Here is a 144,179-nt window from a genome sequence, read left to right as displayed (position 1 = left end):
CTGAAGTGCTGGCTGCTGGTTTCGGGGTAGAAGTTTTAGGTTTCCCTTTCGCTTCTGTTTTCTTCGAGACAGCTGCCGACAATTCCAGTGGAGCAGGAGTGATTTCTTTCTTCATCATCTCCGGGAGAGTACCGCGCATGGTCCTCTCTCTTGCGGGTCTGGTTAGCTTCTGTAACCATTTACTAGGAGGTCTGGGAGTATGCGATACAACTCCGAGAGTTTTCAAATCGTTACCCAACAGTACGCGTCCTGGTACCTCACTTTGTATGCTGACAGGTATCTTCACAGTCATGTCGTTACACTGGATGAGAACTGGTAATTGGGGAAACATCTGCACAGGCCCTCCAGCTAACTTGGTGAGGCGTTTGGGTGCCTTGGCAACATCCTCAGCCTGAAAAAACGATTTATCCACCACAATTATCCTGGCCCCAGTGTCCCTAATGGCAGGAGTCTCCTGGCCATTCACCTGGACACTGTCCTTATAATACTCTTTAGTATTATCGGGGATAGAATTATAGACATCTAAATTCTGTTGTTCCCACAACCCTAGAGATACTAAAGAAACGCTGGCTGAGACTCCGATGGGTTCATCAGCTAGCAGTAGAAAGTTTCCACTCGCCATTTGGACTTCCTCCTCTGGTGCGAAGGCTAAGGAGACAAGCTGGACCCCTGAAGGTTTAACCTTACATCTGGGATCTCCTTTCACGTGGTCAGTCGAGCCACAAACAAAGCATTTACCGAATGCTTTCTGGAATGGTGGCTTGTTCTGGCCTCCTTCCGGTTTGGCACCAGAAGACACACTACTCTGCTGTGGTTTTCCTGGTGGCTTACCCTTCTGGTTTTGTTTGGGGCCCTCTTTGGAATTTGAGTTATTCGAATTCTCTTTTGAGTCTTTTTTAGGCTGTTTTCCCTCATCCTTTTTCTGAGTTGCCCCAGAATCCTTGTGAGTAGCCCTGTTGGCAACCCACAAGTCAGCAGCCTTAGCCAGTTTCCGGGAATCCAATTCCTTCGAATCAGCCAAGTGCTGTCTGAGCTCAGGAGAACAGGCATCATAAATCGACTCCAACATAAAAAGATTCTTCATACCCTCATAAGTGTTCACTTTGTAACCCTTAATCCATCCCTCTAAGTTTTTCAACCCTTCACTCACCCAGGTAGCCCAAGGGGTACCATCATGCTTTTTGAGGGTTCTAAACCTCTTAAGATACTGGGAAGGGGTCTTTCCGAATCCAGCTATCAAAGCTAGTTTCACACTTTCGTAATCCGTCTTATCCACCTCCCCCAACTCCATTACCACATCAGTCGCAACAGGGGGGAGCCTAGAGAACAACCAGGGAAGTAAATCATTCCCAGTGACGTCCTGGAGCCCATGATTGTACTCAAACAGTTTTAACCAATCCAACACATCCAATCTCGGTTCATACATCCCCACTAATTCCTTCGGCATCTGAGGTCTTTTGGGACTGGAGCTTCTAGAAGTGCCAGAGACAGAAGCAGTTTCGACAGACAACTTTTTCATTTCTAACTCATGCTTGAGCTCCATTTCTCGGAGCCTAAGAATTTGTTGCATTTCTTGGTGCTTCTGTTCAGTTTGAGCAGTAATCCTTCTGAATTCCAAGTCTATTTTCATTTTTTCTAGTTCAAGGACTTGGGGACTTAAGGGGGGACCTGTTATAGGCCCAGTAGGTACAGCTGGTAAGGCAGGTAGAGGAGCAGGGGAGACAGTTTTGTTAGCCTCTCCTTCCTCTTCAGCCACTTCATCACTATCGTCAGAATTATGCTTTAGATCAACACCATCACTGTTATCTACATTTGCTGGAGAAATTGGTTCCTCTGAACCAGTACCCAGACTTTGGTTCGCCAGCAATCTCTCTATTAGTTCTAACTTCTTGCCCCTTACAGAAAGACTCTCTTGCCTACAGAGAGCTCGTAAACTCTCAGTATTTTCACCTGACAAGGATTCTTGATTGTAAGCTTCCATAGTAGACATGTTTTTGAAAGTTGCTTTTTAGTGCTAAGCTTTGTGGTTAGTTATCCTAAAGTGCCGAAAAGCACTCTAAACTGTATACTCGTTACAAATCCCACCGCTGTACACCAGTGTTAGGCGGAAACCTGTGCAGTTCCCTCTGGGACCACTGCAAAAGATTTAGGACTACAGGTGTTTGGCGGTAAACCCACTTGGTAGCAGTCTGTACCACACAGATTCACTTGGTAGCTGTGGCTGAGCAGTCAGACTTCCCTCAAGAAGAGTTAGACAGTATGTGGAGTATACAAAATAGGGCAATTCTACACAGTAAGACAAGCAAACACGCAACAAAGCTTTGGTTTAAAGATATAAAGGTATTTATTTATAACGACACATCTATGTAAAACACTCCGGCACTATACGGCAAACAACTTCAATAGCAATTACTATCAGAAAAAGATCAATCCCCCTAACAATAGTTCGACAAGTCTAGGTTCAACAGCATCACTTATTTGCAGACAGAGGTGTATGCTTTAACCTAGATGGCACTCTAGTATTCGTTAGGACGGGAGAGAAAAGGCGGGTTAAGAAATCAACACGATACCAATACTTGTAAGAACAAAGGTGCAAGGCAAGAAGACAAGAACCACGGTGGATTCCAAAAGTTCAGAGGCCAGGCCCACTCGGAGAGAGGCAAGGCGATATGTCCCAAAAAGTATCCTCGTGGAAATGCGTTTGATTCTTTGTAGCAAATTGTTATGGCAGATTGGACCAGTTCAGAACAACACGTTAAAGAAAGCTTGGAGGCGACCCTATGGAGAGGCGAGGATTAAGACACCTCACTCTATCCGGCAACAAGGGAAGCCAGGCGGACACAGTACCTTGTTTGTGGAGAGACAGCTCCGGCGGGGGCAGTTGTTCCTGGTGGTGGATGCACGTCCGGTCTTTGCCAAGAGAAGAGATGATCTCGTCCGTCGAAGGAAAGTTGAAGATCGTTGCACCACCAGGGAAGAGACCAGCCGCGGAGTGCTCCATCACAAGGCACCACCTTTTGGTCGCGGTACAGGGGTAGTGGCTATCTGGTTGCCGAGGTGCTCTGCACGGGCAATTCGACCACTGCGTCCTGAGGCGAAGAAAAAGCAAAGGGGACTGGTTGTTCCCACCAGTCAGGGGAAGAGACTCTCCGGCAGGGAGATCTCCTCTGTCGTCGGGAAGTGGTGGGTCGGTTCAGCAGGGCTCCACCGGAGGTGTCGTCATTGCAGATCGGCTCAGCTTTACCCTCGTCGGATTCTTAGGTCCTGTGACGACTTCTGAAGATCCAGTCCCAAAAGCACTGCTTTTATGCAGAAAACCACCATTCATTCAGCCTAGCTGTCAATCAAAACACGCTAAGTGGTGAGCGGGGAGGCTCACCACTTGGGCCAATCACACCAGAGTGCGACTGGAGTTTGCAAGGCAACTCGGTCCAGGGGGCCTAAACCCCCTCCCACACCCCTGTGGTAACCCAGACATAATTGCACTACTTTGGAGGGCCTCTGTACAGTAGCCCGCCAAAAGTGGAACAAAGGGCTCAAACTTTGGTTTAGGAGTCACAGAGACGAACACAGACGCCATTTTTAAAAACCGAGTTGTGGCAGAAAATACCATCCGATAGACTTATTTAAGATAATTAAACCGGTGGTATGTTAGAGATTAATGAGGAAAAATGTATCCATCTCCAACAATGGGAAGAATCCCATATGGTTATATTCGGGGTTGATTATAACAAGTAGTTTCCACTGCCACCAGCCATAACTCGACGAGGGGGGACGGGACAGTGCCCCCTCGAATAACAGACTCAGGAGTAATCGAATTACCCCTCCTAGTACGTCCACAATAGGATGGTTTGTACTAGTTCTGTTAGTAAACTTAGGTCTAGTAAAGCCAATGGTGACTTTACATGCCCGGGAGACAGTAGTCAGTCCCCGGGTATGGATTCTATGATGGAGGTCTCCTAGGACGCCCCAGTGTTACGGCACGTAGGGTGCGGTGTAACACATATAGCAAAACATATGAGACCCTATGGAGTAAAAGACTCCATAGCCCATAGAACACAATATTCAAAGGAATTAAACAGATTCATGTCCAAGAGTGGGAAAAAAAGAGTCTCACTCTTGGCAGGATGGAAAAAAACAAACTCCAGAAATCCAGCAAAGCTGCTGGGGGACTCACTAGGTTAGGAAATTCAGGCTAAACAGAGAATTCTCCCTAACAGGGTGCAAGGGGACATGAGTGGGGCCTGCTGGCAGGTGCGCTGCACTGCTGGGGGGTGGGGCTGCAAGGGGACATGAGTGGGGGCCTGCTGGCAGGTGCCCTGGACTGCTGGAGGGGTGGGGGTGCAAGGGGACATGAGTGTGGCATGAGTGGGGGCCTGCTGGCAGGTGCCCTGCACTGCTGGGGGCTGGAGTGCAAGGGGACATGAGTGGGGGCCTGCTGGCAGGTACCCTGCACAGCTTGGGGGTGGGGGTTCTGGGGGTCATGAGTGGGGGCCTGCTGGCAGGTGCCCCTCAGTGCTAATGGGTGGGGGCGCTGGGGGACATGAGTGGGGGACTGCTGGCAAGTGCCCTGCACTGCTGGAGGTGGGGGTGCAAGGGGACATGAGTGGGGGACTGCTGGCAGGTGCCCTGCCCTGCTGGGTTGTGGGGGTGCAAGGGGACATGAGTGGGGGCCTGCTGGCGGGTGCCCTGCACTGCTGGGGGGTGGGGGTGCTGGGGGACATGAGTGGGGGACTGTTGGCAGGTGCCCTGCACTGCTGGGGGTGGGGGTGCTGGGGGACATGAGTGGGGGGCTGCTGGCAGGTGCCCTGCACTGCTTGGGGTGTGGGGGTGCAAGGGGACATGAGTGAGGGCCTGCTGGCAGGTGCCCTGCACTGCTGGGGGTGGGGGTGCAAGGGGACATGAGTGGGGGACTGCTGGCAGGTGCCCTGCACTGCTGGAGGTTGGGGGTGCAAGGGGACATGAGTGGGGCCTGCTGGCAGGTGCCCTGCACTGCTGGGGGGTGGGGGTGCAGGGGGACATGAGTGGGGGCCTGCTGGCAGGTACACTGCACTGCTGGGGGGTGGGGGTGCTGGGGGACATGAGTGGGGGCCTGCTGGCAGGTGCCCCGCACTGCTCGTGGGTGGGGGTGCTGGGGGCCATGAGTGGGGGGCCTGCTGGCAGGTGCCCTGCACTGCTGGGGGTGGGGGTGCTGGGGGACATGAGTGGGGGCCTGCTGGCAGGTGACCTGCACTGCTGGGGGGTGGGGTTGCAAGGTGACATGAGTGGGGGCCTGCTGGCAGGTGCCCTGCACTGCTGGGGGGTGGGGTGCAAGGAGACATGAGTGGGGGCCTGCTGGCAGGTGCCCTGCACTGCTGGGGTGTGCGAGTGCTGGGGGACATGAGTGGGGGCCTGCTGTCAGGTGCCCTGCACTGTTGGTGGGTGGGGGTGATGGGGGACATGAGTGGGGGCCTGCTGGCAGGTGCCCTGCAATGCTGGGGGTTGGGGGTGCTGGGGGACATGAGTGGGACATGAGTGGGGGCCTGCTGGCAGGTGCCCTGCACTGCTGGGGTGTGGGGGTGCAAGGGGACATGAGTGGGACATGAGTGGGGGCCTGCTGGCAGGTGCCCTGCACTGCTGGGGGGTGGGGCTGCAAGGGGACATGAGTGGGACATGAGTGGGGGCCTGCTGGCAGGTGCCCTGCACTGCTAGTGGGTGGGGGTGCTGGGGAGGCATCCCAAAAAGGCTGGTTCTGGGTGTGAAAATTCTGGCCCTGACTAGCCACCTCCTCCTGCGTTATCCCACAGCCACTGCTGCTAGGAACGGTATATTCATCCTGGCGTGTGAGCTTGTTTGTTGTTTGTGCGCACTTTTATGCTGCGCGGGTCGACGTACGCCTGCTTCCTGCTGGCATACGTGTTTCCAAATTAGCGCGTCTTTTTTGGCGTGTGCGTGTGGGCGTTTCCCGCATTTGCCTCCTGTACTTCCACGCCCACCACAGTAATACACGTACCCCGCTCGCCCAGGCCAAATCGCATGTAAAATTTCCCGCGAGCCCCTGAAGTACACGTACCCCGCTCGCCCAGGCCCAATCGCGTGTAAAACTACCCGCGATCCCCTGAAGTACACGTACCCCGCTCGCCCAGGCCCAATCACGTGTAAAACTTCCCGCGAGCCCCTGAAGTACATGTACCCCGCTCACCCAGGCCCAATCGCGTGTAAAACTTCCCGCGAGCCCCTGAAGTACACGTACCCCGCTCGCCCAGGCCCAATCGCATGTAAAACTTCCTGCGAGCCCCTGAAGTACACGTACCCCGCTCGCCCAGGCCCAATCGCGTGTAGAACTTGCCGCGAGCCCCTGAAGTATACGTACCCTGCGCGCCCAGGCAAAATCGCGTGTAAAACTTCCCGCGAGCCCCTGAAGTACACGTACCCCGCTCGCCCAGGACCAATCGCGTGTAAAATTTCCCGCGAGCCCCTGAAGTACACGAACCCCGCTCGCCCAGGCACAATCACGTGTGAAACTTCCTGCGCACCCCTGAAATACACGCTATTTTTGACACAGCGGGTGTCCGTGTTTGTCGCGTACCCCTTTGCACGTCATTTGTCTTAGAGGGCCACAGTATGGGACATTCATCAGAGCTGTATACATGGCTTTTTGTTAGCGCACATTTTTTTAATGCGCAGGGACGCTACCGCCTGCCTTCGTGTGACGGACATGTGTTGATGCACATAGTTGACTTTTGGTTTGTGTCATGGGATCGCCATTTCACTGCTGTGGGGTGGGGGTGCAAGGGGACATGAGTGTGACATGAGTGGGGGCTTGCTGGCAGGTGCCCTGCACTGCTGGGGGATGGGGGTACAAGGGGACATGAGTGGGACATGAGTGGGGGCCTGCTGGCAGGTGCCCTGCACTGCTGGGGGGTGGGGGTGCAAGGGTACATGAGTGGGACATGAGTGGGGGCCTGCTGGCAGGTGCCCTGCATTGCTGGGGGATGGGGGTGCAAGGGGACATGAGTGGGGGCCTGCTGGCAGGTGCCCTGCATTGCTGGGGCATGGGGGTGCAAGGGGACATGAGTGGGGGCCTATTGGCAGGTGCCCTGCACTGCTGGTGGGTGGGGGTGCTGGGGGACATGAGTGGGGGCCTGCTGGCAGGTGCCCTGCACTGCTGGGGGGTGGGGGTGCTGGGGGACATGAGTGGGACATGAGTGGGGGCCTGCTGGCAGGTGCCCTGCACTGCTGGGGTGTGGGGGTGCAAGGGGACATGAGTGGGACATGAGTGGGGGCCTGCTGGTAGGTGCCCTGCACTGCTGGGGGGTGGGGCTGCAAGGGGACATGAGTGGGACATGAGTGTGGGCCTGCTGGCAGGTTCCCTGCACTGCTGGGGGGTGGGGGTGCCGGGGAGGCATCCCAAAAAGGCTGGTTCTGGGTGTGAAAATTCTGGCCCTGACTATCCTCCTCCTCCTGCGGTATCCCACAGCCACTGCTGCTAGGAACGGTATATTCATCCTGGCGTGTGAGCTTGTTTGTTGTTTGTGCGCACTTTTATGCTGCGCGGGTCGACGTACGCCTGCTTCCTGCTGACGTACGTGTTTCCGGATTAGCGCGTCTTTTTTGGCGTGTGCGTGTGGGCGTTTCCCGCATTTGCCTCCTGTACTTCCACGCCCACCACAGTAATACACGTACCCCGCTCGCCCATGCCCAATCGCATGTAAAACTTCCCGCGAGCCCCTGAAGTACACGTACCCCGCTCGCCCATGCCCAATCGCGTGTAAAACTTCCCGCGAGCCCCTTAAGTACATGTACCCCGCGCACCCAGGCCCAATCGCGTGTAAAACTTCCCGCAAGCCCCTGAAGTACATGTACCCCGCTCGCCCAGGCCCAATCGCGTGTAAATCTTCCTGCGAGCCCTGAAGTACACGTACCCCGCTCGCTCAGGCCCAATCGCATGTAAAACTTCCTGCGAGCCCCTGAAGTACACGTACCCCGCTCGCCCAGGCACAATCGCGTGTAAAACTTCCCGTGAGCCCCTGAAGTACACGTACCCCGCTCGCCCAGGACCAATTGCGTGTAAAATTTCCAGCGAGCCCCTGAAGTACACGTTCCCCGCTCGCCCAGGCACAATCACGTGTGAAACTTACCACGCACCCCTGAAATACACGCTATTTTTGACACAGCGGGTGTCCGTGTTTGTCGCGTACCCCTTTGCACGTCATTTGTCTTAGAGGGCCACAGTATGGGACATTCATCAGAGCTGTATATATGGCTTTTTGTTAGCGCACATTTGTTTAATGCGCAGGGACGCTACCGCCTGCCTTCGTGTGGCGGACATGTGTTGATGCACATAGTTGACTTTTGGTTTGTGTCATGGGATCGCCATTTCACTGCTGTGGGGTGGGGGTGCAAGGGGACATGAGTGGGACATGAGTGGGGGCTTGCTGGCAGGTGCCCTGCACTGCTGGTGGGTGGGGGTGCAAGGGGACATGAGTGGGACATGAGTGGGGGCCTGCTGGCAGGTGCCCTGCACTGCTGGGGGGGGGGTGCAAGGGGACATGAGTGGGACATGAGTGGGGGCCTGCTGGCAGGTGCCCTGCACTGCTGGGGGGTAGGGCTGCAAGGGGACATGAGTGGGACATGAGTGTGGGCCTGCTGGCAGGTGCCCTGCACTGCTGGGGGGTGGGGCTGCAAGGGGACATGAGTGGGACATGAGTGTGGGCCTGCTGACAGGTTCCCTGCACTGCTGGGGGGTGGGGGTGCCGGGGAGGCATCCCAAAAAGGCTGGTTCTGGGTGTGAAAATTCTAGCCCTGACTATCATCCTCCTCCTGCGGTATCCCACAGCCACTGCTGCTAGGAACGGTATATTAATCCTGGCGTGTGAGCTTGTTTGTTGTTTGTGCGCACTTTTATGCTGCGCGGGTCGACGTACGCCTGCTTCCTGCTGGCGTACATGTTTCCGGATTAGCGCGTCTTTTTTGGCGTGTGCGTGTGGGCGTTTCCCGCATTTGCCTCCTGTTCTTCCACGCCGACCACAGTAATACACGTACCCCGCTCGCCCATGCCCAATCGCATGTAAAACTTCCCGCGAGCCCCTGAAGTACACGTACCCCGCTCGCCCAAGCCCAATCGAGTGTAAAACTTTCCGCGAGCCCCTGAAGTACACGTACCCCGCTCGTCCAAGCCCAATCGCATGTAAAACTTCCCGCGAGCCCCTGAAGTACATGTACCCCGCGCACCCAGGCCCAATCGCGTGTAAAACTTCCCGCGAGCCCCTGAAGTACATGTACCCCGCTCGCCCAGGCCCAATCGCATGTAAAACTTCCTGCGAGCCCCTGAAGTACACGTACCCCGCTCGCCCAGGCACAATCGCGTGTAAAACTTCCCGTGAGCCCCTGAAGTGCACGTACCCCGCTCGCCCAGGGCCAATCGCGTGTAAAATTTCCAGCGAGCCCCTGAAGTACACGTTCCCCGCTCGCCCAGGCACAATCACGTGTGAAACTTACCACGCACCCCTGAAATACACGCTATTTTTGACACAGCGGGTGTCCGTGTTTGTCGCGTACCCCTTTGCACGTCATTTGTCTTAGAGGGCCACAGTATGGGACATTCATCAGAGCTGTATATATGGCTTTTTGTTAGCTCACATTTTTTTAATGCGCAGGGACGCTACCGCCTGCCTTCGTGTGGCGGACATGTGTTGATGCACATAGTTGACTTTTGGTTTGTGTCATGGGATCGCCATTTCACTGCTGTGGGGTGGGGGTGCAAGGGGACATGAGTGGGACATGAGTGGGGGCCTGCTGGCAGGTGCCCTGCACTGCTGGGGGGTGGGGGTGCAAGGGGACATGAGTGGGACATGAGTGGGGGCCTGCTGGCAGGTGCCCTGCACTACCGGGGGCTGGGGTGCTTGGTAACATGAGTTGGGGCCTGCTGGCAGGTGCCCTGCACTGGTGGGGGGTGGGGGTGTAAGCGGACATGAGTCGGGGCCTGGTGGCAGGTGTCCTGCACTGCTGGAGGGTGGAGGTGCAAGGGGACATGAGTGGGACCTGAGTGGGGACTTGCTGGCAGGTGCCCTGCACTGCTGGGGGTGGGGGTGCAAGGGGACATGAGTGGGGGCCTGCTGGCAGGTGCCCTGCACTTCTGGGGGGTGGGGGTGCAAGGGGACATGAGTGGGCACATGCTGGCAGGTGCCCTGCACTGCTGGGGGGTGGGGGTGTTGGGGCACATGAGTGGGGGCCTGCTGGCAGGTGCCCTGCCCTGCTGGGGGGTGGGGGTGCAAGGGGACATGTGTGGGACATGAGTGGGACCTGCTGGTAGGTGCCCTGCACTGCTGGGAGGTGGGGGTGCAAGAGGACATCAGTGGGACATGAGTGCAGGCCTGCTGGCAGGTGCCCTGCACTGCTGGGGGGTGGGGCTGCAAGGGGACATGAGTGGGATATGAGAGGGGGTCTGCTGGCAGGTGCCCTGCACTGCTGGGGGGTAGGGGTGAAAGGGCACATGAGTGGGACATGAGTGGGGGCCTGCTGGCAGGTGCCCTGCACTACTGGGGGGTGGGGATGCAAGGGGACATGAGTGGGGGCCTGCTGACAGGTGCCCCGCACTGCTGGGGGTGGGGGTGCGAGGGGACATGAGTGGGGCATGAGTGGGGGCCTGTTGGCAGGTGCCCTGCACTGCTGGGGGGTGGGGGTACAAGGGGACATGAGTGGGGGCCTGCTGGCAGGTGCCCTGCACTGCTGGGGGGTGGGGATGGAGGTGTCATGCATTGGTGATCAGTAGTGCAAGCTGATATGTGGCTTGCCTGGGGGGCATGTCCATGGTGGATGGGCTGCCTGCGGGACATGAAGTCCCCTGTGGTGTGGGCTGCCTTCAGGGCCGTGGAGGGTGTAGAGGGAACACCTGGGAGGACCCACACTGCCAATTCACTTGTAGGACTCCCCTGAACCCCAGATATACATGTACCCCACTCGCACAGTACCTGTCGTGTGTGATACTTCCCGCGCACCCCCGAAATACACGTACCTCGCTCGACCAAGGCCAATCGCGTGTGAAACTTCCCGCGCACCCCAGATTTACACGTACCCAGGCCAATCGCGTGTGAAACTTCACGCGAACCCCAGGAATACACGCACCCCACTCACACAGGGCCTATCGTGTGTGAGACTTCCCGTGAACCCGAGATTCACACGTACCCAGGCCAATTGCGTGTGCAACTTCACGCAAACCCCAGGAATACACGCACCCCACTCGCACAGGGCCTATTGCATTTGAAACTTCCTGCGAACCCCTGGAATACACGTATCCCGCTCCCCCAGGCACGATCGCGTGTAGAACTTCCCGCGCACCCCTGAAGTACATGTACCCCGCTCGCCCAGGCCCAATCGCATGTGAAACTTCCTGCGAGCCCCTGAAGTACACGTACCCCGCTCGCCCAGGCCCAATCGCGTTTGAAACTTCCCGCGAACCCCTGGAATACACGTATCCCGCTCCCCTGGCACGATCGCGTGTTGAACTTCACGCGCTCCCCTGAAATACACGTACCCCGCTCCCCCAGGCCCGATCGCGTGTAAAACTTCCCGCGCACACACGAAATACACACACAAGCTAATTTTTCACACAGCGGGTGTCGCTGTTTGTCGCGTACCCCTTTGCACGTCATTTGTCCTAAGGGGCCACAGTATGGGACATTCATCAGAGCATTTTGGCGCACATTTTTTTCCAGCGCAGGGACGCTACCGCTTGCCTTTGTGTGGCGGACGGGTTTGGGTCAGTGCGCGTCTTTGCCCGTGCGCTGGTTTGCCCTATTCGATTCCATGAATACGTGTTCTAGGCGAGCGTGTGGGCGTTCCGCGCACTTGCCTCCTGTACTTCCCCCGTGACGCCCACATTTTCACAGTTGTTCCCCATTCCGAGTGTTCCGCCCCGTGTTCCGCCTACTTTTGTCATGTGCGCCGCGCTATGTGCGCTTTCGCTGTGGCCTTAGCGCACGCCGTTAGATGACCTGTGCGTCGGCGTGCGCTGCGCACTTTTTCAGCGCACATCCCTGATTTTACTCGCGCATGGACTTCCATGAATAGATGTGCTCTGGTTTCCCTGCGATAATCGCACTTGCACTGCGATTTTCGCTCTTTCACTGCGAATCGCACGTTTTCGCATGCTTGCGCCGAAATTTTCGGCACACATTAATTCCATGAATCGGCCTGATAGTGTTATGATCAGGAATTGGCAGAACAGAGGAAAAAAATAATGGCTGGTATTAGGCAACTTAAGCACTTAATTGAAGATGCTAGGATATTAAGAACAGGTATTAAAAAAGTTGAAGCTGAAGTTTAAGAACTGGACCAGAAGACATTGGGCGAAGCTCCAACAGAGAGACGCGCAGGTCATGCTTGAGTTTCTACGCACAAAAGATGTTAGGAATTTCTGGTGGCTCATTAAATCCATTCATTCCAGTCAAGGCAGTTTACAAACAGCATTTGTATCTGAGGAAGAGTGGGTCAAACAAATAGAAGCTTTACATTCCCCAGGTAATACCAGTAATGATGATATCACTCTGGATATGTCACATGCAAGTTTGGGGGCTATAAAGATTACTCTTGTGAACATGCTGGACACCATTAGAAGGGCGAACAACTCTAAGGCCAAATAATTTATCAAGCAATGGCTTTAAAGAAGACCCTATCACTTAGTATTGTATCTGCTATTTAAGTATATTAAGCGAGTGGGCTATTTTCCTGCCACTTGGAACACAGCCTATATTATCCTCATCTATAAAATGGTTCTTAGGTCAGACCCCAAGAACTATCAACCCATTACTATTACTCGATGCAGATAGTAAAATGTATATTTCTCTACTCTTAATGCATCTGGAGAAATGGGCGTTAGAAACAGGTCAGGATTTAGGAAACATCAAGGCACACATTTAAATGGATTTGCCCTAAAGTGTTGGGAAGAACAAGTATGGTTTAGTAACATCGAAGTAATCTATGTGGCTGCAGTAGATTTATCATCTGCCTTCGATCTTGTCGCCTGCAACCTCTCATGGCATAAATGTTGTAATTGGGAGGGTTTGCTTAAAATTATTACTTTTTTTTTAAATCTCTTTATTATTTTTATATATAAACCAACAACAATAACAAACAAATAAACAAAACATAACCTAACAGGCATTTGGCACTTTTGCGTGGATTCTACTGTACATCTCCCTTCTTGAAGAGATCATGCGACCTTGCTACTTTAGTCCGCCAGCGTCCCTGTGTGCAGTCTCAGAGCCTCTCACATGTGCACACACCCCTTTGGGGGCTCAGAGTACCTCTGTCCATGCTCTATTTATTGTTCCTCATCATCCGTATCGCTCTCTGCTCCTTGTCCAAATAAGTCTTCATCAGGGAGTTCCATGCCAGTATTTTTTGCCCGCTTTCCCCTTACCCCCTCTGCACCGCTCGTGTCCACACTGTAGTTTCTGCCAATGCCCAGTTCTGGGGATCAGACCACCACTAGTCTATTTTTGGGCATTCCCTGGATTTCCACGCCATTGCAAACCGATGTTTGGCCAATATACATACTAAATCCTTAATTTTGACTAGGTGCGTCTTTTGTCTTCCTCCTCTTGGAAAGAGGCCCAGTAGATACAACTCCTGCATTAGGATTCCACCCCACCACCATTTTTTACTTGATTCCCTCCCAGAAGATCTGTATCACCGGACAAGTCCAAAACATATGTAACATGCCTGCTTTGTCATCAGAGCAGCGGGGGCATTTACGAGGGTCTCCCAGTTTCATCATAGTCATCTTTCTGGGCGTAAGGTGTGCCCTGTGCATGAGGTATAGCTGCGATTGCCTAAACCTTGCATTTCTGAACACTTTTTTGGATATCTCAACACTCTAGTCCATTCCTGGTCTCTTCTCAACGTTCTCTTATGCGTAGCACTTGCGCATTGCTGGATTCCAATGGCTGTTCATATAGCCTGGAGGTTGTGTGCCCCCCTTCTGATATATCGTACCATGCGTCTCGTCCTCCCCTCATCTCCTCTTGCTCTGGCCATGCTGTCCATCTCCTCTTGATTGTCAATATCATGCTGGTATATATAATGAATTGGCCTTCCACGATGTTCTGGAAATCTGCCCATTGTCCCTCCTTCCTCAGATCCCCTATCTGTGCTAACCCTTTGGCTTCCCACTGGGAATGGTATGTTGGCAGAGTCCCTGTTTCCATACCTGCAAATCCTGCCAAAGGGATCTGTACTGAGCAGGTATCTTTCGTCCCCTGGATTTTCCACACCTTAGTCCACAAATTTATTGCGATTTTGAGCATTTTTGGTAAAGTCTTGATCAGGGATTTATCGATCCATGGCAGTTCCCTCAAATAATATTGTGTCAGCTCTGGCTGGAAAAGTATTGTATCTGTTGTTGTGTCTTCCCCTAGCCATTTTACCACAAATTGCAACTGCCCCGCCAAGTAATATTTTTCAAAGACCGACAATCAAACACCTCATGCTTCATAATCGCTTTGCAGAGTCGTCATAGCAATTCTGCACCTACCCCTCCCCATAGGAACCTACATGCCATTGTATTCAATCTTGTGAAGAAGGCACTGAGTATGGCATGTGGGATGTTTGTGAAATAATATAGCATACATGGTAGTACCACCATCTTCAAGAGGGCCGCCTTCCCCATCATTCTCAGAGGAAGTGTCTCCCAGAAGTACATATCCTCTGTGTTCTACGAAGGGCTTCCTGTGTGTTGGATTTGTGTGTGTCTGCGGTGTCATGGTGTATTTCTATCCCCAGATATTGGAAGGAGCGCAGTGCCCATGTAAGGCCCAGATTGGAAAGTTGGGTCAAGGAGACCAGTTTTAGGTCTGCTAAGGGGAATAATAAGGATTTCTCCAAATCGATGGCTATCCCCGAGAGTCTAGTGTACGCATCAATGGCTTCTAGCAGGCAGGGTAGGTTAACTCACGGGTTCTCCAAAAAAAGGAGCATGTTGTCCGCGTACAGCAAAATTTAGTGCACCACTCTGTCTATATCTATCACAGTGTCCCGATACTCTGCTCTAAAGAAAACTGCTAGAGGCTCCAGGGCTAGTATGTACAACATAGGGGAACAGTGGGCACCCCTACTTGGTTCCTCTGTGTATCCTCCAAACCTCTGAGATATGTCGTCCCATTCCCACTCTGGCCCTGGGGTCTTTATAGAGCAACCTAATCCACCGGAAGAACCGTTCCCCTATTCTAAAGTGGCTGAGGAGACTTAACAGCCACCCCCAATTCACAGAATCAAAGGCTTTAACATCATCTAGAAACGCTATTGCGCATTCACCCTGTCTGAGATTTGTCTGGTCTATCACGTGGAGGAGCCTGCAGAGGTTCCATGACGTGTTTCGCCCCAGGACGTATCCTGTCTGATCCGGATGGATCAGCGTGAGTATCACCCGTTGTAGGCAGTTAGCAAGCACCGCTGTGAGTATTTTAGCATCTTGATTAATGAGGGAAATCGGCCTATAGGAGGCACACTCCCTTGTCCCTTGGTGACTTCCCAGGTTTAAGGATCAGTACAATCACTGATTCTGGCCTGCTACCTGGCAATTGTACTTTCTCATATGCCTCTTGATACGCTTCGAGTAGTTTGGGGGCAATAATGCCCTTATACGTCTTGTAAAACTCCCCCGGCAGCCCATCCGGTCCCGGGGATTTGCCTGATGGGAGTTCAGTGATTACTGTCTCTATTTCTTCCACTGTGAGGGGAGCGTCTAGTAGCTGGGCCTGTTCTACTGCCAGTGTCAGTAGACTTATCTTTGCCAGGGCTTCTGCTATATCCCCCAGTTCCACCTCTGGGTTAGGGGCATACAATCACTCATAAAAGCGGTACAATATTTTATTAATGCCGTCCTGACTTCTGACTTCCATCCCCGCTAGATCATTTAATACATTTATGGGGTTTTACTTTCCTGCTTGGTGAGCCAGGCCAGGTGCCTACCAGGTTTGTCCCGCTCTGCATGTAACCGCTGTATATATTTCCCATAATCCAGCTTTCCTAGTGTCTCCCAGAGTTCTATGAATCTCACTCTCAGTGCCATTATTTCTCTAGGCTCCCTGCCTGCAGCCACAGCCCGGCATTCCCCCAATTCTATCTCCCTCTCGAGTTTGCCAAGCTCTGTTAGGGTTGTTCCATCATTCCCCCAGTTTTCCCGATTACTGCCCCTGTTATCACCACTTTAAATGCATCCCACAGCGTACCAGTAGTGTCTACACTTCCTACATTGTGCTCAAAATAATCTTCAATCACATCATGCAGGTGTTCCTCAAACTCGCCCTCCTTCAATGCCTCCGCCCTCAGCCACCATGTCTGTATCGGATCCCTTCTATGGGTGTGTGCCCATGTTGCTAGTATTGCGGGGTGGTCGGAAAGTATGCATGCTTTGATCTTAATCCCTGTGAAATCTTTCAAAGATTCAATGCCCATGAATAAATAATCTATTTGTGTAAATATTACATGGGGTGCACTATAATGTGTGTATCCTCTCTCGTCTCTATGTACCTGTCTCCATATGTCCTCTAGCTGCAGTCGTGTGAGGGCCTTCTGTAACCCCTTGGCTGAGGGTGCTAGTTTCCTGTGTTTGTCATCCGATCTATTGAGGAGCAGGTCTAGGGTGCAATTGAAGTCTACCACCCAGATGAAAGTTGCTTGTCTGTACTGGGCCAGTTTGGGCATAAGTTTTCTAAAAAATTCTGTTGTATCATAGTTCGGGGCATATGTGTTTACAAACCATATCTCCCTATTTTCCAGCATTCCGTGCACCAGCACCAGTCTTCCCTCTGAGTCGCTTTCTTGTTTTATTAGCTGAAATGGTACCCCTGGGGCAACACATATCAATAACCCTCTTGCATAGTTCGAGTATGTGGCACTGTATACCTGCCCTCCCCATTTCTTGTCCACTTTGCTCTGTTTCTCCAGTGTTAAGTGAGTCTCTTGCAAAATTGCTATCTTGACCTTCATCCTGTTCAGCCAAGCGTAAATTCTAAGCCTTTTAACATAGGTGTTGAGTCCTCTAACATTCCAGGTTGCTATAATTAACTCATCTGGACCCATATTCTTTGTGTCTCTTCCAGCTCCACTGTCCCATGTTCTTCTTTGTGCTTACTGCTCCTTACCCCCTCATTCGGCCCATACTTGAAAATAATCTGTCCCATTCTGGGCTGACACTTCCCTTTTTGTCTTCAGAGTGCCTGGGGTCTTTTCTGAGGGTTCGGCCCCCCTGCTCTTCATCAATTCCATCGCCTTTCGCTCTGCATCATCTGTGCTGCGCTGTTATTGCCATCTGCCAACCAGTCAAACGATTTACTAACTAAAACTAAAACTACCAAACCAACGCCCATACACCCTTCCCCTGCTCAGGCTTCACCACTTCTCTTGCTCAGCCCCCCGAGGTGGGGCTGGCCCACCACAGCTTGATGTCCTAAAACTGACATCTAAACTTGTAGTACACGTTATGTGACTTGTCGACCCTTGTGGAAGGTCCGAGCTCGTCACTCCGGCATAAATTCCTTCTGGCTTACATTATCACTTCTTGCTAAATGTGTCCACTTACGTTTGATCCTACCTCCTTGTCACTGGGGTAGATTCCCTTCCTCGTTAGCGATTCTAGGTCGTTGTTGGGGGATACCCTATTGGGCCATCCATGTGTTGGCATCCTCTGTGGTCTCGAAGAAGCTCGATTTGGCTTCGTGTATCACCTTGAGTTTAGCCGGATATAGTAGCATTTAGCATAATTCTGCTGCCATAAGGCATTCTTTAGTCATGGCAAAAACGCGCTCTTTGCTTCTGGACCATGGCAGTATAGTCCGGGTATATGGTAATTCTGGAAGAATTCCTGGTGATGACTCCCCCCTCCCTTGAAAATGTTAATATCTTTTCTCTATCTTTAAAGTTCATGATCTTAGCGATCATTGATCTTGGGGAGGCACCTGGTTGGGGCCTCCTGGTCAGGGCTCTGTGTGCTTTCTCTACAACAAAACCCTGGGACAGTACTCCCACCCCGATCTCCTGGAGCAGCAGGTTTTCAACATACCCCATGGAATCTCTGCCTTCTTCGCCTTCCGGCAGTCCGATTATACAGATATTGTTTCTTCAAGCCCTTCCTTCTGCTTCCTCTGCTCTGCATTCTAGGATCTTTACTTGCTGTATCACTTCCAACATTTGCGTCTGTGTGTTCGTGACATCAGAGGTGTTTTGGTGACCCTGTTGTTCTGCTGTCATGACACGGTCTGTCAGGATCCATGCATCCTGCCAGAGGAGGCCCACATCAACCATGACTGTGTCTAGCTTGTTCTCTAAAGATGCCTTCAGGGCTCCTATCGCTGTATACATTTTATTCTCCATGGATGTCTTCAAGGCGGCAATTGCATCCAGTATAGGTCCTCTACTTTCATTTTCTACTTGTTGCATTGTACTTGTCGTGGCCATCTTTGCGTCTGACTGGGCGAGCTGCTTCTTTTCGGATTCGCTGGTGTGAGAGTCTATGCTGGTTTGTTTTCCTTTTCCTCCCGTTGTCCTATTTGACGTTATCCCCTTGTAGCGTGAAGCGTCTCTCTACCCTACTCTATGTAAAGAGGGGTAAGCATCTCTCTGTGATGAACACTTTCTTCACTGCTTCCACCTGTCCTTAATGTGCCCGCACCAGTGGCTACAGGTCTATCTTGACAGCTGGTGTTCTCTGATCGCCGTCCAGTGGTCTGTGGTCTCCCACTTTTAGATCAATTTAGCATATTGTGAGTGGATTGCCCATGCTTGTCTGCCATTCCGGGGATATCATGCTGCATATTCCATATTTCCCTTCCCCTGTGGTACTCTTGGTGTAGTGTTTTTTCTGCAGTCTCTTAGGGGAGCATACGTCTCCCCATCTGCACCTGGTCACAAACGCCACACTCAAGTTTTACTTATGCGTGGAATTCGCTGTTCAACTTGTCGGGCTGGCCTTATTGCACCGTTGCCACTGCTCTTCGCAGATTCGGTCTTCAAGTGGGTTGTAGTTTCCCACGTAATGCCACCCTTAATGTGCCAGTCTAAGTTCTCATGTCCTTTAGCAATCTCCTCGAATATATCTCATTGTAGTCAGCAAGTGGCTTGCTCACAAACATTCCAGGCATTTTGCTCTTTTGTGGCCCCTCCCTCCAGCTCACAGACCACCCGGTGTGTCCCCTTTATTGAGGTAGCTTATTCCTGACGTTCTACGGGACCGGACCCTGCTTCCACGATGGGCCCTGGGGATCTTGACTCTTTCAGTCGGATCCCTCCAGGGGGGGGGCTCACGGGATTACGCCTCCTCCCTCCACATGAGGCTACCGTTTACTGCCCTTACCATCACCCCCTGTAGTTGGTCTTCCACCCTCTAGGGCCCGCCAGTGCTCCAGTAAGAGTGGCCCTCTTGCGCCACTGCTGTAGTCTCTGATACACCACAGCCTCCATTTCTGCTTGGCGCTCCTGGGAGTGTTCTCCACGTTGCCACTAGGCCACTCGAAGTCCCACGTTCTCTCAATCGGTCTTCAGAGGGACCAGCTGCATTTCGCCAGTCCTGCTATATAGATGTAAGACCTGCCGCAGCCTTTACTGGTAAGGAGAGAATCTTCCCGCAGGTGTGCTCGGTGTTCTGTCCGCATCTCTGTTGTTTCGGCGGAGCCAGCAAAATTGGCCACCCACGCGCCCTTCGGAGTTGGGCACGAGGGCTCCCCAAGTTCCCCGTTGCACCGCAGGGCCCCTTCTTTGGTCAGCAGCAGGTAGTCATCCAAGGTCCCACAGCACCAATCACCGCCGCCCGGTGAGCGACTGGACTCCCTGCTGGTCTCCTGCAGTAGCCACTGCGTTCCAAGGTGCCGTCATGGACCAGGTGGTTCTCAGTGTACCGGAGCCTGGTGTGCCCACAGGTTTCCGTGCTGCATTTGGGATCTTCCGTTAGGGTCCGCACTCAGAATCTCCCATTCTCCTATTGTGTAGGCCCCAGCTCTTCACTTCCCTCGGGATCTACCATCTTGTGCCATGATGCAGGTCCAGGCTGCCTTCTTTCACTCTCGAGTTTCTTCACACTCCTGCTCCGGTTTCAAGTCAGAATCTCCCCCAACGTGCCCTGAACCTTTATGCCGCTGTGCATGTGTTTCCATCCGCAGGTCAAACGTTTTTCAGCAGTTTCAGCTCATATGTTTTCAGGATCTCTCAGAGCTGTCCGAGTCTGCAGCCTTTCACATGGCCGCCAAGCAATGCCTCCCCTGCTTAAAATTATTATTGCTATTCATGAAAACTCTAATTTACAAGTCTGGCGTAATCAAGAGGGCAAATCAACCAGGAAGATCCCCACATGTAACGGTCTGAGACAGGGGTGCATATTGGCCCCCTGTCTCTTTGACCTATACGTGCCAGGTATTCGCAATATAGATCAATCTTCCTTTGTATCTCCTAATTTACGTTTAAGGCGTCCCATTTGGTTGGCATATGCCAGTGATTTTATCTGTTCAGATCGAACACCAGTAGGCCTACAATGGGCCTCATTACACGGTAGGTGGTGGACCAAGGTGCTATTAGCGCCTTGGTCCATGCCGGTAAAATACCGGCACCGCCTTGGAGGAAAGGGGAATTACCGCCCTATTCCAAGGTTGGCGGGGCGGTAATTCCCCCTTCACCCATTGCCCTTCCCCATTCCCATTTTTGCCCCATAGGGCATAATGGGAATGGGGAAGGTGCTAATTATGGTACAGCAAATTGCGGTACCGTAATTAGCTCCCTGGTCCCTTTGCGGGTTGGTTTTTAACGCCTGCTAAAAAGCAGGCGTTAAAGTACCAACCCGCAAAGGTACCTCGTAATCAGGCGGTAAGGGTTAACGGTCACCGGTACCTTTACCGGTGACCGTTAACCCTTACCACCTACCGTGTAATGAGGCCCAATATCTTCTACGCTTTTTTGTGGACTATGCTTCTTTCAACTCTCTAAAAATGAATGCAGCTAAAACCAAGATCATGCAACTAAAATATACTAAAAGAATTCCCAAGTATACATGGAAATTAGATGGCACTAAACTCGAGTTGACAATCTTATCAATCTGGGCTTTCCAATTAGGGGAAGGCCCGTTAAAATGCACATCAGGGTATATTTATTACATCTTTATTACACAAAGCACAAGCACTAGCCAACCAAATGAAATACCTTTAGAAACACATTAAAAACAAATATTGCACATTTTTCGTATATCCTGTTAGTTAAGTATTATTTGGGCAAGGTTGTCGACAAGTTTATCTTGGATTTCTTGAATAAAATAGAGAGTATAATTTTGCAGATTGTCTAAAGTATTCCTAATGTGGTTTCTTCTCTTGCCATTCGTTTTGAGTTAGGACTAAATTCATTACGAACCAAAGCTATTTGAAAGGAAAGTATATGGCATTATATAGCAAAGTTTTAAGCCCACGCCCCAATACTCTATTTGTAGAATATCTTGCAATGATTCCAGCAGGCTCCATACTAGCATTATGCAGTTTAGTCAATTTCTGCAATAATGTCCTAAACGATATATCCATAACCTTCACAGATTTACAGGATTCTACAAACCTATCAATGTGATCACTACGACCCCCAGAATTCTGACGGCCGAAAATGCAGACTTTTCTTTTTTTTCTCAACCCCCTTTAAACCACATAGATATGCGTGGGGAGACCCCCTCACAGTCCCCTCATATTACTATTATATTCCATACATCCCCACATATATATGGTACGACGTCCTTTCATTGCCTGCCTTTTCATCCCCAGGCTTTTCAAAGCACACATTCCATCGAATGTGCTCATCAAATTTTTTAGGGGGGTTGGGAAAGGGCAGATAATGGTTTGGGCGGGTGGGCAATGGCAAAAAATAAGTGGGGGTATGGGGTTTGGGGGGTACCCCCAAAAAACAAAAAACAAAAAAAAAACAAAAAAACAATGAGCACATTCGATGGAATGTGCACGTTAAAAAGCCTGGGGATGAAAAGGCAGGCAATGTAATGACATGGTACCATATATATCTGGTGTAAGGAGTGTCAAAAAAAAAATAGTCTGAATTTCGGGAGTCGGAATTCTAGAGGTGACATTATGGTGCATTTCCCTCCAAACAAGGTAAAACGTGCCTTGTTTAATTCGGATTGGTATATTACTGTGAATAAACTTCATGAGTCTGTTTCAGTGTACCAGTTGTCTCAATATGAATGAATGAGATTTGTTTGCGGTAGAAGAAAATTGCACGCTAGGATGCTCACTGTGGGTTTTGTGAAAAAGCTAAAAAAACTGGAAACACTCAAGCACATCGTCATATTATGTCCCAATATTTCTGCTGTACGGGCCTCTCACCTAGGTGCCCATACAAATACATTTGGGGAGCTTGATATGATAGGTTATTTAGAACGCGCTTAATACCCAGAGGTTTCTAAGCGCAGACCCAGGCATCGAACCTGTGTTGCTCCATGTCGTCTTGTTTCCAAGTCGAGCACACTACCGTTGAGCTATCCTCCTGGGACGTGATAATGACAATTTCCGCAGGAGCTGTCTGGGTAGGGGTTCTACTTCACTTGGTTTGGCATGTTGGGATTCTTAAATTTGAAATTAAATGGCATATAACTTGATATGGAAATTCCTTTTTTCAATGATTTATATGTAGATGTTGAATTAGATTAAATGTAGTTTGTATTTAAAATTATTCAAAAGTACACTGTTTTGCTATGAGGAGCTTTTTTGGGTTTTATTGGATTTATCAAAATGTTTTTCTTTTTTTTTTGGTATTTTGTCAATTGTGTCTATCTTGTTAAAATTGAAACTTTGTTTTTAGACAAGAAACAAAAATGAAGAAATGGCACTTGAGTCAACAACGCCAAATTTAAGTAACTGGATATGAAAAGGGTGGCCAGATGAGAGGACAGTACCAGAGAGTCTGCGATCTTTGTTGAAAGGAACACATTGACTGTATATGGCGAACAGGCTACTATGTCACAATGATAAGCTTGTTCCAAAGCAGCATTTGAGAACAACATACTCGAGAGAGCTCATTCAGGCCTTATGTGTACAATCTGCACTAAAAGGAGAATCCGAGAATCATGCTTGCGGCCTTAAATGGATACATGAGGTACATGCAACCCATGTGAAATATCACAAATGTGCCAACAGCGACAAATGCTTACAGGTCAGGCAAGTCCGATTGTTAGCCATGGAGATATAAGCTGCTGCATGGGAAACGAAACAACTGGACTTCATCTGGACAGTTGAGTCCATGTAGCAAGTATGGCATTGTAGTCATACACTACCTATCAAAGTGGATGGAAACTATGTATGTGCCACATATTGCAATGAAAAGAGTGATTGATGCCCTGAAGAAGTAGTTCCAAAGAGAAGACTTACCAAAAGGGAGGGTAATAGAAAATGGTGTCCAGCTCACATCTGTTGAGATGAAGTTCCTGCAGCAGCTCAATATCAACTAAAAGAATACAGCCTTTTATGCCAACAGACATACAGGTTGGTCATGAGAGCCAATCAAATTATAAAGGGAGTGATCCAATTAAATTACCCACAGCCTCATGTATGGATCCCAAAAGCACCACCTAAGAAGATATTGCAGCTGGCATGTTGACCCTCAATGCAGCATCAGGTATTTTTTCCTTTCACATGATGAGAAGAAAGAAGGTTAGATCCACACTGGTTCCACAATGGTTGTCCAAACTAAGAGAGGATGTGGAAATATACCTGGGAAAAGTAATGTGGAGAGTGAAGAAAAGTAAAGATCACATGATAACATGTTGTGACCAGCAGTGTTAATAAGAAATGTGGAGGCAGGGACCTAGTAACAATAAAGATGGCCTATAAAGATAAAGTCACTGAATATAAGTTTAGTCAAACATTTAAAGTTGCAAAAAGAGGAATACATTATGTGTACATAGGCTGTCAAGAAGTAGAACTTGGGGAGAGTGGCAGTGTTTTCCAAGAATGCCGAAATAACTATGTGACAATGCACCTATGCCATAATTACAAATCCAAAAGAAAAGACTGGCATCCTAGAGATATAGGAGAACAGTGGAACCCACAAACGTGGATGAGAATGATGACACGAAGAGAGAGGATACTGAGGTGTAACCACAGAAGTGTGAAGACACTCAGACAATGTTGGAAAAGTAAGAAGAGGGAGAGGAGGGGGTAAGAGTGACAGCGACTTGTCAGTCAGCTGGACCCAATAGAGTGAAGAAATGACCTTCATGCTACAGAGATCAGGTCACCTAGTGAACTTCAGCAACATTCTCAAGGAAAGGAGATATATGGAGTGCATGTGTTCTCGCGACAGGAGCCATGCAGGGGACTCATGAGGAGCGAAGCAGAAAGCAAGGCAATCCGCCCACTATAGGCTCCAGAGCAATTACATATTTACTGTAGTGTAATTCCCGCTTAAGGTTTTTATACTTGACTTTAAACCTAACAAACATCAGTGCAGCATAGTACCTGTGTGCTAGTGCCTCATGTGATGCACCTCACCGCAACAACCACATGACTGTAAAGGTAAGAAAATGTGCATTGCGTGTGGTACCTGAAGATCATGAACCTATGTTTCATGAGCTGCTCCAAATCAAGTGGACTTCTTGCTGTACCCATCTTTAGTTGAACTGATCAAGGCAGAGGGACTGCCCATGGTGCCTGGCCACCAGCAGATCATGAACATCGAGATCTAAGAAATGTGAGAAAATTATAATTGGATCTAGGTGCGGATTTGTTGGCATTTGTGAATAAGCACTGGGAAATGCATATCACATGCATCCCAAAGAGTTTCTTTGTTATGTCGCTGCTCTTCTCGTGTGCAGAATATGGTTATTTGGCCGTCTGTGCCTGTGGTTGAGGACTGCCACAACACAATATACAGGATACTGCAGGCAGAAAGGTAGATTCCTTCAGATCGGGCACCAGTACTATTGATAGCACCAGCGGCCAAAGTGTGAAGGGTTGTGATTATCTTAATTAAAGGTGGAATGGTTTTAAGTCTATTTGAAGTTGGTGTGATGTTACCCTCTGTCTCGCCCAACATATCCAGTATCGTCTCTGGGTGGAAATCTGCAAAGGGCGTATCTTTACTCTGTGGACTTCTAAAAGATGCCTACTTTCACCATGGGAATCCTGCGCTTTGTGGTGTACTGCTGTCTTGCTACAAGCTTGTCCTTGGGATGGCAAGCCACTCATCTGCCATGTTCCTGGCTCTGGCATGTCGAATCTAGTCCCTCTTCTGAGGTCCAAGGGTGGCAATATAATTCCCACTGTTTTAAGATTAGCCACAGCTTGTCTTAATGCAAGTAGTGATTAGTGGCCAGTTTCTGCAGCATTTCTTGTGTTATGGCCTCCTCGGGAGGCATTGGTTTTGCTGACATCAGGATAGGTTTTATCACAAGCGGGTAAAGTTTGAACACCGCTGGTGGTAAGGCAGCAGGCACGCTTTACTGCAGATCTATTAACTGTCCATTGCTGACGGTTTTACACCAAAGGGTAATGGTTAATGGTATTTGGTTCGATGACTATACTGTCACTTTTAAATTTACACTCCAAAATAAGGCTGATCAAAAGACTAATACATTTAAAAAGTAATCAATAGAAATTTTGGTAAGATTATGCAAAGCGACATAAAGCAATGTCTCAGCACTCTGATGAATTCCACCTCAGAGAACGATTCCTCTGATTCTCTTGCCTTTAGCTATGAAAATCATGTAACAGAGATACTCAATCAAGTGGCACCCCTTAAATCTAAGAAGGTGAAAGAGAAAGGCATCAAAAACGGTTTACACCACAGCTCAACACTCTTAAACAAGGAAAGAGGAAAGCTGAGCAAATATGGGCGCAATCATGAACTGAGGTTAAAAAAGAACATTGGAAGACATTGGAGAAGACATTGGAGAAGACATTGGAGAAGAAATATTGTGCCGAGATTTGCGTGGCAAAGAGAAATTTCTTTGACAGTCAAATTAGTCTCTCAAAGAATAATACTAGAAAACTGTTTGAGATTGTCTGAGCACTTGAGAAACCAAAAGCACGGGCAAAACCTTACACCCCTACTACTGAAGACTGTGAGGCAGTGCAGATTATGATAGACAAACTAACTGGCCACTCGAGAAGAGACTTTTCTCATTCAAAACTATTTCTATAGACTTCCTTTTGAAAATCCTAAAAGGAATACATATTACATAATACAATAATCTCTGAATATACCAGCCACTGATTCCCTTGATGACTGTGAAGAATCACAGAAGAATATTCCAAGCACCATTATTACCTTGATCGAAAACGCTGTTGGTAAGGCGATGGCAAAGAATTTACCATCAAAGCAACCAACCCCAAATATAAGTTTGCCTAATGGGGCTGAGGGGATGGCAAGGAGTGTGAATAGAAAATCCCCTGCGCCTTATTCTTTGGTATTAGCCTGCAAGCCCCCTCCGACCACACAATATGATCTAAATAGGAGTGCCGTGATGGCTATATTTCCAGAGATTCCACAATTAGAGGATATTGTGTCCTCTGATTTCGCATTGGTTGAGTTTGTAACAAAAGGGTCCTTGAACTCGGTAAGGCTTTGGATTAAATCCAGAGTTGTCCAAAATCTAATCTGGCAGAATAAAGAAGATCTCTCCAAATTGGGGTTTGGCCTAATATTGGAAACATTGGAGAAAACTTTGTTCCCATGAAAAACCGAAGTGTAAGATTTGAAGGCCAGCCTCCTGTTCAGGCCAAGATCGGTACAAAAAATATCCCAAACAAAGCTACGTGCATTTGCTGTAATTGCCATACGCAGAATTAACAAAGAATAGAATAGAAAATATCCCTCGTGAGCTGGAACACACGAGGGTTCAAACATTTGATTAACAATGATCAAAGTAATATAAATAACTGGGACATAGTACTCTTACAGGATACGTGGCTTTCCGAAACCCCACTTTGGGAAAATCACGAAATTCACACAAACGCTGCCATAAATCCAACCAGTGGACGACCAAGTTCTGGACTACTAATGGCAGTAAAAATGGGTAGAGGTTTAACTTCGCAATTTTGGCTGCTCCGAACAAATATATGCTTCTAGTAAAAGTAAAATTTGAGAAAATTGAAGTGGCTGTTTGAAACATTTACTGGAACCCGATTGCCATGTCAGACGACAAATTCTTCCTTGACGTAAATTCCTTGCTGGATCTAGTTTCAATTGACCCCAGAGTTAGTGCCTTGATTTTGGCGGGCAATCTAAATTTGAGATGCATAGAGCACCCTGAGATCAAAAATCAGATGAGATACTGGAGATGGGATACCCTAGTTAAGGCGAGAGGGTTGTTTATGCTTAATGGTGCGCTAGCTCCGGACTTACCACCAGTTGAGACATGGCATAAGGGCGACAGTAAGTCGATTATTGACTTCATATATGTGAGCAGAGAACTTTGGCCATTAATGACAAAGTTCTCTGTACTAAGAACAAATGTAAGCGACCATAACATGTTGACAAATGAATGGAGTATGAGCACAGTGGAACCGGTCAAAATAGATCTATTGCGAGGCACTAGTGTGGTGACTATGGGGGGGAACCGCCTTTGATGGTCTGAATCTGAGTTAATGCAATTAGATAGTAAGCAGAGTTATATGTCTGAGTGGCCTGACACATGAGCAGGCAAGTCGAAATATATGTACACTGATGCTACTCAAGCTATAAAACAACATAGAGTTAAAGTAACTCCTAAGCTCGTCCATTTACACTATTTTGACTCTGAAATTAAGGTCTGTAAAGCACAACTCAGAGCTGATCTTAGGCATATGAGAAATGAACCTTTCCCTCAACATCAAGAAATAACTAACACCCTTAAAATGCGCTAAAGAAATTGGCTGAAGTCGCACCAAACCTCTATGCTACAGGAGGACGGATCTAACATGCTAAATACGCTAAGTATCAAGAATATCGTGAGAATGTGGGATATGATAAACCAATCTATCTCATCCCCACAGCTAGTTAAACAATCAACGGCGGTTTCGTCACAGCTGTGGGACGAATATTTTAGCATGCTGTATGCGCTTGTGAAGGGAGATACACCGACAGATATTCTGAAATTGCTCCCTCCCTTCCGCCTGGAATTTGAATGGTCAGAAATTTTAGACCTCATTAAATCTGCAAGTAATTCTAGAGCTAGCGGGCCTGGTGGGTTGTCCAATTTCCAACTAAAAGAAAATCTGGATATTTGGACGTCAATTCTGTTTAAGATTTTTCCTACAGCAAACTTCACTCAGTCCCTACCCGAGTCTTGGACTCAAGCAATTATAGTCCCAATATATAGAAAGGGAGAGAGAGCGTCACCCTCAAGCTATAGACCCATCTCCCTTTTGGATATTCCGATGGAAACTATTTTGTAAAATCCTTCTTAAACAGCTACAGACTTGGGTGAGAGAAAAATGGCTGATTGATCCTTTTCAAGTGGGGTTCATGGCTGGGTTAGGTACTATCCCAAATATTATTTCGATAAATATGATTCAAGCCCAACAAGCAAATCGGAATAATTTACTATATCTGGGGTTTATAGACTTTCGAGCTGCATTCGACTGAGTGGATATAAATTTGCTGTATAAAAAATTGAAGAAACATGATTGTCGGGATTCCCTCCTCTCATTGATAATCCTTCTCCATTCAAATACGTCAGTGAGAGTCAGGATTTCCCTTGATGGCAAGTTAACTCCCCTAATTAAAACAGAGCGAGGCCTAAAGCAAGGGTGTCCCCTCGCGGCTTTTCTATTCAACTTCTTTATTCCAGATCTGGGGCTCGAATTTAATAACTGTACTGATGACCCGCCAAAACCAGGAGGCCAAAAAATGTCTTATTTGCTTTATGCCGACAATCCTGTACTATTGTCCCAAACGCCACAAGGCCTTCAAAATATGTTGACAAACTTGGTCCTCTATGTACAAGCAAATCGGTTGGAAATCAATATTGCAAAGACTCAAATTCTAAGGTGTGGAAAACAGCAGATGACTAGGAGTAATAACTTCTCCTGGAAAATTCAGAAAGAAAGTGTACATATTACAACCCAATACAAATACCTAGGGGTGTTAATTAACAATACAATATGCAAACTATCCGAAGACCTAGTAAGGAAGAATAAAATGCAACAGCTTATCTCGCAATCACGACTGCTGATCAGGAAGTATGGGACGTTCTCTATGAAACATGTTGTTTTATTTTATAAAATGAAGGTACTTCCGATTGTGTTGTATGGCATTGAAGGGTTCCTACCAAGAGAAAAGTGTTACTGGGACCAACTGGAATCAGGCCACTGGAAGCAAATCCTATGTCTGCCTAACTCTGTGCCGATTGCAATTTTGCGTTATGAATTGGGATTGACTTCCATGTATGCTCAAGTAACCTGGAAACAGTGTGCCTTGTTATGTAAATGCCTCTTGGAAAAGGGAAGTAACAATATATTGAAAGTGACTGCCCATTATTTGCTGAAATCTTTAAACCCCTTTGCTACTAAATGGGGAAAGCATGTATATAATGAACTAGTCCATGCCGATATCACGGTAGAGTTATTATTGTCAAATCCAGCGAGAGCGAAGGTAAAATTACATTTGGCTGATTGGGTAGCAAACATGACAAAGTGCTCCCAATATAAGGATTTTGACATCCTTTTATTCAGTATTAAAAAATATGAGCTGATGTCAGAATACCTGCTGAAAAGTCCTTCTCCTAAAATAAGAACGGGATACTTAAGATTCCGGTTAAATTTATGGTATACAAGGGATGTCCTTTATAAAAGGAAAAAATTGTCAAAAGAACAAAATTATTGTAGATATTGGATTATGCCAGAACAAAGAGAGACCTTACAACATCTGCTTGTGGAATGCGTAGCACTCTCCAATGTACGAATTAGATGTTTTGAACACACTCAGTTAGCACAAAGAGCAATGGAGAGTGACGAAAGATGGCATGCACTGTTCTCCAGTACCCGCCCGAAAATTCAGATTGCCATAGTGCAATTCTTTCAAATTGTGCTGCCTGGGTTAGAGGCGCTTAATGAGTAATGTATTACTTATAAGGCTATTAGGTAATTGGTTGGTTGCAAGAGGCAAAGCCGAGTCAAGTTAGCCCAATTAGGTGAAACTTTTGTAAATAGAATGAATTGATGTGAATATTTGTATGAAATGATTTGTTATTAATTATGTGATGGTATGAGTTCTGTAAGAATGTATTATCTTTTAGCCTTTGTAAGATTGAAAATTATTTGTTTTTTCTTTTCTTTTTCCTTTTGTATATAAATGTATTTATATGTTAATGAAATTTGAAAAGTTGTAAAACAACTATAACAAATAAAACAAAATAACAAAAAAAATATTACAGTATGCCAGACAGACATCATTCCATCAAAAACTGTCCTAGAGCATCCAACATTGTTTGCCCCTTTCTTTACCCAATTAATAAATGTGTCCTTTTGTGATAAAAATGGACTGGAGCCGATAAAGAAAGTTATGGTTACTCCCTTGATAAAAAAATAACTAACTTAGACCCTAATATTCACTAAACCTGAGACCTATTACGAATGTTCCTCTACTGTTAAAGGTCTTGGATAAAGTTGCTTCTATTCAGTTTCAAAAACACCCAGAGTGCAGAGATTATACATCTCAGATAATCTGGCTTCAGGTCATTTAATGGAACAGACCTGCAGATGGAAATATTGAATATAATGGACAAGAGAAAATCAGGGCTGCTGATGCTTTTGGATCTCTCAGCGGCCTTTGATCTTGTGGAACATGAAGGAATGGCTGATAGATTGATAACAGTTGGTTCATGTTCCACAGGCATGGTGGCTCAGTTTAGGGCTTTCCTCAGTGACAAGATGACAAATATTGTATAGGGAAATGCTGTATCTAGACCAGAAGCTCTGGTATGTGGAGTGCCGCAGGGGGCTTGTTTATCCCCCACCCTCTTCCTTGTTTTTTGTTGCCCTTTATGTGATCTCTTTCACTCCTTGGGGCTGTATTTCACTAATTATGCAGACAATACTCAGCTCATTTTGTAGCTGAGCAGAGATTATGTTAAAGTTTCTAAATATATCTCGTCTGCATATCAAGTGATCCAGGCCTGGATGACAGAAAATGGTTTATGTCTTTATGGTAATAAGACAGAGTTCCTGGTATTTGGTCCAAGCACGAGAGAAAGTAAGTACATCATGTGCAGAGTTCCGTATAAATCAGCACACCATAAAAGTAGCTGAAGAGGTGAACACTCTAGGTGTAATTTTTGAAGCATCCTTAAATGTGGAATCACAAACTGCAAGTGTAGTTAAAAACTCTCATTATTATATTAGACTTATCCGCCTAGTTAAGCCTTACGTCTCAGAAGAAAACTGTGCTACACTGGTTAGAGCTTTTAATTTTACCAAGAATAGATTATTGTGATGCTCTGATGGGCAGTGCCAGCAAGGCTTGTGTAAGGAAATTGCAGATTCTGCAAAATGATGCCATTCGTGTTATAATAAATGTTCCCAGACGCAACCACATTTCAGACTATAGAAAATAGTTGCACTGGCTCCAAATAGAAGCCAGAATAAATTTCTAAATCAAAACCATGACATACAAGTGTCTGTATGGACAGGCCCCTAAGTATCTGAAAAATTGAATTGTTATCTAGATCTTGGATAAGATTACTAGATCGATGGATTCAATGGTACCAACATGCCCAAAAAGCAAACGCAGGAGGGGCAAGGTTTGTTCTTTCCCATTGAGAGCAGCTTTGGCCTGGAACAAACTACCAGAGGAATGCGTCTAGAGGAAAACCTGACCATCTTTAGGAGGAGACTGAAAGCTCTGCTCTTTTGCTAGGGTATTTCCTCCGTTCCTTGATTTAGCCTGTTGGCTCTCTATCTTTTGTTTGTGTGTCCACCCACACCCTGATGCCTGCAGGTTTTTGGTGGGTTATAAATATATACATTACATCACAAAGACTTGCATAGTGCTTATAAATCGAGAGGCTGAAGCCAGACCTGGTTAAGACATTTTCATTACAGCAGTAGCGTGTTTACAACTCCAATTAAGTCATTCACTCTCAGAAGACTGCTTTGAAAAAACACATGCCCCTTCCTATCGCTACCTGGGAGTAGAAATAGAGCCCCTAGGAGATTATGCGCTCTGTAAACAGGGCCGTAACACCAGGGCCCTTCAAGTGATTGCACTCATTGCATCTTTCACCAACAAACAAGGGGGCTTTACTCTATGGGGAACTCGCCACCTCTACATGCAAGCATTTGCCCCCATGGTTATTTATGGCCTGGAATCACTGCTGACGGTAAATCTGGCGTGGCTACAAGCGCTAGAGGGAAAGTTCTGGTGGGGTATGTTGGGGCTTCCCCCGGGAGTGCCAATGGCCCTGATAAGATTGGAGCTGGGCCTTCCGTCACTTAAGGCTATGGTGTTGAAAAAAAGAACTGGGTTCTATCTGAAAATGACAAGTGGCTTCCCAAATCCCCTACTAACGGCCCTACACCAGGAACTAAGCAAAAAAACTCACCACCTCATCCCTGTATAAAGATATGGGAAAATTTCTAAACGAAATTGGCTGGACGCAGAGAAGGACAAGTGTGACTAAAGAAATGCTAAATGCACTGGGGAAAAAGGTGGACCATTGGGACTGGCTAGAGAACTTTGCCCATCTAGACTCCCTTAAATCTTATCATTTTGTGAACTACAGAGTATATAAGTTCATGAAACCACAGGACTATCTTTTTCTCTGCCCAACTAGAAGATTCCGCCGTTTCATTATTCCATTTAGACTGGAACAACTGCCTACTTTGACTAAAATAGGAGCAAGGGAAAATATACCTGCAGCAGAGCGAACTTGCCGAATATGTAAATCTCCTGTGTGCCTAGTGACCGCTAGACATGTATTAACACAATGCAGAGCACTCAAGAAGACTATTGTTCATTTTTTGGGTGAATTTGTGCATGATCTGCTTTATATACCCAAATTCAGATTCTGGCAGTACTGTACCAACACATCGAACATGCATTTATTCATAGCCCTATACAATGTCTGGCAACAGACAGAACTTGAAGTGGAAAATTGAGTGAACTTTAACATTGATCTCTACGTAGTAACTTGAGGGTGTCTGCAAACCCGGCAAAGCCGTTTAAAAGCATGTCATTAATAATATGAAGGTCTCCAGTGACCATTTCTATCTCTCTTCTATTTAGACGCACATTTTCTCTTATTTCCTTTGCATTTTGCCTCAGATGTTATTAATAGTGATTTTTAGATGTGTTGATTTTATGTGTATGATTTTATATATATGTATGATTTTTTTGTTTATGTCTATTAATATATGTGTAAAGTTTGAATTTATTTTCATACTATATCACATTGAAGAATTTGAATTTGAATGTTATAATAAATGTTCCCAGACGCAACCACATTTCAGACTATAGAAAATAGTTGCACTGGCTCCAAATAGAAGCCAGAATAAATTTCTAAATCAAAACCATGACATACAAGTGTCTGTATGGACAGGCCCCTAAGTATCTGAAAAATTGAATTGTTATCTAGATCTTGGATAAGATTACTAGATCGATGGATTCAATGGTACCAACATGCCCAAAAAGCAAACGCAGGAGGGGCAAGGTTTGTTCTTTCCCCTTGAGAGCAGCTTTGGCCTGGAACAAACTACCAGAGGAATGCGTCTAGAGGAAAACCTGACCATCTTTAGGAGGAGACTGAAAGCTCTGCTCTTTTGCTAGGGTATTTCCTCCGTTCCTTGATTTAGCCTGTTGGCTCTCTATCTTTTGTTTGTGTGTCCACCCACACCCTGATGCCTGCAGGTTTTTGGTGGGTTATAAATATATACATTACATCACAAAGACTTGCATAGTGCTTATAAATCGAGAGGCTGAAGCCAGACCTGGTTAAGACATTTTCATTACAGCAATAGCTTGTTTAGCCAATTAAGTCATTCACTCTCAGAAGACTGCTTTGAAAAAACACATGCAGGCACTTCGAGTGAACAGTTTAAAGGTATCAAATAGCTTTCTTTTAAGTCTGCAACATGGGTTTAAGGCCAATCACTGCCTGTGCAAATAAACTGCCATTATATCTTACAATGCGAGCACTCCAAACATATGGCACATGCTTTCTTAGATTTGACGTTAATCTGATTATTACACTTTAATTTGGAGAAGGTAATATGTGTAAAAGTATTCACTTTCCTGAAATAGCACCTCTTGTGTTTGGAGGTCTGCGTTTCCGAAGAGTAAGACCTTTAGTTATGTTTTCAAAACGAGTTATAATTTATTTTGCTTTTACCATATTCTGAAAGGTATCAACTGTTAATGAGTTATGGTGGGACCGGTATGTTCATTATACTATGCTCTTTGGTGCCTGTACCTTTAAAGGCTGGTTAAAAAAGAATGTATCAGCGTTAGGTAATTAATGCTGTGTGGTTGAATTGGCAACCAAATCTCATAGTGGTCCCTTGCTTTTCTATTCGCATCAACGTATCTCAGTCCCACTTTATATTAACAACTACCCTAGTTCTAAATTGGTCTGCAACTCTTTGCTGATGAAGTTCAACAATAGTGAAGCATTGGACACCAAAGGTGGGCAGTTAGCTTTGTCCAAATCAATGCGTATGTGCCGCTTATGTGGTAATGAAATAGTGGAAACATTAGAACATTTGCTGATTCAACGTGAGTGCCTAACGGAAATGCGAAATAAGTATCTAAAATCATTCGATAATAAGATGGATACTAATAATCTTTCCAGAATATGGCAAATCTTTATGAATGGCAATGATTGTAACTTAATTTTCTTCATGGTACTATTTTATCTGCATATAGTCAATATTTTAAAAAGTGTCTATTATTAGAAATGTAGTTGTTAGTCTGGTTTTGACAGTTTTTCTGATTCCTTTTGATTTGTGGACATAATTGAATAATAGCATTATGTTATGAACGCTTACATTGTGTATTATCTAATAACAGAAATGAACAGGGCAGAAATTCATGAATGATATGCCCTAATCCACACTACACTATGTAATATGGTTTTAGTTTACCAAGGTATTGTTATGTAATTTCGATCAATGTTGTCTATGTATGTTTTTAAATGTTGCATATACAAAGCCTATTTGGCTATTAAGTATATTAATAATAAATAAAAATAAATAAAAACATATTCTGAAAGGTAGTCGCCGGTGTACTGACTCCTTTTCACAGTCTTATCTTTTAAGTTCACATATTTTGTATGCATTAGGGGAAAACAGATTTTGAACCTACCTAGATTTTACAGGGATGTTCATTTCCCAAGAGATATGGGTTATAAAAAAAATGCTTACGCAATAAAGGGATGAGTATGCGGCCTTGCCCGAGTCCAAGAATGCATTGCGAGCACTACCTTAGTGCTGAGCGATGTGTTGTACTAATGAACATTCGGGCGTATTCACAACAATGTGTGCCTTGGCATAAGATGCGCAATCAGGTATTTCATTGCGAGGTGTCAATTCACAAACCATACATATTTTCATGGGATAAATTGACAAATTATAATTTTTAAGGATACATTGATTTATGAATGCATCACTGTCGTCTAAAGTTCAGTAGTCAGTGCTGAAGGCAAAAAACATACACACGACGATCTTTTTACTCAAGTTTTTCAAGCACAAAAATGTGATATACAAAAATGCAATCTATATAATTATACAAATACAAAACATGTGTGAGCATTATATACACAAGTCAATTTTATCAGGTACACCAAAATATAAATATCTCAAGGCAGTTTCCTAATAATACTACCATTAGTTCCTTGTGTCACTGCGACATGAAGAAACAAGGTTATTTCTCATTACACCATAAACGAAGGCTGCGTGCATCTCCAAAGGACATTATTTAAACCACCATCATTTCATGTGTCACGTGTATGCGTAGGTCCCTTCTTATCCCCAAAATTAATTTCTGAAACCATCGACCTGTTTCGACATTACGGCATTTTAATTATGTTTGAGTGGGTTTCTAATAAATGACTATCTGACTACTGTTTACCAATATGAATACATAGACAATGGAATACTTTGCATTGGTTTGTCATTTAAACTTTCGTGGTATCAAAGGCAAGAAGTCACAATGGAACTGAATCAATGGTCTACTCAGCGCACCACAAGATCAGGTGGGAACTAGTCAATTCATCAACAAAAATCCCAAATTTAATTTAAGACCAGGCCAGCAAAAATGTGCGCACAAGCAAAATCTTTCTCCCAGTCTTGTTTTCCATTGGAGCCATGGTGCAGCGCTTATTCTCTCCAAAGCCTTCCTCTACCAGGCCCTGCAGCGCATTGTGCCTCCCTGAAGAACCACGCGGCACCTAGGAGGCTGTACGATGCTAGCGGGGCTCCCAACTTGCTCGCCTGCCTGTACACAGCTCTTCTGTGCGCTTCTACTGTGCTTTCGCTTCACACTTCTCTTCTTCTCCACAGAGATTCTCACAGCAATGATCCTCTTGGTGGAGAACTTGTGCCAGGAGGCATCAAGAGAGAATTTCTCCATCCTGCAACACCTCCTCTCCCAAATAAGTAACAGTCAAGAAAGAGAGACCTGAGCTGCAGTCTCCTTTTATCTCCACTGCCAGGCAGCTAAAGACACGTTCAATGCACTGGCAGATTCCATGGAAGTGGTGCCAGGAAACGCTAGATAATCCACTGACACAGATTTAAGGAGGAAAGATTCAATGCTTTGTTGGCACACTTGAATCAACCAAAGCAGTATACAACAAGCATTGACAATACCAAGAGTTTAGGTTTTTGTGTAGGTATGGTAAAGGCACTTGCCCGGCACAGTTGTACTGGTATTAACTGGCCATTGGTGGTACGAGTACCTGGGCATCTAATAGCAGTGCCTGGCAAATGCCTAATACTTTTACACAAGCCAAAACTGTTGGCTTTGCCAATGCTTGTTTTTAACAGGCCTTCAGCGAAGGACACGCAGAGTGCTTATAAATTGAGTAGTTGAGAGCAGACCTGGTAAGACATTTCATTACACCAGTAGTGGGTTTACAACTCCAATTACGCCATTAACTCATTTCAAGATAGAATATGATACAAAAGGGGATACAATTGACCCCCATTACAGTTTTGCTGGTATCCTGCCAGTAATTCAGGTGGGATAGCAGCAAAACTGCCTTACCGTTTCCACCGCCTCATATCCTGGTATTACCGGGATATAATGGGCGGCGGAGACGCTGGTAAATTCCCTTTGCATAGACCGCCATGGGAGGGGATTGCAGCAATTACGGGCACCGTCAGTACCGGTGCTGGTGTTTCAGGCATTTATTTGCCAGTAGGGGCCTGAACTCCCGGAAGGTGAGGACTGCTGGTAGATCACTAAACCCACCGGTAAACTTGTATTTTCCAGGAGCAGAAAAAAATGCCAGTGCTGAAATTACCAGCATTTTTTCTGGACGAGGAAACTTATAATGAGCCCCAATTTGATCCAGGTCACCGGATCTGCATCCCACAACACATTTTATTTTTTATCAAAAAGGCTTTAATTTTAGTATTAGAATATCGAGGAGCAAGGCCACATGAATAGCTTCTTTTGTTTGAAATCTGCGCAATAAACACTTTATTTTACTGAGACAGCACGACTCTGCTGCCGAGCTGCTTCAGTACATCGCATAAGGTAAATGTCAAATATTTTCCCATCCCTGGACCTGTATGTGTGTAAGTACCTACGCGGCTGCTTAAGCCACTGTCAACCTCTATAGATCTAGGGCAGGCCTTGGCAGCCAGCGCTCACAGGAAAAGAAGTCATGATGGATTTGAAAACAATGAACTGGAGATGGTGAATCAGCGAGTACTTCCTTCTGAGAAGTGTGAAGGACGCTGATCTCTGCAATAAACGCGATACTTTAGAAATAATAAAACGAAGTGTAAATAAAGGATGGTTGCTATGGCAATCAGCTTTAGTGGAGAACAAACACAAGGACAAAAATGTCAAAACCAATATATTTTTTTTTTTAGTCGTTGCCGCTTGATAATGGTAGTAGTGCTTGAAATACTGTTGTTGTCTTCTCGAAAGTTCTACGCGATGCTGAATGTTATTTACCGAATTGTATTTATGTCTTCATCTGATAAGATACCAGGACCAGAATTATTTACGGTGATACCCATTAACATAGTTATTAGTTCTCAATATTTGAATTATAAAATCGCACATGCCTGCATCTTATGAAATAAAGTTAAACACCAGTGTTAAAGCTTGGCAATAATGACATGGAGGCCAGTACACACCATCTGAACATGCCAAGGGGGTGGCCAGACGAAGCAAGACCTTCAAGAAAGTCAGCAGTCTGCTTGCCCACTGATATGGTCCACTCAAATGGTCAGTATTACTATTATGACACCTGTACAATGTCTGGGGTTTTAGTGGCATTTTTCAATGGGGGTTTCTTTGATGAAAAAATGGTAATTAAATAAATTGAAACTCAATCAAAGATGGCTGCCATAGAAAAAAGCAAAGGGATCTCTAAACAGAGCCTCCTTTCACTTCCAGACCTGCCACAATAAAGGTAGAGGCAGTACGACCAAGAGCAAGGGGTAGAGACAGCAAATGTGACAGCTACGTTTGTATATGTATTGAATATGCAGGAGAACGAGATGTGTCCCAGCAACGCAAATCACATTGAAGTTGTATTGTTTGCCAAGAGATGTTTTACAAGCTACTGTAGTGGGTAGATGTTAATTGGAGCTAGAAAACAGTGATTGAATTCAATCCTTCCATATAATGAGCACAGCGGGTAGGTTAAGACTTGGGCTCAAACATGCTACTAAACAGAGAACTGAGAGTACCGCTAGGAGACTTGAATGATTAGACACCAGACCATTTTGCAAGTTCACGTAGAGTGCAACAACCTTGTCTCTCCTCTCCCGTTTAATCCACAGTGTTTTTGCATGGTATCAAAATATATTGTTTTATCATTATTTCCATGACAAATGACTCAAAGAGAGAGAAAGAGCAGTTCCTATGGTTATCCCAACTGGCACTGCTAGTTTTGTATTTCTTTGTATTTGTATTTATTTGAAGAACAGGGGTGTCAATTTCAATCAGAAATTACTTACAATAACACATTTGTTATGTGGCAAAATGTTCTACTAGGAAATGTTTAGACTCTCTGGGGGGTAAAATCTTGAAACAAGTTTTAGGCCTGTGAAATCAGTGCCCATCAGCGTTGTGCGGTTAGAATTAGGCTTGCAATCCTGGTCGGTGCAGTACATAAATGCATCGATATCCTTATATGTGAAGGTTACGATATCTGATAAACCTACTCTTGGGTCTTTTTTAGGGGATATGTTAGAAAGTGAATCATATCTTTTTTCACCTACGTTTATAAACAGATGCATACATTTCATGAGTCCACTGGAGATTGTGGATACTGATTCTGAACGGATGCATTGGCAGGTGTTTCTTAACCAGCACTTCATATTCTCCTTCTTCCATTCTTACTACTGCTGCCCTGACATGCTTTTCACCTGTTTCTTGGCAAATGGATGCTGATCTATCTACGAAGAACACTTCTCCTTCCTGCAGTGCATTTTCCCTTGCCCTAGGAATATCATTTTATTCTCCCTCATATGTGGCACAATCATGTTCCTGCATATCTTGGACAGTGCATGGCTCTGTGAGGAACGTGGCTGGGTTTACAGATTTACATCTCACTACACGGATATTCAGGCTTGAGAGAATAATCTCATAGGCCGACGCCCTTCGTGTGGTGAGGGTGGACTTTGATCTTTCAAATATGACAAATAGGGAGTGTTCCACGTACAGGGAGACAGGGCACCCCATGACAATTGTGGAGCTCTTTTCTATAGCAAAGGCTGCAGCTGCAAGAGCCTGTTCGCAAGCAAAGTGACCCTGCATTACTGAATCAAGTGTGCCACTGTAATATGCCAGAAGTTTGTTACCCATGGAGGTTTTCTGTGTCATCACAGCTGTCATTAGGGTCCCATTGGAGTGTGAGAACAAATAAAATTCTTGTTCGTAGTCAGGTGTGGCTAGAACTGGGGCCATGCTAATACAATTCTTTTAAACTGTTGAATGATGCTTGCATCTCTGCTGTCCAAGCTATATGTGTCTTGTCTTTCTGTGCTTCTTTTAGACCCTTCAAGAGGGACCTTGTGTAGGCGGCATGATCTAGTATCCGTGCCCTGCAGAAATTGCATATTCCAAGGAACTTCTGCATGTCCTTGACTGTGTATGGTCTGGCTGATGCACGCACTATTGCCGCCCAGTCAGGTATTATTCTTTTGCCATCTTTTGAAATCAATTGGCCGAAGTACAGAACCTCAGTCAGACAGTATTGCAATTTTTTCTTGTCTACCTTATACCCCTGTTGGGTGAGTAACTGGAGGAGGATAATAGAATCTCTTCCACAACTTTCTTCACTTTCACTGCAAACTACAAGGTCATCTACGTACTGAATGATGGTGCTCCGGACTTGAATATTGCCGAGGTCTTCATGCAATATTCTGTTGAATATACTTGGGCTCTCACAATACCCCTAGGGCAGTCGACGGTGTTCATATCACCTCCCACCCAGTGTGAATGCTGTAAGATACTGTGAGCCTGGATTGAGGGGCACTGAGAAGAAGGCATTCTTTAAATCAACCACAGTGAAATCCGTGGCCTCCTTTGGAATACTACAAAAAATAGAAGCAGAATTCATAACAAGAGGGGATTCCTTTTGGACAATATCATTAATTGGGAAAAGGTCCTGTATCATACGCCAGAGCCCTCCTGTTGCTTTCTTAATAGGATACACGGCCGTGTTGCAATGTGAATTTGAAGGGACAATCATTCCTTGTTGAAGGAGTGCACTCAGTGTGTCTTGAATCCCGTCCTCAGCTTCTCTGGATGGGGGTATTGCTTGACCCTTGGTAATATCGCTCATGGCTACAAAGTTATTTTTACAGGGGTCACTTCTCTCAATACATCCACATTATGGGGTTTGGTGGTCCAGAGGTGAGGGGGCACTTGTTGCATATCTGTCATAATAAGAATGTGGTGCGCTGACGACAGCAATGAGGTGATTTGGTACTTTTCTGTACTGTACCATCACTTCACAGGGGATGCTTCTTTCTGAATTAATTTCCCCGACATTGATGTTGTCAGTGAAAAGTTCTCCATCAGATAGCTCACGTAATGGTATATTTAGGTCAATGCACAACACTGTGCGCCATTTGTATCCATGCATGTCCATTCCTATTGCCACTATCCTCTTTGCAGATACCTTCACCCCCTCTAGATCTAAAGACAGTATTGTGCCAGCAACCATCTCAGTGGGCAGCTACAGGGCGGGACATAAAATCAGAGGGCATTCTCCATTCTTTTCTTGTGAGCTCTGGCACAGCTCTTGCCAAGACCCTGCTGTGCATATTGTGGGAGTTGCTTATAAGTCCCTTGTGGGAGTCCGTGTGGGCTTCCCGGATGAGGGTGTCCATACTGGGGTGCGCTGTAATAAGGCTGATTGTATTGATAGTTCCCTCCCTGTCTGGTGCAGCACTCTCATGAGAGTTGACCCCACATCCCGCATAACCAGCATTGCCCTTGGTTCCCTCCTCTTGGACATTGTGGCCTGTATCCCCCTCCCCTCTGTCCCCGGAACCCACCTCATCCTCTTGATCGTCTTCCTTGCCACTGGGATCCCATGTACTGTTGCTCTCCTCCCCACGGCTCCTGCCCATTGTCTGTCCATATCATGGCCATCCTTGCCTGTGTGGCCACGAGACACTCCCCTACTCTCCAAGCTGCTCTGAGGGCAGTGCTTCTGTAACTGCTGAAACCTTCTCCAACTTCGTCTGCACTAGTTTCGCTTCTTCAGCTAATCTCCTCTGAATTGTTTCCTTTTCTCTTTCTTTGATTCTCCTACAGTGGTGCACTATAATGCTCTGGATCTCGGCCCAGCCCTTGGCTGCGATCCCGGCTATCTTGTAAAGAGCCTTCTGTACTGTGCCTTGCTTAATGATCAAATAAAGTAGGGAGGTAGACTGGTCCCACACGCTGCCCGTCTCACGCGCCACATCTCCTGTACCCAGAGAATGAACTGCGCTGCATCTTCCTCATCCCCCGTGGTGCATTGCATTATGGAATGTAAGTCGGGGACGTGGAAGGTCCTCCGCAGCACATCCCACACCTGCGCTCAGACGTTTTTAAATGATGATCCATTGCGAGTGTCATTACTTATGGTCACACCTGGGAAGCCTGCTTCAACTCACACTGAGTCTGCTTGATCACCCACTGCGGATACCAAAAGGCTTTACATATCTCCTACAGTGAGGGACACACCTACAGTGTTTTTCTCAAAGGCGTAGATACATTTTCCGACGCCTGCCGTGGGTTGGAGGATGGATTTGATGAGGTTGTTTTTGTCCATTGGTGTCCAAAGGACATAGTGGGGCCACCCCGCGTCCTTCTGGATACGAGGCATCTGTAGTTTTGATTTCACCATCCCACCGTTCACCCCTGTCCTCTCTTTTTCGCTAGAGCCATCTTTCCCATTCTATTTTGGAGCCTCCCCTCCCATTTCTCTCTCACTGTTGGGGTTGCCCACTGCACCTGCTGGATCCCTCCCACGGCACCTTCTTCCAATTCAGCAAATCACTCCAATACTCCTCGTCCCTCACCAAGGCTACAGTCTCATACCCAAAACTATCAGTTTCCCCTCCCAGTTCTACTCATACTGCCTGTGTGGGCGCACTCTCAATCAGCTTCTGGTATGGGAGGGGTCCCTCTTGGAGGTTGGGGCCTGTCCCCCGATCCCTGTGCTGCATCACACACAGCTCGTAATCGAGCCAATTCTGTACGGGTGGAGGTTAATGCCGCCTCAAGATCTTGGGTGCTTACTCCAGTGTGGGTGGGAGTGGTGGTCGATGGGTCATAAGATGAAGGTGGGGCGGTACTTGGTGTGGTTGGCGCATTTCCCCCTGATACATACGTTGGTTTTGTATACCCCTCTGCCCGTTTTGTGAGTAATGGATAGATTTTCTTCAGTTCCTACTCCCCCTTGTCCTTTACCCCCTCATCTCTGCTCATTGCTGCTGGCATTTATCACCCTTTCTCCCTCTTATTTGTGGAGGGGTTTCTTCGAACATCCTCCACAAATATAACACCTCCCTTCTTTTTTTAAGCTGCTTCCCTTTGTATTTTGCTGTAAAGTACATGGACAGGTGCTCTAATGTGCCCTTATCAAAAGACCGGGCATGCGACAGCTCCTCGCCCTAAGTTTCTGTTACCCACTGCCCGTGGTATTTTCAAATTCACTCACTATACAGGGGGAGATGCTTGCAAATATGGGATAGTGGGATATCCATTCCCATGGCCAAGAGCCTTTCTCCTTTTGTGTATGGTTCCTCCAACATCTGTAGGCCCTGTTTTTTCCCTTTCCTTCTCTGCTATACCTCGGCCTGTTTTTCCGAGCAATCAGTAAAATTGCATAACTTTAATGTCAATATACAATACACAACTACGTTTAACAAAACATGAAACACGTTTACATTCAACAAAAATGCAACATAAACAAGGACCAAAGGACATATAACTTATGCCCCTTTTTTAGAGTAATATCCACTTTCTCGCGTATTCATCATTCACATCACGTTTGCCCCTCCTGGGCCTTCCTCCACATATTATAAAAAACACTAAAAATAAAAAGCTAAAATAACAAGCTAAAACAATAACCACTACTTATTCCTCAGCCTTCTAATTATATGGGGCTCCTACTTTTATCTCCATATTTATCCTCCTCACTGGGCGAGACAGTGCATCGCCGTGCCGCCCTCCAACCCCTTTCAAAGCTGGATCCCATATCTCTTCTGAATTTTCTCTTTATTCCTCTATTAAAAAACAAATGGCCATAAAAAGGAAAAAATCACTTTACTTCATCTAATCACACACTCTATTCAAATTCAACTTGCTTTCGCAGTGCTCTATATTCCCTAAATCTCATCATTTGTCTGTCCTTGCAATTTATACTCATGTGTCCATGTTCTTCCAAGAGCCTCTGTTCATGCCCAATCCACAAGGACTGGGCCTCTCCCTGGGACCGCACCCGGCTCAGGCGAGCAGCGGGATATTCCCAAAGCCAGAACCCACAAGAACCTTTTTCTTCTGCGTACACGTTTCCTGCGGACTGGTCAACCGTAGGTGGGTGCAGCCTTGCTGGAGAGGCCCTGGATCTGGCCGCAGATATGGGGGTCTCGAGGAAATCATATCGGGGTCACCAAATGAAGGTAGGCACCCATGCACGTGTCCTCATAAAAATCCAAAAATAAAGATAACACACCTCGTCAGGGAATGAGACCAAGAGATGAGTTGCAAGGATGGCAAAGTTTATATAATAAAAATGCCAGCAAGGAACTCTGCTGCCCGAGAGCACTCTTCCAAAAGATAAACGTTAAAAAGGCATCAAGCATCATAAGTGACATCATGTATAGGTAACACATTAGCATATTGGATTGGCTGGAGACATATACTTAACCCAGCTCCATATAGGATGCCTGGGCTCCATTGTTTGCTGCTTCTCAGTCGATCATGGTGCATGTGGTCCGCTGGGCACATCTTTGCGGTGATGGTCAGGGCAGAGTGGCGTCACAGTGCTCACTATCTAAACTAAACAACAAGAACTAACAAATCACAAATACTGGCCAATACTGGATCATCAAATGAATGGGGTGCTTAGGAAAGAGGGAATAATATTTGGGCATTCCGACCTACACCTTCAGGGCTCCCTTGATAGTGCAGTTCCCGCTCTCAGGTGCCCACCCCAAGGGGTTTGGTCTACAATCTGCCTTTTCAGGTGCCTCATAATATAAGCAGACATGTGTTGCTTTTAGGGTGAATATATTGCTGCACAGGATTAAGTCTATGGTGGGTGTTCTGGAATGGTCAGGGTGAGGGGTCAGATGTGTATCAACATGATAGAAAGTGGAGGATCTGGGACCAGCAGAGAGCACATTCTGTGGAAACTATACTAAACAATTGCAACAATAAATGGCTGGTCTTCCTTGAGAACAAGGCTCTCACTGGGCACTCTGTACGAGGTGCTGGGGATAGGAGTGCAGAGTTTCACTAAAGGGTGATTTTTCAGGCCTAGTAAAAAGATGGCGTTTGGTTTAATACAAAATGACGTCTGAACTCGGCGGTGTGAGCTATGTTATTTGTCTAAACCTCTATTTGGTATGATAAGGGGATGTTCCTTGGGGTGGGTGTCTCTCCCCCCTTGACCTACACGTCATCTATTCACTGCCGAGCAGGCGAGGGGGTGGGATAGGACCATCTCCTTCCCAACACCATTAAAAACAAGAACAAATAGTGGGACAGAATAAATAACATGGACGATCTGGAGAGATTTAAACTATATAGACACAGAGAAATCTTTAATCTTTTACGTTCCCACAACTGAAATGAGACTGTACTTATGTACGTTTTGGTCTCAGAGGCACGGAGACTGGTATTTTGTGATTTCGTCTGAACTGTCTGCCGACATTGGAGGTCATTGTACCAAGACTTGGAATACCATGTGAGCTGCGTAAGTGTTGCTTCTGTAAGTCCGACAGGCAGGAAACATTATAACACATTGTGTTAAAGTGTCCACAGACTGTTTCTTTTAGACTTACGAGATTGGCACGTTTTGTTCACTCGACATCGTCGATCGTAGCAAAGGACCTGTGGGTGAGACTAATGATGAGTACCAATACATTTCTTTTACTTGCATTAGTAAGTCTTCTAAAAAAAAATATTTCCAGCTCTTGAAAGTGTGACAGACCAGGGTGAGGAGCTACTTGCTGGACTGATGTACAACGCACTTTAAACAAGAAATATGTGTGACATGTATTATACAGATTTGAAAAGTGAAGTATTATAAATATGTATGAAGAACATCTTGACGAACATGCACAAAGCAAAGCACTCGATATGGGTAGTGCTGCTGGCCTGTAGTTGATATGCTTTAACAATGTTTTCTTTTTAGATAATGAGCTGGTTACACGAATATTGTGAAGTGAGGTTTTATGTTCTTGGCATCAAACAGTATTGATCTGCACGCAGGGGTCAGGGGGGTACAGACTCTAGAACTGCAAAGGATGACACAGCCGTACTGTGCAAATGTGTCTGTTAATCACACATTTGTCTGTTTTTTCCCATGGTTATTCCCCATGTTTACTGCTGTTGTGTAGTGTATATATTTGCTTCTTTTTATTTGTAAGGCATTTATATACTAAAACACTGTTTAATAAAAGAAAAGAAATAACACATTTACAGTTTACGAAAGCATTCCTAGGAAGGGTGCCTGTACAAAGGCATAATGTTGAGAACAAGTAGTTAACTAGTTTATGAGGGTGTACAATTAGGACATATACCAGGGACAGAGCAAAACAAACAGAAACAAAATGCTTATAAGAAAACAGGCGACTTACAAAGGTAACATTAACCTAAGGGGGAAAATGCTTCAAACTGAAGAGGAATACTAATTAAAAATACAAAGTAACATTATGAAACATCAATGGATGCAGTGGTGGGGTCAGGTAGGGAAGATAGGGAGCTGGAGCTCCCTCTTTAGCAAGTAAGTGGGCTGGCTTTGATTGTTGTGGGCAGTGGGTTCCAGTGGAGTGGGAAGAGTAGGGGGAAAGAGTGGAAACAATAGGAGGCTCAGAGAGGGTATGGTATTGTAAGGTTGAGTGCACGGGCTGGAATGAGATGGCGAAAAAACTGAGATACAATCAGGCAGTTACTGAGAAGCCGGACCATTGATAGTTTTATAGACTAGGAGAAGGAATTTGAAAAGAGAGTGCTTGTGTATGAAGAGCCAACCAGCATGTTGTTTGTAGGTAGAAGAGGAGGAAGATCTGGGTAGGTTGTAGAGAGTGTGGGTAGTAAAGTTGAGAACTATGTCTAAAGAGAGAAAGGAGTAGGTATGAAGGCCAAGGAGTAGGCTTGTGCAGTAGTCCAATCTGCTGAGCATAAGATTGAAGATTAGAGTTTTTGTACAGTGGTTAGTAAGAAAAGGACACATTGTCTGAATATTGAGGAGGTTAAATGAGCATCAGATGCAGTGGTAGTAATTGGTGCAGTCATAGATTGTTATCAAAGAGGGCCCCAAGATTGTGTGCCTTGGGTGAGGGTGGACGAACGTCAGGCTGGAATAAGAGAGGGAAGGGTAAGAATGGCATTGGAAGCTGGGAGAAAGAGACTTTTGTTTTTGAAGAGTTTAGCATGAGGCAGCGAAGAGCCATCTAGTGATGAATTTCAGTGACAACGTTTTTAATCTGTTGCATGGTGTCCGGGGTGAAGGAGAGGAAGGAAAAATAATATATGAGTATCATCAGCAGAAAGGTGTTAGTGAAAGCCAAAGAATGAGATAAGTCTTCCTTGGGAAGAGGTAAAGGGGGTGAAAGCAGAGGTCCAAGGAATGATCCTTGGGAATGCCAACAGGGAGAGGAGTGGGGTGAGAGGTTTGCAAGTTTCAAGAAATGTTAAAGTATCAACCTTCCACGTACGAAGCTATTGAGGCAAGAGCAGATTTGTGAAACCCTGAGTGAGGAGGAGTGAGTTGTCGAAACTGTCAAAAGCATCAGGAGTATAGAAGTCAGTTTGGAGTGGTGACCATTAAAGAGAAAGTTGGAGACATACATGAGTGCTGTGTCGGTGAAGTGTTTACTACAAAAGCCAGCTTGAAGTGGATATACAGGGCCATTTTACTCAATGTACTTAGTCCTCCGGTCAAGGATCACCTTCTCAAGTACTTTTGAATAATGGAGAGAAACTGGGCAAATGTTTGCTAAGACGTTTGGGTCAGCAAAGTGTTTTGTAGCAGGATCCAAGACGCGTGCCTGGGCTATGTTGATACCCAGTCTGCTGTGTGCTGCTTCCAGTGCCATGCTGAGTGCTGCTGTATTGAAACGTGTGCTCTGGCAGTAGGCAGGCTACGGGGGGTGAATGCCAGTTGGGGGAAGCAGCGGGGACCAGGAAGGTGCAGCGAGGCTCTCCACATACTTACCAGGCCAAACAGAAGCAGTTTGACATTTGCCCGTCTCCAGTGTCTTCTGTGCCTTTTCCCAGAGTCACCACCCACAACAGGTTTCTTCAATAGGGGTAAGACAGTTGCATGTTTGAAGGAGGCAGGGAAGAATGAAGCACAGATAAAGAAGTTAAATAAGTCAAAGAGATATGGGCAAGTGATTGAGACTAAGTCTATGACCATTTGGGGAGCAAAAGTTTCACTAGGAGCGCAAGGTGGGTTGGCTGTAAAGGACGGGTGCTATTTCAATAGTAGAGGTAGGGGATAAGTAGTTGAGGGTAGAAGAGGTAGAGGAGAGAGGTGGTGGGCAGAAGGAGGTTTGGTTAGGGGAGAGGGGAGAGTTGTGAGAGTGTCACGGATTGTAGAGATTTTAGAGGAAAAGTAATGAACAAATTCATTAGCAGAAAGGGAGGAGGTGTTGGGTATTGGCTTTGGAGGTGTGAGCAAAGATTGTAGGGTAGATGAAAGTTTCTCATTGTGATTACAAAGGGAGGAGATTAGGTTTGTGAAGTGGGAGGACTTTGCCAAGTGAGAGGTTAGGAAAGAAAAGAAGTTTTTGTTGACTGGGAGTATGGAAGGTTTGCATATTTTGCAGCAGAGTTGTAGATCATGGTGCATGTTTGTTGTGAGGCGCTGAATTTCAGAGGTGCTCAAAGGCTGAGGAAAGGGACAGAAAAGTGTGAATGTGCAAGCAGGATAGTGTTGGACAAATTGAGCCATAAGTGAATAATAAAAGTAAGAGAAAGCACTGTCAATGGAAGAGACAGAAGAGAGGTCTTCATAGCATCAAGGTAAGAGGCAAAACGTCCTGCCTGAATTTCCTATTACTCAGGGGAGATGCGGAATAGAATGTGGAGGGACCGAGTTGTTAAAGTGAAGTGAACAATGACATTCTAGGTTTGGACTAGCCTATAGGGCAAAAGGGTAATGGGCAAAGTGTCTCGCCTTGCTTCTAATATCGGCTCGTTTTTTGACCAGAATGGGCCATTTTTTTGGAAGGGCGTGGGCCAGTGGTATACATTACTACACTAGCTTTAACGAATGTTAAAAAGCAAATATGGTTTGCAATGGTTTTAACTATCTTGTAGCTGTTCGCGCTTTGAGCGTGTTGTTGTGCCTGCTCCCCCTCCCCCTTCCAGCCACTTCCTGGTCCTCCTCTCCCTTCCCGCCTCCCTGCCCACCCACACCCCTCCCCTTCCTCACCTCCTTCTGCCTTATAACTGTTCCCCCCTGGGCAGCCCCCTTGCCCGGCAGCCCCCTTCAGCTAAGGGCCCCTTAGGCAAAGGGCGGCTCTTTGGTTGCGGCTCCCTCTGTGTCTGCAGGTGTCCGCAGGGGACGCCAGGCACCAGTTTTCACCTTGCTTTCTCCACCTGCTCTCCCGGCCCACCCAACCTACACCTGTTCACTTCATCCGCATGGTGTCTACACTTTACTGTGTTCTGCAACTTGTGGTTACTAGGGCTATTCTCCCCTCGCAGGATTCTCAAACTTAGGTGGCCTCTCCACTGGGTACCAAAGACACATTTACTGTGTTACTGTTGTTTCCTGAATTGTGGTAAACTAGGGCTTTCTCCCCTCGCAGGATTCTCAAACGTAGGTGGCCTCTCCACTGGGTACCTAAAACGCATTTACTGTGTTACTGTTGTTTCCTGAAATGTGGTAAACTAGGGGTTTTCTCCCCTCACAGGATTCTCAAACGTAGGTGGCCTCTCCACTGGGTACCTAAGACGCATTTACTGTGCTACTGTTGTTTCCTGAAATGTGGTAAACTAGGGCTTTTTCTCCCCTCGCAGGATTCTCAAACTTAGGTGGCCTCTCCACTGGGTACCTAAGACTCATTTACTGTGTTACTGTTGTTTCCTGAATTGTGGTAAACTAGGGCTTTCTATCCCCTCACAGGATTCTCAAACTTAGGTGGCCTCTCCACTGGGTACCTAATACGCACATACGCATTTACTGTTTTACTGTTGTTCTGAAATGTGGTAAACTAGGGCTTGCCGCTCACTTCCTATCCGCTTGCTCTCCTCTGTCTCCCCCCACTCCCTCCTATTCCATGGTGCTCTCTATCTCGCCTATCTTCTCTAACTGCTTCTCCATTGACTATCCTGCTCTCCTCACTAAATCTGGTAGGAAAAGTTTAAAAAGGACATCCTGGTCTCCAACCCAGGCCTCCCTATCGCTGACACCTACACCAGTGCCTCCTCCAAGGAAACTCTCACTGACATCCTCTTTTTCGTGCCTTCGCCAGACCTATGGGCCCTTCATATGGTCTCTGTGCTCTCTCCTTTCTCCTCTTCTCCCATTAATGGTGGCACCCATTGGGATGTCCTCTTGGCCCCCTTCCACTCCTCTAAGGCCATCATTAATGTCTATGCTAATGGGACCGTCTTGGTCCAAGGCCCTCAGGCCAACCTTCACCTCTTTGATAGACGCTTCCCACGCCTCATCAACTTCCTTTCTTCTCCTGCTGTCCCCCCTCCTCTATTCTCGGCTACCTTGCCTCCACGCTGCCACCTCTCGTGCTCCTTCTTCACCTCCGAAGGGTGTACCTCTGATCTGTACCCCTCCCTGGAAGTCCTTCAAGGTTGGCAACCTTCTCCACGTTGCCACTCTTAACTCTCGCTCTGCCATCAAACATTCCTCTGATATCTGTCGCCTTATTGAGGAACTGGACCTTGACGTCCTCGGTCTCACTGAAACATGTTTCACGGCCAGCTCTGTCACCAGCTTTGACGCACTCCTTCCTGACGGTTACAAGATCCTCTCCATGCCCAGGCCCAACCGTGCTGGGGGGGTGTGGCCCTTATCTTCCCTGAGTGGATTCCTGCCACTGTCACTCCTACGCAGACCTACTCCTCTTTTGAATGCCTTGTCTGCCGACTCTCTCTCTCTCCTAGCCATTCCCTTACCGTGGCTGCTATCTATCCGCCACCTGGTCAAATTTCCTCCTTCCTCTCCGAGTGGGCGGACCTCTCCTCCTCACTCCTGTCCTCAACCACTCAACTCCTCTTTCTTGGAGACTTCAACATCCACCTTGATGCCTCCTGTCCCCCCTCTGGACTCTTTCTCAACCTCTGCGGCTCTCTCTTACTCTCTATTCTCCCGTCTGGGCCAATTCATTCTGCAGGGCACACTCTTGATGCTCTGATCTCTTCTGACCTTCCCCTCTCTGTCCCTCTCTCCACTCCTCTCTCCTGGAGTGATCACTTTCTCCTATCCTCCCACCTCACCTTCCCTACCCCTCAGGCAAAGCCACCCTCATCACTGCCACCCTCCTTCTCGGTCATCCGACCCATGAAGCGCATGTCAGTTGACTGCCACCTTCTCGCCCCCTCCCCCTTCGGCTGACTCCCACCCTGACACAGCCCTCTCCACGCTCCACTATGCTATATCTGATACTCTGGATATCCTTGCCCCTGTCTTGAGAATCCGCCTGAGCCCAAAGCCAAATGTAACTCGTGTTATGACTCGGATCTCGTCACCCTAAAACGCAAGTGCAGGGTGGCAGAGAGGAAATGGCGTGCCTCATGTTCATCCTCTGACAAACTGGCCTGCCGCCTGCTCCAAAGGCAATACCGGCTCTCCGTTCTCACCAAGAAGAGAGCCCTTATCCAAGCCCGCATCTCTGCGGCATCTAACAATTCGGCCAAACTCTTTAAAATCTGCAAGGAGCTGGCCAGCCCTGCTGCAGTCTCTACCTCTCCTGTCCCCTCCCAGGCCCTCTGCACGACACTGGCCTCTCACTTCATCTCTAAAACTCAGGACATCCTGTCTTCACTCTCCTCCCATCATCTCCCTCCCTCTATTCCCTGCTCTTCCCCTGGCCCTTCTGCAGCCACCCCTCCTCCCTCCTTCTCTGCCTTTCCCCTTTTCTCTGCTGACAAGGTTTCCAGACAAGTCCGACCTATGAAAGTCTCCTCAAAACAGGTTCACCCCTGTTCCTCCAAAACTATCAAGGACCACATCGACTCCCTGGCTCCTGCCCTGGCTGACTTTGCAACCACTCCTTCGCCTCTGGAGTCTTTCCATCCCCCTTAAGCAATCCCTTGTGCACCCTCTTCTTAAGAAACCCTCTTCCGACCCCTCCTGCCTGGCTAACTATCGCCCAATCTCCATCACTCCCTTCCTGGGCAAGCTCCTGGAGAAAATGGCCATCTCCCAGCTTAATCACCATGCTGAATCTGTTGGTAGTCTTCATGACCATCAGTCTGGCTTCAGAGCTGCCAGAAGCACGGAAACTGCTCTCCTGAACATCCGTGAGGACCTGCTCTCGAACCTTGACTCCAAAAATCCGTGTGTTCTCATTTTGCTCGATCTCTCTTCTGCCTTTGATACTGTCAACCATGCCATCCTGCTCAACCGTCTCCGTGATAACCTGGGTATCAATGGTCAGGCTCTGGCATGGCTGACCTCTTTCCTCTCCAATCGACCCTCCCAGGTCCAACTGGGGTCCTTCCTCTATGACATCTTTTTCTCTACCTGTGGTGTCCCCCAGGGATCTAACCTCTCTCCCTGGCTGTTCAACCAGTATCTGGCACTCCTTGCCCACCGCATCGCCGCTCTCTGCCCCAACTTTCAGTGCTATGTGGATGATACCCAGCTCATTTTCAGGCTACCCTTGGCCTCCTCTCCTTCCCTCATCTCTGACTGTCTGTCTGCTTTCCAGGAATGGTGTGTCACCAATGACCTCTGCCTTAATGCCAGTAAGACTGAGATTCTACTCATCGGCACACCCACTCCCTCCTTCCCTGCAGCTCTCTGGCCGGCCTCTCTTGGCCCTCTTCCTGCTCCTACCTGCAAGGCAAAAAACCTCAGAGTCATCTTCAACTCCACACTCTTCTTCTCTCCTCACATATCTGACGTCTCTAAGAAGTCACACTACCAGCTGCACCTCCTCAGAGGTATTCTTCCTTTCCTCTCCTTTCCCCAGAAGCTCACTGTCTCCGGAGCCCTGGTTCTTTCGAAGCTGGACTACTGTAACAGCCTCCATCTTAATCTGCCTGCCTCTACTCTCCGCCCTCTGCAACTTATCCAGAACAGGACTGTGAGACTTCTCCTTGGCCTCAAGCCCAGTGACCGTATCTCTCCAGGACTGAAATCTCTACACTGGCTCCCAGTGGCTGCGAGGATTAAGTTCAAAACCCTCTGCATTGTCCACAGGGCCTTCTGGGGCCTGAGGCCTAAATACCTTCAACTCTCTCTTCCTAAATATCTTCCTTCTCGAGCTCTTTGCTCATCCGTCTCCAACTCCCTCAGGGTCAGCCGCTTCTCCAAGCAACGAGTTGGGGGTAGATCTCTCTCCGTGGCAGGGGCCTCCCTCTGGAACAGCCTTCCTGCTTCCCTGAAACTTGAGGAGAACCATCTCCGGTTCCGGAAGCACCTCAAAACCTTCCTCTTTGCTTCTGCTTTCTCTCCCCCTCTTCCCTGCTAAATTCTTGACTGAAACTGCACTGAATCAGCAACTGGGCCACTCTCACCGATCTCGGTCCTTGGCCCAGCCACTGTCCACTTGCACTGCCTCCCTGGCAACCCCTGCACTGCGGGACTGTCTCTGTATCCCTACAGCCCCACTTCCCAGCACTTGTCTGCACTTACCTTGCACTTGCCACCAGTTGGCCCTGGTATTTATTTGTTGTTCTACTTACCCTGTACTGCACATTCCCCCCTCCCTTTCCCCTTGAACTTTTCCCTTTCCCTCCACCCATCCACTTGCGCGATCTGAATGACACCTGGCCTAGTAGGATCGTTGTCTGTCTTCCCCTTGTTCCCCCCCTCCCTGCCTCGTCGCGCCTTGAAACACTTGTGTATAGGCGCGTTACAAATGCCATATCATATCATATCATGCATGATTTGCAATATATTTTACCAAAAATACCACCTTAGGTAGTATTGTATAGCCTGTTGTCATGGCTCATACGTGTTCATGCCGGGTCCGAGCCCACATGCACACCTCATTTAGTTCATTCAGACAGGGGACACCCACATACACTCCGTGGGCTGCCTTGGCAAGGTTGTAGAGGGCAAGGGCCTATGCAGTGGCCCTGCATTAAACCAGAAGCAATGGAACAAAAAAATCAATTAACACAATTTCATGAGATCAGGGGAAATCATGTAAGCCATTTTTCTTTTTTAAAGTCTTTATCATGTTTTCAAAAAAAAACAACAAACAGAAAATGGCAAAACACATATGCAAACAAAATGAAGGACAAAACAAACAAGTGCAGGGTGTATCACAAAAATACAGAAAGAAAAGCCATAGCAATGAGCGATCCAATCCCAACAAGGTCCAGGTCGGAGTAAATACAATATGCAGGGCATTGGAAAACGTGTACACAATATTCCCAATTGGATGCCCAGGCCACACTCTCCCACCAGCAATGGATCTCCCGAAGGCTAAATCAGCTAGAAATATTTAAGCATCTGTGGTCTAATCAAGCAGATAAGATATCTGTCACAGAACATATGAAGAGGAAGCCATACCTTGATTTGACCAGACAAATGCCACATGAAGTTGGCACAAATCTTTTCCGCCGAGGATATCTCCCAAATCTTCTACCAGCAAATACTGATTTGCGGGCCCTCCTTCAATTCCCAACACCTAGGCAGTGTGATCCGGGCTGCCAGTAATAGATGGCTGATCAATGATGCCACTGAACCTTGCAAGGGGCATATGAATTCTACCATCTCACCCACCAAAACCACCAAGGGATCCATAGGCAGCTGTAGGCCTATAATATACTTAAATAGAGCCATAACCTAATTGCAGAATGTGTTCGCCCTCCCACAGGTCCACCAGAGATATAAAAAATCACCCTACAATACAAAGTCCCTCCAATATAGACGGAGATAGAGCGATCAATCTTATTTAGACGGGAAGGGTACATGTAGAACCTAAACAAGATCTTATACGCATTCTCTTTATTCATCACACACTGGGTTGCCATGGAAGCTCTTGCCCATATCCATCACCAAGATTGCTCAGAAACCGGTTGCCCAAAATCCCTTTCCCATTGTGACATATAAGAAAACTGCAGTGCCTGATCAGGTCTATCCAGCAATTTGTACAGTCTGGCAAACTTTTTTTGCAAACTTCCCTCCCATGCCGCAAGCTCCGGGGGGGTGGGCCAAACATGACCCAGCCCTGCGTATCATTGCGTTAGTTATCCAGTGTCTAAGTTGTTCATATCTAAACCACTCAGATTCTGAGACTCCAATCACAGCCTTACATTCCTCAAATGTCAGAGCAGTGTCTCTACTATATTATTGCCTCAAACGAGCAAGCCCGCCCCTATGCCATGCACTAAAGGTCCTGTCAGACATGACCTGGCCACCCGAAAACACCATCACTTGATAGCCTTATCCCAATAATAGAGCAACACCGATGAGGATGAAAGGAGAACTCCAGTTCTAGCTCTAAGGGCATGCCCATGGTGTGGCAGAACCTGCATTGTCTGTGTTGTGACCGATTGTTCAATATCCATCAAAAGGGCCCTATATGTGTCCCTCTGCCACTCCATTAAATGAGATAAATTGGCTGCCATAATGTTACAAGAAAGGACAGGAAGAAATGCACATCTGTTATATTTGTCAGCATGGATAGTATGTCTCGCTACCCTCAACTTATGATCTGACTACACAAACTTCATCTTTTGGTGAAGGGACTGAATGGCGGAGTGTAGTATCATGATCGGGAGGGCCATTGCGTGAAAAAAAGGTTTGGGAACCACATTCATTATGATAGCTGTAATCATTCCCATCCAGGAAATCCCCTGGCTTGACCACTTTAATAAGTCATTTTGAAGCCCCTAAGCCTTGTACAAGCCCTCAAAGGTAGTGTGAGAAACCCAATGGCATTCTCACACCTATCCCCCAGGAATCCGCTATTCAGGTGGCCTGGGAAGGGCCATCACTTTTGGATCCTGACCCTGGAGGGGGACAAGCGAGGGAGGATCTCCTGGGTAGGGGGTCTCTGGGGACTGCAGAGACAGTGCCAAGGGGCTAGACATGGTATTCTCCCTGTCCTGACGACAATCCATCCTACCCCCCTTTGCCTTTGTAGGCTAATGTGACAGTTCCACACCCTTTGACAACATGCAACATATTGCAAAGAAGTAGAGGCATCTTCGAGTAAGGAAAATTACTTTTCAAAGAAACCATTATAGTACTGAGAAGAAGAAGATGCAAGCAGAGGCAACCCAGTACTTTCAATACATGTGTCTCATTACGAGGTCAGGCCAAGTTAGGCACTTAAAACTCACTACTATCACCTGCAGCCTATCAACCTTTGCTGGGAGTATAAAATGGACACAGCCAGACAACCCTACGAGAACGGGGAACGCAGAGTGCAACGAGCAGCAGGAAGTGGTGTCATGTCCGAGAGTGCCCCTGGGAGAACGGAGTATCAAGTTGTCAGAAGTCTGCACAGGAAAGTCGGCAATGTGGCGAGGGAGCTGTGTCTCCAGGGAGCAAGATGGAAGGTGTGCAGGATGCCGGGTCTGCTGGCGGTCCCTGTGGTGAACAACCAGACCTGCTTGTTACACTGGCTGAGGGTGTCAGCCCAGGGTTGTCAGAGGGGCAGGTGGAAGAACGAAAATGCCACAGACTGGATGCGAATGCTGGTGAGTTTCAGAGGCTGAATGAAGCCCGGCGCGTGTCAAATCTGATGATACAATGTGACGGTGAGGTTGCATGCAGCAGGTTGCTAAATTGTAGAGGTGTGAAACTGAAGGAGAGTGTCTGGCCGGTTACGGAAAGTAAAGTAACATTGTAACAGGGCTGAATCTCCCAAAACCACTCTAGCAAGTGAAGTGGAAGCAAAAGCGGCAGAGATTATAAGGACAGCTGTGGAAGTCAGAAATGGGTAAAGAAGCCTAGCAAAGTGTGGGTCTGATGAGAGGGGCTCAGAGATGGAATAAAGAGAATGATAAAGACTGTAGAAAGGCTGAAGAGTTTGAGTCATTAATAGGGCCAGACAAGTGCCCTGGATTATACGAAAGCAAGTAGTCAAAGTGAAAGAAGAGGCTGAGGGCCATGCTGGGGTGACTGGTTGCGTGACCTGTGATGGGGGGCAGTGTGGTCTAAAACTACGCCCAGACCCGGAAGCCCTAATATATGAAGAAAAGCCATAAGCCCCAATGTTATGCCAAGGATAAAGAGCCACTGGTTGAATGACCTGTTATGGGTGCACCGTGCAGGCTAAAACTGTGCTACAACCAGGAGGGGGTTCCAATGAAAGAGCTGTAAGGTGAGAAGAACATTTGAACTTTGTTTTGTGATTAGGAACTGTATTAAGCTTGGGGAAGGGAACCCTGGGCCTTAAATGAATACAACAAGACTGTTTCTTCTGAACTTTTGATAACTTGATACTTCATGAAGTGGTACTTGAAGTTTGGGGAAGGGTGCCTGAATTTATGAACCAGAGGGTACAAGTCTTGCAAGATTCCACTATTTGAACTGTATCTTGACTTGGGAAAGCCAGTACTCTGAACTTTATGTTATTCGCTTCTTCAGTTGAACATCCCTTCACTATAGTTTTCTCTTAGTTTTGAGGGCAAGCATAGGTTCGGACACAGACAGACCGTTTGATTTGGACAAACTAACTTTGACAATCCTTAGTTTATTTATGCAGGGCAATCCTGTCATAGTGCCAGATAGGCTTTTCACCCATCCTGATTCATTGAATAAAGGTTTGAAATTCTGTCACCTGTGTCTGTGTCTCTCTTGATACCATGCCTATCTCACATAAGGCATTAACTTAACCCCCAGATAGTCTAACTCAGTGTCACTCCAGTTAAAGGGAAACTCACTTTGGGTTCTGGTCATTTCGTCCAAGGACTCCAAGACATTCAGTCCAATCAATTTGCCCAGATTCACCAGAAAACCTGAGACCCATTCAAACTGACCCAGTTCTAACATTGGTGCTGACAGCGATGAATAGGTATGTGACATCATCAACAAAACGTGATCAGCATATAAGGCTGCCTTATGTTCAGTCTGTGCAACAAGGACGCTCCTGATTCACAGATTGTTTCTAGCATGATTGGCCAGGGACTCCATTATAAGAGCAAAAATAAGTGGAGGCAGAGGGCAACTCTACCGTGTTCCCCTAGAAATTTGTATGTAACAGAAATAATGTCCATTGAGGCATATCCTCGTTTTTGTGAATTTGTAGCAGGCCAAGACCCAGGTAATAAACCTGGGGCCAAACCCAAACATATAGAGTGTCACATAGAAAAAGCCCCAATCCACTCTATCAAGGGACTTGTTGGCGTCAAGTGCCCACAGTGTCATTGGTATTTTACATCTATGCCCGACTTGAAGAAGGAACAGCCCCCAGAAAACGAAAGGCCAACACCTTCGAATAGATTTTAGTGTCAGTGTTGAGGATGGGAATTGGATGATACCAATCACACAACGTGGCATCCTTGCCTGGCTTCAATATCAAGGACAACAAGGAGTTACCCATTGTGCCCAACACAGTCTCTGAGTATATAAAATAATTAAAGAGGGCTGTTAGGTGAACAAGGAACTGGGTCTAAAATGTTTTATAAAACATTCGAGTAAAACTGTTTGGGCTCAGGGCCTTTTGATTAAGGAGCAAAATAACTGCCCTCTTAGGTTCCTCTGTCATTATGGGGAGCTTCAATTGGTTCTGGAGCTCCAGGGAGAGAGTCTGGGGAAGTCAGCAGAGGCAAAAAAAGAATCCTGCTCACCAGAGTTGAGATTCTGGGAAGACAACAGGTGCTCGTGAAATGCAGAGAATGTCTCAATGTTCACTGCCTCCAAGAACACTAGGGTCCCGAATCATCCCTGATACCCATCACGTGGTTCCTGGATCTGAACCTCCTCATTTTATATGCCAACTGCTTATTGTCCTTATTATTGTGCATATACTAGTACTGTTTCATGTGCAGTAGAGATGTGGCATTATTAGTTGCCGTCAATACCTCTAAACCCAAAACAGACAGCCACAGCTCCATGTAATCACCGAGAGATGTCGCTTGAGCATCGGCCCGTTCACGTTTATGCACCCTTGTCTCCAGGTGCACCCTGTCCAGCTTTTTGGATTTAAAATAGTAAATTTCCCCTGATAACAGCCTTCATAGAATCCCCACGCACCCTAGTCAGGATCCCGTCTCTGTCATTATCAACAAAATAGTTAGTGATGGCTGCTGCAATTTCTCTGTGAATAACCAGATATTGGAGGAGAGGATCATAAAGCTTCCAGCCACGCCTCAGAGTTGGGCAAACCCTACTTATATGCAGCTGAGCTGCGACCATAGAGTGATCTGAAAACAACCAAGGACCAATGTCAGAGCCTGATATGAAGGGAACCGGGGAGGGGGAGAACAAGAGGAGGTGGATCTGAGAAGAACCCCTCTGCACATGCAAATAATGGATATATTCCTTATCAGTTCCAAGAAGGAACCTTCAGACATCAACAACGCCCAGCTCATGCAGAGCCCTAAAAATATCAAGGGAATCTCTATTGTCTGTGAGAGTGGGCAGGAGTATCTTATCCACCGCCGGGTTGGGGACCAAATTGAAATCTCCCCCTATTATAAGTGTACCTTCCACCATCGCCACAAGGGTCAGAAGGAGCAGTGCCATGTTGGTTGTTTTAGGAAAATATGGAGAGGCTGGTGTGACAGGATGGCGGAACAGTGTTCCCTTCAAAACAAGATCATGCCCTTAGGATCTTTTAGGATACCCAATTTAAAAAAGAGAAAGCTTCTTGCTCTTAAAATTGCAGTTGCTCATTTTTTGGAGACAGCCAATGCAAGATATTGCACAAGATAAGTCCTACACTTCAATCTGTGCTAATCTTGTGAAACTAAATGAATCTCCTTAATAATAGCAATGCCAACATCAGACCCTTGGAGCCTACTCAATATCAACCTCCTCTTAACTGGGGAATTTATAAGCATCCACCCCATCATTTAGGTCTCGAAGGCAGTGAGTTACCCAACAATATACAGCATACCAAAGGAAGAGAACCCCTTGGCCTTGCATGACATCATCAGCCCCAAAATAACAGCACTTCCATCAAGAACATACACCCAGCACAACTGAGAAAAACAAGAAAACAAACCAATCAACAATTACCACAAAACCATTCCAACAACCCCCCACCCATGCATAGTCCCAATTTCCAACCAACCTCCCACCAACTCTTGCTATAGAGGTAGGACATGCAGAGCCCACAGCCTGCTAACACCGCTCCATAAACAAGGACATCCATCCCCTGGCATGGCCTAACTGTAAGCAATCAAGGTCCAGCCAAATAACCCCGCTCTCGATGCAGACAGCCACAGCTCCCTGTAATCACTGAGAGATGTTGTCTGAGCATGGGCCCTTTCACGTTTATGTACCCTTGTCTCCGGGTGCTCCCTGTCCTGCCTTTTGGATTTAAAATAGGCAGTGGGGCGATTAGTAAATCCCCCCTGACAATAGGCTTCATAGAATTCTCAAGCACCCCAGCCGGGGTCCCTTCTCTGTCATTATCAACAAAATAGTTACTAATGGTTGTTGCAATTTCTCTGTGAATAACCAGATCTTGGAGGAGAGGGTCGTAAAGCTTCCAGCCATGCCTCAGAGTTGGGTGAACCCTACTTATATCCAGCTCAGCTGCGAACATAGAGTGATCTGAAAACAACCACGGACTAATGTCAGAGCCTGATATGAAGGGAACCAGGGAGGGAGAGAACAAGCAGAGGTGGATCCGAGGAGAGCCCCTCTGCACATACAAATAATGTATATATCAGTTCTATGAAGGAACCTCCGGACATCAACAACACCCAGCTCCCGCAGAGCCCTCAAAAAAGCATGGGAATTTCTATTGTCTGTGAGAGTGGGCAGTAGTGTCTTATCCACTGCCGGGTTTGGGACCGAATTGAAATTACCCCATATTATAAGTTCACCTTCCGCCATCGCCATCGCCACAAGGGTCGGCAGGAGCAGCGCCATGTTGGTTGTTTTAGAGAAATACAGAGAGGCTGTTGTGACATGCTGGCGCACAAGGGTTCTCTTTAACAGAAGATAGTGCCCTTAGGATCTTTTAGGATACCCAATTTAATAAAGGGGAAGCTTCTTGCTCTTAAAATTGGAGTTGCTCATTTTTTGGAGACAGCCATATTATAAGTTCACCTTCCGCCATCGCCATCGCCACAAGGGTCTGCAGGAGCAGCACCATGTTGGTTGATTTAGCAAATACAGAGAGGCTGTTGTGACATGCTGGCGCAAAAGGGTTCTCTTTAAAAGGAGATAGTGTCCTTAGGATCTTTTAGGATACCCAATTTAATAAAGGGGAAGCTTCTTGCTCTTAAAATTGGAGTTGCTCATTTTTTGGAGACAGCCAAGGCAAGATATTGCACAGGATAAGTACTACACTTCAATCTGTGCTAATTTTGTGAAACAAAATGAGTCTCCTTAATCATAGCAATGCCAACATCAGACCCCTGGAGCCTACTCAATGTAAACCTCCTCTTAACTAGATAATGTATAAGCCTCCACCCCATCATTTAGTTCTAGAAGGCAGTGAAAGAGTTACCCAACAATATACAGCATACCAAAGGAAGAGAACCCCTTGCCCTTGGATGACATCACCAACCCCAAAATAACAGCACTTCCATCAAGAACATACACCCAGCACAACTGAGAAAAACAAGAAAACAAACCAATCAACAATTACCACAAAACCATTCCCACAACCCATTCCTAGTCCCAATTTCCAACCAACCTCCCACCAACTCTGGCTAAAGATGTAGGACGTGCAGAACCCACAGCCAGCTAACACCCCTCCATAAACAAGAACATCCATCCCCTGCCATGACCTAACTGTAAGCAATCATGGTCCAGCCAAATAGCCCTGCTCTTGATGCAGACAGCCACAGCACCCTGTAATCACTGAGAGATGTCGTCAGAGCATGTGCCCTTTCACGTTCATGTACCCGTGTTTCCAGGTTCTCCCTGTCCAGATTGTTGGATTTAAAATAGGCAGTGGAGCGACTAGTAAATCCCCCCTGATAATAACCTTCATAGAATCCAAAAGCACCAGAGCCTGGGTCCCCTCTCTGGTGAAATCAATAAAATAGTTAGTAATGGCTGCTGCAATTTCTCTGTGAATAACCAGATCTTGGAGGAGATGGTTGTACAGCTTCCAGCCATGCCTCGAAGTCGGGTCTACCATACTTATATGCAGCTCAGCTGTGACCATAGTGTGATCTGAAAACAACCAAAGACCAATGTCAGAGCCTGCTATGAAGGGAACCAGGGAGGGAGAGAACAAGAGGAGGTGGATCCGAGGAGAGTGCCTCTGCACATGCAAATAATGGATATATTCCTTATCAGTTCCATGAATGAACCTTCGGACCTCAACAACACCCAGCTCCCGCAGACCCTCAAAAAAGCAAGGGAACTTTTTTGTCTGTGAGAGTGGGCAGGAGCGTCTTATCCACCGCTGGTTTTGGGACCAAATTGAAATCTCCCCATATTATAAGTTCACCTTCTGCCATCGCCACAAGGGTTGGCAGGAGCAGCGCCATGTTGGCTTTTTAGGGAAATACAGAGAGGCTGGTGTGGCAGGATGGTGCAACAGGGTTCCCTTACAGTGCTATGTTCTTGTCCTCCTGCCTGCCCTCGCCCCACCCTCTACCAACCCAAAACTAAACATTTGCACTTGCAAGGAGGACATCTGTTACTGCACAGGGCAGGTGACACACATACATCGTATATCAACTTACAGTGTGAATGCTTGCCAATCTATAAGGACATTCTAATGGACACAGAATACTTAGCCACAGTGGGACATAAAAAAGAAAAAATGCAGACCCAGATATCAGGCGGAGGCATAGCCCTCAGGGCGAGCATTGCACAATGGACTATGGGTCTCTATTAAGGATACGGCTTCAGCTGGGACAGTGAAAAGGTACACTCTGTTGTTGTGTTCAAATTTAAGCCATACCAGGAACAACACACCATAGGAGACATTCCTTTCCCTCAGCAGTCTCTTGGCACCAGTAAATGTAAGCTGTTTTGTTGCACTGCGACAGTGAAGTCTGGATAAATATGAATACTGTGCGATTCAAAGAGATGATCATTCAGTTCCCTGGCTCGCTGCAGTATCCCCCTGGAGCGTCTTCAGCAAATTCTCCACAGCCACTTCCATGCTGCCTCGGAGTGTGTCCTCCGGAATGCCTATAATGCGTAAGTGCAGTGAGGTTGGCAGGGATGGAAAGACGCTGAGTGCTTATTGTGGGTGATAGCTTTGTGCAAGATCTGCACAGGTATGCCGTGGAAAGAGGCTTTGATACTAACTTTCAGTTGGAAGGAGTGGATGCTTGTTGGAGCACAGTGTATGAGTGGGATTTAGGTGCCATGGTTCTCCTTTGTACATGTGTGGCCTCTGTCGGTACCATGGATGTTGTGGTCATGCATTATGGAGCACTACATTTGGGGTACATGTTGTGCAAACGTCTGCTCCGTCACTTTAAGAAGTTGATGACAGCAGTGATGTAGATTGTTCCCACTGCCAATGTGATTTTCTCATCCATACCACCAATAGGTGCATGGGAACATGCCGGTGTAAGTTGTCCACAGCCAGAGGTCAGGAGGTGTTTCATAAACAGAAGCGTGTGTGACTCTATGTGCAGTGCTGGGATGTTCTGCACCGACTATGACAGCATTAACGAGCAAGATTTGCAGTGGATCCAAGAAAATGGCATTTTTTTACCTCCATTGGTAATGCTGTTTTGTTTGCCACTCTGCACGAATTGTTGCAGAGAATCCTGTTGAAATGTAAGAGAAGCGTTGACGTATAGTCCATAAACATTTCAGCAGAAAAAGCAAACAGAAACTCATCGAAAGAGATAAAATAAAAGTGTATGTAAGCACGTACATGGCAAAAAAATAAAAATAAAAAAAACATACCTTTTCTGAGACAGTACTACGGACCCAAACGCCTACCCTGTTTTACATTCCCCCCCTCCCTAGCACAAAAACTCAGCAGATTACGCTGTACTTTCACAATCACACATGACATATCCAGCCATTTTTAGGATGGGAGCCATGGAAACGAAACTGTGGAGTGAAATACACTGCTGTATAAGGTGTGTGGTTCTGGTGTGTACTCAAACACTATGGCAGAAGGTCTCTTTGTACAAAGAAGTGCAGAAGGCTATGGTGGAAGTGTGCAAGGTAAGGGGCAGGCATCCTGGGTGTATGCATGACCTATATGTATTTGTTTGAAGTTCGTAAAATGCATGCAGTGCTGCTTTTAAGCCATATAAATGTGAAGTAAGTGGGGTACTGCGGAACACATAAAAACTCTTTGCAGTGGACACGTTAAGTGGCAGGCATCCTACTGTTATGAATGCACTGTGTGTATGCTATCATATGATGTGGATTTGTATGCTACGGCATTCGTAATACACCTATACACAGGTTTAGCAAAGCGCAACAAGGCAATGGAGGAGGAACAGAGGGAAGACGGAGACAACAGCCCTACTAGGTCAGGTGTGACTTAGATCGCCCAAGTGCATTGGTAGAGGCAGGGGAAGGTACAGTAAATGGGAAGAAGAACAAATGACAATAAGTAAAAATACGGACGGATTGTGCCAAGTGCACAGATATGTGCACACATTAGGTGGTGGAGGAACTGTTAGGGACACAGAAAACAGTCCCCAAGTGCAGGGTTTGCTAGAAAGGCAGAGCAGGGGTTTGCCATCACAGAGTCGCCAGGTAACCAGTGCAGATTCAGATTCCGTTTACGACAGGCAGTCCACTGGGTAGAGGAGCAGAAACAGCAGACGCTAAAGAAAGGCTTTGAGGTGCTTCCGGAACCGGCAATGGTTCTCCTCAAATTTCAGTGAGGCAGGGAGGCTGTTGCAGAGGGAGGCCCCAGGTGAAAAATAAATGTACCACCAATTGGTTTCTTCCAGAAGCAAATGACTCTGAGGGAGTTGGAGGCGGATTGTTAAACGGTAATTATATAGTGCCTCCTTTATATTTATATTGGCCTAAGCTTAGTCGCGCGACATGGAAAACCGCGTTGCAAAGTTCCGATTTTGGGTTGACTTTGCCGCCATTTTAAGATTCATCCGCCATTTTGATTTCCACTCGCGTTTTTTTGTTCTAAAACGGTGGACCATGTTTTCAACTTGCAACCAAGCTTCCCAACCTATGAGTTCTGTTAATGTTTAGACTGTCCAAAAACCGACTGTTTAGACTAGGCAATAAGGCCTTGCTCTGCATATGAACTGTTGTTTAAGTGTTGTCTGTGCTCACAAGACTCATCCTTCAATTCACATTGGGGACAATGTAGAACAAACCTCGAGCGTAGACACAGGCCGAACGCAAAGGGATATTGAATGATGCTTACCGTAGGATCTGAGAACATACATCGCCATTGTGCCTCCATGGAAATGCAAATCTATGTAATCCTTTGTAGAAATATTGTATGATCCATATGTGAACTAGGCAATAACTCTAGACCACGAATAATTAACGTGAAGAGAGGCTGGACAATATTACTCAAAATTGTATCAAAGTATGAACGTTTAGGTGTCCAGCACTCTCTAACTTCTCTCTGTCGGGCTGGTACACATTGCGGGGTGTTGGGAGCCAGATAGCTATCTGTGTTACTTTGTAAACTGTACAGTAATAAAAGATCTATGAATCTTTTTAGCCCGTGATTGGTGTATTTCCTTTGTGGTACTCAGCCTCGATATTTCCTTGTTCTTTCAGGATGAGCACAGTGATATATAGGAAGTCAGAGTTGAAGGTATTGAGGTCCCAGGACCCAGAAGGCCTTCTGCATAATGCAGAGTCTTTTCACTTCATTCCTCGCAGTCACTGGGAGCTACTGGAGGCATTTCAGTGCAGTAGAGATAGCATCCCAAGTCACGCACTCCTCTTCTGGATGCGCTCCAGAGGGTGGAGAGTAGAAGCGAGCAGATTTAAAGAATTACCTGTTGAAATAGTGCAGCCTAGAAAGAAGTACAGCTGTGCAGACAGTGATCATTTGGGCAGTTGCTTTCAGTTGATACGATACATGTAATGCTGCTTTTGGTGGCATATTTTTACGATTTATGTAGGAGGTGGGTTAGTGGGGATCACATTTCGTAGCATTGTCGGAAGGAAAGCAGAGAGTTTCTGTTTCGATATTACAATGTATGATATGGGTAAATGAAAATGTTGCAAGCACTTACCACTGAAGTGCCACTTGATGGTACGGGATGGGAAAAAAACAGTATGCTTGCAAAGAACGTAATGGCCGCTCAGTGGCAGATGATGTGCGCAGAGGCACTTATAACACAGTTCTAAACATACTGCAGAAAAAGTTTTCGTACCTCCATTTTCTGATGATGGGTGCTCATGTGGATGAATGTGGATGCACAAATCTTGAACTTTCTACTGGACAGCCGGTGCTTTTCTTCACTGACAGTCAAGAACTAAAAATTCAAAAGGTACTATATTTGTAGAACTTACCCTTCTCATATGTTCTTACACTACTTTCCTTAGGGTTGAGTCATATCATTTGACACATATACATAGGGGAAGTAGTAAGCCTGAAACACAGCAATCATTTCCGTGCATGAAGATAAGCAGTTAGGGTATGAACACTTTCTGGTAGTACTCTACTTTTTTGCTTACTTCACTTTCACTGTGTATGCTCATATTTGCATGCGCTGTGGTCTCTTTATGTTTTGTGTATAGTAGCACAATTATATAGTAAGAGAGGCATTCTTAGCTACTATTACATGTTTCACAGAAGACAAAACTCTGAAACGAAAGCATTCATCATTTTACTATCCAACATGCAAAGATTGTGATTATTACACCTGTATGATGTATGCTGTAGACAACGGCTACGTTTCTACATGAGTAGGGTCATGTACTGAAAAGAATTCTGAAATGCAATGGTGTTTATAGAATGCATTAGTTAATGAACTATTTTTCTCATGATAGTTCTTCCAATGATATCTTATAGTTTTCTGCCAACATTACAATGACAATCCCTTGTGGAGGCTGTTTAAGAAAACTATATACACACGTGATGTCATCAGTCATGTCATCAATGGCATTTGTGAAGTCATCTTTGATGTCATAGGTGTTAGTCCGTGTAGTGCACAGTCATTAGTTGTGCTAGTTATGGTTGCTTAGCTTACCATAACTTATGAACTCCTGGGGTTTTTCAGTTTTACCTGTAACCATGACGTCCCTGTAACAACGTTTTTCCATTGAATTGCATATAGTAGCGCAACTGAACCATAACGTCCCTTTAACAACGTTTTTTTCAGTGAATATATATATATATATATATATATATGCAAAGTGCAACAGGTCGAAACTGCTGCAGAGATTGGGTAGCACTCACTCCAGGCAAAAATTATGTCATCTCAGCCCATATATTAAAGTTCAAACATCATCTTTACTAGGCTTCCAATGGAAAAAAAGAAAGGGCATACAAACACTAACGGGTTTCACCCATTCTGGGCTTCATCAGAGTGAACACCAATACATGCAGAGGCCGTACAGATACCTGTGTCTAAGTCCCGCTGGCCCATATATCTGCTCACTCTCAGCATCATGGACGGAGAGCACCATCTTAAAACATTATAAACATAATGCTTTGCTGTTACTGTGGACTATACATGTCTGCAAATGAGTAACTCGACTTTGGATCTTTTAAAGCAATGCAGTCAATCGTATGACTACTGCACATCACACAGTTAAATTTGCCATCCTCGTGCTCTTTTTCCCTTTAGGGATCACATGTTGTCTATGTTACATATATCACGTTTGTCAATCTTTTGTGCACTTACGGCAGTACATTGATTCAACCTCGGTGAAAGTGTAATATAACCTCACAGGGCTTTTCCAAATGCTATACCAGCCTCTTTCACTCAAGCCTTCATTCGGCTATCTAAATTATAACCACATAGTAGGTATTAATGAGCTCTGGCCGCCGATTTACGCCCCTACAAAGTGTAATGCCACTTGTAGACTGCAGCTAGTTCAATAGCAGTCAGAAAGATGTGCATGCATAAGTCTTTTTAGTAGCGTTATCCCACATTTAAAGTAAAAATAATGTAAGGTCTAAATTAACAGGTGGGTGAGAAGTTATCTTATGCTGTCTATTCAAAGTCAAAGCCAACTGACTCCCATCCCCAGAGGTCCCATCTATAGGGTAAGTTAGTGTTCAGGGTAACGGGTCCCCCATTAGCATATTTTATAAAGCCGGGTGCAAACTACAATCTGTTGGTGACAGACATATGGGTTTAAAGGAACCTTTCTAATGCCTAGTACAATGTAAGTGTATCGTGCCTACTGTTCTTCAGGTCTTCCTTGCATCGTATGATAGGGGCAAGCGCATGGTGCAATGTGCAAATAGCAAATATCCAAGTTAGAAATCTAATAATATGGGGTATAGAAATCCCTGACTGTGCAAATGAGCATATTTTATAAAACCCGGTACAGCATACAATGTGCAAAATGACAGACATCTTGGTTTGTATGAGTTTGCTAATACCCTATACAGAGGGAGTGCATAATGTCTTCTGTTTTACAGGTCTCCTGCCTAAAGTGCATAGGGCAATGTGCAAATAGCTAATTCCCAGATTCAAATAGATCTTTCTAATGCCTTATATTTCACTGCATGCATAGAGGCTAATGTTTCCCAACATCTACTTTATAAAGTGCATAGTGCTGTGCAATTAGTGAACATAGGGCAATGTGCAAATAGCTAATCCCTGAATGCAAATAGATCTTTCTAATGTCTTATGTTACACTGAATATGCAGAATCTAATGTTTCCAAACATCGACTGTATAAAGTGCATAGTGCTTTGCAAATAGGGAGCATCTTAGGTACATCACCCAAACTGTCCAATAGCTTATGGAGAATTGCATCCAAATTAAATGCGTATTTACACAAGCACATTAGGGTATCTCTATGCCCTCTGCTGGTTTGGTGCTTTCACATAACATCCACGTACATTTTAAAAGTTACCCCGTTCTTACAAAAATTCAATTTCCTGTTTTCAATCATCATTATTGTTAGGCAGAATTATATACAGTACCCTTTCGGAACACCACACAAAATTAGGACTGCAAGTGACAGTACAAATTCACCTTTGGTACAAGCCTGTACTACACAGTAAAGTGGTAGCAATGGCTGAGCAGCCAGACTTATCTCAAGAGCAAGTGAGCAGTATCAATAGCTACACAAAGGACAGCAATTACTATGATTCAAACAAACACTTACTCAAGGTTTCTGAGTAAAAGAATATACATTTATTAACATATCAGTTATTAAACATTTCACTATTATCAAGCAGTTTAAAAATCATTTTTCTAATACACTACACCACACCCAATAGATTCTGGATAAGTTAGGCTCAAAAGGCAGTGTGAGCAAAATGCACTCCAGCAATTTAAAAGGGAGGGAAAGACAAAGTTAGACAGACGTTGAGCAGCACCAACAAGTAAGTAAGCAGGGTAATCTAGAAAAAGGAACTATAGTGAGGAAATCAAATCAAGTGGCCAGGGCCAAAGTCAATGGACCAAAGTCTTTGCAGACGATCACACAGTTCAGGGTAGTTCGCGTTTAAGTCTTTGCCAAGAGTTCAGAATGAAGTTGGTCGGACGAAAAGTTACTTTACAGAATAGAGAAGGACACGCCCTCGGATTGGTGAAAGATTTCACACACTTTCACAGCGGCTGGATGAAACGAAAAACCGGGTTAGCACAGTACCTTTAAAGCAGAAGAATGCTGTAGCTGCGGCAGACGTTCCTGGCAGGTCCTGCAGGCTCACGGTTCCTGAAGCAACTGTTGGGCTGACAAGAAGGAGGAAGACTGGAGGGTCCTGCACTGCCCAGGGAAGAAACCAGCAACGGAGCAAAGCGACGCATAAAAGGTGCGCTCCTTAAAACGCAAGCAGGGTCCGTTCCTCCCTGCTATCCGGTTCACTGTAGCTGAGCACTGCAAATTCAACCAGAGGAGGGCAGCTTGGCTAGCAGTTTGGCAAAACGGTGTCCCCACCAGCTCAAGGGGAGAAGATTCCTTGCAGATCTTCCCTGTCGTCAAAGTTTGAAGATTCGGACCTGCAGCAGGGCTTCACCGGGAGGTTCAGTCATGGTAGAGGTCCTTTTCTGTCAGCTGCTCTTCGGTTCTCTCGATCCAGTGGCGACTTTGCCCTCTCAGTCCCAAAGACCTGCTTTTTATGCAGTTTTCCCCCATTCACACAGCCTGGCATTCAATCACACAGCAGGGTGGCTGTCCTGGCGGGACAGTCACCTAGCCAATCAAACAGGAGTGTAACTTGGGTTACCAAGGGAACCCATGTCAGGCGTCCTAAAACCCCTCCCTCACATCCTGCCTACCCAGACTTTCAGGCGCCTAAGGAGGGCTTCTATGCAGAAGCCTGCCAAAGGTCGGCGAACAAAGGGACCAAACCTGGTTTGGCGCGCAGAGTAAAACACAAGAAAGACCTTTACACAAAGAAATGGCAAATAAACCCAGCCAGAGCCGTATAAAAACATATATGGTCTAGCGGGTTTATGTTCGAGGCTACCAAGAAAGCCTAAAACAATACCAAGGCTATTTAAGATAACCGCGGTAGGAAAAATAGGGTAGATAACACTGCCACCAGCCAAGTCTTAATGAAAAGGGAACGAAACAACGTTTCATGAGAAACAGACAAAAAGGGATAACTATTAACCCTTTCCAGTGCACTATGTAAGATAGTTTGTACTGGTTCTGTGGTTTTTATAAAGACTAATAAAGTCAATGGCAATTTTACATGTTCTGGAAGGAAGTAGTCAGTCCCAGAAAATGGAGTCTGAGTGGGAAGTCTAAAAAGACAACCCTGTATCAATGCACTGAAGGTAAAAGATGATGCCTATGGAGTAGATGAGGCTCCACAGTCTATGAACACAAACATGTTAAACACACACAGCAAAAGACATGTAAGAGTGGGGAAAAAGGCTCACACTCTTACCAGGTGAAAATAAATAAACCCCAGAAATCCAGCAAAGCTGCTGAGGGACTCAGTAGGTAAGGGAAATTAGCCATTTTGGAGAATTCTCCCTGGCACTAGCCCCTCCTCACCCCAGACTAAGATATAGGAGGATTTAATCCACTCCTGGATGAATCTCTTCACTCTAGTCGGTTAAAAACATCCTAGAGAGACCATCATCATTTTGGTGGTGACATCCTGCTCTGTGCTCAATGGTTTAATCAAACCCTTGCAGGCAGATAGACCATCCTAGAAGTTTTGGTTTCTCCCCTTTCATTTGCATTAACCATCTGAAGGGTTGGTGGTCAGTTTGAATCACAAAAGTAGATCCATACAAGTATGGTGTAAACTTCTTCAAAGACCACGCAATGGCAAAGCATTCATGCTCTATGGTTGCCCACCTTGTTTCCGGTTCCTTCAGTTTCCTACTGATGAAGCAAATGGGGTGCTCCCTACCTTTCTCATCCAGTTGACTAAGGACTGCACCTATACCTGTATCGGATGCATCTGTCTGCACATTGAAGGGTTGGTGATAATCAAGAGCTCTTAGGACTGGAGCTTGACAAAGGGCTTGCTTCAGGTTTTCAAAGGCTTGAGTGCACTCCTCATTCCATCTAACGTTTTTAGGGAATTTTGCTCTGACCAATTTGACATTTGCTTGCCTTTATGGTCAGATGGGCCTGCTCAAGAGCCTGCAAAACATATCCTAAGTGATCAACATTTTCTTTCCATGTAGGGCTGAACACTGCAATGTCATCCAAGTATGCCATTCAGAAGTCCTCCATCCCATTCAGAACTTGATTGGCCATCCTTTGGAACATAGCAGGTGCATTCCTTAATCCAAAAGGCATAACCTTAAACTGGTAGAGGCTTGCTGGGGTTGAGAATGCAGTTTTCTCCTTGGCATAGTCTGTCAGGGCTATTTGCCAATAGCCTGACGTCAGATCAAATGTACTGAGGTACTTGGCTGAACCAAGTCTATCCACCAGTTCATCTGTCCTTGGCAAAGGATGGGCATCAGTCTTAGTGACTGCATTTAGAGCTCTATAGTCCACACAGAATCTCAACTCCTTGGATCCTGCCTTTGGAACTAGAACAACTGGACTAAACCATGGACTTGTAGAGGGCTGTATAACCCAGTGATCAAGCATATGGTTGACCTCTCCTTTGATGCTCAATTTTGGAGAATTCTCCCCAACAATTATGCAGTCTCAGAATATGATCACTCTCTCTCATAATGTCAGTCACCTACAAATGTGTATAGTTCTTCACCTCTGTTATGTCCATTAGGTGTCTTAGTGTCATAAACTATTATATATCTCGCCTCTGCTTGTCTGAGTCTTTTTCTCGATCCCCTCCTCTGATATTGTTAGTCACCATGTCTATTGCAAAATATCTGAAAGAAGGCATATCCTTCTGCTGTTTCTCTTCAAAATGTTTAGCTATGGGATATGACATGTCTCCATTCTTTACTGCCCTTAGATGCTGTAATATTCTCATCTTCACCTCCCGTTTTGTACTTCCTACGTGCCATTTTTTATCTTTATCACCCATTCAATGGTTATCGTAGCTTTGCCTGTTAGTCCCAAACCTGCATGCTTTACATTTAGTACATTTGTAGAATATTTCGTTTTTTTGTGCTAACCAACCCCTGTTCTCTGTGGGGTGTGTATGTTGAAAGATACTGGGGGACAACTTGGACCGTACTGAACTGGCTATCCTGAAGGCGACACAGGCATGATATTCAATGTGTCATCGGTTGTCATTGGGCCTCATTACAAGTGCTCGAGTCCGGAATTAACGCTGCCGGTATAACCATACTGGCACCGTTTCCGTGTCCGCCCAATCATGACCCGCGGCCCCGGAAATAGCACCTCCCCCAACCGCCACCGCGGAGTTAAGGGTCCCGTAAAGTCCACCTCCACGGAAACCCCTCCGTTACCGGCAATACGAAACACCACGAGCATCACAACTAGCGCAGACACGCAAACACCGCCAGAAAAATGGCGTTAAAACCGTGATCACGGTGGCGGTACCACCGCCAACGCGAACATGACGTTAAACAGTGCCTGCTGAACTGAATCAGGGCACAGGTGCACCAAATCAGCCCAGCTGGACCCAGCAGCACACTGGGAGCCTACAAAGGGCCCCACCCAGGCCATCACAAAACAAAACCATGCAGGCAGCAGCTCTAGTAGCACTTGGACTGGGCCTACTCAACCAACAGGCAGCACTGCACGTGATGGCAGTAATGGTGCAGAGGAGGAGGCGGAGGCGAAGGAGGCGCATGCGCCAACCAGCCAACCCTGCACCTATGGCAAACCCCATTGTTCAGCCGGCACACCCCGCAGGCAGCCTGCAATACCACGCATCAGGGCCTTACCCTAGAACCTTACCCAGGACAGATCCACACACTGTAACGGCTGGACCGTCCAACAATCCTGTACATCACTGCCATGATTGAGGACAACATCAGCAGCCACATAGACACCTCCACCGCCATCCCCCCTCCTGAAGGTTGTGTCTGTGCTGCATTTCCTTGGCACTTGCACCTATCAACACACGGTCGGTGAGCTGCACGGCATGTCACAACCCTGTTTTTCAAAAATCCTGGTACAGGTATTGGATGCCCTGTTGCATCATGTGTCGGAACACATAGCCCTACCCCGTACCCTCCCCGTACCCTCCCCGAGGTCATTGCCACCAAGTTGGCCTTCCATGCCATAGCAGGCATGCCAAATTGCATAGGTGCAGTTGACTGCACCCACATTGAGCTGACAGTACCACGTGCAATTGAGATGGTGTTCCGCAATAGGAAACAGTATCACTCGTTGAATGTACAGATGGTATGTGATGCCATGCTACTGATTACACACTGCTGCGCATGTTTCCCAGGCTCAACCCATGGCTCAATGGTACTGCGGAATTCCATGTTAACACAGTACATGGAATGCTATGCTGGACAAAACACATGGCTATTAGGTGAGTACATCTGACAATGCTCCGACCCTGTTGAAGTGGTCTGTGTGTCTCCAGGCCAATTAGCAATGTGAGTGTGCCGCTATGAACGCACATGCATCACCCCCCCTGCCATCAACCAAATAGACAGTGGATCCCAAACATCACAAAGGAAGACATGACAGGTCAACACAGTGTGCCCGTACACACCCTGCAACATGACACACACAGCTGATACTGTCACTGTCCCATACACCTTGTGCCACTGCAAACACCCACCCACAAATGGAACACTGCCCTCCCAATGCACGATGCCTGTAAATGAGACGTCCTGCATTAACTACTTCATTACAATGGAGTGACTTTGCCATGTGTGCACATCACTGCACTATGCCATACTCACAATCAAATGTCACCCGCAGGGCAGAGTACACATGCACGTAAATGTGTAGGTCAATATCCATTTGGCTACATCCACTGTGATGGCCGAAAAACACTTCCAACCACTGCATGGCACACATGCATGAATGAACAATGATACAAAATAGCACAGCATCAGATGAAGACATGATACAACAAACACTGACATGTCCCCCCATCTACATCCCATGTAGGTGATGCTGGATATGCACTCACGCCATGGATGTTGACACCTGTACGGAGACCAAGGAACAGGCATGAAGAGGCGTACAATAGGGCACATGTCCGCGCACGTGGACTGATTGAGAGAACATTCGGACTGCTGAAAGCCCGGTTCTGCTGTTTGAGCAGATCTGGCGGATCACTGCTGTACAGCCCAGTGAAGACGGGTAAAATCACGCTCGTATGTGCCATGATGCACAATCTCTGCCTGCGCTGGAACATCCCAATGCCCCCAGACGCAGGTGAAGAAGATGGGGATGGAGAAGGGGATGGGGATGGAGATGGAGATGGGGATGGGGATGGGATGGCACCACCTCCCCCTGGGGTTCCACTTAATGGCCAAAGAGCATGGGATGAACTGATTCGCATTTACTTTTGAGACAGCACATTCACAGCAATTCATGGACATGGTGATGACAATAAATTATTTTTTGTACTGCCAATGAAATGATAGATGTCCACACATGTATGTTTTGATTTCAAATGATGATATATTGATGAATTAACAATAGGGAAGGAGGTGCAATGGTTAGGGAAGCTGTACACTAATGCCCACCCACCACCCAAACGTACCCACCCCCACCCAGGCCCCAATGTTCAAACACCCAAAACAACCTCCCCCACCACCCAAACGTACATACCCCTCACACCCTTCAAGTCCATGTGTGTCCTGCAGTGCCCCACACACATGCCATCACTTCTGTGTGCACTTCTGTGCCTGTGCATCCTTGCCCGAGAGCCCCGTTAGCCGACTCGAGCGCCTCCTTGGACTGGCAGTAGTGGAGCTGGATGGGGTGGTGGTATTGGATGGCACAGAATCAGGTATAGATGGCATATGTGCAATATTTGCCTGTTGCCCAATCAACATGGACTCTATGAGCCTGGAGATGTTGTCATTACCCTCCCGCACATGGCATGCCTGGGTGACAATAGTGCTGGCAAAGCGTCCAATGGACCTTGATAGGCGACGCACAGATGTGCTGTAGCACTCCCTCTGCAGCCTAGATTCATCGAGCTGCCTCTCCACCAGCTGGGTGAGGGTAGCCTGCTGCTCCTCCATCCGCTGCATGCGGGAATTAAGCTCTGCCATAGATGGGGTGGGTGACCGCATGGGACTTCGGAGTGATGTGGGACTAAACTCCACCTGATGGAAGGATCCCAGGTCATCAAATGTGGGCATCTCCCCCTGTGGCCCAGCATCAGAGTGCTCTGCCGGGACACTGTTGTCATTACAGGCCGCCTCCTCTACAATGCAGCTGCCTTCTGTGTTGGTTTGGGTGGGCACGATGGGTTCCCGTGGCATCTGTGTTAACTCAGGCAGCGTGGAGACGCTGGGGATGTTGGTGGTGGTGGCCGGCACATTTGTTGCAGTTGGTACTGGGGGCAGAGATGCCGAACTGCTGGCAGCATCCTCTTGTGCAGGGGCGGTGGCTTGGACACGTGCCGGTGCAGATTGCCTGGCCTGTTGTGCAGTATCACTGTCACTTGACACGGCTGTGGGGACACAGAGGACATGCAATTAGTGTTGTGGTGGTGGCTGATGGATGCATCACATGCATCATACAGGTTGATCATTCAATAGTGTTAGTTACATGCATCTGATTGTTGGGGGTATGCATTGTTGTGATATTGGTTGCCATACGGATCATGATGGGTCTTTTGGCCCAGTCATCCACTGCTGGGGGGGGGGGTTGTTAATGGGTCCTTTTGCCCAGTCATGCACTGCTTGGGGGGGTTGTTAAGGGGTCCTTTAGCCCAGTCATGCCATCAACATATTATCATGTGGCATTCATTTTTCACCACTTACCAGCATCTGCAGGTGGGCTCACTCCTGCCTCAGCCTCCCCGATCCCATGGATGCCCTCAAGGTGGAGGACACTGCTGCAATGCTCCTCCCATGCTTGCAGCCTCAGTGGGGAAGGGGGTCCTCCACCTGTCCCAATGCTGCGTTGGCGGTGTGTGGAGATCATGTTCCGAACCCTCAGCCTGAGGTCGTCCCACCGCTTGTGGCAGTCCTTTACTCTCCTCACAGTCACGCCCACAGCAGTGCACTTGCGTGCTGCTTCCGCCCACACTTCCTTCCTCCGCTGCTGTGTGGCACGCCGTTGATCGGCACTGAACAGCATCCCTGCATGCTCCACTATATGCTCCACCAGAACAGTTAGCTCTGCCTCACTAAAGCGCTGTTTGCGCTGCCTCTGAGCTGGAATCCTGGCAGACATGCTGGCGGTCCCTTGTGCCTTCTCACAGTGTGGATTCTGCTTGTGCTGACTCTGGATGGCAATGAATTGTGCTTTATATGATGGCCGCCTCTCTGTTTCCTGTTTTTGCGATCATGGTATTTCCGGTTCCGTGTCCGTGGCGACGGAGGCGGACAAGGTTTTTGCACTACTTGTGGCAGCGCTATGTCCATTTCCGTGGCTTTTTACGTGATGGCGGTAACAACGTTTCCGCATTCGTTTGGTGCGCGTGACCGGCAGCACGTAATCAGACAGTCTTTCTGCAACCTTGCGGACACGGAGACTTTGTTACCGCCGTCACGGAATCACCACGGTCCAAACCTGACAGGTTGTAATGAGGCCCATTGTCTCTTGTTAATAGATGCCAGTGCTTTTGTCATTTCTTTCATACATTTATTGAACCTTGGTTAAAAGTCGTCATAAATCTGATATTGCGGGTGAGTTCCTTTAAGGATTTCCTTTTTCGTATTTCCGTATTTAAAGTGCTACTCCTGGTTAAAGTATGGCATGTCTCGTGCTTGGTTGATCAATTTTTTGGGAATATCCTCTTTCTCTAAATCCTGCAACTGCAATTCTGGCGTTACGCACACATGTCGCCTCCTCACTGCAGTTGCGTTTGATCGAAAGGAATTCTCCTTTTTCTTGAGGCTCTTCGGGTGAGCACTGTCTGCATGTAGGAAAGCATTTGTGCTTGTTTCTTTTCGATACAGTTCTGTGGTTATTCTATCCTCAACAATCTCAACCTTGATGTCTAAATATACAATCACCTTTATACTGTGTTGCTCCATAAATCATAGATTTTTTTTTTCATGATGATTGAGAATTCTGTAGAACTCTAACCATTCTTTGCTGGTACCATCCCACAAAATAAAAACGTTGTCAATATACCTATTCCACGTGATCACTCTTTGTGTATGTGGTGAGAGAGCTTCTGATGCAAATATAGCCTCTTCCCATGCCCCCATGGACACATTTGTGTAAGGGGAGGCTACAGAGGTGCCCATCTCTCTGCCACATAACTGCTTATAATATTATCCATCAAACATAAAAGAGTTGTGGTAAGGCAAAAAGCTGAGTATTTCCACTATCATTCTAGAGTGTTCTCTGTATCTTATTGATCTCGTGGATAGGTAGCGTTTAATGGCATTGATTCTTTGTAAATGATCACTACTGGTTTGTGTCATATTCAGCCTTATATTCCGGGTAGGGATACATGGATAGTTTTTTATAGCAATTGATGTCTTTCAATTGTCTGCTGGCCTCCGCTACGTAGTCCGGGGAGTTAAGCAGTACCACATTACATTATATATATTTTAAATATAATGTACCTCAAAGGAGGACGTTGTAATGGAAAGGAGAGTGTTCAGGCAGTGTCACAGTGACTGAGAGAGGTTCCTGGGTGGGCAGTGCCCACCTCGGACCACCAGTAAACTAAATAAAACCTTTTTTTCCAGGGTCACCATCTCACGTGCTTCTAAAGACAGGCAGCAGCGACTGGCGATGGCGTGGTGTCATGGTGTGGGCTGGGGCAGTGCTCGCCTGACTGCTTGGCCCTGGCTTGAATGCTGTGGCTGGCACTGTCAGCAGTGATCCACAGGCCAGGCCAGACCAGCAGACCTCGCCTGCACTGCCAGCCCAGGCCGGCCTTACTTGCTGGCCCGGTGCTGCTGGAGTCGTGCTCGGTGCTCCCACATGGTTCTGGAAGCCGCCCACCGGAGAGGAGATGACACACTCATCATTCGTCATTTCCTCCTTGGTATACCCAGGAAGAAATCGGGAATGATGACCACATCAGGGTGGTCACAAACAGCACACTCAGAGCAGCGATGTTACTAGGGGCAGACGTGAGTCCCCCCTAGGCACCTTGGCACAGGGGCCCAGCCGATCCACGGGGGCTGCAGGGGCCACCTCTACACCAGTGACCCCTACCATCTATAAAACTCAATGTTTGTGAGCTCTGAATACCGTGGAACAGCTATCTAAGGAACGCCTGTAAACCACGAAAATGTCAGCAGTGCACGGTACAAGTCTCAGTGACATAACATAACATACCATGCTATAACATAACATAACATAACATAACATAACATAACAAAAGATCTCTATCCCACCCAACCCACTTTCAGTTATCCACTGACAGTTGTACGTCCTAAAAAATGTAAACAAACATAACGGGCCACAAAAATAAATATAAAAGTCTGCCAGCTTACATATTTCCCAGGTGTAACTCTGAGGTAGTTAATTTAATTTATATCATTGATTCCCTTTAACTTGCTCTGCCATAGGAGGCGGAGGGTGAAAAGGCAGGTCTCACTAGGCAGAGATGAAGAAAAGAATGTTTCAAATACCTTTACTTGTGCGGGCAGTTGCAGGCCTTGGGTGGCTTTGAGTATCCTGGGTTTTTCACTTTGTCCCATTTCTTTACTTCTTACCTCTATTTTCTTCTCATACAATGGGTTACAATGTGGTTGCCAGGCATGTGCTCCTCATTTTTGTTTTGCTTCTATTTGCTAGCCAGCATACAGCAGGTGGTATTGTGTTTGCAATGTATTCCCACATTTTAGTGATTCGCCCTCCTTCTTTGCTCCAGGGAGGTGATTAATTCCGCCTCGCTTCCAGACGCCGACGCTTGTGAAGGAGACCACCTCTTGTGAGGCGGGATTAATCCCATGAAATTCATCACCATATTTGAACAAGTGAATTATAGCTCTCACCAATTAGCCCTGATTGAAAAAGGCGAGTGATTCGCCGAAACACGTGTCTTTATAGGGCAACTGTCTGCAAAATACATTTTATGAAAATCTAACAGTCTGCTGTATTATCTTTATTTTGTGGCGCTTGACCTATATGTGGAGTAGGGTTCTTTCTGAGCCCCATATACTTACTTACACTTACCAGAGTAGGGGGTTTATCACTTCGTCACTCCGCTGTTCAGCTGCCACCTTTGCTTATCTAGCGCAGGACACTGATGGTTGGTATTCCAAAACACCCCCCACCTTGGTAGTTGAATGGTCTCAAGTATGAGAATGTGTTCATGGTACAATCTGAGGCAGATTTCCCCACCACCTGTGACTGAAGACTTTTAAGATACCTGCGCTACATCGATGATGACCTCCTGATTTGGACTGCTGGAAAACCGGACCTCCTAAACTTCCACAAAAGATTTAAAGAATTCCTTACAACCATCAACCTCAAACTGTCCTAATTTCCTGAAAAAGTGCATTTTACTGACACCAGCATAACAATAAAAGATGACCAGCTTCGTACGACAGCATATCACAAACCAACCAATCGGGCCAGCTGTTTTAAGAGTAAGAGCTTCCTGCCAGTGCACACTTAACATGCAACAATATTCAGCCAAGCATTAAGATACCTCCTTGGGCCAACGACAAGTTGACAGACTCTTTCCAACCCAGCCCCATCTACCCTCAAAATGCCCCAGCAGCTCAGAATCTTTGCAGAGATTGCAAGTAAGGGCCCCTGTTTCAAGTCGAACTTCACCCTTCCTTATGATAGTGATGGAACACAATCCCAGTATGGTATTCGATACAAACCTACTAGACTGAGCTCCACGAGTCAGAAGCCTAACTCATGCCTCCCCTCTTTCTTCTTTCTAGATGCACAAACCTGATATGTGGAGGATTGTGCCAGCACTTATTTTGCAAAGGGACCAGCCTGACATACCGATTTCCAGCTGGACTGCACCTACCATGACTGACAGTATCTCCTCCCCTTCTGCCTTTCTGGGAGCACTCCATCAGGATGGGCTGTGTTTTATTTTTCCTCTTGTTCCCTTGTCTTCAGATTCACTCCCTCGTTCCTCAAGTAACATATTGTACCATCCAGACCTTGAAGACTATAATGTGTGGGGGAGTTCAACATCTAATGAATGCATTTCTGAGTAAAACTACAAAACAGGTATGCAGATAGTCAGAGGTAAAGAAAAGAGGATTTTAAGGATAGGCTATTTAAGCTGTATGCTGCAAAGCTTTCCAAAGGCATCATTCCATCTCTGCCTGAGGAAGTAGTGGCATACCACAAACTCTTGCAAATAAGCAAATGCCTTTGTTATCGTAATTAAGGTATTGACTTTTTTTGTTTTTGATCAACATCATACATATATATATATGAGTTAATTGAGAGTTACGGTGATCAGATTTCTTGCAGCAATACAAAATTTAGCTGGTGTGGGAAGTGATGACCATCTTAACAAGGCTCACCTGCATTGTTATCCCCATGATGTCATTTAATAGGCCATGGTGTATGTGATTTTATGTATGTGTCCATGGGCTTGGCAACCGGGAGGCGCCGAGTTAAATGGTCATCACTTCCCACATTAGCTGATTTTCAAGGGTTTTGCTGCAATAAATCTGATCTCCTTAACTTTCTCTTAACTTAACTCTTAAGGTTGTTTCACTGATTTTCATGGTTTTGGTCATACTATGGTTTATTTGGAGGTGACTAGCACTGACCTTTGGAATACTGGGAGTGTGGGGCAGTGGCAAATCCAGGGGTGGCCCAAGTAGTGCACTGACTTATACAGGGGTGGCATGAAGTACAAGCACACATACACACATATAATGACCATAGTTTAGGATGATGGGGTGGCACCTGGGGTGGCCAGATTACAGGGGTAGCATGTTAAACCCCAGTCCACTCCCTGGGCACGCCACTGGTGGAGGGATGCTGGGGGAAGGTAAAAGAACACAAATAATTTGAAAGGTTGACACCATGAATTAGAGACATGATGTTGTTGTTTAACAGGTCGGCAATACGTTTAGTGTACAATTTGCAATCTAATTTCAAAAGGGAAATGGGCCTCTCTGAAGTGCACCTATATATAGCTTTCCCTGGTTTAGGGAATGCAGTGATGGTGGCATGCAGCCATGATGCGGGCAGAGACATAGCCTGGGACGCAAATGAATTGAGGCATCTAAATAAAGTGGGTTATTCTGCACTTTTTTCAGAGTGTTCCGGTAGAAAGCCATAATGGCCTGAGCTTTCCTTGGAGAAAGCTGCTTTAGAACCATTTGCAATTCCAAAAACCTCCTTGGTAAAGGGGATGTCTAGTGTCTCCTCCAACACCCCATTCCTGGTCTAATATTGGGAGAGCCAATGTACCAAGGACGGATAAATTGGTTTATGTGTCTTCAGGGGTGTCAATATCATCATAAAAATGTGCTTTATACATGGTGAAGATATAATATTTTTAGGATCTGAGACATGTTGCTCTAGTCGTTCATCTGTCAGTTCTTTGACCTTGGCCTTGGCTTATTGCTCCCTAATTTGGGGAGCCAAGATTCTTCCAGCTTTGTTTCCCAGATAAAAGGGTGTTTGGCATAGAGGTCAAAGGTCCAGTGGGATAACGGTCAGACCTACTATACATACATATTGCAATTTCTGGAGGAAGGAGGGATCAAATCTTTCAAAATCATATGTCATGAATTTCACCTCACCATCATTCTTATTTAAAAAAATCTCCAGCTTAGACAGTGCCATCCACACAACACTATCCCTCTCACCTCCCTTAACTAGTATACGTCAGAGACTGGGAGCCAGAAGAATAGACTCCATATTCTATAAGACAGGCTTTCCTTGACCACTTAAGATCCCATAGCAAATTTGAAACACCAGTGGATGCTAGCTCGCTGGCAGAATAATGTGAGTCGTTGTTTGAGCTGAATGACAAGACAACACTGCCCTGAGCTGGAGAGAATTCCAATGGAAGGTAATTACTAGGTTCTTCATCACTCCTGAAATTCCAATGTATAGCTAGGGCACGTAAGCAGGAGAATGCTGGAAGAGAGATCTAATGCGCGGCATGCATGGCGACATGTACTGGACATGTCCCAAAGCCCTGAATGTCAAAGAAAATGTGACAACTGAATTGTCAGCATTCATAGGGTCTTCCATAGAATTATCCCATTCCCTGGTATATTTAGTTGATAAGGAGAGAGGATAGACTCAGATTTGGCTCATGATAGATACCTCCTGTAGCTCTCTGTGGCAGCCTTAAATAAATGTATTACAACCAAGTGGCAAAGAGCAGACCCACTAACAGTGGAGATGGGATAGACAAGGATGAACAACCGTAGACATATGGAAGAAATCATGCATTTGACCAGACAAAGCCAAACCCACTTCCTGTACAGACGGAGGTTTATCACCATAGTGAGTGACAAAAGCGTTACGCAAACCTCCCATATACTTTATTTTATCTCACCCATGCAGATCTGCACAACCTGAGGGATGATGAAGGGGTGACTCCTTCATTCTTATGAGGGGAATCTACAGTGGACAAGCTGGGATTGGGGTGCGGACCTAAGGCATGAATGACCTGAGGGGGTGCAGCTAGTTTACAGTCCCACAAGTCCACACCTGGCCAAAGGATAGAGTGGACTTGAGGGTGGGGAAGTGCTCATAGAGTGATGTGGGTTGCATTGCAATTACATTGGACTATATATTAGTTGTTAGTGTTGCCATATGCCACAGGTTTCAATTAAGGCTGAATTACCTGCCATCTGTGAGGAGTCCGAAATGAGAGGCATACAAGTAGATCAAGTTTTCTCACAAGTAGCTATTTTCTTAAATGATAAGGTGGAGAAAAAACACCTCACTTTCCCAAACCTAAGAAGATTTTTCACCACCTATTAAACTAAGGCTAAAGAAAAACACTTCTTTCACAAGGGCAAAATACACATTGATGACGTTTGCTCCACTGATTTTTGTGCCACATGCAATGCACGTTAATTTCCTCTACGCCTTGATAATTGCTGCAAGGAGGGCTTCTCTCCTGCCACCTTTGAGTTCCTTCTACTACACCAGTTAACTACTAGTAATGTCTCTTGTTTAAGTTTCTCCCTTTACGAAAGCGTATGTTTCCCTTGTATTTATTATTGCCCTTCTTTGGGTTAGGCAGTGCTGGTTGTCTTGTTCAAGTATTGCCCCCTCTTTGCTTTGGCAATGATGGTTATAAACTTTCTTCATTCGGCCTCTCCTAATATAAGTGTTATTCCAAAAATGCTTTAATTTATTACTTTGGCATTCAAAAGGCTTATTTCCAGTCGGTGGTCGGTAATGGAGCACCCAGGGTCACCTAGCATAGGCCAACTCACCGGTCTTTCCCGGTGCTTGTCTCCAACCCACTGCTGCTTCAGCTTCTTCTTATTGTGTCAGGATTTGGACGTCTGGAAGCACTGGTCACACTTCCAGTGCTTGTGCCTTCTATGCAAGGAGTCTGCTTCACTCCGTGCATACTCTTGTGCTCACCAGCTACCGGAGCATGGCAGCTCCCAAGGGACAGCCAGCCTCCACAGCGCTTCCTGCTGCATGATCTCTGCACTTCCAAACCCCATCTCTTACGACTCTCTCTGCACTGCAACCCGCTGGAAACACAGCAGCGGTCCCGGCATCTTATTTATGCTTCTGCTGCTCCCACTGCTGGTGTGTTCTAATGGCCTGCAACTGAAGGGGCTTAAAATGTTCCCTCCCATGTGATCCTCCTGCAAAACACCACCCACAGGGTCGGGATCAGGAAGCATCACCATTCCCTGGCCACATGAGAAGGTATCCAGGCCAGGGTCTTTGGGGTGGTCACCTCGTCTTCACACATCATTTGCGATAACCGGTGCATGGACGGGTTTCCCTGGACATGCAAGATATCGCAGACTTCGCTGTAGGCTTGAGGGAACCAGTTGCCATTTATTGACGTTTTGGTCCCTTGATTAAGAATATAAAATGCACTATAAGAAATGTACCTTTTTGCATGTTCTGTTAAGGGTGATCCGTTCTGGTCTTACCTGGCATTTGGGAGATCGATTATGCTCTCAAATTCTGCATTTAATTTAATTTATGGAAAAAAATGCTAATGAAATGTGAGTTTTGCATCTATTCACTTAATGCACTTCGTGTACTACTTTAATTCCCTCTGTAAGAGTCGAGACAACCTCTATAAACGTTGATGCATCAATAAAGATATTATCACAGACTAATTGTGGCCTGTAAATTACACTGATTTATTAACCTTATAACTATCAATTGTTTCGTGTAAAATAAATAACTATTGATTCTATATTATATTGTATTTATCTGAGGATTATTTGTTTAATCGTTTGAGGTTTTCAATTGCAGTTGTAGTCTAAAATATCTCGGGAGCCAAAATGTGCATATGTAAAGAGATATGCAGAGAGATACGCCGCTCGTGTACATCGTCATTTCCTCTTTAGTGAGGTCTTGTATTGGCCTACTTGGACATACATATTTAACATATGATACAATGCCTACACCCATGCATACACCTATGGTTTTCTTCACTTGTTGATACTATTAACACGTTGCTGCAATCAAACACAAGTTATCAAAACAAAGATGCATTTTATTGGCGCGTGTTTCCCATGGGGAAGGAAAAGGGCTCCTTGCTGCTCTGGCTACTAGAGTCTGCTGTGCTATCGCTATCCGCCGTGTTTTCGCGAGGGAAGCCATGATCTAAGCGATTGAAGAGACTCCCGGAAGATATTTACTTGTGGTGCTCTCACAGAAAGACTTTAGGGAGTGCAAATGCATGCCTGCTCACAAGGTATCTACGTCCACATTATCAACATATGAATCGAAATAGACAACCGGTCCTGCGTGGTCTCCCAGTTACATTTGGTTTGTTTTTAACGGCTGCCCACTGCCAAACATAGCTATGAAACACCAGTGCCAGAGGCTCATCAACTTAACCCTTGCACTTCCTTTCGCACGATGTGCATGCCTCTTCATTTCCATAGGAAAGGATTGAAGCCCTGGAAGTGAAATATGTATGTGAATACAAAGAGCTGTCTCTGAAAAATACATATGAAATGTTCCTTTATTGCTTTATTACATATGAAAAGTCTTTATTGCTTCCGTTGCCTAAAGATGGTGGCACACCAGACTCCCTACCCTATTTTTGTTATTAATTAGTTATCTAGCTGGAGAATGGAGCGGGATTCCACTCAGTGCCTCTCATTACACCAGACAGTGGAAGCACCTGAACCCTTTCCAGGTTATCGTAGTTAGAGTAAAAAAGGTTGGTGACTTTTTGTACTTCAATTATAACTGCAGTAGAATTGCTGGAATTAGGCATACGTACTAACTTTCTAATTTATACATGTTCAGGATGTTCACCCTATGGCCTTTACTCTGAAAGAATAGGGATTCCCTCATGTACATCTGCTGAATACGAGGCCAGTGGAGAATGCAGGGCAAACCATGACGAGCAAGGAAATGCACCATTAGCGAAAATGATCCGAGTATAACATCTGTGGGGTTATCATGTGCAGGAAAGCAATAACAAAACCATGGATTCTCCATAGAAAAATGACTCCACCTAACGGTGGGTGAAAATGAAACGCCAATGACGGGTCTGAAAGCACATAGAACTACACACACTCATGGCAACATTTTAGAACTTTTGTATGGGCATTGGAGGGGCATTTGCCAGGTTCTGCCATCATAGGTCTAGGTACTTGTAATCGGAACGACCCATGGAGTGTTCATGCGCATCACAATATGCACCTAGCTACACTTAAACCTAAGTGTAGGGCGGCTGAGAGGACATGGAGGGCTTCTTGTTCATCCTCTGACAAACTGGCCTGTCGCCTGCTCCATAGGCAGTAACGACTCTCTGTCCACACCAAGAAGAGAGCCCACATCCAAGCCTGTGTCTCTGTAGCATCTAACAACTCGGTCAGACTCTTTAAAATCTGCAAGGAGCTGGCCAACCCTGCTGCAGTCTCTACCCCTCCTGTCACCTCTCAGGCCCTTTGCAATGCCCTTGCCTCTCACTTCATCTCTAAAGCCCAGGACATCATGTCCACCCTCTCCTCTACTCCCCCTGCTCCCACTCTCCTTCTGTTAACTCTGACCCTCCTTCAGCCACCCCCATTTCCTCTTTCTCGTACTTTCCTCTTCTCTCCCCTGACGAGGTCACTAGATAAGTCTGATCTATGAAAGCCTTGTCAAAACAGGTTCCTCCCTGTTCTTCTAAAACCATCATGGATCACATTGATACTCTTTCTCCAGACCTTGCCGATTTCTGCAACCTCTCCTTTGCCTCTGGAGCCTTCCCCTCCCCTCTGAAGAACTCTCTTGTCCATGCTCGTCTCAAGAAACCCACAGCTGATCCTTCTTGTCTGGCTAACTATCGCCCAATTTCCATTACTCCGTCTCTTGGTAAACTCTTGGAAAAGCTGGCCATCTCTCAGCTTAACCCTCATGCTGATTCTGTTGGCTGTCTCGACAACCATCAGTCTGGCTTTAGAGCTGCCAGAAGGATGGAAACTGCTCTCCTGAACATCTGTGAAGATCTGCTATCCAACCTTGACTCTAACATTCCCTCTGTCCTCATCCTACTCAAACTTTCTTCTGCCTTCGACACGGTCAACCATACCATCCGGCTCAACCATCTCCGGGTAAACCTGGGTATCACTGATCAGGCTCTGGCCTGGCTGACCTCTTTCCTCTTTGATCGACCCTTCCAGGTCCAACTTGGGTCCTTTCTTTCATCCATCTCCCTTTCTACCTGCGATGTTCCCCAGGGGTCTAACCTCTCACCCTGGCTCTTCAACCAATACCTGGCAACTCTCGCCCTCTGCACTGCCATTTTCTGCTCCAATTTCCAGTGCTATTCTGATGAGACTCAACTAATTTTCAGGCTTCCCTCAGCCTCCTCCTTCTCTCATCTCTGATTGCCTATCTGCCATACAGGAGTGGTGTGCCGTCAACAATCTCTGCCTGAATGCCAACAAGATGGAGATCCTTCTCATCAGCACACCTTCATGCTCCTTTCCCCTCACTCTCTGGCCGGCCTCCCTTGGCCCTCCTACCACCACCTGCGAGGCTAAGAACCTCGGGGTCATCTTTGTTTCCTCACTTTCCTTCTCTGCTCACATCTCTGATGTCTCCAAAAAGTCAAACTTCCTACTGCACCTCCTCGGAGGTACTCTGCCTGTCCTCTCCTTCCACCAGAAACTCACTGTCTCCCGAGCCCTGGTTATCTCTAGGTTGGACTATTAAAACAGCCTCTTTCTAAATGTACCTGCCTCTACTCTCTGCCCTTTGCAACTCATCCAGAACAGGACTGCAAGACTTGTCCTTGGCCTCAAGCCCAGGGATCGTATCTCTCCAGCCCTGAATTCTCTCGACTGGCTGCCAGTGGATGAAATTATTAAAATCAAAACAGTTTGCATTGTCCACAAGGCTTTCTGGGGCCGTGGTCCAAAATACCTTCAGCTGTCCCTCCGCAAATACCTCCCCTCTCAAGCTCTTCGCCCCTCTACCTCTAACTTGCTCAGGGTCAGTAGTTGTTCAAATAAACGAGCTGGGGTAGATCTGTCTTCGGCTGGGGCCTGCCTCTGGAACAGCCTCCCTGCCACTCTGAAACTGGAGGAGATCCATCTCTGGTTCCGGAAGCACCTCAAGACCTTCCTCTTTGCCTCTGACTTCGCCCCTCCTCTCCCATGCTGATCTTCTATCTCTCTGCACTGTGCAACTGGCCCGCCCCAGGTACCTGCTCAGCTTGCCACCTACCCGCACTCCCTCCTGGCAACCCCTTGAAATGGGGTCTGTAGCTGTAACCATACAGTCCCTCCCCTTTTTTCTTGCACTTACCAGAGATACCATATCTGCTGCCTTAAACCCAGCCCTTGCCACTTGCTGGCTGCTCTACCACTGTTTGTTGATATTTATTATTTATTTATTTGATTATCGGGTTTTCCTTTGCTCCGCACTTTCCACTCCTCCCCCCTTACATGCACTTTTCCCCTTTCCCTCTCCCATGCACTGGCTCGTTCTCAAGGTCACTGGGCCTAGTAGAATCATTGTTTCTGTTCTCCCTTGATCCCCTCCCTGGCCTTGTCGCGCTCTGAAACACTGGTGTACGAGCGCGATACAAATAAAATATCAATCAATATCAATCAATCACTTGGTTCTGCTGGAAGAGTGTATCACTATTTTATATAGGGTAGGACCTCATTTCTCCAGTAATAGGTGTACTCAATACACCACCACCAGAAATAAAAAATCTGCAAAAGGGTGAAAACAAACTGTTCTTCTCGATGAGGCAGCAGAACTCTCTTGAGATGGCTGCTATGGATAGAAATCTCATATTTTAAAGGCATCTTTTATACAGGTGTGTTTTCCCCAGTAAATAAATCCATTAATACAGTTGGTTAATGGCAAGTGTATAGATGCCAATGCTGCACGTAGAAGCTGTGGTTTAGTCTGGCAAGAGCATCCTGCAATCTCAGCATGTTACTATTAATCAGTGTTAGGAGTGTACCAAACAAAGCAGTAGAACTGTGACCTCAGGATGGGACAGAGTAGGCTGGAAAGGAGCAACATGCAATACATTTATCATTGGTTGCAGCCATGCTGGTTTGCAGCCAATTGAGTTGAAACAGATTTCAGTTTATCTGTAAATGCTTTTGGGTAGTAGCGTAGAGAAAGGTGATTTAACTTCACAAAGAACAGTTCCGAAATGGTGAAAATGGTTACAAAAAGTAGTGCAACTGTTAACAGTAAAAAATAAATGTAGTGGAACGCCGCTCCTGACCGTTCCCGCTCACTTCGACCACTACTATTAATGCAATTCCAAAAGTTACTTTCTTGGTATTTGGGAACTGTAGGAAGCGCATAAAAAAGGAAACAAACCACAAACCACCATTTAATATACTACAAACACGATGATACTCTGGGGGTGAAGGCCCTTTTCATAGGATGAGCACAACTATACACAGTAAACCAGGACCAATCCTTTATATAGAAACACCTTTTTACCAGTTCCAATAGGAATGTGTGCACAATGACAGATTGATCCCACTTCTAAGTGCAGTAATAACCGGTGTAAGTAGTAGACCATACTATGCTTCTCTATTAACCAAACTCGGATGGATGAAAGCCTAAGACATACCTGCTATGGGATTCCAACTTGCAAAGTGCAGGCTGCTCTAGTGCCAGGCACCAGTACCTTACTTGTGCACTTTCCACCCAAACTCATGGCACAGCAACATTGATATATAATAACTTGTCTCTGCATGCACAAAGTGTACTGTGGGCATCAGAAGTCTCCGACAACCACCTTGTCAAAGTTATGGCCTGTGGTATGCAGGTTGTACAATTGTCTAGGCCGGTGGTGCATTGCTTTATTGGCCCATCCAAGGTGTCGATATGTATATATAGAGTCAGTGATAGTGACTATGTAGTTATGGTAAAGTTGGTGTTTCCCATTTTGAGAAGCTTCTAACTATGGCCTCTAGCTGTATTAGGGAGCATGGTATTCAATTCTCTTATAGATCTTGATATATGGATCTTTGGAAAACAGCAGAGGAATTGGAAGTAAAGATACCTGGAACATATATCAAAAATACCACAATTAAGATTGCACATATTAATAACCACAGTATAATATTTTTTTTCCTGATAGATTCTAGTAAGATTCTCATTGTACTTTTCTTTCTAATACAGAAATGCTACAGAAGCGAATGGCTCATGGTTGAACTAGTGAAATAGGATACTAATCACTTACAGAAGCAACAATACAAATACAAGTACAGATCCTTTGCCTTGATAAAGTCCCCCAGTCGAAACACGTGTTCGCACAATCTCGGCAGGAGAATACTTACAGAACCAAGAAGATCTCACCTATCCTCCCAATTTCTGTATGAATTAGGTGGCTAACAAGCCTCGCCAAATGATATCATATAATTAACAAGAGTGCTAACATCTGATCCAGTATCACAAAACATGTATAACTTTAACTGATACTCTGGGGGTGAAGGCCCTTTTCATAGGATGAGCACAACTATACACAGTAAACCAGGACCAATCCTTTATATAGAAACACCTTTTTACCAGTTCCAATAGGAATGTGTGCACAATGACAGATTGATCCCACTTCTAAGTGCAGTAATAACCGGTGTAAGTAGTAGACCATACTATGCTTCTCTATTAACCAAACTCGGATGGATACAGAAATGCTACAGAAGCGAATGGCTCATGGTTGAACTAGTGAAATAGGATACTAATCACTTACAGAAGCAACAATACAAATACAAGTACAGATCCTTTGCCTTGATAAAGTCCCCCAGTCGAAACACGTGTTCGCACAATCTCGGCAGGAGAATACTTACAGAACCAAGAAGATCTCACCTATCCTCCCAATTTCTGTATGAATTAGGTGGCTAACAAGCCTCGCCAAATGATATCATATAATTAACAAGAGTGCTAACATCTGATCCAGTATCACAAAACATGTATAACTTTAACTGATACTGTACTTACCTTTAAGACAACTTACATCTGATCCATTTTCAAAATATGATGTGTAATATTGTTTGATAATGTACCTATCTTTGTAGTCATTCAAGTTTATACATCCTCTACATAAATTGAGTAATAATCTGACAAAACTAAAAATTGCATAATAAATTACATGTATTTTGACTGTTATTGAGAAACGTAGTGCTCCAGTTCTTTATTCTGGAAATGATCTTATTTCTTTGACATCTGGCAGGGTGTCTAGGAGCACAGAGCAGCTTACATTTCACTTAAACTAACTAATACAAATATTACCTACAATTAATGATAATAGTTCTTGGTGCATTTCAATTTAGGTTCTGACACTTTTACACACAATAAAATAATTTTCAAGAGGATTTCCTAACCAGGCTGCCGCAACCGACCTTTATGGCAAACCGTTAAACCTAGCTCTTTTTATAAGATTCCTTTCAGAAGGATTTTTGGCCCATAGTAAATATTGTTGCATGGACACAGATGTAATGATTACATGCATTCGGTTGAAAGGAATGGCCACCTCCCTTGTTTGCTCAAAACCCATGGATATACGCAGACATCCGAACCTTTACTTGGGATTCCACAGATTGATCCAAACAATTTTGTCCAAAAAAGTCCCTATTTTTAGAAGGTAACCTTTCTGTTTTGCTCTCTTGCTTTCCACCTTCTGCCATTGTTACGTTCTCCTTTGTGGGTCTCCCAAATCTTCCTGAGGTAACTACCTCTCAGGCTCATGCCACCTTGTACTATATTTGCCACCTTCTCTGAGTTGGCAGGCCCAGATTTCACCACCTTTTCCAAATCTTTGCCACCTCCTGTTGATGGTACCTCCTTCTGCATGTTCTTATCACATCATCCTATCACAGCCACCTCCTGGAGATGTTTACTGCGTTCTAGATATTTACCACTTCCACCTGATGTGATGTGGCTCCCTCCTCTAATCTCGTATTACCTCCTCCAATGACACAACTGTGTTCCCGCCTCCTCCTGATGTTATCACTTTCTACACTCTTTTCGTACCAGCTTGTGATTTGTTAGCTCCTCCAGGCCACCTCTCCCCCTTCCTCCTCCGACTGCTCTGCTTCACCAAAGTCTGTCCAAGACCTTTCAAATTCCTCTTATCACCAGCCACAACCTGCTCCAACAACTCACACCTAAACACTGGCACTGGCTGTATTTATTGTCTGTTCCCTCCTCTGCCAAGGGTGCCCTTAGTCTGAATACCTGTGAGTACTTATTGAGGGAGGACAGGGATTTAAAACCTTCCCTGAGTAGCCCTGTCGCTAATTTGGGCTCAGTGCCAATCAGTACCTTTGAGAACTGATTGAGTGAGGGCTGGGACAGGAAGACTTCCTGAGTGCCCCTGTGGCTAATTTGGGCTCAGTGGGGTAGGCTGAGGTTATATTTGAAACCTCCAATATCTCCGATTTCAGACTTGATGTTCTGATCTTCCCCCGGTGGGCCTGCTTGATTTGAGGGCTGTATTGTTTCTAGAGTGTGGATTACTTATTGGGGAACCACTGGGTAAGTCCTATTTTTTACTTTATTCACTGTGGGTATGTTATGTGTAGGGATTTAGATCCTTTGTTTCATGAGCACGAAGTGCACTCTCTGTGAGAGTCTCCATGCAGGGAGAGTTGTGAAACTGGAAAAAAATAATTTGCTGAAACACTGTTCATAAAGGTTTCTGTGGACCTCAAAAGTGAGTTCCTCAGTTTGCCTAGAAACAGTAGTGCTGCACTCACTACCTTCCTTGAAGTCCTTGAAAGATTCACTGTTAAAGGGAGAAACCTTCCCTTCCGTTTCAGGGATTTGGGTCTGGCTACTTTGTGGTTTTGCCTCTCTGTATTTATGAGAGGAAGCCTTTCCTTCCACCAGCATGTGGTGCATTATTCCAGGCCAAATTAGAGGGAGGGATGGTTCAATCCATGATCCAGGATGGGATCATTGTAAGGGCTTGCATTTGAGGTAACATAACAGACCCCTGTCAAGCAGTGGAGGCCGCAAAAAACTGAGCACTGTTTCATCCACATAAAGCCTCAGGGCTCAATATCCACTGACATAGGGTGGCAACCCGCCCTCTGAACCACCTCTCCAACTGACTCCAGAATCAGACTGGGGACCTCGTCACATTATGTATATACTATTGTACAGACCTGTGTGCATGGCCCAAAGTGCAAGTTTTCATTAACAGAGTAGGACCACTACATACCCTAAGCCAAGAGCTCCCTAGAGCGGTGAGAACAGGTGAAGCTATGCAAATTGCCAGTGTCTCTATATATCCTAGGGCAACAGCTCCCTCTAGCGGTGACAAAAGGTGAAGCTACTGCATCGGACAAACATACAGGGACAAACATACATCTGGCCTTTTATTATATTGCTAGATTAGATTACGTGTTGATTTTAATGCATGGCAACTGATTAATACTAGGGAGTGGTTTGCTCCTTGCTGTTACTCAAGATCTTAAGTATCTGACCTTTAAAAAACTGTTTAGTTAAAATGTAAAAGTATAATACAGTGTATACAAATGTATAAATGTGTCAGTTTTCGAATTGATGTGTTTTCATTTCTTATTGTGTGTTAAGTCCTCTTCGAACTAAATTGTTTACGGTTTTCATTTTTGAACAGTCCTCTTGCATTTTTGTGTGGAGGAGTTTTTACAATGAAGATCTTCCTGGTGACCAGGTCAACATTTTTAAAATAACCTTTAGTTTTTTGAGTTTTTGTCTGTGTAGACAATTAGAAAGTGTACAATTTAGTCTTCAAACACCATTAGAAGCATGCTTTTGTTCTCCTCCTCTAGCGCCCCGGAGTGAAAATGTTTTTTTGTTATTCCCCCTATAAAAAATATCACTTTAGAAAGGCTGTGCTAAGACTGCTCAGCACAGTCTTTCAAAAGGGAACTGTCACACTCATGCTGCACATGAGTGCGCGCAGTGACTGACAGGCACGTCCAGCCCTGATGGAAGCCATGGCCGCAGCAGGAAAGTGATGTGTCTATGTGTGTGTTTCTGTTGGTGCTTGTGTGTGAGTGTGCGAAGGTAGTGGGGGGCAGTGAAGTGAACAGCTGGGCGAGAAGCAAAAGGCAATGTGGGGGTGAACCCCCCAAAATTAAAGAGTAAAGGAGGGGGATAGGTGGGCAAAGAGGTCGCAGGAGTAAAACGTGAAATTTCATAAAGGCTACGCCTCGTCAATGAAACATGGACACACTCTGTCACAGGAAGTCCCAACTGACTTTTCCTGTTTACTCCTTTTCAACCGTTAATGCCATTAAAGCCCTTACCATCAGCTCTAGTGTGTCATAGGTGACCATTGCCCTCATTAGAGACAGTACCCTTAGGCCATTGACCACTAACTTGAATAGTTGTAACCTAACCCACAATAGAGCCTCTGGTGCAGGCCCCAGTGCTTCATTAACCACTGGAGCAATCACATGCTGGCCTTGCTCTTTGGGAATGCTGTCTTTGAATATGTGCCTCACTCATGAAAAATTCCCAATTCTGCTCTTTTCTGTATGTGCAGAGTGTGTTTGGTTTATTTTGTTCTTTTTGTTCCTATTCCAGGTGTAAAAAGGGGAACATAGATGATGAAGGCAAAAGAGGAATACGCCATTATTTTGAAATGATATATTCTTGTTTCCTTTGCTGCAAGAATTATTAAGCTGTGATGTGCTGCATTACAGTTGCTCTTTAGATGCTTTTCTATGCTCAATGTCTTATTTGTTGCTGTTTGGATATGTTGTCTGGCTGCTCTGGTGTTCCCTATTGTGTACTCTAGATTCTTTTTCTAAATGTATCAACTAAGTTAGCTACTTATCTGCATTGAGAGTTCCTCATGATGTGGACCGTGGGCCTGATTTACAAAGCATTTTTCAATGAAATTGTGACATTGTAGACTCTTTTTTAAAATCAGGACCCTTATCTTTTATTCCAATCTCTTATGTATGCTTTCACAATTACCCGCCTCCCTTCATTGTGCAGCTGACGATCTGAATAGTTGCAATGCCTGTGAAAGAAAATGTGTCCGTTTGCAAGTTATTTTGCTTCAAGGTGACGTGAAGCATCTCTGTCAGTTGTATGTTATATTAGGACCCGGAGGAGAGGCTCCAGTCAATTAGGAGCGCAGACTTTACTTTATGGTTAAGTCTGCATTGGAGCTCTGTGACCTTATAATGGAACACAGACTTCTGCCTCGTTCATCTGTTTGCTCACAACTCTTCTCAGTGACTTGCAAAATCCTTACAACGGACAGTAGGGGGTACTTTATCCAATATGTAAACATTATAGGGCCTAATTTACAGAAGCATTTTATAATGGAAAATCCCCATTGGAAAATGCACTGTGAATTAGGCCGATAGTCTTAAAAGAAGAAATGCTCATAAAGTCATGTTACTCTTCACTTTGTTTTCATGGTCATTTGTCCGAAATTTCTGGAATGTTTTTTTCCTGTGTGTTTACAGCTGAAGACAAAGAATCTTTGTCTTTCATTTTTGGCAAAAAAAGGGCCATGTCCTATGCCTTTAAGGCATGTCTTCATGTTAAATAAGGGAGTACATGTGTTAGAAGGTTCCTGTGTTGCCCTTATTTCACTTTGCAGTTGTATTTCTTAAGGGCGTAGGCTGTTGAATCAGTGCTGGGAAATATGTTATTGCAAAATCAGCAGGCAAAGTGTTCTATTGACTAGACACCAATTATTAACAATAGCAGAGCCACAGAGAAATCAGGTGTTTTTAAAGTGAGTACACAGCTGATACATACAACATGTACACAGTTCTTACAACAATGGAAGGCGTAGACTAACTTGAAAACCTAAATGCTCAAATGCTGCGAGAGATGAGTGACAGGATAACCTGAGTACCCTCCATCTTGAAACATTGGGGCTTATGCCAGTTTAACCCCCAGGTATTCCCTTTGCAGATTACTATCATGGAATGCAGCTGGTTTAGGTACAAAATATTGTGATCATAGGGACTTGGTTACCTTTCTATGAGGTAACAGAATTTATTATCACAGAACACATGATGTTTGATATACACGTTCAGTCCTCAATGGATTTCTATGTTACTTTAAACCTCCTCTTAAACATCATGGAGGACGACATTCAAGAGGGCTTTGTTCATAATTCCTGGCTAAATTGAATGTACATATTGAGTCAGTGGCATCAGCAGGGGAGTGCAGGTGGTGCAGACTGCACCGGATGATTCCCCTCACATGAGGTGGCACAAGGGATGCTGAGTATGCCTCCTCAAACCTCTAGTGAAGCGACCCCAGGTTAGCATGTTTTACTGCTGGGCCAGCACCCCTGAGTGAAGTAAACATTGCTGCTCGGCCCGTGACTGAGTGTCATGGGTCGGGCGGGGAGCTCTCACTGTGTGACACCCGATGCGGTCACTCATGTTGTCACAGTGGGGTGACACCATGAGTTACCGCACCGGGTGTCACCAACCGTAGTGACGGCACTATATTGAGTTAACAATCAACTCTTCTTTTGTTCCGATTTTTAAACTGATGCTTTCCAGAAGCCTCTCAATTTGAGCAATAACTTTCTATAATTAAATAAAAGTGACTGTCGACCTGTCGGAGGTGCTAAAGGATGTTTTGAGAGACTATTTGCTAAAGGAAAAACCTGATGGCCAAAGCAAAATGTATATTTGAACTGGGGGAGATTTAAATTGGAACTAGGTGTCGGTGCCCCATTTATTTTATTTATTTATTCAGATTTATTTAAAGCGCCCGTCAGCCCGGGGCATCGTGGCGCTGTTACATGAAGACATACATAATCTTGTTACAGTGGAAGGAAGATGGTAGCAAAGCAATTTTCATTACAGGACACATTTCGTATCAGACGTATGCGAGCTTGTGTAGGTGAAGGAGGGATGAAGTTAGTTGAATAGAGTGGTTTTGAGGGATTTGCGAAAAGAGTACAGCGATGGTTCTGCTCTGAGTGAGTTGGGGAGGGCATTCCAGAGCTTAGGTGCTATGTGTGCGAAGCCAATGCTGCCGGCTTTGGCTCTTCTTACAGTGGGTACTTGGAGTTGGTTGGCGTGATGTCCTCTTCTGGGACGGATGGAGGAGTTCTTTGTTATAGTTTCAGATAGGTAGGGGTGCTGTGTGATTGATGCACTTGTGTGTGAGAGTGAGGATTTTAAAGTTGATTCTTTCCTTGACTGGTAGCCAATGGACGAGTCTTCTGGCCTGTGAAATATGGTCAGTTTTGGGTATGTGTAGTGCAGCGCAGAGGGCGTTATTTTGCACTATTTGGAGCCTGCTTAGGTTTTTTGTCGATGTGCCTGCCAGGAGGGTATTGCAGTCGTCCAGTCTGGCTCCTATAGTAGCTCTGGCTATGGAGAGGCAGTTGGGCGTGGTAAGGTAGGGTTTTATGGCATAAATCAATTTGGTGGTCAGAGCAGAAGCTGAGGCGATGGCGCTGGTTTGTCTGGTCATAGAGAGTGTGGCGTCAATGTAGACTCCTAATGTCTCAGCAGATGAGACAGGTATGCTAATACTCTCGATAATCATGTGAGAATAATCGGGGCTGAGTTTAGTTCGTGTTTCGCTGGGGGCTAGGATGATGATTTCGGTTTTGTCTCCGTTTAGGCAGTGACCATTGATAGCCATCCAGGTTTGGATAGTTGAGTAGATTTTGAGGAGGACTTCTGAGTCTGGGTCGTAGTCTCCGGAGAGGGAGAGGAGAATTTGCGTGTCATCTGCGTAGTTTGTGTAGGCTATGTTGAGGGAGTCCAATAAGTCAAAGAGGGGTTTGGTGAATAGGTTATAAAGGGTCGGTGCAGTGCAAGACCCTTGTGGGACTCCACAATTTATAGTGGTTGGGGGGGGGCGCTGTCCTGGTCAGAGTACACTTTCATGGCCCTACCTTCAAGGAAGGATGTGATCCAAGTGGTTGCCTTGTGAGAGAAGTGCGCAGCATTGAAGAGGTGAGATGTGAGAATGCTGTGGTCGACCAGGTCAAATGCAGCAGAGAGGTCGAGCAGTAGGAGGAGAGCAGGTTTGCCTGTGTCCATTATTTTGGTAATTTGATTCTTTAGATCTAGAAGGGCAGTTCCAGTCCCATGGCCTTTGCAGAAACCTGATTGTCTTTTGCCTAGGATGGTGTTGGTTTCCAGGTAGTGTTGGATTTGATTGTGTGCAGCTTTGTCTAGGATTTTGAGGAGAAAGGGGACGGTGGTGATGGGGCGATAGTTATTAGGGGAGGAAGGGTCGAGAGAGGGTTTTTTCAGGAGCGGGCGAACCCAAGCTTCTTTTAGGCATTGTGGTACAGTTCCAGATGCAAAAGAAGCATTGATGAAAGCCGTGATGATGGGGGTGAGAGATTCTGAGCACTCTTTGATGAAGGAGGGTGGGCAGATATCCCCTTTGCAGGTGAAAGGTTTGATTCTTTTGAGGAGGTCCTTGACTTCCGTCTCTGAGACTTCTCTGAAAGCAAAAAGGGGTGTTTGTGAGAGAGAGTTGTTAGTGGAAGGTGTGGGCGAGCAGGTGGGGGTGTTGAGAGCTTTGTGTTGGGAGGCTATTTTGTCTTGGAGTGTTTTAACTTTATTGAGGAGGGCAGTCTGGATGCCTGTGCACCATGCTTCATTCTTGATGATTTTGTCTGGACTGGAGGCAGGTGTGGTGAGTTCTTTGAATATGGAGAATATTTCTCTTGATTTGGAGCAAGCATTAGTGACTCTCTGGTTGTAGGATTCGGATTTAGCGTGGAATATGGCTTTTTCAATGAGATCTCTTTGAAATCTTTAAGCGAGGATTGGTAAGGCGCTGCTTGCCATCTGGATAGAGCTTTGCTATCTTGGTGCGAAGGTCAGATAGTTCTTCAGTGAACCAATGATTTTTTCCCTTTTTTTTCTTCTAGAGGGGCAATGAGTTTGATGGCTTGAGTGAGTGTGCTGGAGTAGATGTTGGCTAGAGAGGTAGGGTCATGGATAAATGGAGGTTTGAGTTCAGGGATATGAAGGAGAAGGGCGAGGTTGGAAGCAGTGAGTTTTTTGGAGCTTCTTACTTTTGCGCAGGGGGGCATGAGTTAAGGTTTTATGGGTGGGCGTGGTAGGAATGGAGAATTGAATGAAGTAATGATCCGTCCATGGGAGGGCCGAGATGGAGGTAATTGCAGATGAGCAGTTGTGATCAGCTAGCCAGTCAATAGATCTGCCTTTGTTATGAGTGGGTGCAGTAATTTTGTGTTCGAACCCCATGTTTGATAGTTCTTTGGATAAATTTGCGGCTGCTTTGTCCTTCGGGTCAGATAAGCCAAGGTTAATGTCCCCTAGAAGGATGCTTTTGGTGGTGCTTTTGAGGTTGTTGCCTATGTTTTGGAGGAGTTGCTATTGGTAGTCAAGGGGTGATCCTGATGGTCTGTAGGTGATAAAGAAGGTTATGGTGCAGTTAGGCGAGAGGGCTAGTTTAGCAGTGAGGAGATCAGCGTTGTTGTCCCATTGTTGATTACACATTCTTATGGCGAGGGTGTCTTTGAAGATGAGGGCGACGCCGCCACCACCTTTAGAGTTTATATTCCCCATAGGGAATATTTGACAGCAATCAAGAATCCGAATGGGAACTCCCAGAAAGTTATGAGTGACGGGAATTGAGCTCCAGAAGGATTGCCTTTCCACTCCTTTTTGATGGAGTGGGCTTTCCACTCTGTAACTGTGTAAACCCTTTCTGGTTACCTGTGGGGAAAACAATAAAAAAAACAAAATGTAAGAGCGGATGGTACCATAGATTATTTTATCCTTAGGGATGTGGATCGGTACTTAGTAAAGGACTTTGAAGTTCTTTGAGAATGAAAAGTGATAATAATCCGATTTTACTTACCTTTGCGTGTCCTAGCGATATAAATTACCCAATACCTCAGGAGGAGGAGATTCAAAACTATTGCAGCGGTATCAGATGGAATGCTCTTGTCCCAACTAGTATATTGGAGAAAGGGATCCATGTATCTTCTGTACTGCATTCCAGGCACCTCTCTTATGGTATGGGTATTCCCTGCATTAGTACTTGCTTTGCCCTTGCAATTTCTGAGTCTGCCGAAAGCCTTATCTCCTACACCTGCCATGTCTCCTCCCTATCCCCTCCCAATCTCCTCTCAGCCCCAGACTCATACTTCAACCTATGCTGCCATTAGTAGTGCAGTAAACACTGGTGCGGCAAGTATGTAGCGGTAGAGATCTGCACTGGGAAATACAGTTCCCTATAGAAAGTGTTATCGCTGGCTAGGGATGTGATTGAATTGTTTCTCTACCTGGATGAGCATGCTTCATTTTTGACACACCAAAGCCCATAAAGAAGGCCACAATTGTTGGATGACACTCACCTGAATGTTGTCTTGCTAAACAGAATGTATTATCCTCCCTTAAATCGGAGCTTGGTGACTGAATTCACGAGATATCCAAACGAATTTGCAAAACAGCTGGTCAACAGAATGGTCAACAACTGCAATGGAAGAGTTAGAGGGATGATAATCAGAAATTTGGGAAATTATTGGCACATTTCTCCATCCCATATGCCATTAGAACCTTTAAAATACATATTCTGCTAAGTACATGAAAAGACTTCTTATCTAATGTTTATAATGGGGATGGAAGCACAGACGGGGGGACTCATGGATGCCATTCTCAACCAGTAGGCCAGTTATTACCTCAAATGGAACACACTTCTCGTCGCCATGAGGGCTGAACCGTCCTTCACCGTGTTCTGTAACAAGGTAAAAACCTGGCTTTTAAACCATGACCACAACCTGCACATAGCAAATTAGAACAGTTACCATTACCTCTGTAGTTATCCAAGTAACTTGCCACTACCTGTATTAACATAAAATTATTCTTTCCTTATTGTCACATGATGTATATTTGTTTATTACCTCTGCTAGGACTATTCAATTTGTTTTACCTTTCTGCCGGTTATATTTATTTGTTAAATTGTACAACCTTATTATATGTAAAGACCAGCGCTCAGTTGCCTCTGGGTCTTGATGTGCTATACAAATAAAACATTCATACACAAATACGAATATATTCGAGTTCACCATCAATCAAGTGATCATAACTATTAAACATGAGTCACTATACAATCGTGCAAATGTGAACACCATTCGATTGGATTGATTTAAATTAAAATTATGTTTCTGGATGCCCAATTTGACCAAGAAGTTTAAAATGGTCTAGCAATATGGTAGTTGTCAGAGAGACCTGATAGTCTCAATGATTTACTGTGATTTTCACAAAGCTGAAATGTTGGAGCGAGAAAGACCAAAAGTTATTTTATTTTCTCTCCCCAAACATTTCAGACTATCTCTTTGCCACCCACCCCCTTGCCTACCTCCTTGTGTGCCACCGTCTCCAGCATCCCTCTGCAACGCCGGGTTCCCTTCACTTGCGTGTATGGGAACCGGCACTGCAGGGTCCGCTTTTACTTTTTTTTAAAAACCTTATTGAGACAGGGGCGAGGACACCCCTGCTCACATTACAGTGAAGAAGGGTGCAGGGGACACCCCCGCAGCCCCGGCTGCCCTTCTTGACTGTAATGGTTTGTATGGCATATTTGTTCGAATTATTAGGCTCTACGAGATTATAATACAGTCTAAATTTGGTCAAATATGCCATACTTTTTTTTCTTCAGTCTTTTTGGGTGTTTCCACCCTCAATATATGTGAAGATAAACAGGAATTTACCAACATTGCGACTATCCTGTCTCCCTTCTTGACCCCTCATAAAAAAATGTTTGGCAGGCTAATTTATAAGGCCCGTCAGATTTTAGCATAGTCCCAAGGTGAATTCTGAGAAGGGGTGGCATGATGCAGAAAATCAGGAATCTCTACTGGTTTCCAACTGGTGCCATCTCTACCACTCTCTGATTTTCATGGACTCGTGTATCTCTCATCAGCATTTAACATGGTCAATTGGTTACATGTCTGGGAGATCTTGAGGTTCCAAGAGGTACCCCTACCCTTATTACATATTTTACACCAGCAGCATCGAATTACAATGGCTCATGTAAGGTATGGTTGTGAGGGGGAATTCATGAAGGACTTCCCCACCACACAGGGCATGGAATAGGGGTGTGTGTGTGTGTGTGTGTGTGTGTGTGTGATCCTCTTCTTCTTAACATATGCACCAAATCTCAATAAGGAAAGAGTTAGATGTGCCATAAATTGCAGGGGTTCTGGTCCCCTTGCTCAGCTATGTGACTGACACTGTACTAATTGCAAGAACAGAAAGGGTCCTGCAGGTATGAGTCAATGAATATGTGGAATAAATGGAGAACAGGGATTTACCCATCAATTATTCAAAATCTAACTTAGTTCAAGGTAATCATACATTTCTACATCATACATGTCTCGGGAGGATAGCTCAGGGGCAACGTGCTCACCTTGGAAGCAAGATGGCGCTGAACACCAGAGGTTTGATGCCCGGGTCCACGCTTAGAAACCTCTGGGTATTAAGCGCATTATAAAAAACATATCATATCATATCATACAATCGCGCCTGCAGTGTACACCAATGCATTTTGTCTTTCTTCTATCCACAGGCAGGGTTACACCCCCATAGGGGTGACATTTTGCGGCCTGCATCCCCCCAATATGTATATTTGTGCAGACCTTTTTCAATTCTTACCTGTACTGTATCTGACTGTATTTTGGTGGTGGCATTTGCATCAAAGATAAAGACTCATTCATACTTAGCAACACCACATGCCCCAAACACTTACTTTGAAGCCATCTCCCTCACTTACTCCTCTCCATCACACCCATACCCCACATTTATATACCTCATTTATCAACCCCAACAGTCAAACCCAAAGACCATGGTAACTTCAACCATGGAAGCTCCCATCCAGACATAAGTCCCATGCTAAGGAGTATGCTGACCCCACTAACCCCCTATGAATTCACACAAGTCATCACCTACCCCACACACATACCTGGCAACACCCTTGACCTTTTGATTTCTAGCAAAAATCATGTCTCTGTGGAAAATCGAATCTGGGTGTCATGGTCTGACCAATTTACAATCCCCTACATGTTCGCTCTACAACACAAGATTCCACCCACCAGTCACACATCACCTTCAGCTCCTGGCCAGACAAGCCAAGTACAAATATTACACATAAAGGTGTGCCAGTATTCTGACTAAGGTTAAGCGTGGAGCGAAGGTCTATAAACAGATCAAGCTTTAGGTATGTGTGTGGATATAGCAACCATGCCTAGAGAATTGATGTATACGGGGCCGGGAATTACTTGTCTAAAATAGACCTGCAGTAGCAGAAACACGTGTTAGTGATGATGCATCCCTAAAATGAGATGGGATGGATTTTTGGCACTGTCGAATCCCAGAATAGCTCACAGTTCCAGGTCTCACGCAGTGATACATTGTCCAATCAGGAAAAGCAGATAGATCTCATGGTGAGTAATAAGGTTGTTCATGGGGTGTGTCCAACCAATTAGAGTCCTCTCGGGGTGAATTGTCACGTTTCTTTCAGTTAATTCATCCTGTTGGAGGGCACACATTCCCCGAAGAAAGTTTGTCTCTCTATATAAAGCCTGGCACACCTCAAGTTCCTTTGTGGGTTTTGGTAGGCTGTGACGAAATCGGTTGCACAAAGCAGGGTAGGACCTGGAGGGTGGTTGGTAGATGGGCATAGAGGAGGAAGTGATCACCACCCAGCAGAGTGAAGGTATTGCTGTAAACCCAAAGGGGAACTGTCTGGAGGAGATTAAGGGGAGGACCAGCTGCCATAGGCACAGAAGCAGGAGGTGGACCTACCTGAAGCGAAGGAGGAAAGAGGTGGTGGTAAAGAAGCTTTTTCCTGTTCCTACCATTTGTGGAGTGGGAAAGCCATGAGTACCAAGAGGGAGAAACAACATCACACTACACAGCCCATAGTGTGCTCAGTATGGGACTATTCTTCCCTGCCACCAGGGAAGGCCATTTGGTTGGAGAAGCCTAAGGTATTTTATATAGTGGGGGCTGTCACAAGGAGGATACGTCGGGACAAAAGGGAAAGGGGAAAGGGCACACATTCTAGGGATAAAGGAACAACAGGCACTGGTAGCACATAAGGGAGGACCAGGTACACATGTCTTTGGAGGCAGCCAGTGACCATGCAGCCACCAGCACCCCTCCAGCAATGGTGAGGTGGCATGCTCCAGCACATCCTATGGCCAGGGTGAGGCATGGTAGCAACATTGAGCTCATCATCATCAAACCCTGCACTATCAAGTTTAATAGCATACATGTAACACACATTTATTAAATAAGGTGCATTGCACATGGTTCTTCACCCCTTTAATGTTAACCTCACAGAACAAAATAGTTTCAAGCCAATGTTCAACACAAACTGTGTTCCTTTGTGCAGCTATGTTACAGGCATGACCAGTTCTGTGTACTTTAACATTACGAGAGAACATAACATATATAAAACACATTACGCACATTATTTACTAAAGGAAACTCAAAAACCAGGCGTAAATAAGTATTTAAAAGGGTAACCCAAGATGGTTGGTCAGATGTAGGAGAGAGAGTAATTTAATGTTAGGCCCCATTATTTGTCAATAAAAAACATGAGAAGAAATAATTAACAAATAAGGGCATGTCAATATTCACCTACTTGCCAGCACATTACTGGAAATGCAGGCTACATCAATTTCTAATGGAGGAAATTCAGAAAGTATGACTAAGTAGGCCAATAATACCAACATTAATCAGATTTGGTGCCGTTTTGAATTTTGAAAAATATCATCCAAAATGCAAGTTTTGATTGGACTAATTGGAAACATTGTGCTGAGATGGTACAATGCATTAGCTTTTGAAGACTTATTCACGTCTTTGTCAGGTGGTGGTCACAGAGTGAAATGACTAGCACCATGGATGGAGATTTCTTTCTCAAATAAAAACAAGAGAATTTTCAGTTTAAACTTTTTGGGGCGAATGAAGAGTATAAATGGAGAATAGCAATGGATGGCAACTCTAGAGAGGCATAAGTATGGGGGCCAGGAAGACACACAATGGCACTCAGTGAAAACAACTCACAGTTCTAGAAGTCCAGAGAATAACATTTTAAGAAGGCATACCTTGTTCCACGTGATATGTTTGCAAAATTAGGCACAAACAATCATGAAGTGAGTCCAATTATTTCCAAAAATAAATAAAGTTATTATAATAACATATTCAAATGAAACCTTTAAAAACACAAAGTAGAGTGTAATGTTTCACAATTACCTCATACCATGTAAAGATGTGTTTGCCAGTCTCTATGCACTACCAGGGACATGAAGTGATTTCAGTAGAGGTCCTTAAGCCTGCTAACTTGCATACAATTTGAAAACTACAAAATATGTTCCCAAGCTTTCAGCAATGCAATACCAATGTTACCTCTGAGTGTTTCATGCTTGATAATGTATACTAGCTTGCGTACAATGTGGCAACCACTGGACCATAAACTGCCAGAACCCGCCCAAACTGTTTCACATCACTGACATTTCGCACTCTGCATTAAGGAATTACAGTATAAATGAAACGTGAAGAACAAGGAACACACAAACATTGTTTGTGTTTACACCTGGGGGGCGAGGGATAACATTTTGCTTGATTCATTCTTTCTATCCCACTCACTTTCCTTTTGTTTGCAGCAACGTTCACCTGCTCGCCCTTCCTAATCTTGGCCTTGGACACCTGGAGTCTGCTTGGGAGTCCCAGAATTACTATTTGGGAGTTTACCTGTAGTACCATCAATGCACAATGCAGGTATTTTAATCCTCCACATTTGCCAGTGTTGCATGTGGACACCCTTGTGCACCCAATACTACTTGGACTGTAGCCTATTTGTCCTGTCGACCATTTAGATTCGACCAGTTGACCTACAACCCATTCTCCCAAGGCAGCTTTGAAATCCCAATGAAAATATCTATACAGCACATACTTTGCTGTGTCACTAGCCAGAGAAGATAGTCCATATTTGGTGGACTTACATGGCTCCACACTAATACAAAAAGTTTTGCCCATCCTGACTCCTCCCTGGCATCTGCAACCTCCGTCCCCATTTGCCCTTGCTCTTAATTTACTCTTGCTCTCCTTCCCAGCACACAAAGGTGTGGTTTCACCAGGCAGAGGTAAAACAAGCGATGGACAAGAATAGGCACTTTGAAACTACTATTTTGGTATTCGGCACAGGACAAAAGCAGTGTAACATAACAACTAAACTCAAAATGATGAGGTGTCATTGATAATATTTGATTTGCACAAGTATTTCTATACATACAATTCTCCATAGCTCTAAGGATGTCTGGTAACACTTCTCGAATCTTCTACCTGAATAGAGTGGCAGAGCTCACAACCTTTTTAGCCTCAAGTTCGCATCGAAACGCTGTCAGATTGTGTATATATAGTTGACTCTTGCATATGCTTTAATGTTAGGGTGGTGCTGTGAAAAAGTAAATGGGCACCAAGACCTGTGTGCATTATGTACTTAGTTATTCAAGAATATAACCGTTTTCATCACAGGCATATTGTCAAATATAAGGATCTGTGGTGGCAGCCACCAAGGGGGATTTTGCAGCACTCCTGAATTATATTAAGAAAATGGGAGCCAACATAGGAGGAAAGATCGATAAAATTACACAGCGAATGGACAACAACGAAGAAAGGCTTGAAGGAGTTGAGAACAACCAGGCCTCTATAGACACACTAGAGACGCAAATGGATCACAGAAAAGCAGAGCTAGAACAAAGAGAAGAGGAGTTCAGACTCAAAATGGACGATTTGGAAAATCGGGAGAGGCATAATAATCTGCGATTTTTTGGTATTCCGGAGCAAGATGGGGAAACAGAAGGAGATCTCAGGAAGACACTTCACTATATCATTAAACTTTTGGTTGCTGACGACTCGATCGATGAACCAAAAACAGAAAGAATCCATAGAGAAAGGGGCCCACGGGGAGGGCCGAGGTCGGTTCTTGCCTGCTTTCACAACTATCAGGATAAGTAGGTAAATAGATAGAAATCAGGGTGAGAGATCCGAGAGCAGCTGTCAAGTTTTGAAGCTATTTTATTTTGCCTTCAAATAGATTTTGCACAGATTGGTATTTTTAAACATTTACACAACTTTCGATAAGCACGAAAGGTTAGGTGGACAGATATTTCTTTTTTTGCGAAATACAGATGAGTATCGTCCTCTTTTCTGGCGGAGGAACAATTTTCACAGTGATGCACGAGTATACAATACAAGTGATTGGTGACAGAAGGTGTCAACAGTGTGCAGCCCAGGACTGTGATCGGTCCGGGGGTACTAGAATAACAATAGTGAACACAACAATATTTTACAAACATATATAGACAGGGGTTGTGCCACAGAAAATCGACACAACGGTGTTTCGGCCAAGCTGGGCTGGGATTAAGCCCGAGGTTGTAGTGGCCTTCATCAGGATGGTTTCTTACTACAGGTTCTGTCCGTAAAAGAAATCTGTGGGGAAGGGAAGAGCTGTCAGGATCTCGGGTAGTTAAGGTTTCATTTACGTATTAATAAATAATGGCTGAATGGTGCCTAAAAAATACACTCGGAGTGTATTGCCATAGAACAGCTTACCGTCTGCTGTTGTGCAGCGGGGATGCTGTGCTAGAGTCCTGATATGATTGCCATGGAACAGCCTACTCCATTTCACCAGTTTCCACCCACTAGGACTCAAATACAACCTACCGTACGGACAATTTCTTCGAGTACGCAGGAACTGTACAGATAAAGACAAATTCAAACATCATGCCCAACAACTCCAAAAACGCCTTAGAGAAAGAGGCTATCCCAAAAAATCCATCAAATTGGCCCGCAAAAGAGCAGCCAACACCGACCGCACCATCTGTCTGACCAACAACACCAAGGAACCCATAGACCGGACGGTCTGTGTCACCACGTTCAACCCTATGAGCAACTTGTTAAAAATCCCCATAAGCAAGCATTGGCACCTGATTAAAAACAAAGGCACCTTGGACAAAAAACCTTTATTTGCCTTTAAAAAGAACAGGAACCTTAGAGATATATTGGTACACACATTTCTCGAACCGGAAAAACAACAAGACACACTATGGGGCCTACCGCCCATAGTAGGACACTACTCATGTGGAAAGTGCGTCGCATGTCGCTACACCAAGACCAGCAAGACATTCACGTATAAAGATTTCATCTGGACAATGCAAAGCCACACAAATTGCAAAAGCAAAAACGTAATCTATGTGATAAAATGTCCATGCGAGCTCATTTACATTGGGAAAACAACCAGGCCCATTAAACAAAGGATAAGTGAACATCGATCGTGCATCAAAAACTCCATACAGGATAAACCACTAGTGGAGCATTACAGCAGAAAAGGCCACACCAATGAGCAATTGACCTGGACCATCTTACAACAACTACAACAACAAAGAAGAGGAGGTGATATCAATCTAGCGCTCACGAGGCTCGAACAGAAATGGGTCCACAGACTGGACACAGTAAGGACTGGACTTAATATCACCGTAGAGTGGAAACACTTCTGGGATTAAGTAACCCCCGTAGATTCCATTTGGCGAGTGTCCAGTACAGGTCATCCCCGAGTACTGGTTCACATCCTGCTGTCCTCTATTTGACACTGTATGTTTTGCATATTTTTCTTGCAGATTTCAACATCAACATATATGCCATTGAACAACTGTGTACACACAACATTGTATGGTCCCGCTTCAAATGTATCAAATAAGAAACTATATTTGCCTATACTGTCTTACATATATGTGGAGTTTCGCACACTAGCTGTACTAGACGGGTACTTTCCGTGCCCCCTCGCAAGCTTACACATACGGGTCATTTTTGTTGCCTGTCATACCTCCTTCTTATTGGCCCATGTTGAACACCAATAACCACGGCCATTACTCAGTCCTACCTTTGCCTTACCCTACTCTCCATTGGGCACCCCATTGGCTGACCGGCCCTGCTAAGCTGTTTTTAACCTATGGTGTCGGCACTCCGCAGTAGCATCCATTACCGCGAGGAGCGCAGACACTGCCACAACAGGCTTCGGTAAGTCACCTTGTTGATTTATGCTCTTTCTCTCATTCAGACAGTTCGGAACAGACAGCCTAGGTACCTCCAGCATTTCCTACCAATTCCACTGTCCTTTTATAGTCCCACTCGTGCGCTGTAGAAACCTTTAGCCTTCTGGTAGACATTTTTAAACGCGCACAACAGCAGCATGCTTGCACTAAGATTGGAAGACTTTATATACCAAATAAACACGGCGATGGCCACAGCCTGCTTCCATCCTGATCCAGCACAAGTACTCCAGACTTTGCACCCTCCTCTTGCACGCTCGTATCACCTTGAATCACAGTCAACTGGGTTTTATAGCCCACAGTCCACTATGGCATTTTAACTTGATTCCTGCCACCGAATCGATAGGCATTACCTGATCATTTAGCTGACAAACACCACTCTCACGAGACACCCTCACCACCGGTGTCCATCATTCCAGGTCCAACAGTCACCAGTCCAACACTTCCCATGCTGGATGTACATGGGCCTCGTGTTGCTTGAAAAACACCAACTCCCCCACTTACGGGGCTAATGGTATACTTACCTTTGTCTCTACAGCTCCCAGAGATCATAGGCATTAATAGCCTAAGTTACCCGAGTCACACGAGTCTTCCCATCTCTCCAATGAGTCCGGCAATCATATCAGGACTCTAGCACAGCGTCCCCGCTGCACAACAGCAGACGGTAAGCTGTTCTATGGCAATACACTCCGAGTGTATTTTTTAGGCACCATTCAGCCATTATTTATTAATACGTAAATGAAACCTTAACTACCCGAGATCCTGACAGCTCTTCCCTTCCCCACAGATTTCTTTTACGGACAGAACCTGTAGTAAGAAACCATCCTGATGAAGGCCACTACAACCTCGGGCTTAATCCCAGCCCAGCTTGGCCGAAACACCGTCGTGTCGATTTTCTGTGGCACAACCCCTGTCTATATATGTTTGTAAAATATTGTTGTGTTCACTATTGTTGTTCTAGTACCCCCGGACCGATCACAGTCCTGGGCTGCACACTGTTGACACCTTCTGTCACCAATCACTTGTATTGTATACTCGTGCATCACTGTGAAAATTGTTCCTCCGCCAGAAAAGAGGACGATACTCATCTGTATTTCGCAAAAAAAGAAATATCTGTCCACCTAACCTTTCGTGCTTATCGAAAGTTGTGTAAATGTTTAAAAATACCAATCTGTGCAAAATCTTTTTGAAGGCAAAATAAAATAGCTTCAAAACTTGACAGCTGCTCTCGGATCTCTCACCCTGATTTCTATCTATTTACCTACAAGTACCCTCCTGGGCATATCAGGACTTCGCCAGGCGCCCTTTATATACTCCACTATCAGGATAAGGCCAGAATACTAGAAAAGGCCAAGAGCGGTGGTCCGATTACTCTCATAGGTGCGTGGATAACGATCTTCCAGGATCTATCCTCCTTGACTCTGACTCTAAGGCAAATGTGTGGTCCCCTTACGAAATGGCTGAAAGAACGTGGAGTCAGATATAGACGGGGCTACCCTTTCTCTCTTTCTTTCGAACATGAAGGCAAGAAAATGTGGCTAAAATCAAAGAAGGAAATTCACACATGTATATCAGAACTTATGGAGACTTACGAGTGAGGAGGAGATTGGGAAGAGGCGGAGAAACTATCATAGAGGCAACACATCAGCTGATGCAGACAATTGAACCCTGCTGATGCCTCAACTGATATCTTTTCTTGATTCTGTACCTGTGCAGGAACGATTTACATATTATGATGATGTTATTGGTTCAAATTCAAGATGAGGGGGGGACGTGTGATGGGGGCTCATACGGTATGTTGATTGTTATATGAAAAGGGCCGTGAGGTAACGGTCTCCACTGGTGGTCCGGTGCTGAGCCAGTGCATTCAACTGGATTTGGTTGGACGCCATCAACTGGGAACAGTAGGATGTGGTATGGAAGATAAGGTCTTGCGTGCTGGTCAGCTTGGTTGCCAATCTGAATTGAGAGGTTGTCCTATATTTGTACCTATACATGGCGGTTAATTCAGTCCCACAGGTGAATGACCTCCTGAGGGTAGGGACACTGAACATCAAGGGTCTCAACTCTCCAACCAATAGGTCCCTGGTATGTCGAGAATTTCATAGGGTGAAACTTGATGTCCTCTTTTTACAAGAGACGAAATACGCCAAAGGGGAGGAACGGGGAATTCTTGGGAAAAGGAAGGGGATGGAATTTTGTGCATCTGGACCATTGAGAAAGGGGGGAGTGGGGATTCTCATCAGAAAAGGCATAAAATTCAAGGCTGCCAAGGTCTGGGGCGATGTTGAAGGATGCTCTTTGATTGTAGCCGGCTCCATTGGTGGGGTGGACCTCACATTTGCCACTGTATACTCTCCCAATTTGGGTCAATCCCGGTTTCTCCACAAAGCAATCCCTAAAATTATGCTTGAGGCCATAGGTCATGTTCTCCTTGGAGGCGACTTTAATTTATGGGCTGACCCGAGGTTGGATAAGAAAGCAGGTAATTGTGATGCGAGGGAACCTACTGAGGGAGGCCGTACTGAGGTTGCCAGCATGATGAGTGTATATTGGGTTACATGATGCATGGCGAGAGTTCCATCCGGATGAACAGGGCTACACCTTCTACTCCGCCCCCCATAATACTTTTACAAGAAAAGACTATGTATATTTGTCCACAGAGCTGTATAATGCTGAGGTGAGTTTGGAGATTGTCCCGGTCACATGGTCTGATCACGATATGGTTAATACTGACATCCAATGTGATAATTTACCCAAGAGGGGAGGTCAATGGCGGTGCAATGAATCTCTCTGGAGGGAGCCCGTTTTTAAAACAGAGATGGAAGATGAAATTACCGAATACTTTAAAATCAATAACATCGGGGAGATTTCCAAATTGACAATGTGGGAAGCAGGGAAAGCAACGTGGTGAGGCATCCTTATGAGAGAGGGTTTGCAGAAAAAGAGGGAGAGGATGTTAATCGAAACAGACTCAGAAATGAGATTTGTCTTCTAGATGAGGAAGTACAGAGGGATGACAGTAGGTGTAATGATAAGATCTCTGAGGCCCAAAAAAAAAGGTTTTATGAAAAGGGAGATAAGGCGGACACACTGTTAGCCGCTAGATTAAGAGACCAAAGGGCGGAAGGAAGGTCTTGGAGATTGAGAGGATGGGGAACCCCCACACAGTGCCGACGGCGGAAATCCCATAGGTCTTTGCCTCCTTCTATGAGAATCTATACAGATCGGAGGTAGATCCCGATCTGCCAAACACTGAAGGGTATCTGTCCTCGGTTAAAATGCCGAAACTCTCTGGTGACGAAACACTCTCTTTAGAGAGCCCAATAACTGAATGAGAAATCAGGGATGCCATTAAGATATTATTGGGTAAAGCCCCAGGGAAAGATGGTTATACTGCTGGGTTTTACAAATCTTTGCTTACCCCCTTCTCCCTTTAATGGTGGATCTTTTGAACAAAATTGTTGAAACTGGAAATGCCCCGGATTCTTTCGTCAGAGCACTTGTGTCAGTGATCGTCAAAGAGGGTAGCGACCCCAAAGACTGTGGTTCATACGGCCCTATATCCTTATTGAATCGATGCAAAGATTTACACCAGAGTCCTTGCCGCCAGGCTGGAAACATTCATGCCGCGTCTAATACATGCTGATTAGGTTGGCTTCATAATTGGCAGACAGAGAGCTGACACAATGAGGAAGACCTTGCATTTAATTAATGAATCCCAGAAAATGGCTAATGACCCTGCCCTTCTCTCGGTTGATGCAGAGAAAGCCTTTGACAGGGTAGAATGGGGATTCGTCATGGCAGTCCTTCACAAGGTGGGAATAGGTCTGAAACTTAGGAGAGGGATCCAAGCGGTGTATACTTCCCCAAAGGCCTCTGTCTTTGTGAACGGAGACTACTCCCGAAGGTTCAAGTTAGAGAGGGGTACTAGACAAGGTTCCCCCCTCTCAGCCATACTTTTTGCCCTCTCTCTAGAGCCCCGCGCTCAGAGATTACGAGAAGACTGTCAGGTGGAAGGACTAAATTTGTGAGGTTCTGAATCTAAAGTGGCCCTGTATGCAGATGATCTGCTACTGCACGTCTCGAACCCTGCCGCTTCTATACCTAGGGCAGTTCAGATGATTGAAGAATATGGAGCGCTCTCTGGCTTTAAGATAAACATGGAAAAATCTATTTTATTCCCCCTGAATAAACCTGCACAGGCGGATGCAAATATATTTTCCCCCTTGGGTCTTATGGTAGAACATACTAAATTGAAATACCTGAGTATACAGATCACGAGGGACATAAGGGATTTGTATGACGCCAAATACCCCCCCCCCCTCCTCCTAAGGTTCCATGCAGACGTGGCCAAATGGGATAAATTGACAATATCGTGGATGGGAAGGCTCAATGCATTTAAAATGATCTGCCTCCCCCGTTCTCTTTATCCCTTCCAGATGCTTCCTATTAGAATGCCAAAACTCTCCTTTAATGAAATTTAAAACGCTATTGTGCGGTTTCTCTGGCAGTGGAAGAAAGCAAGGGTTGCCTATGACACCCTGACGTTGCCTAAGGACAAGGGTGGAGAGGGACTCCCAGACCTAAAGAAATATTATGAAGCTGCCCAACTACGAATCCTGATTCTGCACCTATGGAATTATAAAGAACCCCAATGGATTGCCATGGATAATTATTTCTTGGCTCCAGCAACTTTCTCAGAATGGCTATGGGTGCCTAGAAATAAACTTTTAAAGAGACTGAGGGGTCAACCGATATTGAGGACTATATGCGAAATATGGAGAGAGAGAAGCGACATCACTAGTGTCACTACGTGGCCATCTCCCCTGAGACATCTGTGGGCCCCGGGCATCAGAGAACACATCCCCTGCGTGGAGAGATTTCAATCTTGGTTTGAGGTTGGCTGGAGAGAGCTGGTCAATTATGGAAAAATGGCTCCTTTATTACAATATCTGAGTTGGAGGAAGCGCTGATGCTGGGCCCTCTGCCTGTCTTTCAGTTCCTGCACTTAAAAGTCACCCTTTCAAGGATAGACTGGAAGATAAGATGAGCAGAGTTCTCACCCCCTTTGAAAATTTCTTGAACTCTTGGACGGAAATGAAAGGTCTGATACACGCCATGTATGTAGAATTGATTGAAGCAGGTAAGGAATTCACCTTGATTTTGAAGGGTAGATGGGAAAATGATTTTGGTGATGACATCAACTTGGTCATGTGGGGGAGAATGTGCAGGGCCGCCTCCCAGGTCTCTGTATCCTGTCAATACAAACTCCACACGATTAAACTCTTGCACAGATGGCAGTACGACCTGCACAGGCTCTCCAGGATGTTCCAGTCGATGAGCCCGATGTGTTGGTGTAAATGTGGCAAGGTCACCAACTATTGGCATATGTGGTTGGGTTGCCCCCGTATCAAAGTTTATTGGGACAAAGTCTTGGGGATCAAAGATCTAGATGGTATTCAAAGAACTGCAGACCCTCTTTTCATCTTGTTTGGGTTTGAGAGATGCAAGGATGAATGGAATAGAATCAAAGGCTTGGCAGCCATCTCTTGTTGGCATCTTAGTAATAAAGTGGAAATCTCTAAATGTACCAAGCAAGGGTGAATGGGTACATGTCGCCTCGAATATATGTGTGTCATGGAGAAAATAACTTTGCCTTTACATGGGGAGACTATGCAATGTCATACACTTTGTATGGATTTTGTAAGCAAACATATGCTTGGGGCCAATCAATGACCTTTTGGAGGGAAAACGAGGACATTTACTACTTCACAGGTTAACAGACGTCAAACTACCCATTGCATTCCTTGTGATCTATGATTCAACCCAGAGGAATCTACGTAAAGGCACCAAGCTCACTGCTTTCGTAAAGGAATCACACTGCGAACAGATCAAGACCATTCCATCGAATATACTACTACGATTGTAAAAGGACTACCTTCTCCAGGATGGGGGTGGTTGGGAGGGAGCTAAAGGTTTTTAGTTTTCCCCCTTTGGAATGTGTGTTGAATGATAATGATATGGTGTATCATTATGACAGATCCTTGAAAAGTTTCTGTACTGGTCTTGTGCCTACTTTAGAAAACTCAATAAAAATTAAATTTGAAAAAAAAAAATTAAGATCTGTGGTCATTGTAATGATCCCAAAATGCTCTTTGATTTTAGGCAAATCAGCTAGGAACCTATGTATATGTTTCAACTTTCCAATGGGGGTATTTTAAAAGAGCGCAATAGGAGTGTCTATGTCTGCCCATCTTGACATGATTACTTTGTATCAGAGTTATTTTAACTTTTGATTATAAGTTTTGATAAAGTGCTTTGCTCAGTTAAAACCATAATAAAATGACTGCATTATAAACTTAATTTTAGAAATGGACATTGTAAAAATGTAAAAAAGGACTGTTTGAAAATGTTAGTACAGCTAAATGATTTCATTTTTTCAACCCCAGCGCTCCCCACAGAGCATGTACTTATCCCCCATATACCACATATGGAAAAGCCGCCTCAGTGTGATGGCAACCTTCCTCCAGGACTCGTGCAATGACAATGTATGTCTCCAAATTCCAGGCCCCCACCTTGGGGTATATCTCGGGCTTTGCTTTTTTCCCCTGGACGTGCTGCTGTCTTAAATGGCCAGGGTGGGTCTAGCCGCACAAACATGTTGTCGCAATGCTCACTCACAAAAAAAGCAAGAGCGAGACAGCGGGAGAGACAAAGGCACAAAGTGACACTCGATCATTAAAACCTTATAGTACAGGGTTTCGAAAAAAATGCATCACTTATAGTTTAACCATCCAAGTGTGGCTTCATATGTTATAATAGTGACCTTTCAGATATTGCAAAGTACAACACAATGTTTTTTGTCTCACTCATTGTGACACCACTTGAACGCATTAACCTTAGTGTAAGCTCATTCTAGGTTTGGATATATGAACCATCCTCGTAACTCCTAATCTGTCTCCTCTGTCTGTACTATGGTATGCGTACGTTCATTGTTGCTTCCAGTCAGTTTCTTGCATCCATGCTTGAGCACATGCACTTTGTGAGGCTGCTAATCTGGGTACTGCATTTATTAATCATTTACATGTGGACGTTCCTCGTGGCCTCGAATCCGAGGCCTGGGATTTGTGCTGGAGCGCTCACTCTCTCAATCCCATGAAAATGAGATGTTGGGTCAGATGGCATTTTTCTGAACTTCTTTCTGGATTACGGCAAAGAGATTTCAGCAACTTCAGGCTAAAATTGTATAAATCGCTCATGTACAGTACATATTCATGATCATTCTTGTAGGCACCAAGATAGGTGTGAGATTTCTAGTGTAGTTGAGTGAGAGGCAGGAAATAGAAATAGGTTTTAGCTGGGGGAGAGGTACTTTACCTCTCCCAAATCCAATTTAGTTGGGAGTGAGTAAGAAAATTAAATTAAAACAGGTTTTAGTTCAGGTAGAAGTAAAACATAATACCGGCTTGAATTGAGGGAGAGGTAGACAAATATAATAGGTTTTAGGTATAGGAGTAGAAAACTAAAATAAGATTGGATCATTTTGTGACTACTAGAGAAGGGAGGACCCTAGTCATCCTCTTGAATGTCATGCACACATACACATGTTATTGTAAGTGACATGCATTACAGAACATACAGAAAAATCATAAAAGTTATGTTATAAACCTTCATTAACTTTTTCAGGATGGGTGAGATTAGCGCATATAGGTTTCATTGTATTGATAGCATTGAACTAGAAATCATAACGCTCACTCTTGCAAAAGCCTGGTTGGGTCGACTCAACGACCCTCATTACGAGTCTGCCGGTTAGCGCCGGTAATACCGGTGGGTTACCAGCAAACTCACTGGGCCTCATTACGAGGAGGGCGGTAAGGGGTTAACGGTGCAGGTAAAGGTTCCGGAGCCATTAAGCCCTTACGGCCCCATTACGGGGTCTGCGCGAGGGAATCCGCTAAGGACGCCTGGCTTTACCAGGCGTCCTTAGCGGGTCCCGCAAGCAGACCAGGATGCTAACAACGGGCCCGTTATTAACTGGCCCGTTGTTAGCATCCTCCCCATTCCCATTGAGCCCTATGGGGGCTCGAATGGGAATGGAGATGTGCAGGGTCTGGGTTTCTTGAATGAGGAATTACCGGGCCCTCCAAGGTCGGAATGGCCCGGTAATTCCTCATTCAAGGAACCCGGACCCGGTACCCGGTAAGGAGGTAGCCATGCTGCTAAAAGCGGCATGGTTACCTCCTTCCTCGTAATGAGGCCCACTGTATCGTTTCCACCACCTGATATCCCAGTGCTACTGGGATATCACAGGCTGCGTAGGAACAGTAAGTTCCCATTAACATGAAGTCCAGTATGACACTATGGTAATGGGAACCCTGAAGCTCCAGTACTGTTAGTGTCCAGGGAAAGGCCATCGCTTTTGCATCCTGACCCTGGGGTGGATTTAAAGGGGAGGATCACCTCAGTGGGGAAAAACAGGGAGTGGGTAGATAACATCTTTTGGTGAGACATGGTATCCCCCTTTCCCTTGTCGAAGTGAACCCTCTATTCCCCATTTCTGTGTAGGCAACTATCAGTTTTTGTCCCTTTCTTCCACCCAAAATGTCCCTCATACTGTTCAGCTTAATACTGGGACTAGGAGGAACCAACTGGGAGTTATGCACACTTCCATTCATTCAAGAATCCCTGAACACCACTTTGGTACTGAGACAAGGAAGAGGGCTTTAGAGAAGTTCAGTTGTAATGGCCAGGCATGTCCAGTTAATAGGTTTTACCATGGTCAGGCAAATAAAGTTAAGGGCTCACATCTTTAGTCATTTAACAAGTCCCACTTGTATAAGAATGGTGAACGGCCAGCACAGAGAGAGATGCGGCCTGGAGAGAAGGACGCAGCTTGGAAAATCAGAGAGGGCTGGAGAGGAGCAGGCTGGAGAGAAGCCATACCAGGTAGGAGCGAGAGAGAGACGCCAGGGCCAAGGCTGGCCATGAGAGAGTCAAAAACCCTGCTATCATCCCTGCCCGGTGCACACAGCCAGTGCTGTGGGGCACCAAAGCCTCCCGGTCGCTGCAGGTCTCCAAGAGAGTGGGATATGCTCTCAGTTGCTTCCGCTGTGGAAGAGCGGAGCTACAAGCTTCAGAGTGCCAGGACAGTGAGCCTTGCTCGCTATGGCTCCTGTGAAAGGAAGGAGGAGCAAATTGAAGCCAGGAAGTGAAGCCGAGGAACCCGAAAGGAGCTGCCGCATACCACCGGTGAATACAAAGAAGGGAAAACAAGTACTGGGATTCTAGGGGGACTGGGAATAAGCATGCATGAATGCCAAACAAACTGAGATCTGTTATAAATACTATGGAAGGCCAACTATATTTGAATACTGAGCCAGCTGCAAACTATTACAGGCACTTTGGGAAGTTGAAACAAGTAACAGTAAATAACAAAATAACTGAGAGACATTGAGAGAATATTTGAATACTGTATAGGACAAAAGCAAGTGATGAGCACTTATGAATGAAACAAAAGCAAGGTCTAAAGACTGCAAAACAAGATATGAAACAAGAAACAGAGTATTGGCCAAATATAAATGAGGTTAAGATAGAAAAACTATGTTGGCACAAACCAGAAGAATAGAGAAAGTATAACACAGTGCATAGGGGCATTGGTTGCGTGAACTGCAAATGGTGGACCGTGTGGTCCGACAACTGCACCTGGACCAAACGACCCCTACTTGGAAAGAGCCAAGGAAAGCAAATGTAAAGGAAATTGTGCTTTTTCAACAGTGGAGGTGTTGTGGTTGAAGTGAGTTATAAATGAAGAAACAGTGAAATCTGCGAGAACTATTGAAAAGCCTGGATTACCAAAGATTTGAACTGGTATGGTTTTGAAAGCTAGAAGATTTGAACTGATACTGGTTTTGAAATCTGAACGATTTGAACTCTCTGGGAAGGGAACCCTGAGGCCTTTTTGGAACTGTTCTAAACTTGGAGAAGGAGAAGCTGAGTATAAGCCAAGAGCTGGAAGAAGCTTGGATCATTATTTTGAACACTATTTCTTTTGCTTCAGACATCCCTACCCATTCTATACATTTAGTTTTGAGGGCAAGTATAGGTTTTGTACACAGACAGACATCTGATTTGAACTTACTGACACAGGCTATCCTTGGTTTTCTTTAGGTAGAGAAATCCCACCTTATTATAGGGTAAGTTAGACCTTACTCCATCCTGACATGTAAGTAGAACAAAACCTTTGATTAGAAAGTTGACTCTATTGTCTGTGTCTTACTTCATGATGCCTTCACAATGGTTAATCTTTAAATGTCACTCTAAGTGTGACGCATGGCTAAATTTCACAATTCTATCTATGTGTGACGCCTGGCTAAACCTCACAACTCTATCCAAGTGTGATTCATAGTATGGTGGCCAAGATGAGGCCCCCTGGGTCAGCCTCAGTTTGCAGCAAATAAGGAGATCAGACAGCCGGGTGGTAAATTAAGCTTCAATGTATTTATATCGCAAATACACAGCATACAGAGTTGTAAGCAGGGAAAAATAGCATGCAGCAGGCAAGAGTTCAGCCAGCCCACACAAGGAACTCTCTCTCGTGTCCCCACCCTCCTGCAGGTTTAAATAGCATATCATAGGCAAACACTAATATGTTTCTTTACTATCGCAATGGGGGTGTTACTTGGTACGACATTGCAGACAGTTGGCAAGCACTGTCAACATCTTCCTTGTGACGCAGCCCTGCGGGGACATCGTGTTGTATAATGAATACGCAGCATTCACAGGAACCCCTTCTGATATCTCCCATATATTGGGCTAATGCTAAACTTGTAGAGAATAAGCGGAAGGGAAGGCCTGATGTGCCCTCAGCGTAGGAGGTGTTTGGGCCTGTCTGGGGTGTCGTGTACAGCAGGCCCAGGGAGTCCCAGGCAGGTGACATGGAGGGTCTGAGGCCTTACTGTATGGGAGAGCCTAATATCATTGTATAACATAGCATAGCAATCCTGCACATTATAGCATAGCATATCAATCCTGCATATCATAGCATAGCACTCCTGCACATCATAGCATAGCATAGCAATCCTGGCATATCAATGGCTAACCTTTACAATTCTGTCTGAATTATGTCACTCACAAAGCACTCTGTTGATCCACTTCCACTGTGCTCGATTGTGTCACTGACTCTGCACTGCATTGAGCTACTGGAAGTGTGCTCTCTCATATCACTGGCACTGCACATAACTGGGACATTCACAATGTCTTTCACTGATCAAATGACACCGTGCTCCATCAGATCCGTGACACAGTGCCACTGGCGGTGCTCCACAAACAGGCCTCTTGGCACTGTGCTCTTTTGGGTACTTACACTGCACTCAGTTGTGTAGAAGAATTCTTAGAATTTCTTGGTAGCAGGAGAGAATATTCAGTGGCTGTATTGTATGTAGTATGCTAAACTTAATGATGGATGGAGAAAATGCTAGTTGCCAAGGTTTATGAAGAGACACATAATAGTTATAAAGACAAATTCTTGTGATTGTTTGGGGGGGCAGTGAGTACATCCAATGACTCTAGCTGAGTGTTTCTTCTTTTTATGATAAGATGACATAATATTTGCAAAGAAAAAGTCTTTCAATTGTTTCAAAGCAGGCATGCACAAACATTGGTTGAACAGAGTGTGAAAACCTTCGTTGACAGACAAGAGAAATTACACCGACAGAACAAATAGAAATGGCGAAGAAAACATTCTTATAATTGCTTTGGTGTAATAGAGTATAATCAGTGGGTGTAACAAAGTGTGACATCTGCCAATGATGAGCAAAACAGTTCTTGTGAAGAAAATATATGAGAATTGTTTGATGGCAGAGATGTGCATTCTGTGTTAGCACTGTGTGTGCCCACATATTGTGATGGGAGAGAGAAATAACTATTTGTGAATATAAGTGATGAGACAAAATAACAGTTGGAAAGCAAAAAGTGTGGGATTGTTTGAAAGCAGGATATTCAGTAGTAGTACTGTTGTTGATAATTTTCTGTGATGACTCGAGAAAACTATTTTTTATGATAATTGTGACAAGCCAAAATACGAGTTATTAATAATAAAGGAGAATGAAATCAGTGGCTGTAAGTGAGTGGGAAAAGATTTTGTTATGAGACAAAATAGTAGTTGTGATGACATATTCTTAGAATTGTTTGGCGGTAGGCAAGTACATTCACTGGTTTGACTGGTTATGCCAACCCTTTGTGACTGACTAAATATTATACTAATTGTGATCATCTAAAAGAGTAGCTGTGAAGAAAAAGTGCTTGATTTATATTGCAACAGGGGAGAGCATTCAGTGCAATAGAGGGTTTGACAACATTTTGGGATGTGATAAAGTCACATTGAAAACTTTCCATTTGGGTTGGGATGGGATATTGGGTGCCAGGGATGCCCGTCCCACATGTAAAGTGCTACCTGCAGAAAGTAAAGGGGTATTCCCCAGCACCCCTCATCCTCCCTCATTTCCTGGAGCTTTATTCCACCTAGAGTAGGTGCTGTTAAAAGCCCCATCCTACTGATTTAACTCTGAAGGAGGGTGGACCCTTATTCCAAACATTAAACCTTTTCTTCTCTGCTCCATTACCACTAGCACCAGCAATGGGTCTTTTGTTCATGAACACAACAGTGCAGATTTGCAGTGTACCAACATGTGTGTGCCAGCTGCCACATAACTGATTCACTCTAATACAAAGGCATTGCTGTAATTCAGACAGATTCATACAGGGTGGATCAGCTCTTTAAACTCTTGTGCGCTGCTCCTCCAATGAACAATCTCAATTACAAAGAGGTGCACGCTGGTCTCTAAAGGCTGATAAGCCTTAGAAGAAGATAATAAAAGATAATAAAAGATTTAAAAAAGAATGGTGAAACTGTGGAATAACCAGAAGATAAACAGAGATTAAATGAAAAGAGCAAAACAGTAGAATAACCATTCATTCTTAAGGGTTAAAGAGAAATCACAGAATAAGCAATCAAAACATGTATTAATTTAGTACATTGGCCCTCATTACGACCCTGGCGGAAAGTAACTGACCTGACCGCCATAGCGTAAATAGCATTTCCGCCATTGCACGACAGAGTAAAGTGTGGCTAATTCCGACCCATCGGGCACGAGCACTACGCCATGGCGGAAGTGCAAAGTCCGCGATGGCGGAAATGTCCCCAAAACGCCCCTCACCGCCGTCGTACAGCGCCCTAGGTGCAATTCCGCCACCCATCATAGCGGTCACCGTAATGAGCGGCAATCGGAAAATACGGTGACCGTAAATATACGGAAACGGAAGTAAAAACATGGTCCCGGAACGGGAAACAGCACGCCGTACACCTATAAAATCAGAATTCCCACACAACCATTAAAAATACTACCCTGAGACACATCCCAACCCGTCATCCACCCTAGTGAAAACAATAAAAATGGGAAAAGTAGCGAAGAAAGCGTGCGACCGCAAGCGGCAGGTCCACTTCTCCCGTGAGGAACTCACCGTGCTCACAGAGACCCTCCAGGAGAATGCTGCCGTCGTCTTCTCGACGCAAATGACCAGGACGGCACTTGCGAACAAGAAGGCCATATGGGCCCTGGTGGCACAGCGGGTAAGTGCGGTGGGGACCGCACCCCGCAACCCACAGCAATGCAGAAAGCGATGGGACGACTTGCGGATACGCGTACGGAGCATACTATCCGCCAACCGTAACATTGCCACAGCTACCGGGGGAGGATCGGAATCACCCATCAAGTTGACCCCCTGGGAAGAAATCTGTGCCTCCACCATTGGAATGGAGAGTATAGAGGGAGTCGGAGGGATGGAGAAAGGAGTGCAGACATCCGAAGAATCAGGTAGGTGGCCCAAATAAAACAATGCTAAATCCACAATGTCCAATCATGTGAAGTACCATGTGTCCACATAGTGCAACAGAAACACATGGCCAGGAGAACGTCCACATACATTGGCCTGATAGCGCACTTTAAAAGTCACATTAAATACATAAATAATTAAAAATCCTAAAAAAACCCTCTACACGTGCAGCAGGCACACCCTAACTGCAGGCTGCAAAACAACTGCATCCTCAATCCACACAAAAATGAAACCACCTCCAAGGCCCTGACCCAAATCACCCTCAGGTACCACCCCAATGCATGTGATACATTGCCATTCCAATTTCCACAGACCCATTAATAACGCTCGCCCTCCTTTACTCCACCACAGGGTCCGATTCAAACGACGAGCTCCAGGACACCCCTACCAGCACACCTGCAAAGAGGGCCAAGACCAACGGCCAAAGACCCTCCACCTCAGCTGCACGGATCAAGACACGGCAGCAGCACAAATCAAGTGGCAGCACACAGGAGGGGACTTCAACAGGCACCCCAGCAGCCAGCATGCCCACAACAGCACCACCACAGGTCCCCCCAATGGATGCCACAGAAGGCACTGCTTCTGGTGGCAGCAGCACCATAGGTGACACTGCATTAATGGCAGCATGCTCCGACACAGAAAACAGTGATGTCGATGTAGGATCCATCCATGACCTGTCTCAATCCCCCTATTTGTTTCATCCCGTACACCATGAGGATACCACGCAGGGGCACCCACAAGACGACGACTGGCCATCCCCCACAAGCCCTGTGGCAAGGCAACATGAGGTCATCAGCCCCTCTGTGACACCACCGCAAATGGCCATGGCACAGCAGAGGCAACAGTCCCTCGACCAGGTGATCGTGCAACAGCAGCAACTGGCCACGCTCCTCAAGGACCATGCTGATGAATGTGGGGGTACTAAGGCAGCCATAGAAACATCTACTGAGACACTTAGGGCAGAAATGGAGAGAAGTACATAGGCACTAAGGGCACAAATGGAGAGAAGCACCGAGAGCCTGAGGGTACAAATGGAGAGAAGCACCGAGAGCCTGAGAGTACAAATGGAGAGAAGCACTGAGAGCCTGAGGGGGGAACTGCATGCGACATCCAAAGACGTATGTGCTGAACTTGCCGCTGTGCGCTGTGTGCTCACTGATCTCTCACAAACCCTTAGGGACATGCATGGACGTGAGCAGGCAGAGACATCATCCGTTGCAAGTTCCGTCCAGGGCAGCCCCCAACGTAGATCTGGGAGGAACCTGCGCTCCACAGGCAGGGGTGCCCCTGATACCCGGAGAGGGGGCTTGCAATAGCGTCTGCCCACTGACAATGAGCATCTTTGGACACTGGTGTTCGGGGGGGAGGTAGGAGGGTGGAGGGGGTGTGTTGGGCTTACTTGGGTGGCGGGTCGATGGGGTGTGTAACATAATTTCACATATGCTATAAACATTGCACAATCAACCAATGAGATGTGTGGACATTGATCTTTGTGTACGAGGCCTTTATAGGCGTACAGTCCATATTGTGCATGTTCCAGACACACACAGTGCCACAAGTCCCGTGTCCATGTATCAGCCACCAGGCGTGAGTGCTAGAAGCATGAATCTATGATACTCTGACGAATTTCACGACCCTCCTGTGCCTCGCGGACTCCTTGAGGTGCTGCCACATCCCCACCCTCATCATGACCATCTTCAGGTGCTTACAGTTCTGCGTCAGGGGGCATGGGCACATTTCTACGTACGCACATGTTGTGTAGCATGACACATGCCATGACCATCTTTGCAACCTTCTCATGGCGGTACAGGAGTGCCCCGCCAGACCTGCTGAGGCAGCGGAAACGAGTCTTCAGTAGGCCGAATGCCTGTTCTATGACTACACGGGTACGTGAGTGGGCATGGTTGTAGTCCTCCTCATGCTGGTTCTGTGGGTTCCGGAGTGGTGTAAGGAGCCATCTCTTCAGTGGATACCCGGCATCACCTGTATGTGGACAATAAAGGTTGTTTGTGGAATGACATTGCTACGTACGCACCCCCCCCTTCCTGCCAGGTCATTGCCGCATCACATACCCCACATTATCATGCATCAAATGAGACTCACCGAGTAGCCAGGATCTGTTCCATGCGTGTCGCTCCATGTAGCGTGGTATTGTAGAGTTCCTGAAGACCATAGAATCATGGGTTGATCCAGGAAATCGGGCACAACAATGTGTAATGATCCTGTTGGAGTCACACACCATTTGTACATTAAGAGAATGATATTGTTTTCGGTTGCGGTACTGGGCCTCCATGGCATGTGGGACAACCAATTCCACATGGGTGCAGTCGATGGCACCAATGCAACCCGGTATGCCGGCAAGTGCATGGAATCCCACTTTTGTGTTCGTAATTTCCTGCTCCGAGCGTGGTAGAGAGATGTAGTCATCTGCGTGCTTCAGGAGGGCATCAAGCACTTGCGATAGTGTCCGTGACAACAGTGGCTGTGAAATGCCATGCAACTGACCGACTGTGTGCTGGTAGGTGCCTGTGGCCAGGAAGTGGAGTACAGACACCACCTTCAGTAGGGGTGGGATGGCGGTTGGGCTATCTATCATGCTGACAAGGTCAGCGTGTGTCATGTCCACAATGGCGGTTATGGTGTCCCGGTCCAAACGGTAGAGGGTGTGGATCTGCTCATCAGTGAGGTTGAACGGATGTGCTCGGAGGCGTGGGATTGCGGGCTGCCTGCGTGGTGGTAGTGGCTGTGCTGGTGGGCCTTGCTGGCCCTGCCTTGCCCTCCTCCTCCTCCTGTGTCTCCTCTGTGCGGCCGGTTGTTGTAGTAGTTGGTGTTCGTCTTCTTCTTGAAGTTGGAGTACTTGCAGTGCTATCAGGTCCCCCAGGGCCAACATCGCTAGTCCTGCCGGTAGCATTTTGGAGTGGGTGTGGTTGTGGGAGGGGGTTGGGTGTGCAATTTATGTGTTTTCAGGCAGTATAGCCTCCACCTGTGGTGATTCATTCCACCTGTGCAAGCTGCAATCCCCTTTGGGCGTGCACGTCCCGCACACAACGCTGCAATTCGACGCATGGCATCTTGCTATTACAATCATGTATTTAATCCCGATGGCAGTGAAATATTGGTTCATATGTTCATTCTGCTATGGTCCCATTGTTTCACATACTATCTTTGCAGTCGCGAACAAACTTGTGAAGGGTCAGTGGAATGTAGTACTCGATTAACGCTGGACCCTCATGCAGCACTGTACCGAGGTTCACCGACGGGTGGGGCGTCCCATTTGTGAGTGAAGCCAGTTGCCATTTTCACACACTGCCGCACTACATGGATGGATTTGTGATTTCAAGCGGTCACAGATGCCTTTTCGACGTGATGTTGCAAATGTGGAATTCGAAGGACAGCGCATTCGGTTTTCAGCTAGCGGCGAGGAGACGCCCACAGGTCTGACTGCAGATATAAAGTTCTATTGTTCAATGTCCTTCGGACAGGGGCCATGGCGAGAATGCAATGATTGATATGAATAGTATGGGATGCGCAATAGCGTAGTGGACGATAAGGCAGGACGTTCCCAAATACATGTTACTTCACAACACTGGAATTCTGGGCTGGAGCACAGTGGATTTTGCAGACTGCATTACGCACAGACTCAATGGAAATTTCACATGTTATGTGAGTAAATAATCAGGCGTTTTCATACCGGGATGAGGGAATGATGTATGGATGCATGGACAGATGATTTAATAGTGAGTTTGCCATGTACAGGGCTTTTTGGAATCTATCCACTTCCCCTGCGCTATGTGATGCAGGGCTGCCATAGTGGGACCATCGTCTATCTGCCCTTGTTGAACCCTCCCTGTCTCGACGCGCCTTCAAACACTTGTGTCTATGCACGTTACTAATCCCATCTAATGGATTCTGTTTTAACAGACGCATGCACACAAACACTCGTTTGTAATAGTGTTTTCACCTCGATTTATATAGTTATGATTCGCAAGTGATTTTTGGGTGGGAATAATCCTTTTGAGTGGGCTAGCATGCATATGGCTGTGGATTTAGTGTGATCATTGAAGTGAGTAATTCAAATGTAGTTCTGATGCCCATACTATTCTTTTTCATTTCATTTGGGTGACAGGTATCTCCTCCCCTTTTGCCGCTGCCATCTGTATGCCACTCCTGCAGATGGCTTTTACTCCCGACACCTGCTGCTTCGTGTTAATCAGTGGAGCACCATTACGATCTTATGGGACGATCGCCAATGGGCCACATGCCCTTACGCAGTACTAGTGGCTAGGAGCAACATATCGACCTTTCAGCTGGACTAGTGCCTACCTAATGGGACGGCCCTGTGGTTCTAGGCGCTTCCATGTTGCCTTTTTGAACGTGAATGTAGCCCCTGTGTACCATGAAGGAACAGGGCGTCACACAAGAAGAAGCTGGTCATTTATTGCGGATGCAGCCCACAATAATGAAATATATTTTGGAGTTCATGACCTAATAGCTGTATGGGATTGGTGATTTTGTTGTGCATTAAATTTTGATTATGATATTGACCGTGTAGCGTTATTCTTTGCAAGTAATGTAGCATATTCCTATTTGTGGAGCGATGTATTGTGAGAAGATCTGCATTGGGTTCCGGCTTCTGAGTATAGTTGCGTGGTACTGTGCTGGGCGCGTTTGCCTACGAAGCCCAGTGAGGTCAGGGATAGGGGCTGCCATTATGACTGTTTTACTGATGTCATGCTCAGGGGCGGGGGATTAGCTTTTGTGTAACAGATGCCGGTCAGCCAGGTGGATTGGTGGAATGATGTGATTATCAGAATATGGCTGCTCACAGGTGCCTGTGTTTGCGTGCGTTTCTTGGAGGGAGACTGAGGTCATGTCCATTGGAATGGCTTCTGTATTCGTGCCATCTGTGCCCTGCAGCTCCCATTGGCCCCTCTTGAGATGAGCCTGGCTGCTCAGTCACTCTGCCAACTTGTGTGGTACATGCTTATGCTGATGGTTGGTTTGTTTACTGGCAGGAGTACAGGGCTGGTGCAGTCTCCCTCAGGATACTGCTTTGAATGTTGCCTTACACTGGTGTCAAGCGATGGGGGGCCTGTTTTTGTTTGTCTCATATTTCAGTTCATGTTGCTGGACTTGAACCTTCACATGCCTGTGCTGCATCAGTACGGCAATGGTGCCATGGCAAATATGGATGGCCACTCACAAGGCACTTGGAGCCCCTAGATTCATTTGTTCGTTGGCATGCATGGGTGACTTGTACATTTTACTGGTTGCATTGTGTGACTTCATTGCACCTACGAGGAGTTGTGCAATGTGGGCAGGGAGTGGTGTACAGGCACTCAGTAGGGCCTTTTACGGTTGGTTCGCGATGCCGTACTTCTCACCATGGCGGAATGGTACTTTCCGCCATGCTTGATGGCGTTAGGTATATGTCCGCTAGGGTCAGCATTCGCGTACCGTTGCGCCATGGTGGTAATTACGGTTTCGCATGGCGCGCGTGCGCGTACTTGGTGCAGTTAGCGTTGGCGTTCACTACGGTGTCGCTAATGGCATCGTACTTTACGGTGACGGGTCATAATCGCACCGAGCGCTATTCGATGGCGGTATTGCATTTCCGCCATCGTTTTTCGATTTCCGCCAGGGTCGTAATGAGGGCCATTGACTAAGAGTGCTCTGAAAGAGCACAGGTTGTTGCTTTGAGGGCTGTGAGGGGACAGAAATGAGAGGCAGACAAAAAGTGGTAGTGTTTTCAATATCAGACACCTTTATTAAAAGAAAAGGCTTGATAAAGGCCTATCTGTCCCTATCCTGAAGAGAGTTTCCCTACATAGGAAACTAAAACTAATGAGCAGCCTGTGTCTCGTCATCAAAATTATATACACTGTCTGTGTGTCCAAAACATTAGGATCCTCACAATAAAAGTGAACATCTGAGGATATAAATAAAGTGTCTCTGATGAAGGTTCGGTGAAAGGTGTTCAAAAAGACAAATATATAAACCCAACAAAATAATCCTTGGATCCAGAGGGTGTTTCCCTTACCCTGGATGTCTCAGGTATGATGGCAAAAGTATATCTTTCAAATTATGACTCCTGAGAGATGGCAACAATTTCTCTTTCAAACAACCTTTTCTTACGAATGGCAAAAATGACTCTTTTATTCAACCACTTCCTAACAATGGCAAAAATGTCTTTTTAATGCAATAGTTCATTACAAATGATGGATGTATCTCTTTTTAAACTGTTAACTTTTTATGGAGAACCTCCTGGTATACTCCCCTGCCAGGAAGCATTTAGTAGGCTTATCAGACCCCCTTGTATACTCTCCTGCTAGGTATCTTCCCATTTATTTAACTTGAACTTGCCTGGTTCTTGGTCTGCCAGAAACCTGTTTGGGTTTTAAGCAGCGTGGCTTTTATTTGACACTTTGCTCTGCTGCTGGCTTCTTTCCTGGGCAGTGCAAGACCCTTCAGTCTTCCTCCTTCTTGTCACCATGACAGTCGCTTCAGGAACTGTGAGCCTGCAGGAACTGCCAGGAACAACCGCCCCAGCTACAGCATTCTTCTTCATTTAAGGTACTGTTCCAATCCGGTGGTTCGTTCCGTCCGACCTCGGTGAAAGTGTTTGAAATCTTTCGCCTCTCCGAAGGCTTGTCCTTCTCTACTCTTTTGAATAACTTTTCCTCCAACCAACTTCGTTTTGAACTATTGGCAAAGACTTAATCGCACACTACTCTGAACTGTGTGATCCTCTGCAAAGACTCTGGACCATTAACATTGGCCCAGGCCTTTTAACTTGAATCCTAGTTATAGTAAGCCTTTTCTAGATTGCCCTGCATATCACTTGTTGGTGTTGTTGATTTTGGATAACCTTGTCTTTTCCTCCCTTTTAAATTGCTGGAGTGCCATTTTGCTCACACTTCATTATTGAGCTCTACTTGTACAGAATTTATTGGGGGTTATTGTAGTGTATTAAGATTGTGATTTTCTGCTGCTTTATAATAGTGAACTAACTGATAGTGTAAATAAATGTATACTCTTTTACTTAGAAACCTTTAATCAGTGTTTATTTGAACCATAGTAATTGCTGTACTTTGTATAACTTCTGATACTTCTCACTTTTCTCTTGCGATAAGTCTGGCTGCTCAGCCAACGCTACCGCTTTACTGTGTAGTACAGGCTTGTACCAAAGGTGAAATTGTACTTACACTTGTTTTCTTAATTGTGTGTGGTGTTCCCAAAGGGTACTGCATATGATTCTGCCTAACAAGGAGTTACAAATATAGTAGGAAAAAACCTTCATAGTGTCTTTCAAACACTACCTGTAAGTTCAAAACAGAGCCAGAATGTGGAAATCAGACCACCACTGGCTCCACCTTCGCAGTCAGATGAGCTTGGTAGGACATATCTTTGCCCACCACAAAATCTAAACTGTGCAAATTTTGTCAACGATGACAAAGATCATCAATATCTCATCAACTGCACTCTGTGTATGAAAACTACATGCCATATCATTGCAGTCCCATATGATGTAGCACCATGCACCAAGACCACAACTGCATCGCTTCCATCAGCCAATCACCATAACACCTCAAATCTGTGCTCTCACACCAGAAAATATTTCAACCTCTATCCAGCTTTCAAAAATAATAGTTGTTTGCACTAGATCAGTATGATAGAGATGTTCAGTCGTGGACAGACACACATTTTATAGGTTGGGAGATAGAGCGAGCGGACCTGGTGTTATTGTTACCTATGCAACCTTTACCCATACTTTTTTTTCTAGAAAACCCCTCTTGCCATTTTTTTATGAGTAAAATCAATCACTGCCAGGAAATTACTAGTCGATGTTACGTTTCATAACAGGCTATACCTGTTGTACTTCATGATATACATTTTGCAGTGAGTCATGGAATAGATCAGTCAGAAGTTCAGAAAGTCTCAGAAGTTCAGAAAGTCATGAACATGTGGACAGCTGTACATAGCATTGCCTATATTGTTTTGACCACAACCTGTGTCTCCTTCAATTCCTGTGGTAGTTGAGAGGGGCCCCAAATGCCTATATAATCTATTTGGGTAGAAGGTTGAGCAGTTTGATACTAGGACAATTTCTGTACACCAGGACTGGAAAGATTTGAAGGTAAAGGCAAGAGAGGAATTGACATCTGTAATAAGGTGAAGTAGGTGGTGGCACAGTGGTAAAGCCTGAAGCACCTTCAGCTGAGCTTTCTTAATGCAGAAAATAGGCCAAATATCCTGCTCCGCCCTACAAATTTAGCAAGAGCATCCTTATTCCTTGCTTTACACATGTCCTTCACCTTGTGGTGACAGCTGTTATCCGCAATTGCCAGCTTGTGAAGGACATGCTTGAGGTAGCCGAAAGATCAGCTGAAACATCAATCAAGCCAACAATGAAACAAATGTGCTGAACCATTTGCAGGTGTGCCACAAGTTGCCACAGTGCAGCTTAAAGATCACATATGCTACCCACTGGAATTCTACTTTGCATATTATGGACCGACAAATTATTCAAAGCCATTTTAGATTACTGCAAAATGCCCAAGCAAACTTTTGATGAGACATTCTTTAAGCCATGATAGTGGCCGCTGCTGACTGATGTCTGTTCTGTGCTACAGCCTTTTGTATTGACCACACAGCATGGTACCACCATACAACATCACTCAGCGAGGTAGTGCCATTGGTGTACCTGCTAGCACTCAGCATGCCCAGCATGATAAGAGGCCATAGTTCGTCTGGCAATGGGATACAGCATAGCTAGTGAGGCTAGTGCCCTCAACCTTGCATTGGGATCCACACATTGCCCCAATTAATGATAACATTGAATACCACCTGGCATCATTTCTCGTTTCAAGATAAAAATGGCTACTTCACAGTCATGGGAGAACATGATGAAAATGTGGAAAGATGTACTTATGCAGTGGGTGGAATTTTGGGAAGATGAATGGAGGAAAGAAAATGTGCTTACAGTGCTGACAATTATGCTAAAAAACATTGTCTTCTCCACCACCTGGCAGCACATTCCTCATGTCTCCTGCACCACTTCATATATCTTGTGCAGCCATTATTGACAATGGGGATAGCTGAAAAAGGAGAGGGTATGTTATACAATCCTCACTCAAACATGAATCTGCAATGAGGATGGGTCTGCAAAAAAACAAGGTGGACCTTCAGCAGGTCGGATGGTAGATGCTTAATGTGGCGTTATGCCCCTGTTCCAAGGGCTGGAACAGGTGGTAACGGCCCGCCAGCCCAAGTTAATGGCCCGAGTGAAGCAAGGGCCATGCTGGAAGGGGGCTTAAGGCCATTAGCACTGTGGGCTACCAAAGCGGAAACCCGGGGTGCTAAAAAAAAGGATTTTCCTTCCTTTGGTGGTACACCACGCGTGTCCCATTGAACGAAGGAGAATCCTCTACAAAGATGGCTGCCATGGAAAGGAAGACAGAGAGTGGGGGGAAGATGGCGGTGGGGGAAGCCGGCCATCAGGCAGCATGGAATGCTGACTTTCACCAGCGGTTCAAGCCCGCGTTCCTAACCACCTGATTGGCAGGCACCCCCCGCCATGGTGTTAGTGGGTAGTGATGATGATCCACTCTGGTACTGGGCCAGTAAGAAGTCTGTCTGGCAAGCATCATTGATGAGATTTGCCATACGATCCTTAAGTTGTCCCTTTGACAGCGTACAGTTTGGGTGAATTTGTAGTTCAAGGCTTTTTTATATGCCCACAGATGAAGCCTTGCAATGCCCCTTGTTGAACAATTAATAATCATTAAAATTAAATAACACTTCATGGAGACTTTGGAAATACACTTAGCCATTGATAAAGACTTGCTGTCTGCTTCCAGTCACAGAATGTGAAGTGGAGCGAGGTTGTTTGGTGATGCATGTGGTTGTGAAATTGACAGCTCTATGACTGACCGGACGTAGTGATGACCAAACAATAATGAAATGCATTTAGTGTTTTTTTACTACTGTTCTCTTCTTAAACCCTGGCCCCGCCATTTAAGAAAATCAGCAGTGGAGAGTAGGTGCACTTTCCAAGATGCCAGGCAATACCCTCAGCAATTTGTCAGGTTGTCCCTATTAAACAAGCTGCATGACAATTCTAAACGCCCACACTTGAAGTGCTCACCGAAGTTTGCCCACCATTTAACCAAATGTGATTTTTGTGTGGAGTGACTTGCAGGCTTATCACACAACATGAATCAGACATATATTCTTAGGAAAACGTTACTAATTGTATATTCCAGTGAGTTTCAACAGCAATATTACTGCAGTGCATCGTCATGTCCGTTGTACATGAACAGTTATGTGTACACTTTTAAAATTGCAACCATCGAAACAGTTGCTTCAAAAAACACACCATCAGCCACATCAATGGCAAGATGGCAACTTTGCAGAAATAAAAAGCAAAGAAGCTCAAAAAGTCTATTGTAACTATCACTTCGCATTCCCTTCAAAGTGTTACCTTGTTGGCTTATTTAGTCAACGCACTTACAGGCTGATTCATGGAATTAATGTGCGCCGAAAAAACGGTGCATACGTGCGAAAAACGTGCGATTCGCAGTGAAATAGCGAAAATCGCAGTGCAAGTGCGATTATCGCACAGAAAACATCGCACATCAATTCATGGAAGTCCGTACACGCGCAAAATGTGGGATGTGCGCTGAAAAAGTGTGCGGCGCATGCTGGCGCACGCTGGCGCACAGGTCATCGAACGCCGTGTGATAAGGCCACAGCGAATTCGCACATAGCGCGGCGCACATAACAAAAGTAGGCGTAACACGGGGCGTCACACGCAGAATGGGGAACAACTCGTGAAAATGTGGGCGTCACGGGGGAAGTACAGGAGGCAAGTGCGCAGAACGCCCACACGCTCGCCTGCAACACGTATTCATGGAATCGAATAGGGAAAAATAGCGCACGGCCAAAGACGCGCACAGGCCTATACATGTCCGCCACACGAAAGCAGGCGGTAGCGTCCCTGCGCAGGAAAAAATGTGCGCCAGAGAAGGCCCACACGCGATCGGGCATGGGGGAGCGTGTGCGTGCATTTCAGAGGTGCGCGAGAAGTTTCACACGCGATCGGGCCTGGGCGCGTGTGTTTCAGAGGTGCGCAAGAAGTTCCACACGCGATTTGCCTGGGCGCGTGTATTTCAGGGGTGCGCGAGAAGTTTCACACGCGATTGGCCTGGGCGTGTGTATTTCAGAGGTGCACGAGAAGTTTCACACGCGATTGGCCTGGGCGTGTGTATTTCAGAGGTGCGCGAGAAGTTCCACACGCGATTGGCCTGGGCGCGTGTATTTCAGGGGTGCGCGAGAAGTTTCACACGCGATTGGCCTGGGCGCATGTATTTCAGGGGTGCGCGAGAAGTTTCACATGCGATTGGCCTGGGCGCGTGTATTTCAGAGGTGCGCGAGAAGTTCCACACGCGATTGGCCTGGGCGCGTGTATTTCAGGGGTGCGCGAGAAGTTTCACACGCAATTGGCCTGGGCGTGTGTATTCCAGGGGTGCGTGAGAAGTTCCACACGCGAATTGCCTGGGCGCGTGTATTTCAGAGGTGCGCGAGAAGTTCCACACGCGATTTGCCTGGGCGCGTGTATTCCAGGGGTGCGCGAGAAGTTTCACACGCGATTGGCCTGGGCGCGTGTATTCCAGGGGTGCGCGAGAAGTTTCACACGCGATTGGCCTGGGCGTGTGTATTTCAGAGGTGCGCAAGAAGTTCCACACGCGATTTGCCTGGGCGCGTGTATTTCAGGGGTGCGCGAGAAGTTTCACACGCGAATGGCCTGTGCGCGTGTATTCCAGAGGTGCGCGAGAAGTTTCACACGCAAATGGCCTGGGCGCGTGTATTTCAGGGGCTCGCGGGTGTTTACACACGCGATCATGCCTGGGGGAGCGTGTGCGTGTATCTCAGAGGTACGCGAGAAGTTTCACACGCGATCGGGCCTGGGGGAGTGCGTGCATGTATTCCAGAGGTGTGCGAGAAGTTCCACACGCGATTGGCCTGTGTACGCGATTCCATTGGACCAAAGGCCCTGACAGCGTCTGTGACGTGACAAGCGCGGGCGTGTCCCTGTACCTGGGGGAATGTTACAAGACCAAAAACTGCACTTCCGAGTGTCAGGCCGCGTAATTGGAGGATAGTGCCTCAGTGCGTATACACGGAAGTGATGTTGGACGTGTGGTGCGGTTTAAAAGGTGCGTGTAGTACGTCATTTCCTTGTACGTGCTTCCCGTGGAGAGCGAGTGGGTGAAATCTGTACTTCTTGTCGTTCACACGCAATTTACTTCACAGCGTTTCTAGTTCGTACTCCCTGTTACCTCTGTCAGTATTTTTCTGATTTTCTCTTCGACCTGTTTCCTCAAACAGCGTTGACTTCTCCTTTTGTCCTGTCTCCTCAGACAGTGTACAATTCTTCTTTTGGCGGGGGTGTTGCCAACGCGCACACGCGCGTATTTTTCACGCTCTTTTCCCAGGCAGACGGTGAGTCGCGCACGTATTTACCAACTGTGCTAGCCCCGTGTTTGGCGTACCCCTTCAGAGGTCATTGTAGGCTGCGTGTGACACGCATAGGTTCATTTTTGTGTTTCTGGGTGCCACAGCGTAGTGCAGGTTCCTTTTCCCACGCATGTGGTCTACGAGGGGTCGCGTGCACGTCATTTTCTGTTTTAGGGGTGCCTGTGCGTTGCGTGACCCGTCATCTTTCCCCAGGGGTTCCATACAGCCTTGCTAGAGCACTTGGGTACGAATTCCATCTAGTACCCTACCCCTTTGACCCCAAATTGCCCAGGACAATTGTCCACTGCAACTCCCATACGCACAACTCCATCAGTACCATGGCTGGGAGGCGAGCAAGTGGTAAGGGTGGCAAAGGTGGCCGAGCCTCAAGAGGTGGGCATGGTGGGCGCGGTAGGGGACGTGGCCAGGATTTGCAGACTCCCCCAGGCCCCCCACATGTGGAGGACCAGTCAGGGACACACATCCCCCCCCCCATGGTTGAGGGAAACGTGGCTGACACCATCCCTGCTCAGCCCTTGTTGGACCGGCCCGTTGTGGCACCTGACCTAGCACAGGGTGACTCCCAGGCTGACTTCCAGGTCGCCAAGTCTAGGCCACGGATGGCGGCGCAAGCCAGTGTCACCAGGCCACGTGGTACAGGGGCAGCCATGTCATCTGCTGCCCCGAGTAGGCGGGGTGGGGAGGCTGCAGGGGCAGCTGCAGCTCCGTCCACCCCAGCTCTGACTCTCCCAGCAAGGACAGTGTTGGTCCCGGTACATCAGACTGAGGTTCCCCCTGCCATCATCACACTCCAGCTAATGCCTGCAGAAAGTCATGTGGTCAGTGTGCCATCGCACACTACTACTACACAGTCCACCGGTGCTCCTGCCTCTAGTGTCCAGAGCGGCGTAGGGCACTCCGGATCCCCACCACCCACAAAAAGAAAGAGGAAGAGTGCGCGTCCAGTACAGGCTGATGACCCCGACACGGCTACACGGTCCGGCACGCCAAGGAAGCATAGCTTCAATGATGCCGAACTGGATGCACTTGTGCAGTATGTGTCCGAACATGACGCCGAAATGTTGGTCACTTCAGGGTGTAGGATTACACCTGCTCGACGTCAGGCACACTGGCAGTCCATCGCAGACACCATGAGTGCCCTTGGGTTTATGAGGCGCACAGCTGTTGAGTGCTACAAGCGCTGGAACGACCTTAAGCGTAGGGCAAAGAAAAAGCTGGCCTCAAGTCATGCCGCAACTCTGGTGACTGGAGGTGGGTCTCCACAAGAGGACATAGAACTCACTCTACATGAGCATGTTGCTGGGACCTACGTCACAGAGGAGCAGATCCAAGGTGTGGGAGAACTGCCAGATTACGAGGCATTGTCCGGTGAGTGCACATGCATGTGTGTGTGATCCATGTGTATGTTGTTTGTGGGAGGGGTTCTGGTTGAGTGCCAGGTCAGGGTGTGTGTGACTGAGTGTTTTGGCCCACCCATGTGCTTCATCCAATGCATTCAGCGCCCTGGGATTTGGGTATTACAGTATCCCTTCTGGCCACAGTATGCGTTTTGCACTACATCGCGCCAGTTGCCCTTGAAGTGGCATCTTGCTACAACATTGTTCCGTATTTAGCTGTGTTCATTCAGGCTGATTGTGGGAATTCACCTGGTTCTACTGCGCATCACTCTGCCCTATTATCACATACATGACATGCCTATGGTACATGCCATCTGTGTGATGGAATGTGTCATGTATGTGTATTGGACATGCCACTCACAGGCCAATGTGTGATGGCACTGCTAGCCAGCATGCAGCTGATGTGTTGCCTCCCATCTTGGTGTCATCAGTGTCTGACATTTTCCTCCCCTTCCAACTCATGGACAGTGCATGCATGGGAGGGTTATAGTCATGTGGGACATGTGTAAATCAAGTACTGGTACTGTAGCTTGTCTGGCCTAATAGCGTGCCATGGTGCTAATGCCTGTTTCCATTTTTTGTCTTTCATGTTTTTGCAGAGGATGACGCACCTGATGCTGTTGAGGGAGAGGAGATGGTGCAGGCCCAGGAGGGATCTGAAGCACGACCAGGCACCAGTGGGGGACGTGGTTTGGTGGTGGGGGAGAACCCTCTCTTGCTGCAGGCCATACTGTCCAGGGGTGTCCCTGGCTGCACCTCCCCAGAACTCTTTTCAAGTGTTGATTCGGATGAGGCCTATGTGGATTCGCAGGTATGTGTTCATGGAAGGGATACTGTTCTGTCTGACCCACCTGCACCAGGGGTAGAGCCCACTATGGGGATGTCAGTGTTGGTAGGTGTGCCTGTGGTGGTTACGGATGCAGGGCCACACTCCACAACATCTCATCCTGTTCCTGGGCCAGCAGTTCAGAAGGGAAATGCAGTCCTGCAGCCTCAGGCAGTGCCGACACAGCAAGGCGCAGTTCGCCTTGCCCCAGACAGGTGTGGTGCCCGCCAACGCGGTGGCCGTCCGCCACCAGGCAATACTGCATGGGAGCAATACATTTACGGTATGGCCAACCAACAGGCAGCATCATCAGAAATGATTGCTCAAGCCATGGAGAGGGTGGCCACTTCCATTGTCCCCCCAGAAAGGCAGATGGAGCTACTACAGCAGGCAACAGACTCCATTTGCCAATCAGTCAGGGAGGACATGTTGGCGTCCAACAGGGACAGACAGGCGGCCCTGGACAATCTGAGGGAATCCATTTCTATAGATGCCCAGGGACAGAGGGAAGCCCTGAGGGGAGAGGTCCGGCACCTCAGGCAGACTCTTGTGGACCTTGAGGCTTCCACTGTCACCAGGACGGAACAGATGCTGGAGCACGTCACCCGTACGCTCTCAGCAGAGATGCAGGCACCTCGGGCGGAGGTCCGGGCAACACGTCGGGTGTTGCATGGGGATCTCCGCACCATATCCTCCAGAACGAGGCCTTCCAGACCTGCATGCTTGCTGCCATGGAGGACCAAACTAGGGCTTTGCGTGGGCTGCCTCCAATAGCACCACCAGCTCCTGTGGCAGCAGCAGCAGAGGTTGAGGAGAGCGAATCCAGCAGTGAATCTCCCACTATTTAGTAGCCGTGCAGGCCATGAGCCCATGGAGGTGTTTTTTTTCTCGCAACATTCACGCAGGTGGCTGTTGGTGGGCACCCTGTCCTCGGACCTCCTGGGTGGCCTCCCCCACCCCCCGGCCCACACATGGCCATTTTTGATTTTTGATTTTTGATTTTTTGTTGCAGTGTGTTGCCTTGTGTGGCTCCCGTGGGCATCCACTGTATTCCGGCTGGGCACATGCAGGCTTGTCCTGAGTTTGGGTTAGATGCTTGGGTTCGTGAGACACAGACCCCTCCTGCTTCCCGTTTCCATGGGCTTGCAAAGGGTGTGCCCAAGTGACAGTGAATTACACAGTGACGTTGGACTCCCATGAGCTGTGTGGGCAGTCTGTAGTCAATACTGTGTATACATTCCTAGTGCATATTCTTGTTGTATTGTGCACTGCATGGTGTATTGATGTGTGCTTGTGCATCCATGGGCCTCATTACGACCCAGGCGGTAAGGGGTTTACGGCAGCATAAACAGCGCCGACCCTTACCGCCTGATTCCGAGGTCCCTTAGCGCCATGGAGGATTTAACACCTGCTTTTAGCAGGTGTTAAAATCCATGGCGCTAAGGGACCTTGTTGTTAATTACGCCACCGTAATTTACGGTGGCGTAATTAACGCCTTCCCCACTCCCATTATGCCCTATGGGGCAAAAATGGGAATGGGGAAGGGTAAATGGGGATTGGGGACTTACCGCCCCGCCAACCCCGGAATGGGGCGGTAAATCCGCCAACCACCATGGCGTAAACGTAGTTTACGCCATGGTGGTAAAGGTACGACCCAGGCGGTAACTTACCGCCTGGGTCGTAATGAGGCCCCATGTCTCCCTCCTAATTTGCAGGTTCATTCCTCATGTCTTCACAAGGCCGTCCACTTTGGAGATGGAGCTCTTGTTGTGAGCAGTGGACCTCCAGATGTGCGTGGCAACAACACTGTACAGTTGGAGGTGGTGGATGTGCTGGCATTCTCATGTTGTAAGACTACGTATCCTTTGCCTTAGTACTGTCATGTTTATGCTATGTCGATTGTATTGTGGTAAGTATTTGGTCATGTGTGTTGTTGTTTCTACATTTATGTGGGCATATTGTGTGTGGCCAGTTTCCATTAGGGACACTGTACTTTGTGATAAGTGTCATGTTTGGGTGATGACTTTGTTTGCTCTCACATGGCATGTCATGCCATGGTGTGTTGGGTGGCGGTGCTGGGGAGGGGTTGGGTGACATGGCACTGTTGTCATGTTGTGTCTTGCAAGGGGGTAATGATTTTAGCAGCATAGAAGTGTGTCTTTTGAACACAGCATTGGTGGTGTTTGTGTAGGTAGGGAAGCACACAATGGAACACTTCCAGATGTACAATCTCAGGCTGGTATGGTTGTGACAGTTGACTGTCCATTGACACATCATAATTGTCAGTTACAATCATCATTGATTGTCAGCTGGTATGTGCCAGGGCTGTGTGCACTCCACAGGGGTGTGATTTTATGTGAAGTAATTAGCCACGAGCTGCGTACGGACTGCCTCACCCCGTGCCCTTTCCCCTCCCATGCGCAGTGGGCATGCATGTGGTTGGGGATGTGGGGGCACCACCATGTCCACGGCCAGGCCCCGGCGTGTTCAACGTTGTGCAGGACACATGCTGCCACTATGATCCTGCACACTACTGGGGGAGCGTATAACAGCTGCCCACCAGAACGGTCAAGGGAGCGGAAGCGTGACTTGAGCACTCCGAATGTGCGCTCCACGATGCCCCGGGTTGCAATGTGGGCTGTGTTGTATCTTACCTGGGGTGGCGTGGTGGGGTTCCGAATTGGCGTCATCATGTGGGTGCTGAGAGGGTAGGCACTGTCCCCTGGGGAGGTGGTGATGGGTATCATCAGTGGGGTTGTGACATTACTCAGTATCTGACATGCATGCATGCGCAGTGGCATTTATACTCACCGAGCAGCCATGTATCGCCATGCCGCCCAGCTTCTTTGTCCCGGTTTAGGGTAGACATTCTGTAGATGAAACTGTCGTGGGTGGAGCCTGGATAGTTGGCGTATACTGAGGTGATGATTCCCTTGGCATCACATACTACCTGGGCGTTGATGGAATGCCAGTGCTTGCGGTTTCTATAGATGTGCTCAGTTGCCCTGGGGGGACGTAGAGCCACATGGGTGCAATCAATGCCACCTAGCACTTTGGGGAATTGTGCCACCCTGTAGAAATCCTGGGCAACAGCCTGCCTTTCTGCAGGTGTTCTGGGCAGGTATATGTGCCTGCGGACTGATGGGCGTGCAGTGATGATGGCCAAGACCTGGTGTAGGCAGCGTGACTGCGTGGCCTGTGACACCCCCCCCACTATGGCACTTGTCCGCTGAAATGATCCAGTGGCCAGGAAGTGCAATACATTGAGGACCTTCTCCAGTTGGCTGAGTGCTTGGGAGCACAGGGTGGTTGATGTGAGGTCATCCTCCCACTTACTGACCAGGTCGAGTATTATGTGAGGTGGAAACCTGTACCTCCCATACACATGGTCATCAGGCATCCCAAAAAGGCTGGTTCTGGGTGTAAAAATTCTGGCCCGGACTATCCTCCTCCTCCTCCTGCGGTATCCCACGGCCACCGCTGCTAGGAACGGTATGTTCATCCTGGCGTCTGAGCTTGTTTGTTGTTTGCGTGCACTTTTATGCTGTGCGGGTGGACGTACGCCTACTTCCTGCTGGCGTACGTGTTTCCGGATTGGCCACGTTCGTTTCCATGAATACGTGTTGTAGGCAAGCGTGTAAAACTTCCCGCGCAGCCCTGGAATACCCGCACCCAGGCCAATCACGTGTGGAACTTCTCGCGCACCCCTGAAATACACGGACACGCTCCCCGTGGCCCAATCGCGTGTGGAACTTCTCGCGCACCTCTGGACTACACGCACCCAGGCCAATTGCGTGTGGAACTTCTCGCGCACCCCTGAAATACACGCACACGCTCCCCCAGGCCCGATCGCGGGTGGAACTTCTCGCGCACCTCTGGACTACACGCGCCCAGGCCAATCGCGTGTGGAACTTCTCGCGCACCTCTGAACTACACGCGCCCAGGCCAATCGCATGTGGAACTTCTCGCGCACCCCTGAAATACACGCACACGCTCCCCCAGGCCCGATCGCGTGTGGAACTTCTCGCGCACCCCTGAAATACACGTACCCTGCTCCCCCAGGCCCGATCGCGTGTGGAACTTCTCGTGCACCTCTGAAATACACGCACACGCTCCCCCCGGCCCAATCGCGTGTGCAACTTCTTGCGCACGGCTGGACTACACGCAGCCAGGCCAATCGCGTGTGGAACATTTCGCGCACCCCTGAAATACACGCACATGCTCCCCCAGGCCCGATCGCGTGTGGAACTTCTCGCGCACCTCTGGACTACACGCACCCAGGCCAATCGCGTGTGAAACTTCTCGCGCACCCCTGAAATACACGCACACGCTCCCCCAGGCCAGATCGCGTGTGAAACTTCTAGCGCACGCGTGTTCCCGAAACCCGTAATACGCGTTCCCCGCTTTGCGTTTGCTGTTTGCCAGTCTGGTAAACTGGTACAGGGTTGGCACGGCCCTTTGCGATGGTTTTGCGATCTTGATGGCTTTTCCTTGCGCAAGGGCGTTCTTGGGGGCGTAACTGGCGCTGCTGCAGGGTCACTGCGCCACTCTGCGCCACGTCTGCTTTTGGAGGTGAGAATCCATGAATACGCTGTGCGCGGAAATTGATTTTATCGCACGCGGCTGGCGCAGACATTCGCACGGGCACGCTGTGCGCCAGTCGCGTGCGACACCTTTGTGAGGAATTCCATGAATCGGCCTGCTAATATTGACATGCATTTGTATCACCTCTCCAATATTTCAAATTCACATTGTGGTTTCACCAGTTCATGACTGGGGTGTTGTGCAATGGGCCCAAAACAGCAGCAGATAAGCAAGAACAGGTGCAATGTTATTCATTTGATTTCTGTCCTCGAAGACTAAGTAATGCAACAATGTGTCATAATGGGCCAAAGATAGGATTCAGTGAAATTTGGTTCTTTAAATTGATTCAAAATTAGGCGCCTCATTACACGGTAGGCGGTAACCATGGCGCTATTAGCGCCATGGTTGCCGCCGGTATTTTACTGTGTCCGCCTTGGTGGATGGCGGAATTACCGCCCTACTCCAAGGTGAGCGGGGGCGGTAATTCCCCATTCACCAAGGCACTTCCCCATTCCATTTTTGCCCCCATAGGGCATAATGGGAATCGGGAAGGAGCTAATTACGGTACCGCAAATTGCAGTACCGTAATTAGCACCGAGGTCCCTTTGCGGCACCCTACTTTAACGGCTGGTAAAACCAGCCGTTAAGGTCGGGTCCCGCAAAGGGAACTCGTAGTAAGGCGGTAAGGGTTTACCGGTACAGGTGCCCTTACCGGTACCGGTAAACCCTTACCGCCTACCGTGTAATGAGGCTCTAAATCATTTTTGAACATTTCATACATTTGTACAATTTCGAATGCCTAGTATATTTACATTTCTTTTCACAAATCAATCTGCTGGAGGGAAGCCTTCTGCATCTGATTCAGAGTGTTATTCTCACACAACTGAAGTGACTCTACCACAGCACAGAGCAACTCCTCCAGACCCCGCAGAGACAAGGGCAGTCATTCCACAATGGGCCTCATTAGGACTCCGGCACTGATCCATGGTGCTATTAGCACCATGGTCCATGCCGGAGTCCGCCATGGCGGAATGGGGAATTACCACCCCATTCCGAGGTTGGTGGGGCGGTAATTCCCCATGCCGCCATGGCCCTTCCCCATTCCCATTTTTGCCCCATAGGGCTCAATGGGAATGGGGAAGGCGCTAATTACGGTACCGCAAATTGCGGTACCGTAATTAGGACCAAGGTCCCTTTGCGGGTCCCTACTTTAACGGCTGGTAAAACCAGCCGTTAAGTCGGGTCCCGCAAGGGGACTTCGTAATTAGGCGCTAGGTGTTCAACGGCGTCGCAGCCTTTTACGGCGCCGTTAAACACTTAGCGCCTGGGTCATAATGAATGACTTCTGTTTTACTATCCTTTTGCCCAGTCATCTACAAAAGGGTAGGATGGTGCTGGATCTAGTAAATTTCCTCAGAATCCTCTATGCAGTCAACTTTGTTCAGGCTTATTAAGTGGTAGTACAGTAGACCAGTCAAGAAATGCTTGGTAGGTAAGGTTAATTTTGGGGCATTCAGGTCAAATGGTCATAGAAAATGATACAGTGATGTTTTTGTATTTTGTATTTGGTTTACCCATAGCTGTGGGCCATTTGAACTGAAACTATGGT

Source organism: Ambystoma mexicanum, chromosome 5q, assembly GCF_040938575.1.
Source record: "Ambystoma mexicanum isolate Mex_15411 chromosome 5q, UKY_AmexF1_1, whole genome shotgun sequence".
Taxonomy (NCBI): Eukaryota; Metazoa; Chordata; class Amphibia; order Caudata; family Ambystomatidae; genus Ambystoma; species Ambystoma mexicanum.
The sequence above is the reverse complement of the archived record's forward strand: the minus strand, read 5'-3'. Positions refer to the sequence as shown.